Below are 121,896 nucleotides of genomic sequence, written 5' to 3' on the forward strand. Positions count from 1 at the left end.
ACAAAAACTGTAAAGACTAATATTTATGAAATCATATTTGTTAGAGAAGATACAATCATTTAAGGATTATTGTAAGCCTATTAACTCTGCATACATTCTTTATATTCTGGTCCTGTCATTTCTTTTATGCATCATTAATTATTTTGGTGAAATTCATTTAGACATATTCAGTGATTTATTCATTCGGAGTACTAAAATTCATTGCACTTAGTACACAAGGAAAGGATTCAAAGCTATTGTCTCATTTCTGTTTCTGATTAGAGATTTAGTTTTGAATTTTTAGATTTAGTTTTTAATTCTAGTTTTGAAAAATTTTTCATGTTATGTAAATATTAAGTTATTTGGTACTTTCTAATTCTAATTTCATACATATCTTTAAACACTGAAAATTAGGATGCTACTTCCTACTGTTATTTTTAACTATCCTGCAGATTTTGTCTTTTATGTCAGTTATATAATGAAGAATAATTAAGAAATAAGCTCATTATGAATTCTTCCCCATTTGTTCTGACCATTGAACGTTTGTAATTTGATTTAGGTTTGAGACCAGATGAACAACTGCTTTCATGGTTTTCTCTATAAATCACATAGGTATGAACCACTTCTCTGGAGAAGGTCCTAGACAATGGCATCCTTCCCTTTAGGCAGATGGCCATCATGTGCTTTGCAATATTCAGATAACCCAGTTATTGAGGAATACCGAGAGAAAATAAAAAGCACAAGGAGAAATATCTGATCAATGTTATGTGTTAATCTGGTGCTTTGACATAATTCAGAAACATTGATCAAAAGGTATAGGACAGTGGTCTTCAAATTTTGTCGTCTCCTGGAACCTTTAGAACTATTAGGTTTTTTGAAAACTCCCATCCCTTAGAAAAGTATATCTTAAAATAATATTTAAAAAAGATAAATATGTTAAAGAAATTTAGCCACCCGGTAGCGATACCGAAGGGCCTGGGTTCGAATTCTGAAGGCATGGTTGCAATTGTCCGTCCCTTCATAGGAAAGGTGGTGGTGGCCCACTTAATTAGGTGCCTCCATAATAAAGAGACCATTACATCTGGCCTCGTATAGATTAATGGACTAGGTTACATTTGTAATTGTTCACAATCTGCCATTGGGGAAAAAGAAATTAAAATTATTGTATTTTTTAAATAAAAACTGTAATGTAAAAATTAATGTATTTACATAATGTGGCACTATTCTGTTTTGAAGACCATAAAAAAAATTGCAGGGAAAATATATGCGCAAAAGCGCCAAATCTAGCAAATGTGCCCATTTAACAGTGTGCCAAATCTAGCGTATGCGCTGATTTCAAATTGCACAAAAGTTTAGATAGTTCTATATTTCTTAAGACGCTATTGAAATACTAGTTTAATTTTTAAATCCTTTTTTTGATTTTACATCCTTTTTCAATATCCTGTGGATTTAACAATTTGGGAATTGCCCATGACGCTTTTCGGTAGATAGGTGGCGCTCTTGATGCGCGCCAATGAAAAATATTCTACTTGACGCTTGAACATGAAGAATGACACATGTCATACCTTTTTTAATGCTTGATTATGTTTTCATGGCCGCTATAGGCAGAAGTAATATTATATCTTTAAGCTTATCGTTAATAAACGTTATTTCTGTGTTCTGTGAAATCTTGAAGTTTTTGATTGCACATTATAATGTTCTCCCAAATTGACTCCTGAAACGAAACGATCTTTGAAATTATGACTCATGAAGAGACACCATACATTTTTTGGTCAAAGTCTGCAATAGAATTTTTTCAAAGAAAAGGCATCATTCATTATAGAAAATTATGTTTGAACAACCAATGAGATGAAATTATGCTTTAGCGATAACTCGGTAGCAAAATAGCAATTCAAGAATCCATTCAGTTATGTTTAGCATTTTTTCATATAGATTATAATAATGATCTGAAATAGTTATTTACTCTTATGCTTCCAGTCAGTTATGTTTAGCCTTTTTTATATAAATTATTATAATAAAAGCGTATTATATGAAATTAACCTTGTATCTAAATTAAAACAATAAAATCTTAGATAATTATTTGTTGTTATACTTCCTTTCTTGCGTTAGGGTTGCCGCATTTATTTTAAGCAGCACTGGCATCAACAATAGTTTAGCAATTTTTTTTTACGGTCTTCAAAACGGAATAGTACCCATAATGTAATTTACTTAATAACATTAATTTGTGTTCCATGTGCCACCTACGTTTGGCTTATATTTAATGATAGGGGTGTGCTTTCATTTTTTTTACACAAACTGTCAGTCTAGCTGCATTTATGTTATCTGCAGCCACATTTCATGTTCTGCATTTAATTTGTTTCTATATTCTCTTTTGTTCCACACACTTTGGAAAAGACGCACAAGTTGAGAAATATTCTTTTCTCTTAAAATACATTGTAAAGTTTCTAGGTATTCTGCATGAAAATAGAATAAAAAATTTAGGAGCTGATCTTGCTTAAATTTAGATTTTATTGTCGAATTTGTTGATATGTTGTTCTATTTCTTTCACTGGCAAGCCTTCTGATTTATTGTAATACTTAAAAGAAATTTTATATACTGTCATACTTTTTTCCCTTCTCAAGAAGTATTCTCTTTTAGTTTCCTTTAATTGAAAAAGATGCTCTATTGTTAATTTTTAACAATGTCTGTTAAATTCAGTTAATTTTCCATTAGAAAACTAGTTTTGCAAAGCATTGCCAGCAATTTTTATTGACATATTATGACCACATGTTAAGTTACAAAACTAATCTAGAACTAAATATATCTTTTTATTTTTTACTTAGTAAACTCTAGTTAATTAAGGCGAGTGATTGAGTGATTTGTAATTTTCTTTTCGAATTTTTATTTTGATTCACAGAGCCCGAACTCTGAGATTTGACTTGTGGAAACCCAGGGTTCCATGAAGTACAGTTTGAAGACTACTTTTATAAGAAAAGAATGCCTCCTGTATAATATGCTGCAGTCAAAAATAATTCTTGGTATTAGCATCCAAAGATTTAAAATTTACAACTGAGCGTGAACAGGTCTCTTTTGTAGCAAGATCTATTGAACTTGTTGTAAGCTGGCTTATGCAAAGGGAATATGAAACAAAACAAGATGAAAGAAAAATTATAAACTGCAATTTTTTAAAAAAGTGGTGTTGTATTAATAAGTAATATAATGGGAATTGCCATTTAGAAGTTAGAATGGTGTCAAACACTTGAATAAATATAAAAAGTTTAAAAAAATCAGATATATAATGGTAATTATTGCTAGAATATGCTGTAACAAAAACTTTTGTTGCCTGTGCATGTTTGATTAAAACAATTACACCAAAGTCATTGTTTTGGTACAATTATGTCTCAGAACAAAAGGGACTGCAGACTGCCATAATGAACAGTAAAGACAGTTTGACACAGGGATGCCATAATGTAAAAATGTGAAAGAAGCAAAATCCTTCAAATCCATATGTAGACGTAAGATGCTCAAAATCTTTAATTTAAAAATATTTATTCTTAACATAGTTGAAACTGTATTTCTCTCACTGCAATTTGTATCTATTAGTTTAACATAAAAGTGAATATTTTGTATTATTTTAATGAGCACTTTTCAGTTTAACAAAACTCTTTCACTGTTATATTAAAACTTGCAGAAATGTAGGGCAAATTCACCTAAGTGTTTAAAAATATGATTAGTTTTTTTTAATTAATCGTATTGTTTTTACTTAAAGTCTCATTGTTAGGTTTCTATTTCTCAATTAGCTGATAAATAATTGAAAAGCTCTATTCATTAAATTCATTCATTCAATGAAATAATTTTCTTTACAGTTTTAGCATATCTGTTAGCATAAACTAATAATAATCTGTGGATTTCTTAATTTTTGAAGGAAATTTTAATTCTCAATTAAATAAGGGTTTGTGATGTTAGTTTCAATTAAAACAGTTAAATGTAAAAATTTAATGACTTCCCATTAAAAAAAAACACATTGCTTATTTGCTTTTGATTCAAAATAAACCTGATTGAATTACATAGAAGTTTAATATCATATCTGTAATGTAGGGTTTTAAAATGTATGAATTTCTTTTCACACAATTAATTATGTATCAAATATATTTTCAGATTTTTGGACCTGTCATGCAAATTATGAAATTCAAGTCAGTTGATGAATTATTAGAACGTGCAAATAAAACTATGTATGGCTTAGCTGCTAGTGTGTTTACTCAAGATATTGACAAAGCAATGTATTTTTCTAGTGGTCTAAGAGCAGGCACTGTATGGTAAGTTCTTTTGTAGAGGCAGTATATTTTATCCAACTGTTAAAGTTATATTAACTGTTATTATATAAAGTTATAGAGAATATCTGTAAAGTAATAAAGTTACTGAAAGAGTAAATTGAGAAAATTTTTTGTAACTAACACTGTCAGTTTAATTGCTATTCTTAAATCATTTTACAGTATTTTAAATTTCTAGAATTTTATTAAACTGAATATTTGAAATACAGTCAAAAGTCATTAATCCGGACTTGTTGGGACTTCGGCGATTCCGGATTACCGATTTTTCCGAATTATAGATCATCAGTTTAAGTCTGGTAAGATGGCATGCAGAAATTATAAAATTAAAAATATGAAACCGTAATTTGTGAAATAAAAGCCCAATTATGATCTAAAGGGTATCAAAATTTACAAAAAAAAAACTTAATATTTATTTGTTTACTTTATTAAACATTTCTTTCAATGTAAGTTGTTTAAATTGCTTTGTTTTATTTGATAATACTTTCTCTTTATTTCTATAAACAGACATAATTTCTTGTTCAGTTACAAAGTTCCGCTGTTCAAGTCCTATAATTGCTGTGTCGAGAATACCGACTAATTTGTCAAACGAAATTTTTTCGTTTTCAATAACCTCTGTGTCACTTTCTTCACTATCGGAAGTGAATTATAATGACGAGGAATATGATTTAAATCATATCAGAGTACATCGAGATGAAATACTACATTTAGTAAGGAATTATAAGCCAAATAAAATAAAAACATCTGCCCTGCTGAAGATAAGGATAGTGCTGACGGATCAACTTCCAATTCATTGCGCGCTGTGGCATTTCCTTTCTCCCCCCCAGCCGCAGAGCAGCAGGAAATTGATAAACAGATTTCGGAATGGTTAGAGAAACAAAGGATATGCCTTTATCCATTTTTTGCAGCAATTTCACTTTTTGTTTGATGGACATGGAAACATACTTTCGCTTTGTGAATCCTTTGGGAGCTCCAGCATCAAAAATTCTATTTGACATAATCGAAAGTTCAAGCTTACTTTTATAAAATTGCTCTAACAGTCTGCAAAAAATAATAAGCCGGATCCAATTCGAAGATTAAGGAACAATGCAATCTGCAACATTAATTGAAATAGATAATTAGATAATTTTAGCTTATACCGTCCATTATACATTAATCGCGCATGCGTAAATGTATTATGCACGTGCGCACATGCATATGCACAGCTGTAAAGATCTTACATGCATGTGTCAATGCGGCGCATGTGCAGAAAGTTTGTAGTTTTGAGGTCTGGATTATAGATCATTCCAGATTATGGGTGTCCGAATTAACGACTTTTGACTGTACATTTAAAAAAAATCGATTTTATCAATGGTTCATATCACATGTTAGTACATGCAGTGAAAAACATTTATAATTCTTTATTGATTTCTAATTTTGTAAAAAAAATAAGGTATTGTGCCCTTTTTTGAGGAAAGTTGAATATTTGTAATCTTTAATTTATAAAATGAGACTGATTGAAAATAATTAATTTTACAGTTAGATTAAATTTTATTATCTGTTGGTATTAATTTTCTCAAAGTGTGTTTTTCTTAATTTTGTAGGATTAACTGTTATGATGTGTTCTCTGCTCAAGCTCCATTTGGAGGATTTAAAATGTCTGGAATAGGACGAGAATTGGGGGAGTATGGTCTCCAGGCATATAGTGAGATAAAAACAGTAAGCTGCTTTCAGTTTTCTCTTTAAATAAACTGTTATTTGAATTACTTGACATCTATACCAGTATAGCAAGAAATTTGAATGGAAATATTAACTCTACAGTAAAATGAGTTAGTTCTTGAAATTAAAATTTCTTTGCTTTTTCTAAAAAAAAATATATTTTTATTATGTTATATAAGTATGCATTGGTTCTAATTGGAAGAGAAACACACCACTGTGAAAACTAAAATTAGGAAAAACAGCAAACTTCGATTAACATAAACTATATTGATATAAAGGGCAATCTGACATAGGTCCCTCTTACTCAGAAGTAAAAATTTTTTGCTGCTAATTGGCCAGCTGGAGAATAATCAGTGTTATACATTGCAGTATTGTACATGGTTCTTCCTTGCTGCATGATATCATGAACCTGGCTTTTTTTTTTTTTTTTGTAACATCTGGTAAAGTCAAGGCTACATTTGAAAATGATTGACAATCCATATCTTTCTGGGAGGGTTTTTTAGGATTATTGTCATTTCATTATATCACCAAATGAATGCCAATGTAATTCTAGATTACACACAATAACAAACAATGTAGGAAAATTTGTAAAAATTGTTTTCACCCATTTATTTAGTTAATACATGAAGTACCAAGTCAGTTACTGGTGTGAAAACTAAATATTATATTAAAAATAAAAATAAAATATTTATATTTTTCGTTTAGACTGCATCAGTCACCAGATACTGATTCTACACTTGATTTCCTGGACAATCACTGGTGACTGACAGTATAACTTTTCATTCAGGCCACATCAGTCACTGTTGTCTGATGCTATACATTAAACTCTTGCCAAATGCAGGGGTTACATTTTTAATGCATTGTTCATATGATGTAATTGCATTCTGCAAACTTTCTTTGGAAAAAATGTGTTAGGTGTTAAGAAAATTCAGATTAAGAAAGTGTATATAATGTAATAACCCTAAATATTACAGTAATTAAAAGAAAAAGTGAAACCGGTGTTTGTTATTTTTTTGAAAAGGCTGTTTATTTTTGCTTGGGACTATGACCTCATTTAGATCAAGCCCCACTGCAAATTCCGAAAGCTCTTGTGCCTTTTTTAACAATTTGTTTAACTTTTTGGAAGTTAAAAGCACTTTATTTTCTTCACTGTCAGATTGTGTTATAAGATCATCTAATTCTTCATTCATAATTTCTCAATTAATTAATTGACTTCTCTTTCCATATTTGAAAATCATTCATCACCAGTTGTTTTTGCAATGAATATGATTTCTTGGCTTCAGTTTCAGTAAATGGGAATCCTTTAAAATTTTTGTAATTTTTAGTCAGAGCTGATGCTGACAAGCATTCATTGTTGATGAATGAATGTTGAATGGCATATGAATAAAATTCCAGTGTTGGACAAACTAAATGTAGAAATTTATGGTTGAAACATATGTGCGAAATCACATTATGCAAATCTGCATTTGGCAAGGGCTTACTTTATAATTTAAAAAATTATAGCCTTCTATCAAATTTTACACAGATACATAGATCTCTGGTTTTCAGCAATCATTCAAAGATTCTTAATACTGAGCCTTAAAAGTGTATGATTTTAAGACTCTTACTTTTATAAAATGTTATTAAACTGGAAGGAGAAAAATGAAGGAATGAAGAAATAAATATATTGATAAATTGTAGATAATTTAGTTTTATACATATGAGGCAAATAATTCAACTTACGATTTGATAACAGTTTGTAAACTGACGATATTTTAAAATTGAATATCACTACATCAGAGTTAGATGAGGATTTAGCTTTTAAAATTAGAAGTGCAGGAGCCTTATGGAAGGCTGTTTGAAGTGGTAAATAAAACAATAAATAATATGTAATGAAAGTTAAGTGATATTAGATAAAAATTGAAATATTGTAAAAATTGTGTAAAATAATGAAACGTATGAAAACTGACTAAATTAAAAATGATTTTTAAAAAGTAACACCAGAATCAAACAAAATAATAAAGTAAATGTTAAGGTGTATAATTTAATAGTAATGAGACATGGTACTAAAGGCTAAAAGAGAAACACATATTTTAAATAGTATTCTTCGTCAAGTAAAATTGCTGCCTTACTTGAGCATCTAATCCATTCAAAGCCTGAAAAGATGAGTATAAAACATAAAAATTTCTTTTCCTGAAGAAATCACATTTAATTTGAGAGTGTGTTTTCTCAGTTGTTCAAGTTTTCTTGTATATTTTGCTCTTCCCATGGAAAGTGAGATGCTTTCTATACTGTGTATGAGTATCAGTTTTGTTAACTGCTAAAAATGTTGTAATAATAACAAGATTTTGTGTTGATATCATAATTCACTTTTATGAGAAATTTCTGGCACTTGTGTTATTTGATGTTCCCTTGCATTCTGGTTGAAATTATCATTTTGCTCAAAAACTGCGAAGTAACAGAGCCAAGCTTTGGCTGGGTTAGACCATACAAGATGTGTAAATTTTATTTATTTTCTGAAAAATATTATTTTAAATGAAAAATGCATAGACTAAAATATTTTTCTTATATCTTGTATAAACTAATAATTAAGTGGCATACATGTTCCTGTAATTGCTGTTCTTATATTTTGACAAGTGCATTTAAAATTTTTGAGTAAAAGAAATAATTTATATATCTGCCAACACTTTTTAAGTGAATATAAATATTCTGCCATATGATATATCTTATCAAATGATGATCATGAAATTAAATTTTTAATCTTGTTTCAAAATCATTTTAAGGTTTAGCTATGATTAGTGCTGCCTCTTAAGTGAATAGTATAATTACAGAACATTTGAATATTCTCAAGCCGTAACATAAAGGCAATTAGGTATAAATAGTTTCTGAGTACTTTGTGATAAGTAACCAACAAATAATTGTTCCTGCTGATCAGGACAGTCCTATAATAATATTACACACAAAATATGCAGTGTTTTTTTTGGGGGGGGGTATAAAGTAAGGTTTTTTGTGCGTGGCAGGGTGTAATATAGTAATAATTTTATTTTCTTATAACCATCTGGTTTTTAATTTCATTAAAGCTGTATATTATTTAAAAACTGTGCCTGTTTTACTGCAATTATGACATATTGTTTAGAAAATTAATATTATTGAAAAAAGGACTTTTGCAGTTAATACTTGCTTTCTCCATGTAAGAGTTTAATGTAATATGTTTATCTATGTGGGTATAATTAGGTGAATTGCTATTTTCCTTTGAGTGACATGATCTGACTTGAAAAATAAGCATAATCATTTTCATTATGTAAATGATAGGGTGAAGCACTTGTTTTTTTGTTTGTGTTGGGTGATTTTGTTGTAGATTCAAACCTTAACCAGGTTTTTAAAAAATTTAAAGCTGATTTTTTTAATTGAAAATTCTTTGTTCCTGCTTTCAATTAAAATAACAACTTACTTCTGAATTAAAAACTTAATAATTCCAGGTTTATGTCGCCCACCAGCAGCCGAGCAGTAAAGTCGCTGAACACTGGAAGTTCGGTCCGAGGTTCGAATCCCACGAACGGGCTGGCTGCATGGGCGTTTTCGTGGTTTTCCCACATGTGTAACGTGTATATGAGCCAGTTTCCCTTAGAAATCCTCCACGAAGGCATCGCTCCTTTTAGGCAGATAGCCCTCGTGTGCTTTGCCATAATTGAATAATCCAATCCCAGGGTTATGTCAGTAACTAGCAAATTTGTGCATTAAAGTTAAAGATTATTATTAAAATTTCTAAAGAGAAAGAACAAAAGTAATTATCATATTTTTCTTTGCAGGTGACTATGAAAGTTCCACAGAAGAACAGCTAAAAACGTCCGAATGATTGTTCCTTCCTTAGCTAAGCTAGCAGGAAAAAAATTCTTATGTCTTCCACAAAATTTTTTCTTCATATCAATAAATTGTTTATTTTTTATAAGATTTGATTTGTTTATATTCTCTACCAATAAGGCTAATAGAGTTTTATAACATAAATGTAAAATTCAGTTTTTCTTGAAGATCTCTAATTATTTTTATATAATTCCTTATTTGTTCTGTTACATACCTTGTTTGTTATAACACCTGCAAACTGATATTATCATCTTTGAAACCTTAAAAACAATATTAAAATTGATATTTCACATTGTATTCTAAGTTAAGTTATTAATTGAACAAATCTGTTCAAAATGCAGATTTTTTAGTGGGAATATTTTATATAACAAATGTTACTTTAAGCTGTGGCTTAGTTCAATATATAAGAAATTATTATGAATCAAAAGAAAGCAATTGTACATATAAATCTGAAAATATATATTTGAAATGCCACAGTAAAGATTGCTTTATACTTGCAGTTTCAAAATATTGTTTGTTCATTTTAATGATTGGAAAATTCCTTCATCTCTTCATAGGAATTGAAATGTGCCTTGACGAAGAAAAAAATCCTTTTGAAGTTGCTATAATGTTACTTTGAGCTGTGGCTTAGTTCAATATATAAGAAATTATTATGAATTAAAAGAAATCAATTGTACATATAAATCTAAAAATATATATTAGAAAGCCCCAATAAAACTTGTTTTATACTTGCAGTTTCAAAATGTTGTTTGTTCAATTTAGTGATTAGAAAATTCCTTCATTCCCGCATAGGAACTGAAATGTGTCTTGAATAAGAAAAGTTCTTTTGAAGTTGCTAAATTTTGTTAACACTAATAAATAGAGCACGAATAATGAGAATTCACATGTTGTTGTAAATTTTCATTTGGTTTAACAGAATAAAACATTCATTGAGAATTCTCCTTTCTCATATAAATAAATAATCCTTTTTCTTCATCATGAGTTTAATCCCCCTCCAGAATCTTTGTCTAGGAATGTTATAGGCAGGTACATCAGCACAAGGGTAAGAGATAAATTACTTTTCTGCAAATTTAATTAGAAAGATAAAATAATCTATATAAAAAGGAAAATGTGTTGCACAATGTTCATGTAAATAATGCTTTTCTCAAACTTAATGGAATTTTGTATCATGTGTGAAACTTGAAATATTTGAATTTGGCTTATTATATTCTCTATAAGATATACGTACAAAATGATGTTCTAGGCAGCATAGTCTGTGCTGTAGGGCAAACAGAATTAGAACATCTTTTGATTATTCACTGTGATGTTGCATTTTGTGAAAAAGGCATTAAGACACTTTGCTGTAACCATTCTAAAAGCCATCTGTACCAATTGATTGAACTTGCCAAGTCGCTGAACACTGGTTGTTTGGTTTGAAGCCTGAGAACAGGCTGACTGCAAAAGTCCTAGTGCCAGTGCCAAAAAGTCCTAGTGCCAGTGCTGCCACTGTATTTGTTATTTCTCAGCCTCTTTACTCCACTGCGCTGTTGTGTCAACATGGTTCTATGGAGTCAATATCTTCAGACAATTTAAGCTGTCCAAATCAGTGTTTGATGGCTATTGTATGCAAAGTACCATAAAACTAAACTAAATTCAGTAGTGCAACAGCCCTAGTGGGCACAGTCTGCAGTGCCCCGAAATCTGCTTTCTTGACCTTGGGTTCCCAGGGTGTGTCAGCATATATACACTGGGCAAGTGGTCAGCTTGTCGCAGGAACCCCGGTGTTTAGTCCCCAAGTGAACTAACTTGGGACTATTTTATCCATCCACTCAAGGGATGAAAGGCTGAGTCAACCCTGGACCTGTGTTGCAGCTGGGCGAAGCGCTAGTCGCTGCAAGTACCAAAAAGGCATTCTTTAAACCCTTCCAAGAATGTCGGATGTGCTGGAGCAAGTGTGTGTGTTCCAATGGATGCCACACTAAAAATGAATATATAATATTTTGTACATTTCAAACAGAACTGGTCTACAAGCATTTTCTGTGAATTTTTGGTAAACTTTTATATTAATTTAAATTGATTTAATAAACCATACATATGAGTTTTTTTTGTTTTTGTTTTTGTTGTTGCTTTTTAGAATACTTTTGTTTAAAATACTAAAACATGCTATGGAAGTTAGAGGATGTAATTATATTTAACATTTCACTTAATATTTTAAACCTATTTTTACATTTATACACTGGTGAAATAAATTAAGAGAATTTCCATATTTTATCGAATTGCGTGAAAAGAACTGAACTGAAGGAAACACCACTGCTTCTAGATAAAAATGCAAATCTTGTACGGCAAATACATAAGCGTACATGTGTGTGTAGGCGGAGCCAGCAGAAAGACAGATTTTATAAGTGCATAGAAGGCAAGACTAATTGTGTTTGCTAGCACACCTCAGCAAATTTCTTGGTGTTATCTTGCAGCAATCGTTTAAATTTACATCGGAACAGTAAAAATGAGTAACCACCAACGTTTAGGTGATAAAATGAGGTGGCGAATTGTAAGGCTAGAGGCAGGTTAATTGCGATTCCAGATATGCAGAGAATTTAATTTAATGCCCAGCGTCGTGTGTAATCTATGGAAACAGTTCCAGGATACTGGATCCATCGAGAGAGGGTAAGGTCGTCCAAGAGCCATGATATGACCAGAGAAGATCGCTATTTGTCCATTTTAGCAAGGCATAACAGAGGGGCTACAGCTTCTTCCAAAAGATTGAATAAGAGAGGGCTGTTTGCCAGAAGACCGGCTGTTTGCGTCGCGCTCACGTCTACGGACAGGGCGTCCGATTAGCATGGTGTAGGCAGCATAGTGATTGGAGTACGGAGCAATGGGCGACCGTTCTGTTCACCGACGAGTCCCGTTTTAGCCTAAACACTGATTCTCGCCATACATTCATATGGAGAGAGCCAAGGACCTGCTACCTACTTTCCAATGTCCACGAAATCAACAATTATGGCGGTGTAATGGTCTGGGCAGGCATCATGTTGGATGGCTGCACATCTTTCCACGTCTTTGACAGAGGCTATAGGGATGAGGTCTTGGAGCCCTATGTTTGCCTTTTCCGGGGTGCAGTGGGCCCCGAGTTCATCTTACAGGACAATAACGCGAGGCCACATAGAGCTCTTCTGGTCAACAAATTTCTCGAGAGTGAGGATATTCGCTGGATGGATTGGCCAGCCAGGTGTCCAGACCTCAAACATATAGAGCATGTCTGGGACACTCTGGAGAGGGCAATTGCAACTCGCAATTCTCCTCCGAAAACCATCTAGGAACTGAAAACAGCATTACTGAATGAGAGGGACCAGCTGCCACAGGCACTGATAAACTACCTTATTTTTAGTACGACATCACGCTGCGAGGCCTGCATGGCTGTAAGAGGGGACCATACCCCTATTAACCCATTTCTTTTGTGTCTTCTGCAACCGCTGTTTCAGATCTTTAGACTCCCATGAGTGTTACACATGAACATGTGTGTCTATTATAACTGTTGAATGTTTATTTTGTTTGTATTATATAACCTATGTTCATACCAAGTTTTATTAAAATCTGTCCAGTAGTTCTGGAGATTGTAGATCAAATATGAAAATTCTCTTAATTTATTTCACCAATGTATAAGTTCAATTTTATTATTTCTAAAAACGGAATTCAGTTTTTGGATGGCAGCAGTTGCATCTACTTATACTACTGAAGTGCATGAGAGAGACTTTTGTAAAAGAAAACCTTCATAATATGCAGAGTGTCCATTAGATTGGAGTTACTTTAAAGTAATATAAAATCAGAAATTGGTGTATTAGAGTGCAGTTTATATCTAAAGAGTTAACACAGAAGTAGATTTTATTCTGGTATAAGGTATATTTAGCTCAGTCTCTTTAGCTTTGAGAGGTGGGTAAAAAAAAAAAAAAAATCATCCGTAATTTGAGATTAATTTATTTTTGCTTTTATTATCATTATTATCATGATATTACTTTGTGATTTACTTGGTGAAAAATTCTTTTAACTTCTAATTCTCTTAGATTTACTCCAAAAGAATTTTCTATCAAGTAGTTTTTAAGTTTTATAATGTTAAAAAAAAAAGCTAATATTCACATGTAGTTTTATTACATTTGAATCGTAACCAAATAATCTTAAAAAATTTCATTAAATTAGAAATATTTTTCATTTTTAATTTATGCGAGTGATGTTAGAGTTGGTTTCAAGCCAGTGTCAAATTAATACTTTTCATGGCAATCTGCATAGTAATGCTCGGTACTTTATCTGTTATCTGGAAAATCAAAACCCTTTTTATAAATTGGAAAATAATTTTTAGTGACATATGAATGCAAGCATTTTGATCTTCAATTTGTGCACGACTCCTGAAAAATGATCTCAAACTTTAAATAACTCGGGCAAATATTTTTGGCACCGTAGTCACGGATGTTTTTTTTTTTTTTTTTTTTGCTTTAATTTTTATAATAAGTGTAAACGTTTACTAAATATAACTACAAAGGTCATATAAGAAGTTAGCTTCCTAATTTTTAAGAAATTGATATTTTAACTGAAGAAATAATATATGATGTATATTTTCTGTACATGTTTATGACCAGCAGTTGTCCCCCCCACCAAAAAAAAGGTTTTGAATTTTAAATGAAGTCCAAAGGTGCGTTTTTTTAACATTTTGTATGTTACCTTTATCATGTTTCCACTCAGTTCAATAGCAATGTCACAAAATAATTTTAAAATGTGCTTATCTCTAGAATTTCCCTTACACAGTTCTGTGCCCTGGAGATAAAAAGGTTCCCCCCCGTTGCCATTGCTCGCTTTGAAATTGTTGAGTTTGTTATTCAAAAATTCATTAAAGTTTTACAAAATAAGAAATCGATAATAAAACAAATTTCAAATTTGGTCTTCCACATGCCCATATTTGTAGGAGGATTACGTCATTCAAAATTCGATGGCTCTATGTACCGTTGTTTTATCACAATGCGAGAAATATACATACATTTATGCAAATTTTTCAGTATTTCATTTCTTCAACTATGATGCAGGACTCTAAGATTTGGTCGCAACAGTTTGAAAAGTGAAACGGACATTTATAGTGATTCAACGCAAAATAGCAAAACGAAAACAATAGTCCTCCAGGGACAAAGCCGGCGGGTTTCAATATAACATACTAACTCTCGTACTCATGAGAGAGTTAGTATGTTATATTGAAGATGGATTCCAGAGAAAACTTGAATGTTTGCGAGTGTATAATGTATCTTGAGAAGTTTTGTGGTACGAAAAAGCAGTGGATTTGTCCTTCAGAGTGTTCATAAAGGAAAAACGTGGCATTGCGTGTTCTCGTGAGTATAAAATCGGTCACCCTCTGTGGTCCACCACAGGTAACAAACAGTCTTGATGATAACACGGCTAAATGTCCGATGTGTCTTGGCCATTCTCGACGAACACAGTAAGTTGCAAGTGTTCGGCCATTTGAAACAACATATTGAAAAATAATTACATGCACGCACACACACACACACAAGAAAGTCTGATTACAGAATGTAGGATTGAAGACTTTATATATATATATATATATATATATATATAAGCAGGTATGCCATAAAAGCAATTTTTCACCCGATTATAAGATTACTGAGTCTCATTTTTAAACACCTTTTTGCTAGGGAATCGCACGGTGGCCGTTATATTACTAGATATAAAGTGATGATCTAAAATTCGGAATCAATGAAGTCCTGACAATTCCGAACTTTGTGTAGATGCATTTCACTCAACAAAAGGTAATAGAAAAGTACAGTGGCGTAGCTAGGGTGGGGCAAGAGGGGCACAGCATCCAGGGGGTGCCAAATTGATGCTACGAAATTTTTTAATGAAATGTTTTGCATTCTTGGCACACAGAAAGGGGTGCAAATCCTAGCTACGCCACTGATTATATGCTATTTTCTTGTTTAAGCGCAAAATTCAATTTGTCTGTGAGTTACTCCCAAATTTATAACAGAAAATGATGTAATACTGCAGATGAATAATAAGTTGGTCTTTTAAAATGTCATATCCGGTTACAGAATTATTTGTCTCATTACACACTTGACAATACAACGGATTTTAAGAATTGTGTCGTAACCTCTCAGTCACGTATAATCAGTAAGAAAAACATAAATTTTTTGTGAAAAGCCTGCATACATTCTGCAAAAGGATAAAAGTTAAAAATATATGTCAAGGTTATGCAAAGGAAGCCTCTTTCTCAATTTTCCCATCACATCATGAATTAATTCTGCAAAAACTCTTGGGAATAATCCCTTTACAGTCTCAACTGTACATCTGATTCCTAATAGGCATGAAATCACTCCTTCTTAAACTGAACTACAAAGAAAGGTTTTCTTCATGTCATATAGTTCATGTCAGGTATAGTTGCAGACAACTGTGAGTTCTGAAAGTACAATAGAGTCAAAAGTCGTTAATCCGTACTCGTCGGGACTTCGGCGATTCCGGATTATAGATCATCAGTTTAAATCTCGTAAGATGGCATGCAGAAATTTTAAAATTAAAAATATGAAACCGTAATTTATGAAATAAAAAACAATTATGATCTAAAGGGTATCAAAATTTACATGCACACACAAAAAAAAAAAAAAAAAAAAAAAAAAATATTTATTTGTTTACTTTATTAAATATTTCTTTCAATGTAAGTTGTTTAAGTTGCTTCGTTTTATGTGATAATCCTTTCTCTTTAATTCTATAAACAGACATAATTTCTTGTTCAGTTACGAAGTTCCGCTGTTCAAGTCCCGTAATTGCTGTGTCGAGAATACCGACTAACTTGTCAATCGAAATTTTTTCATTATCACTAACCTCTCTGTCACATTCTTTATGTCTTTATCCATTTTTTGCAGCAATTCCACTTTTTCTTTGATGGACATCGAAACATACTTTCGTTTTGTATGATCCTTTGGGAGCTCCAGAATTGGAAATTCTATTTGACATAATCGAAAAGTCAAGTTTACTTTTATAAAATTGCTCTTACAGTCTGCAAAAAATAATAAGCCGGACCCAATTCGAAGATTAAGGAACAACGCAATCATCAACATTAACTGAAATAGATAATTAGATAATTTTAGCTTATACTGTCCGTTATACATAAAACGCGCACGCGAAAACGTATTCTGCGCTTGCTCACATGCCTATGCGCATGTGCAGAAAGTACGGGCTCCAAACAGTTCCGACTCATGGAAATTTTATTCATGTGAAAAGTCGAGCCACCCAATACTACTAACAGATGAAAATCTCAAATGCAAAAACATGTCTAGTCATTTTCACTATGAAGAAAAATAAAATCTCAGACATTTAACGTACACATGGATCTTACAATTTAGAAAACTTACGCAGTCCTGTGGAGTAGAACCACATATTGCTCAATTGACTGTACTTACCCACTCATGTGAATATTCTCTCTCTTGCTGCTGGAGTCTACGCAGTAAACATTTGCACAATGTATTCAAACCCTGCTTGAAACATATTTGAAAAATTTTCAACGTGTAACATTTTCTTGTTGTGAAACACATTTTTTTTTTTTTTTTTACATTTGTAAGCAGAAGAATTGGATATGGTTTAATGTCTGTTATTTGAATACCATCAGCTCACTGCATCGTAAATTTCAAGTTTTCTTACAGCTGTATGTTTACGGAAACCGAACTTCGTAAAAACTTCTCATTATGCACAATACAATTAATAATCTGTAGCTTTAAATAAGTGATTCTGAGTAATTTGTTGAAGAGTTGCAAAATATTTATTATGCTGTGCATGATTGCAGATTTACTTGTAAAATTACAAAGTACTTTACATCTGCATGAAAATATGTTTTATCAAAATACAGGGGGAAAAGAAGACACAAATGAAAACACACATAATAAAAAAATTAAATAACTTACTTTATTTTGTTCTTCTGGAATTAAATATCACAGACTTAAAATATAAAAAAATTCAATCATTTAATGATGCAAGTTAAATTTACTGGCGAGACATGATATATTTACATATATACATGGAATTTGAATGCTCTAATCAAAGTCCAAGATGCTAATCAACTTCTTCGATGGTAGGGCCAGTGCTGGTTCTGGGCCTAGGTTCCTGACTAGAACTGAAATTGTTTGCTTGATGCAATTTAGTCATGAGAGGAGACAATTCAGATTGCACTTCTTTCATTTTATGTTCTATTTCTTCCTTCTCTGCAAGTGTATTGTTATCTAACCACTGAATTACAGAATCGCAAGTCTGCTTAACTTTGGCTTTATCTGAGACAGACAGCTTATCGTCCGATGCAGAGTCAGCTGCTTGCTTTACGCTATACACGTAGCTTTCGAGGGCATTGCGTGAAGCTACTCTCTCTCTTTGCTCTGCATCTTCTTTTTCGTACTGCTTCGCTTCTTCCAGCATCCTCTCGATCTCCTCTTTCGACAGACGGCCTTTGTCGTTGGTGATGCGGATGCTCTGCGACTTTCCAGAGCTCTTCTCCATCGCAGAGACTTGGAGGATACCGTTCGCATCTAGGTCGAAGGTCACTTCAATCTGGGGAATGCCTCTTGGAGCAGGAGGTATTCCCGACAGCTGGAACCTCCCTAGCAAGTGATTGTCTTTTGTCATTGCCCTTTCTCCTTCATAAACCTGAATGTCTACACCTGGCTGATTATCAGAATAAGTTGTGAAAACTTGCGATGTCTTGCAGGGGATGCGGGAATTTCTCTCGATGATTTTGGTCATCACACCACCCGCCGTTTCGATGCCCAGCGACAAAGGAGCTACATCTACCAATAGGACATCTCTGATCTTCTCATCTGTGTTTCCTGTCAGAACGGCGGCTTGGACGGCTGCCCCATAGGCCACTGCTTCGTCTGGATTGATCGACATGCAAAGTTCCTTCCCATGGAAAAAGTCTCTCAGCATTTTCTGTATCTTGGGAATGCGTGTCGAACCGCCGACCAAGACAACGTCGTGGATGCTGCTCTTGTCTAACTTTGCATCTTTCAGGGCTCGCTCCACTGGCTCGAGGGTCGATCGGAAGAGGTCCATGCACAGCTCCTCAAATCTCGCTCTGGTTATTTTCGAATAAAAGTCTATCCCTTCGAATAGGGCATCTATTTCAATGCTAGCCTCCGTGCTGCTGGACAGTGTCCTCTTGGCTCTCTCACAAGCAGTTTGCAGCCTCCGAAGAGCTCTTGGACTGGAACGCAGGTCTTTGCGATGCTTGCGCTTGAACTCCTCCACAAAATATGTCACCATCCTATTATCAAAGTCCTCTCCTCCCAGGTGAGTGTCACCGGCTGTAGATCTCACCTCGAACAAGGAACCTTCATCGATTGTCAGGATCGACACATCAAATGTGCCACCTCCCAAGTCAAAGATTAGGACATTCTTTTCACCTCTCAGATTCTTGTCCAGACCATATGCCAGGGCAGCTGCTGTTGGTTCGTTGATGATTCTCAACACATTCAGTCCAGCAATTTTCCCGGCATCCTTTGTTGCTTGTCTCTGCGAATCATTGAAGTATGCAGGAACTGTGATTACAGCATCAGTAATTTTTTGCCCTAAGTACATCTCAGCAGTCTCTTTCATCTTAGTCAAGACCATGGCACTTATTTCTTCAGGATTAAAACACTTGCGCTCACCTTTGAACTCCACACAGATCTTTGGTTTGCCGCCTTCGTTTACTACCTTGAAGGGCCAATTTTTTAAATCTTGCTGGATTTTGGGATCATCAAACTTTCTGCCAATCAACCTCTTTGCATCGAAGATGGTGTTTTCGGGATTCAGAGCAACCTGAGATTTCGCTGGATCGCCGATCAGCCTCTCGGTCTCCGTAAAGGCGACATAACTAGGTGTTGTGCGATTGCCCTGGTCGTTGGCTATGATTTCCACGTTTCCGTGCTGGAAGACGCCGACGCAAGAGTACGTCGTCCCCAAGTCAATACCAATAGCTGGCGCTTTTCCACTCGGCATCTCAAATATTACTTTAACAGCAATAATAAATCACTGCAGAAAGTCACTGGTCGAAGAGAAACGCTTTCAGAAAACTTCACAAAAGATTCGCAGGTAATGCAAAATCGCAGCACTTCGAAAAGTCACTTTGTTTGTTTACAACTCTAACGGCCGCCATCACGTGGCTCATATTTATACTTTCGTAGCGGCTTCCGGAAGTGTCGCGAACATTCCCCGGCAGTGACATCAGAGCGATTGTTCTGCCACCTTCCAGATCATCCGGAAATTTCTCGAAGAATCGCTCGTGGTGCCCTCTAGAGGATTCCAGCAGAAGTAAAAGTAAACATTATAACTTTCATTTAACAAATCTCTTTCAGGGAACATTTAAGGATAAACTAACTTTAAATCGCACAATTTTCGTTAATAGTCATCTTGTCGTAAGCTCGTTTCTTGAAACATTAGAATACGCTGCTGAAAGCAACGTTCGAAATTATCATCTGCATTAGAAATCTCAAATCTCAATGTAAAAAAAAAAAAAAAAAACGACGACGAATATTGAGATGTCAATGAAATTCACCAAAGAATTTTAAATTTAAATTATCTCCACAGCTGAAAATTTAAATCTCCGTTCTCGAAAACGTCCTTCGTACGCAGACAAGTCACATAAAGTCACTCATTTCACATCTAGACAGACAAGTCGTTCTTAAAAAAATCTTATCCTCAGTAAAAAATTCTGTGTTGAACTAAATACGAAAGGAAAAGTGTACCGATTGCCAAAACCTTTCACAGTATGGTCAAATACTGTCAAAAGAATCCGTTTTCTCTCTCTTCAGTTCAACACCAATAACTTTAAATTTCAGAAGTCATTAAACAGCAAAAAATGAATACCGTTTAAATGTAAAATGTTGTTAAAGAATGTCACGAAATCGGAAAGCATTAATGAAATGCGCACCTATAAAACAACACCTTAGAAGGAACATAAACTAACGGGAAACAAATATGAGCAAGAATTATTAATGATTCAAGTAAGAGTCTTAGCAAATATTGAAGACATAAAACTTAGATATATTTATGCAGTCTTTTTCCTACAGCCGAAAAATTAGAATGCCTACGTGAGTTCTAAGTAGTTTAAATTCACGTCAAATAATTATATAGCACTTTTTTTCTTTTTTTTCCCCCGAGAAGCATTCATTATATCATTATATGCTATTTTCTTGTTTAAGCAGAAAATTCAATTTGTCTGTGAGTTACTCCCAAATTTATAACAGAAATTGATGTAATACTGCAGATGAATAATAAGTTGGTCTTTTAAAATGTCATATCCGGTTACAGAATTATTATTTGTCTCATTACACACTTGACAATACAACGGATTTTAAGAATTGTGTCGTAACCTCTCAGTCACGTATAATCAGTAAGAAAAACATAAATTTTGTGTGAAAAGCCTGCATACATTCTGCAAAAGGATAAAAGTTAAAAATATATGTCAAGGTTATGCAAAGGAAGCCTCTTTCTCAATTTTCCCATCACATCATGAATTAATTCTGCAAAAACTCTTGGGAATAATCCCTTTACAGTCTCAACTGTACATCTGATTCCTAATAGGCATGAAATCACTCCTTCTTAAACTGAACTACAAAGAAAGGTTTTCTTCATGTCAGGTATAGTTGCAGACAATGCAACAACCGTGAGTTCTGAAAGTACAATAGTATATCTCATACAGTTTAGCTAACAACTGTATTTCTATGGGGAATTAGAAATAAATCCCAACTTTGTCATATTTCTAACAGACATAGATGAAATTAATCTGCAAGAATATTATAAATGTATTAAATTCTAGAATAAATCAGGAGAAGATATTGCATTTAATATTTTGGTTTAAGAGTAAGAAAAGTGAAATTCATTTCAATTTGCAAATCACAGAGAGCTTCATGTTGTAATTTTAGCTCATGCAAAAACATACAAGTAGATTCAAAATTGTTGCTCCAACAGTGGTTAAAATAATAAGTTAAATTTTTATTTAACAGAATGACATATCTGTTAATTTATAAATTATGGAACTGGATAAAGTATAAAGAGATAACAAAATACAAGCTTTAAGAAAGAAACCTGACTATAGGATTTTTTATATTTCTTCAAATTATTCTGGTAATAAATATATTCAAATTTATGTATACCCTTAATGTTTTTATTTAATTGGCCCAATTCGAAAAATATGAAAATCAAAAGTCACCAAAATGTAGCAAAATTAATGTCATAAAATGTGCTTGAAAAATTTAAAAGTTCGATCAGTAACAAAGAGATACATTTTAAAAGTTTACAAATATTGGAAAATTGAACAAAACATTTTTGCAACATATGAGAGGCTAATAAATGTAGCAAAAGCTACACGTAAAACAAAAAATTAAACAAACGAAAGTTATTAAATAGAAAATAAATATTTCTCTGCATACTAAAATTTTTACTTAGAAATAACAAAATTCTGTAGTGACTGGCTGCTGTGTTTAACACCAAATCACTAAACAAATGATATATACATATTTCATTATACAAAATCAATTTCCACGATATATTAGGAAACTTTTTTCTTTTTTTTTTTCAAGTTTATATCAAACGTATATATCTTCATGGGACAAGTGACCTTCTAAAGATAGAAAATTAGACTATGATGGCACACATACCAACAACTACTAAATTGCAAAAATGTATACCAAAGTAAAAGGTATTAAAATAGTGCACTGTACTGTTAAAGTAGAAAATCTAGTGATACAACTGGCATTAAGAAATTATACAAGATACTGAGCATAATTAAAGTCAAACTTTAAAATATTGAAAACAGAAATTTATTATGGCCAATGGTAACAAAATTTCTTCTCAGTGACAACATATTAAAACTTTACTCAACTGATTAAAAAGACCTTTTTTTTAGATACTTATTAGATATATTTAGATAGAAGCCACTAGAACTCACTTTAACTGTGAGAAAGAGTTAGTCTGAATGTATTCTAATAAACTCAAAGCGAAAATAAAATTATGATTCAAATTGAAGGAAAGAACGGTGAAAGCATTGAAAATTAAAAACTTCAATTAAAATATCACGTATTCCAAAATGCTCACTCTTGGAATCAAAACTGTCCATTTAAGAGGAGAAACACAAAGGCTTCCCTTGAGGTAAGGAAATGTAGTTTGAGTATTTTGTTTAAGGCATTTTATACTGGAAACAAAGATATGGAGGTACTTCATGGTATTCCACAAATTTTTTTTAAAGTAAAGTCTCGAATTATTAACTAAGACTTGTAAGCTTAGTTAATAATTACACACAAAAGCTATCTGTATGATAAAATTGTGGAACAACTCTATAACTCAACCACAACTCCAAGACATCAGTAAACAAAGCTAATATTATACTTGAATGATTTTGTATACTACACTCTTTATGTTCTTTGATGTCATTTAATAATTAAGCAAGCATTAGGAATACTTCTGGCTTGTATTTTGAGGGGGAAAATATCAAAAATTTATACTAAGTTTCTAGTTATTTCCTCCGGAAAGGGAAGGGCAAGCTAGGAAAGAACCTAAAATTCTTTTCACGGAGCATTCATTATGTTAATTTTAATTCATTTATACTGAACTCTGCTAGATTATTATGTAAAATTACATCATTTTTAAAACTAAAAATGTGCATAACAAATAGAACACACTATAAATCCATGGTGCGACATACATTATAGCCGAGTGGAAAATGTTACAGATTCTTATTCAAGATTTTAAAATTGCACCATTTGCAGCAGAATGATTCTTACTCTTAAAACATGTGCTGCCTTATTTGATGGTTAATGTGAATATAGCACAGACTAGAATGGCTATCTGCCTAAATAGACAAATCACTTCATGAAAGAATTTTCATAGGAAACTGGCTTGTATTTATTTAAGTTACATATACTACATTAATATAGCACTACTATTTGCTCTATTTTGCATTTAAAGGAGGGCGTAGGTTTGAATTTTAGAGAACGAATACACTGTCTTTGTGGCATAGAAGAACTTTAAAATACTGTACAGTAGAAACATTAGTGGTAGGAAAAGCCAGGTGGGATATCCTCAGATTCACCCCTCCTGGAGATGCACAGTGAGAACTAAGATAGAGAGGAATCAATTCATGTTGTCCCCTGGCAAAAGGACTGGTACCTGTGGTTGGGAAACAATGGATATAGAAATAAGTTTTTTTAAATAACTGTCATATACACATGAAAGTTCACATGCATGTATATTTTAAAATAAGGAAATACAATACGTTTCACTTCTTTTCTAAGGGAGTTGCAATAGGTGTTTTTTCAAACATAAATTTTTGGCTGTAATTTTGCTGTTCGTTTGACCTGGGTTCATTGCAAGGTGAACGAGCTGACTGCATGAGCGTTTGCATAGTTTCTCTTATGTAACGTGGACATTAGCCAGTTTTGCTTAAAAACACTTTCAAGAAGGTGTCCCTTCCCCTAAGTAAATAACTCTTGTATGCTTTACTCTAATGAAACAAACCAAACCAATCAAATAAGAATTTCCTTTAAAAAAAAAATTAAAATGCTCCTTGTGACATACCTTTTTAAAAAATTACCCTTCAGTATTATTGAAAAAGAGCATTATGGAGAAATCTTACTATAAGAGTTTTTATAAACTTAACAAACTCCAATTTTAAAACGCATACTAGATTTTAATTACACAGAGGATAATAACTATCTATCACAAATCTTGCATTTAAAAAACCTGTTAAAACACATGATGCATTCAAAGAAGTAAAAAATCAGGCAAAATACATTTTGGTGGTAAGGGGAGAAACATTTAAAATACAATCTTTTTCTAATCATTCCTTTCCTAAGAAAGGATTTTTTATTTAATCTCAGTTTCTGTAAAGGTATTATAATAGACATAGATGACATGAAATTAAGAACATTCATTCATAAGCGTAAATGTTTGCTGAAATTTGCCACTGTCGAGTCTGTGCACAAGGCCTAATCTTCTGACATTTTCAATGTCGGACATGATAAATTTTGTGGGGCCGACCTTGCTGCAGGTTGAAATCAAGATGGTTAGAAATAAAAGCAGCAGTAACACGAGAAACTGAAATATGTAATCTGCTAACCTAATACACCAGATTATTTTCTTTTTTAATTTCTTGGGGGATCAAAATCATCAATCCTTATCATATTTCCTCATACATGTCTGAGTTGATATCAGTTTTCCGTAAGATATTTAAAGAGTAAAAAGTAGTTAAAAAAGAAACAAATTGTTCTCATTATGCAAGAAATCAAATTTCGACTTTTCTCAGTTAAAAAATATAAGTATTGCTGATTTATAATTAGATCAGTTATTAATTTGAATACCTTGTCTACGTAGTCGATTTTCTCCTTCAAAATTCATTTCTACCTATTTTAAATTGTACCTTATAATTACAGCAGGTAAAACACAAGTTACATTACATCGGAAGATAAAAAAGAAAACTGAAGATGAATTTTAAGCCATTTTCTAATGCAACATTTAAAATTACATTAGCAGCAGTGAAAGTTTTCAAAGCGAATTTTGTTGAAGACGAATGCACTCAGAATAAAGCAGAATTATAACAGTATAAGATAAAACAGAGAAAAGCTGAAAAGGAGAAGAGATTAAAAAAACTGTCCTTTACATGCCAGAATGTTTACGATGTAATGATCATTTTTTTTTTGCACCAGGAGCATAATAAAATGAGGAAAACTGAAAAAGGGACAGGAAAATGAGATCATTTTTTTTTTTTCTGATAATTTTAAATTATTATCCCATTATCAGAAAAGGTGCATTGGTTTTCTATAATAGAAACCAGAAAGGAATAAATATTCACAAATCACCAAAAAATAATGGAAGAAAACTTGCACAGAATTTGAACTGATTTAATAGTTGGCAAAGGGAGGGATATTGTGTATGCTAAACTAAGTACAATTAGAAATTGTGTGGTTCTATTAATTTTCAAAATTATTTACATTAAATTAACTTAAACCTTTCCCTTTATCTAAAAAGAGAAAAACGTATAGTTATTAAATTTGCTTCTCCATTAAAAGCATCACTGAAAGCAGCCTGTCTTGAAATAAGGGTGTTTGATTTGCAAATAAAAGTATTCTGCAAGTATGACACAGCCTGTAGATCAAATTATGAGATGGCCAGAAATCTTAATTTCAGAAATTTTAGATATGAAACAACCATCAAATAGCCAAATTAAGAAATTTCCCAAAATAGTTTACTACTGACCAACATGAATATTTTATTTTGATAATCACAAGAATTTCTTCCGTGTTTAATGTTTCATCTACTTCACCAACTAACTGATATCAAGAGTTGCATACAAAAAGATTAGACTGCCCTTTTTATCATATCACAAAAGTCCTTTCCAAACACTAAGATAAATACAGACCCCTTTTTCTCATAGGCACAATGAGAAATTATGCATGCAACAGCTAAAATTATTCCATTTCAGATTTTGTATATTTATGTAGATCCATTATCAGTTTTAAACCTTAGTTAGAATGTAAGAGATTACTTTTTCATTTGACAAAATTAAGTTGTAAAATATTCAAACACACTTTGGATGAAATTATAATTAATATGTTATTCAATGACGTAAAGATACATATTAGGAAAACAGAAACTTCTGCACGAGATTTCATCACAGCATCAGTAAGTGTAGTGATTCAAAATAGCAAAACATAGTGTCTATTAATACGGAAGCTATGGATAAAATTTTATTAACGTGAGTTACATATCAATGACATTTTAAAATACATCTCTAGCAATTTGAAAACATAAAATAATAAAGACATAATGTAATCACATCCCATTTTTATAGGAATTCCCTATATTCAAAATGCAAATGATTATTTCTACTTTAAGCAAAAATGTTGGCATAAGTTTCACATAGATTCGGAGCAAAATTCTATTGATTTCAATGGCAGTCAGACCTATGTCAATCTGAAAGTATTAGCACCTCTCGTAGAAATAACCTTTCAAAAAGATCATAATTCTTAGCACAACAACAAATATTAATAGTCTGTAAAATAAGCATTCTCTTCCTGACCAAGAGGAGCAAACATTTTACATGCAAACAAACTTAAAAACTATAAAATATTTCACTTGGAATTTATAATTAAATTCATAATCTATCACTCTGAAATTATTTCAGTTGAAAATAATAATTTATAACTTCTTATTGGAGTCAAGCTAATTTATTTCTGTTTGGGATGCTTTTCCCACAGACCATCATAATTTCTTGTTTCGGTATCATGTATGCATTTGATTTCAAATCGGTATATACATACTATGTTTCATTAACATTTTAACATTTTTAGTCTTTGTAAATCAAAAGGCTTCTTTTATTAGGATTCTGATGGTAAAAGGATACAGAAAGCAAAGTCATTATGAATATGTCCAAAGTAAAGTGAGTTGGTGGGAAAGCACCAATGCAGTACAACTGACTAAAAGATTTTAAACAAAATACAGTCAAAAGTCGTTAATTCGGACACCCATAATTCGGAATGATCTATAATCCGGACCACAAAACTAAAAACTTTCTGGGCATGCGCCGCGTTGACACATGCGCATAAGACCTTTTACGACTGCGCATATGAGTGTGCGGAAGTGCAGAATATGTTTTCGCGTGCGCGTTTTATGTATAATAGACGTATAAGCTAAAATTATCTAATTATCTATTTCAGTTAATGTTGATGATTGCGTTGTTCCTTAATTTTCGAATTGGATCCGGCTTATTATTTTTTGCAGACTGTAAGAGCAATTTTATAAAAGTAAGCTTGAACTTTCGATTATATCAAATAGAATTTCCGATATATATTTGTCAATATGTAAAGGATCTAAAGCGAAAGTATGTTTTGAAATCCGAAATCTTTTTATCAATTTCACGCTGCTCGGCAGGGGGAACGCCGCGGCGGGCGCGTAATGAATTGGAAGTTGATTTGTCAGCACTATCCTTATCTTCAGCGCAGATGTTTTTATTTTATTTGGCTTATAATTCCTTACCAAATGTAGTATTTCATCTCGATATGCTCCGTCTTTGATATGATTTAAAACAAGTTCCTCGTCATTATAATTCGCTTCCGATAGCGAAGGAAAGTAACAGAGGTTATTGAAAACGAAAAAATTTCGATTGACGAATTAGTCGGTGTTCTTGACACAGCAATTATAGGACTTGAACTGCGGAACTTTGTAACTGAACAAGAAATTATGTCTGTTTAATAGAATTAAAGAGAAAGTATTATCACATGAAACGAAGCAAAACTTAAACAACTTACATTGAAAGAAATGTTTAACAAAGTAAACAAATAAATTAAGACACAATAACACGCCGAATAAATACTGATTCAGAAGTCAAACAACAAAAATCAGCGTTAATTCACAAAATTTTCACAGGACTAGTTTCGATGGTTTTACCGAACCATCATCTTCAGCTGCAAAACCGCAAATGAACAAGATAGGAAATAATGTTTAGATAAGATAAGAAAGCCTGGACAAGAATAAGCAAGTGGCGCCATCTGTTGGCGAAACCAGAACTAAAACATAATTTCTCTAAAAGCCAAAGGCAAATTTGGATTGGAATTAGGATCGTTAACTAGAACAGAAAGATTTTTATGAATGTGAAATGCCTCTAGAAAATCCAGTTCTTCAATGGAAGATGTTTTTTGAATAATTTTGGCAGCAGAAAAATTGAAAGTGTGATTTTCGGACCAACAATGTTGAGCAACAGAAGACTTCTGTGTTTCCTTTTTACTAACATATGCCTCATGTTCTTTGACGCGAAATTTTAAGGCTCTCTTAGTTTGGCCAATGTAAATTAAACCGCACTGGCAAGGAATCCTATAAATACCCCAGGAATTCATATCCGGAATGGGGTCCTTGAGTATAGAAGTTGGAATTTTATTGATGGGAGAGTAAACAACCCGAAAGTTAAATTTCTGCAAAATATGTGCAACTTTATAGCTAATTGATGGAAAGAAGGGAATGACAACAGAATTTTTTTATAATCTCCTAAAATAAGAGTGTGGCTTTTAGTGTGTTGAGATGAGAATTTTTTAACTGCTTGATTAATAATGTTGGGTGAAAAGCCCCTGTCAATAGCTATTGCTTTTAAATAATTTAGTTCTTCATCAAGGGCTAGTTTGGAGGAGCAAACTTGAAGAGCACGGAAAACATAGGAATAAAATGAAGCTAACTTTTGTTTAGTCGGATGACATGATTTAAAGTGTGGTGGAAGGCAAACCGATGAAGGTTTACGGTAAACTGTAGTACTGAAGTTGGATGTGTTACGTGTGACCAGAATGTCGAGAAACGGAAGAGAATTGCAAGTCTCAAGTTCAAAAGTGAACTGAATAGCAGGATCAATAGAATTCATTGTTGAAAGAACTCTATTTAAATCATCTTTATTACCTTCAAACAGGGTAAAAGTATCGTCTACGTAGCGGAACCATGCCGGGAAGTTTAAAGTTTCAAACAATTTTGATTCATAATAATGCATGTAGATATCAGCCAGGATGGGACTGAGGGGGCTTCCCATGGCTAATCCCTCAGTTTGCTTGTAATATTTATTTTGGAAAACAAAATGTGTTTGTTTCAAACAGAGTTGAGTGAGAGAAATTAGCTCATCAATTTCGATGCAAGAGAAATGAAATTCGCGAAGTCTGGTTTCTAGACATCTTAATGCACCCTCCACTGGGACATTGGTGAATAATGATTTTACATCAAAAGAAACCATGAGTAAATTACGAGGAGAAATGTTTTTAACCTTTTTTACAAACTCTATTGAATTTTTTATGGTGTAAATGTTATTGTCTAATAGAGTGGAAAATCTAGAAACTAAATATTTAGCTAATGGATACGAGGCAGTACCTAAATTTGATACAATAGGGCGGAAAGGAATACCACTTTTATGAATTTTGGGAAGAGCATATAATCTGGCACAATTCGCAACAGATGGGATAAGCGAATGTTTTAAGTTGCTTGAAATGATTTGCGAAGATTTGATCGCAGTTTTTATTTTGGATAAGTCCGAAGGTGAAGGATCTTTAGGGATCGGATTATATGGTCCTTCGTTTAAGAGTTTAGTGACACCATCGATGTAAGTGTTCTTATCCATGACGACTATCTGGGCACCTTTGTCGGCCTTTGAAATGACAATATCCGGGTTAGAATGAATCTCGCGCATTGTAGCTCTTTCTCTCGCAGTTAGATTTGGTTTCAAAGGTTTATTATTGAATTTCACATTATGAGCGATAAGATGCCTAATCATTTCTTTCTGTGAATCTGAAACTTTACTGAACTTGAAAGCTTTTTCGATAGGAGCCAAAATCTTTGGAATCGAGGGTTTACAGGTTTGTGAGAAGTTAAAATTATATTTTAGAATTCTTTCTTGTTCTTCTGAAAGACTAACATTAGAAATATTAACTATTGGCTTGATGTTTACAATGGGAAGATTTTTTGAACTACTTGAACTGGAAGACTGTAAAAGAAGTTTTTCGAATTTAACTGCAAGGGTGTTTTTATGACGGTTAACTGCATTCTCCGTTCTAGACCAAGACTTTTGTTCAAGGGCAGTGAATTTTGGATATGTTTTAGCGAGTTCCAGATGAAGCTTATAGAGTTCATGTTCAATTTTGGACAATTGTTGACGTGTATCCCTTATCACGGACCGAAGTAAGGCAAGTTTGCAATTTAACAGAATTCTTGAAACGCGACTCGAAGGTTTTTGATTAGATTTGATTTGAATAAAATTGGGGATCAATTTTTTACATTTACATTTAAGTAGAAAGTCAAGATGATTCAGGAATTTTTGCCGTTTCAGGCGTAATTTAGTGAAACGGTTAACGGATGAAGGCATGATAAACAATGCAGAAAATCAAACTAAATTAACTGAGCAATAATAAAGTACACACAAAATAGCAGAAAAATCCCTCACTGAAATGAATAGAAAACAAAATGTTTGTAAGCAAAATGCATGAAATCAGACAAGCAAAGCACAATATCCAAATGTACAAAACATAAACATAACTTGAAAATTGCAAAAATGTACTCACCGAAACTCCTACAATCACAAAATGGCGGCCACACCACGTGCAAAAAAGAAAGCAAAATGTAAGCCTGTTTGGGGCTTCTATAATTAAGACACAATAACACGCCGAATAAATACTGATTCAGAAGTCAAACAACAAAAATCAGCGTTAATTCACAAAATTTTCACAGGACTAGTTTCGATGGTTTTACCGAACCATCATCTTCAGCTGCAAAACCGCAAATGAACAAGATAGGAAATAATGTTTAGATAAGATAAGAAAGCCTGGACAAGAATAAGCAAGTGGCGCCATCTGTTGGCGAAACCAGAACTAAAACATAATTTCTCTAAAAGCCGAAGGCAAATTTGGATTGGAATTAGGATCGTTAACTAGAACAGAAAGATTTTTATGAATGTGAAATGCCTCTAGAAAATCCAGTTCTCCAATGGAAGATGTTTTTTGAATAATTTTGGCAGCAGAAAAATTGAAAGTGTGATTTTCGGACCAACAATGTTCAGCAACAGAAGACTTCTGTGTTTCCTTTTTTCTAACATATGCCTCATGTTCTTTGATGCGAAATTTTAAGGCTCTCTTAGTTTGGCCAATGTAAATTAAACCGCACTGGCAAGGAATCCTATAAATACCCTAGGAATTCATATCCGGAATGGGGTCCTTGAGTATAGAAGTTGGAATTTTATTGATGGGAGAGTAAACAACCCGAAAGTTAAATTTCTGCAAAATATGTGCAACTTTATAGCTAATTGATGGAAAGAAGGGAATGACAACAGAATTTTTATAATCTCCTAAAATAAGAGTGTGGCTTTTAGTGTGTTGAGATGAGAATTTTTTAACTGCTTGATTAATAATGTTGGGTGAAAAGCCCCTGTCAATAGCTATTGCTTTTAAATAATTTAGTTCTTCATCAAGGGCTAGTTTGGAGGAGCAAACTTGAAGAGCACGGAAAACATAGGAATAAAATGAAGCTAACTTTTGTTTAGTCGGATGACATGATTTAAGGTGTGGTGGAAGGCAAACCGATGAAGGTTTACGGTAAACTGTAGTACTGAAGTTGGATGTGTTACGTGTGACCAGAATGTCGAGAAACGGAAGAGAATTGCAAGTCTCAAGTTCAAAAGTGAACTGAATAGCAGGATCAATAGAATTCATTGTTGAAAGAACTCTATTTAAATCATCTTTATTACCTTCAAACAGGGTAAAAGTATCGTCTACGTAGCGGAACCATGCCGGGAAGTTTAAAGTTTCAAACAATTTTGATTCATAATAATGCATGTAGATATCAGCCAGGATGGGACTGAGGGGGCTTCCCATGGCTAATCCCTCAGTTTGCTTGTAATATTTATTTTGGAAAACAAAATGTGTTTGTTTCAAACAGAGTTGAGTGAGAGAAATTAGCTCATCAATTTCGATGCAAGAGAAATGAAATTCGCGAAGTCTGGTTTCTAGACATCTTAATGCACCCTCCACTGGGACATTGGCGAATAATGATTTTACATCAAAAGAAACCATGAGTAAATTACGAGGAGAAATGTTTTTAACCTTTTTTACAAACTCTATTGAATTTTTTATGGTGTAAATGTTATTGTCTAATAGAGTGGAAAATCTAGAAACTAAATATCTAGCTAATGGATACGAGGCAGTACCTAAATTTGATACAATAGGGCGGAAAGGAATACCACTTTTATGAATTTTGGGAAGAGCATATAATCTGGCACAATTCGCAACAGATGGGATAAGCGAATGTTTTAAGTTGCTTGAAATGATTTGCGAAGATTTGATCGCAGTTTTTATTTTGGATAAGTCCGAAGGTGAAGGATCTTTAGGGATCCGATTATATGGTCCTTCGTTTAAGAGTTTAGTGACACCATCGATGTAGGTGTTCTTATCCATGACGACTATCTGGCCACCTTTGTCGGCCTTTGAAATGACAATATCCGGGTTAGAATGAATCTCGCGCATTGTAGCTCTTTCTCTCGCAGTTAGATTTGGTTTCAAAGGTTTATTATTGAATTTCACATTATGAGCGATAAGATGCCTAATCATTTCTTTCTGTGAATCTGAAACTTTACTGAACTTGAAAGCTTTCGATAGGAGCCAAAATCTTTGGAATCGAGGGTTTACAGGTTTGTGAGAAGTTACCATATAATCCGATCCCTAAAGATCCTTCACCTTCGGACTTATCCAAAATAAAAACTGCGATCAAATCTTCGCAAATCATTTCAAGCAACTTAAAACATTCGCTTATCCCATCTGTTGCGAATTGTGCCAGATTATATGCTCTTCCCAAAATTCATAAAAGTGGTATTCCTTTCCGCCCTATTGTATCAAATTTAGGTACTGCCTCGTATCCATTAGCTAAATATTTAGTTTCTAGATTTTCCACTCTATTAGACAATAACATTTACACCATAAAAAATTCAATAGAGTTTGTAAAAAAGGTTAAAAACATTTCTCCTCGTAATTTACTCATGGTTTCTTTTGATGTAAAATCATTATTCACCAATGTCCCAGTGGAGGGTGCATTAAGATGTCTAGAAACCAGACTTCGCGAATTTCATTTCTCTTGCATCGAAATTGATGAGCTAATTTCTCTCACTCAACTCTGTTTGAAACAAACACATTTTGTTTTCCAAAATAAATATTACAAGCAAACTGAGGGATTAGCCATGGGAAGCCCCCTCAGTCCCATCCTGGCTGATATCTACATGCATTATTATGAATCAAAATTGTTTGAAACTTTAAACTTCCCGGCATGGTTCCGCTACGTAGACGATACTTTTACCCTGTTTGAAGGTAATAAAGATGATTTAAATAGAGTTCTTTCAACAATGAATTCTATTGATCCTGCTATTCAGTTCACTTTTGAACTTGAGACTTGCAATTCTCTTCCGTTTCTCGACATTCTGGTCACACGTAACACATCCAACTTCAGTACTACAGTTTACCGTAAACCTTCATCGGTTTGCCTTCCACCACACTTTAAATCATGTCATCCGACTAAACAAAAGTTAGCTTCATTTTATTCCTATGTTTTCCGTGCTCTTCAAGTTTGCTCCTCCAAACTAGCCCTTGATGAAGAACTAAATTATTTAAAAGCAATAGCTATTGACAGGGGCTTTTCACCCAACATTATTAATCAAGCAGTTAAAAAATTCTCATCTCAACACACTAAAAGCCACACTCTTATTTTAGGAGATTATAAAAATTCTGTTGTCATTCCCTTCTTTCCATCAATTAGCTATAAAGTTGCACATATTTTGCAGAAATTTAACTTTCGGGTTGTTTACTCTCCCATCAATAAAATTCCAACTTCTATACTCAAGGACCCCATTCCGGACATGAATTCCTGGGGTATTTATAGGATTCCTTGCCAGTGCGGTTTAATTTACATTGGCCAAACTAAGAGAGCCTTAAAATTTCGCGTCAAAGAACATGAGGCATATGTTAGAAAAAAGGAAACACAGAAGTCTTCTGTTGCTCAACATTGTTGGTCCGAAAATCACACTTTCAATTTTTCTGCTGCCAAAATTATTCAAAAAACATCTTCCATTGGAGAACTGGATTTTCTAGAGGCATTTCACATTCATAAAAATCTTTCTGTTCTAGTTAACGATCCTAATTCCAATCCAAATTTGCCTTCGGCTTTTAGAGAAATTATGTTTTAGTTCTGGTTTCGTCAACAGATGGCGCCACTTGCTAATTCTTGTCCAGGCTTTCTTATCTTATCTAAACATTATTTCCTATCTTGTTCATTTGCGGTTTTGCAGCTGAAGATGATGGTTCGGTAAAACCATCGAAACTAGTCCTGTGAAAATTTTGTGAATTAACGCTGATTTTTGTTGTTTGACTTCTGAATCAGTATTTATTCGGCGTGTTATTGTGTCTTAATTATAGAAGCCCCAAACAGGCTTACATTTTGCTTTCTTTTTTGCACGTGGTGTGGCCGCCATTTTGTGATTGTAGGAGTTTCGGTGAGTACATTTTTGCAATTTTCAAGTTATGTTTATGTTTCGTACATTTGGATATTGTGCTTTGCTTGTCTGATTTCATGCATTTTGCTTACAAACATTTTGTTTTCTATTCATTTCAGTGAGGGATTTTTCTGCTATTTTGTGTGTACTTTATTATTGCTCAGTTAATTTAGTTTGATTTTCTGCATTGTTTATCATGCCTTCATCCGTTAATCGTTTCACTAAATTACGCCTGAAACGGCAAAAATTCCTGAATCATCTTGACTTTTTACTTAAATGTAAATGTAAAAAATTGATCCCCAATTTTATTCAAATCAAATCTAATCAAAAACCTTCGAGTCGCGTTTCAAGAATTCTGTTAAAATGCAAACTTGCCTTACTTCGGTCCGTGATAAGGGATACACGTCAACAATTGTCCAAAATTGAACATGAACTCTATAAGCTTCATCTGGAACTCGCTAAAACATATCCAAAATTCACTGCCCTTGAACAAAAGTCTTGGTCTAGAACGGAGAATGCAGTTAACCGTCATAAAAACACCCTTGCAGTTAAATTCGAAAAACTTCTTTTACAGTCTTCCAGTTCAAGTAGTTCAAAAAATCTTCCCATTGTAAACATCAAGCCAATAGTTAATATTTCTAATGTTAGTCTTTCAGAAGAACAAGAGAGAATTCTAAAATATAATTTTAACTTCTCACAAACCTGTAAACCCTCGATTCCAAAGATTTTGGCTCCTATCGAAAAAGCTTTCAAGTTCAGTAAAGTTTCAGATTCACAGAAAGAAATGATTAGGCATCTTATCGCTCATAATGTGAAATTCAATAATAAACCTTTGAAACCAAATCTAACTGCGAGAGAAAGAGCTACAATGCGCGAGATTCATTCTAACCCGGATATTGTCATTTCAAAGGCCGATAAAGGTGGCCACATAGTCGTCATGGATAAGAACACTTACATCGATGGTGTCACTAAACTCTTAAACGAAGGACCATATAATCCGATCCCTAAAGATCCTTCACCTTCGGACTTATCCAAAATAAAAACTGCGATCAAATCTTCGCAAATCATTTCAAGCAACTTAAAACATTCGCTTATCCCATCTGTTGCGAATTGTGCCAGATTATATGCTCTTCCCAAAATTCATAAAAGTGGTATTCCTTTCCGCCCTATTGTATCAAATTTAGGTACTGCCTCGTATCCATTAGCTAAATATTTAGTTTCTAGATTTTCCACTCTATTAGACAATAACATTTACACCATAAAAAATTCAATAGAGTTTGTAAAAAAGGTTAAAAACATTTCTCCTCGTAATTTACTCATGGTTTCTTTTGATGTAAAATCATTATTCACCAATGTCCCAGTGGAGGGTGCATTAAGATGTCTAGAAACCAGACTTCGCGAATTTCATTTCTCTTGCATCGAAATTGATGAGCTAATTTCTCTCACTCAACTCTGTTTGAAACAAACACATTTTGTTTTCCAAAATAAATATTACAAGCAAACTGAGGGATTAGCCATGGGAAGCCCCCTCAGTCCCATCCTGGCTGATATCTACATGCATTATTATGAATCAAAATTGTTTGAAACTTTAAACTTCCCGGCATGGTTCCGCTACGTAGACGATACTTTTACCCTGTTTGAAGGTAATAAAGATGATTTAAATAGAGTTCTTTCAACAATGAATTCTATTGATCCTGCTATTCAGTTCACTTTTGAACTTGAGACTTGCAATTCTCTTCCGTTTCTCGACATTCTGGTCACACGTAACACATCCAACTTCAGTACTACAGTTTACCGTAAACCTTCATCGGTTTGCCATACCACCACACTTTAAATCATGTCATCCGACTAAACAAAAGTTAGCTTCATTTTATTCCTATGTTTTCCGTGCTCTTCAAGTTTGCTCCTCCAAACTAGCCCTTGATGAAGAACTAAATTATTTAAAAGCAATAGCTATTGACAGGGGCTTTTCACCCAACATTATTAATCAAGCAGTTAAAAAATTCTCATCTCAACACACTAAAAGCCACACTCTTATTTTAGGAGATTATAAAAATTCTGTTGTCATTCCCTTCTTTCCATCAATTAGCTATAAAGTTGCACATATTTTGCAGAAATTTAACTTTCGGGTTGTTTACTCTCCCATCAATAAAATTCCAACTTCTATACTCAAGGACCCCATTCCGGATATGAATTCCTGGGGTATTTATAGGATTCCTTGCCAGTGCGGTTTAATTTACATTGGCCAAACTAAGAGAGCCTTAAAATTTCGCGTCAAAGAACATGAGGCATATGTTAGAAAAAAGGAAACACAGAAGTCTTCTGTTGCTCAACATTGTTGGTCCGAAAATCACACTTTCAATTTTTCTGCTGCCAAAATTATTCAAAAAACATCTTCCATTGGAGAACTGGATTTTCTAGAGGCATTTCACATTCATAAAAATCTTTCTGTTCTAGTTAACGATCCTAATTCCAATCCAAATTTGCCTTCGGCTTTTAGAGAAATTATGTTTTAGTTCTGGTTTCGTCAACAGATGGCGCCACTTGCTAATTCTTGTCCAGGCTTTCTTATCTTATCTAAACATTATTTCCTATCTTGTTCATTTGCGGTTTTGCAGCTGAAGATGATGGTTCGGTAAAACCATCGAAACTAGTCCTGTGAAAATTTTGTGAATTAACGCTGATTTTTGTTGTTTGACTTCTGAATCAGTATTTATTCGGCGTGTTATTGTGTCTTAATTATAGAAGCCCCAAACAGGCTTACATTTTGCTTTCTTTTTTGCACGTGGTGTGGCCGCCATTTTGTGATTGTAGGAGTTTCGGTGAGTACATTTTTGCAATTTTCAAGTTATGTTTATGTTTCGTACATTTGGATATTGTGCTTTGCTTGTCTGATTTCATGCATTTTGCTTACAAACATTTTGTTTTCTATTCATTTCAGTGAGGGATTTTTCTGCTATTTTGTGTGTACTTTATTATTGCTCAGTTAATTTAGTTTGATTTTCTGCATTGTTTATCATGCCTTCATCCGTTAATCGTTTCACTAAATTACGCCTGAAACGGCAAAAATTCCTGAATCATCTTGACTTTTTACTTAAATGTAAATGTAAAAAATTGATCCCCAATTTTATTCAAATCAAATCTAATCAAAAACCTTCGAGTCGCGTTTCAAGAATTCTGTTAAAATGCAAACTTGCCTTACTTCGGTCCGTGATAAGGGATACACGTCAACAATTGTCCAAAATTGAACATGAACTCTATAAGCTTCATCTGGAACTCGCTAAAACATATCCAAAATTCACTGCCCTTGAACAAAAGTCTTGGTCTAGAACGGAGAATGCAGTTAACCGTCATAAAAACACCCTTGCAGTTAAATTCGAAAAACTTCTTTTACAGTCTTCCAGTTCAAGTAGTTCAAAAAATCTTCCCATTGTAAACATCAAGCCAATAGTTAATATTTCTAATGTTAGTCTTTCAGAAGAACAAGAGAGAATTCTAAAATATAATTTTAACTTCTCACAAACCTGTAAACCCTCGATTCCAAAGATTTTGGCTCCTATCGAAAAAGCTTTCAAGTTCAGTAAAGTTTCAGATTCACAGAAAGAAATGATTAGGCATCTTATCGCTCATAATGTGAAATTCAATAATAAACCTTTGAAACCAAATCTAACTGCGAGAGAAAGAGCTACAATGCGCGAGATTCATTCTAACCCGGATATTGTCATTTCAAAGGCCGATAAAGGTGGCCACATAGTCGTCATGGATAAGAACACTTACATCGATGGTGTCACTAAACTCTTAAACGAAGGACCATATAATCCGATCCCTAAAGATCCTTCACCTTCGGACTTATCCAAAATAAAAACTGCGATCAAATCTTCGCAAATCATTTCAAGCAACTTAAAACATTCGCTTATCCCATCTGTTGCGAATTGTGCCAGATTATATGCTCTTCCCAAAATTCATAAAAGTGGTATTCCTTTCCGCCCTATTGTATCAAATTTAGGTACTGCCTCGTATCCATTAGCTAAATATTTAGTTTCTAGATTTTCCACTCTATTAGACAATAACATTTACACCATAAAAAATTTCAATAGAGTTTGTAAAAAAGGTTAAAAACATTTCTCCTCGTAATTTACTCATGGTTTCTTTTGATGTAAAATCATTATTCACCAATGTCCCAGTGGAGGGTGCATTAAGATGTCTAGAAACCAGACTTCGCGAATTTCATTTCTCTTGCATCGAAATTGATGAGCTAATTTCTCTCACTCAACTCTGTTTGAAACAAACACATTTTGTTTTCCAAAATAAATATTACAAGCAAACTGAGGGATTAGCCATGGGAAGCCCCCTCAGTCCCATCCTGGCTGATATCTACATGCATTATTATGAATCAAAATTGTTTGAAACTTTAAACTTCCCGGCATGGTTCCGCTACGTAGACGATACTTTTACCCTGTTTGAAGGTAATAAAGATGATTTAAATAGAGTTCTTTCAACAATGAATTCTATTGATCCTGCTATTCAGTTCACTTTTGAACTTGAGACTTGCAATTCTCTTCCGTTTCTCGACATTCTGGTCACAACGTAACACATCCAACTTCAGTACTACAGTTTACCGTAAACCTTCATCGGTTTGCCATACCACCACACTTTAAATCATGTCATCCGACTAAACAAAAGTTAGCTTCATTTTATTCCTATGTTTTCCGTGCTCTTCAAGTTTGCTCCTCCAAACTAGCCCTTGATGAAGAACTAAATTATTTAAAAGCAATAGCTATTGACAGGGGCTTTTCACCCAACATTATTAATCAAGCAGTTAAAAAATTCTCATCTCAACACACTAAAAGCCACACTCTTATTTTAGGAGATTATAAAAATTCTGTTGTCATTCCCTTCTTTCCATCAATTAGCTATAAAGTTGCACATATTTTGCAGAAATTTAACTTTCGGGTTGTTTACTCTCCCATCAATAAAATTCCAACTTCTATACTCAAGGACCCCATTCCGGATATGAATTCCTGGGGTATTTATAGGATTCCTTGCCAGTGCGGTTTAATTTACATTGGCCAAACTAAGAGAGCCTTAAAATTTCGCGTCAAAGAACATGAGGCATATGTTAGAAAAAAGGAAACACAGAAGTCTTCTGTTGCTCAACATTGTTGGTCCGAAAATCACACTTTCAATTTTTCTGCTGCCAAAATTATTCAAAAAACATCTTCCATTGGAGAACTGGATTTTCTAGAAGGCATTTCACATTCATAAAAATCTTTCTGTTCTAGTTAACGATCCTAATTCCAATCCAAATTTGCCTTCGGCTTTTAGAGAAATTATGTTTTAGTTCTGGTTTCGTCAACAGATGGCGCCACTTGCTAATTCTTGTCCAGGCTTTCTTATCTTATCTAAACATTATTTCCTATCTTGTTCATTTGCGGTTTTGCAGCTGAAGATGATGGTTCGGTAAAACCATCGAAACTAGTCCTGTGAAAATTTTGTGAATTAACGCTGATTTTTGTTGTTTGACTTCTGAATCAGTATTTATTCGGCGTGTTATTGTGTCTTAATTATAGAAGCCCCAAACAGGCTTACATTTTGCTTTCTTTTTTGCACGTGTGTGGCCGCCATTTTGTGATTGTAGGAGTTTCGGTGAGTACATTTTTGCAATTTTCAAGTTATGTTTATGTTTCGTACATTTGGATATTGTGCTTTGCTTGTCTGATTTCATGCATTTTGCTTACAAAACATTTTGTTTTCTATTCATTTCAGTGAGGGATTTTTCTGCTATTTTGTGTGTACTTTATTATTGCTCAGTTAATTTAGTTTGATTTTCTGCATTGTTTATCATGCCTTCATCCGTTAATCGTTTCACTAAATTACGCCTGAAACGGCAAAAATTCCTGAATCATCTTGACTTTTTACTTAAATGTAAATGTAAAAAATTGATCCCCAATTTTATTCAAATCAAATCTAATCAAAAACCTTCGAGTCGCGTTTCAAGAATTCTGTTAAAATGCAAACTTGCCTTACTTCGGTCCGTGATAAGGGATACACGTCAACAATTGTCCAAAATTGAACATGAACTCTATAAGCTTCATCTGGAACTCGCTAAAACATATCCAAAATTCACTGCCCTTGAACAAAAGTCTTGGTCTAGAACGGAGAATGCAGTTAACCGTCATAAAAACACCCTTGCAGTTAAATTCGAAAAACTTCTTTTACAGTCTTCCAGTTCAAGTAGTTCAAAAAATCTTCCCATTGTAAACATCAAGCCAATAGTTAATATTTCTAATGTTAGTCTTTCAGAAGAACAAGAGAGAATTCTAAAATATAATTTTAACTTCTCACAAACCTGTAAACCCTCGATTCCAAAGATTTTGGCTCCTATCGAAAAAGCTTTCAAGTTCAGTAAAGTTTCAGATTCACAGAAAGAAATGATTAGGCATCTTATCGCTCATAATGTGAAATTCAATAATAAACCTTTGAAACCAAATCTAACTGCGAGAGAAAGAGCTACAATGCGCGAGATTCATTCTAACCCGGATATTGTCATTTCAAAGGCCGATAAAGGTGGCCACATAGTCGTCATGGATAAGAACACTTACATCGATGGTGTCACTAAACTCTTAAACGAAGGACCATATAATCCGATCCCTAAAGATCCTTCACCTTCGGACTTATCCAAAATAAAAACTGCGATCAAATCTTCGCAAATCATTTCAAGCAACTTAAAACATTCGCTTATCCCATCTGTTGCGAATTGTGCCAGATTATATGCTCTTCCCAAAATTCATAAAAGTGGTATTCCTTTCCGCCCTATTGTATCAAATTTAGGTACTGCCTCGTATCCATTAGCTAAATATTTAGTTTCTAGATTTTCCACTCTATTAGACAATAACATTTACACCATAAAAATTTCAATAGAGTTTGTAAAAAAGGTTAAAAACATTTCTCCTCGTAATTTACTCATGGTTTCTTTTGATGTAAAATCATTATTCACCAATGTCCCAGTGGAGGGTGCATTAAGATGTCTAGAAACCAGACTTCGCGAATTTCATTTCTCTTGCATCGAAATTGATGAGCTAATTTCTCTCACTCAACTCTGTTTGAAACAAACACATTTTGTTTTCCAAAATAAATATTACAAGCAAACTGAGGGATTAGCCATGGGAAGCCCCCTCAGTCCCATCCTGGCTGATATCTACATGCATTATTATGAATCAAAATTGTTTGAAACTTTAAACTTCCCGGCATGGTTCCGCTACGTAGACGATACTTTTACCCTGTTTGAAGGTAATAAAGATGATTTAAATAGAGTTCTTTCAACAATGAATTCTATTGATCCTGCTATTCAGTTCACTTTTGAACTTGAGACTTGCAATTCTCTTCCGTTTCTCGACATTCTGGTCACACGTAACACATCCAACTTCAGTACTACAGTTTACCGTAAACCTTCATCGGTTTGCCATACCACCACACTTTAAATCATGTCATCCGACTAAACAAAAGTTAGCTTCATTTTATTCCTATGTTTTCCGTGCTCTTCAAGTTTGCTCCTCCAAACTAGCCCTTGATGAAGAACTAAATTATTTAAAAGCAATAGCTATTGACAGGGGCTTTTCACCCAACATTATTAATCAAGCAGTTAAAAAATTCTCATCTCAACACACTAAAAGCCACACTCTTATTTTAGGAGATTATAAAAATTCTGTTGTCATTCCCTTCTTTCCATCAATTAGCTATAAAGTTGCACATATTTTGCAGAAATTTAACTTTCGGGTTGTTTACTCTCCCATCAATAAAATTCCAACTTCTATACTCAAGGACCCCATTCCGGATATGAATTCCTGGGGTATTTATAGGATTCCTTGCCAGTGCGGTTTAATTTACATTGGCCAAACTAAGAGAGCCTTAAAATTTCGCGTCAAAGAACATGAGGCATATGTTAGAAAAAAGGAAACACAGAAGTCTTCTGTTGCTCAACATTGTTGGTCCGAAAATCACACTTTCAATTTTTCTGCTGCCAAAATTATTCAAAAAACATCTTCCATTGGAGAACTGGATTTTCTAGAGGCATTTCACATTCATAAAAATCTTTCTGTTCTAGTTAACGATCCTAATTCCAATCCAAATTTGCCTTCGGCTTTTAGAGAAATTATGTTTTAGTTCTGGTTTCGTCAACAGATGGCGCCACTTGCTAATTCTTGTCCAGGCTTTCTTATCTTATCTAAACATTATTTCCTATCTTGTTCATTTGCGGTTTTGCAGCTGAAGATGATGGTTCGGTAAAACCATCGAAACTAGTCCTGTGAAAATTTTGTGAATTAACGCTGATTTTTGTTGTTTGACTTCTGAATCAGTATTTATTCGGCGTGTTATTGTGTCTTAATTATAGAAGCCCCAAACAGGCTTACATTTTGCTTTCTTTTTTGCACGTGGTGTGGCCGCCATTTTGTGATTGTAGGAGTTTCGGTGAGTACATTTTTGCAATTTTCAAGTTATGTTTATGTTTCGTACATTTGGATATTGTGCTTTGCTTGTCTGATTTCATGCATTTTGCTTACAAACATTTTGTTTTCTATTCATTTCAGTGAGGGATTTTTCTGCTATTTTGTGTGTACTTTATTATTGCTCAGTTAATTTAGTTTGATTTTCTGCATTGTTTATCATGCCTTCATCCGTTAATCGTTTCACTAAATTACGCCTGAAACGGCAAAAATTCCTGAATCATCTTGACTTTTTACTTAAATGTAAATGTAAAAAATTGATCCCCAATTTTATTCAAATCAAATCTAATCAAAAACCTTCGAGTCGCGTTTCAAGAATTCTGTTAAAATGCAAACTTGCCTTACTTCGGTCCGTGATAAGGGATACACGTCAACAATTGTCCAAAATTGAACATGAACTCTATAAGCTTCATCTGGAACTCGCTAAAACATATCCAAAATTCACTGCCCTTGAACAAAAGTCTTGGTCTAGAACGGAGAATGCAGTTAACCGTCATAAAAACACCCTTGCAGTTAAATTCGAAAAACTTCTTTTACAGTCTTCCAGTTCAAGTAGTTCAAAAAATCTTCCCATTGTAAACATCAAGCCAATAGTTAATATTTCTAATGTTAGTCTTTCAGAAGAACAAGAGAGAATTCTAAAATATAATTTTAACTTCTCACAAACCTGTAAACCCTCGATTCCAAAGATTTTGGCTCCTATCGAAAAAGCTTTCAAGTTCAGTAAAGTTTCAGATTCACAGAAAGAAATGATTAGGCATCTTATCGCTCATAATGTGAAATTCAATAATAAACCTTTGAAACCAAATCTAACTGCGAGAGAAAGAGCTACAATGCGCGAGATTCATTCTAACCCGGATATTGTCATTTCAAAGGCCGATAAAGGTGGCCACATAGTCGTCATGGATAAGAACACTTACATCGATGGTGTCACTAAACTCTTAAACGAAGGACCATATAATCCGATCCCTAAAGATCCTTCACCTTCGGACTTATCCAAAATAAAAACTGCGATCAAATCTTCGCAAATCATTTCAAGCAACTTAAAACATTCGCTTATCCCATCTGTTGCGAATTGTGCCAGATTATATGCTCTTCCCAAAATTCATAAAAGTGGTATTCCTTTCCGCCCTATTGTATCAAATTTAGGTACTGCCTCGTATCCATTAGCTAAATATTTAGTTTCTAGATTTTCCACTCTATTAGACAATAACATTTACACCATAAAAAATTCAATAGAGTTTGTAAAAAAGGTTAAAACATTTCTCCTCGTAATTTACTCATGGTTTCTTTTGATGTAAAATCATTATTCACCAATGTCCCAGTGGAGGGTGCATTAAGATGTCTAGAAACCAGACTTCGCGAATTTCATTTCTCTTGCATCGAAATTGATGAGCTAATTTCTCTCACTCAACTCTGTTTGAAACAAACACATTTTGTTTTCCAAAATAAATATTACAAGCAAACTGAGGGATTAGCTATGGGAAGCCCCCTCAGTCCCATCCTGGCTGATATCTACATGCATTATTATGAATCAAAATTGTTTGAAACTTTAAACTTCCCGGCATGGTTCCGCTACGTAGACGATACTTTTACCCTGTTTGAAGGTAATAAAGATGATTTAAATAGAGTTCTTTCAACAATGAATTCTATTGATCCTGCTATTCAGTTCACTTTTGAACTTGAGACTTGCAATTCTCTTCCGTTTCTCGACATTCTGGTCACACGTAACACATCCAACTTCAGTACTACAGTTTACCGTAAACCTTCATCGGTTTGCCATACCACCACACTTTAAATCATGTCATCCGACTAAACAAAAGTTAGCTTCATTTTATTCCTATGTTTTCCGTGCTCTTCAAGTTTGCTCCTCCAAACTAGCCCTTGATGAAGAACTAAATTATTTAAAAGCAATAGCTATTGACAGGGGCTTTTCACCCAACATTATTAATCAAGCAGTTAAAAAATTCTCATCTCAACACACTAAAAGCCACACTCTTATTTTAGGAGATTATAAAAATTCTGTTGTCATTCCCTTCTTTCCATCAATTAGCTATAAAGTTGCACATATTTTGCAGAAATTTAACTTTCGGGTTGTTTACTCTCCCATCAATAAAATTCCAACTTCTATACTCAAGGACCCCATTCCGGATATGAATTCCTGGGGTATTTATAGGATTCCTTGCCAGTGCGGTTTAATTTACATTGGCCAAACTAAGAGAGCCTTAAAATTTCGCGTCAAAGAACATGAGGCATATGTTAGAAAAAAGGAAACACAGAAGTCTTCTGTTGCTCAACATTGTTGGTCCGAAAATCACACTTTCAATTTTTCTGCTGCCAAAATTATTCAAAAAACATCTTCCATTGGAGAACTGGATTTTCTAGAGGCATTTCACATTCATAAAAATCTTTCTGTTCTAGTTAACGATCCTAATTCCAATCCAAATTTGCCTTCGGCTTTTAGAGAAATTATGTTTTAGTTCTGGTTTCGTCAACAGATGGCGCCACTTGCTAATTCTTGTCCAGGCTTTCTTATCTTATCTAAACATTATTTCCTATCTTGTTCATTTGCGGTTTTGCAGCTGAAGATGATGGTTCGGTAAAACCATCGAAACTAGTCCTGTGAAAATTTTGTGAATTAACGCTGATTTTTGTTGTTTGACTTCTGAATCAGTATTTATTCGGCGTGTTATTGTGTCTTAATTATAGAAGCCCCAAACAGGCTTACATTTTGCACGTGGTGTGGCCGCCATTTTGTGATTGTAGGAGTTTCGGTGAGTACATTTTTGCAATTTTCAAGTTATGTTTATGTTTCGTACATTTGGATATTGTGCTTTGCTTGTCTGATTTCATGCATTTTGCTTACAAACATTTTGTTTTCTATTCATTTCAGTGAGGGATTTTTCTGCTATTTTGTGTGTACTTTATTATTGCTCAGTTAATTTAGTTTGATTTTCTGCATTGTTTATCATGCCTTCATCCGTTAATCGTTTCACTAAATTACGCCTGAAACGGCAAAAATTCCTGAATCATCTTGACTTTTTACTTAAATGTAAATGTAAAAAATTGATCCCCAATTTTATTCAAATCAAATCTAATCAAAAACCTTCGAGTCGCGTTTCAAGAATTCTGTTAAAATGCAAACTTGCCTTACTTCGGTCCGTGATAAGGGATACACGTCAACAATTGTCCAAAATTGAACATGAACTCTATAAGCTTCATCTGGAACTCGCTAAAACATATCCAAAATTCACTGCCCTTGAACAAAAGTCTTGGTCTAGAACGGAGAATGCAGTTAACCGTCATAAAAACACCCTTGCAGTTAAATTCGAAAAACTTCTTTTACAGTCTTCCAGTTCAAGTAGTTCAAAAAATCTTCCCATTGTAAACATCAAGCCAATAGTTAATATTTCTAATGTTAGTCTTTCAGAAGAACAAGAGAGAATTCTAAAATATAATTTTAACTTCTCACAAACCTGTAAACCCTCGATTCCAAAGATTTTGGCTCCTATCGAAAAAGCTTTCAAGTTCAGTAAAGTTTCAGATTCACAGAAAGAAATGATTAGGCATCTTATCGCTCATAATGTGAAATTCAATAATAAACCTTTGAAACCAAATCTAACTGCGAGAGAAAGAGCTACAATGCGCGAGATTCATTCTAACCCGGATATTGTCATTTCAAAGGCCGATAAAGGTGGCCACATAGTCGTCATGGATAAGAACACTTACATCGATGGTGTCACTAAACTCTTAAACGAAGGACCATATAATCCGATCCCTAAAGATCCTTCACCTTCGGACTTATCCAAAATAAAAACTGCGATCAAATCTTCGCAAATCATTTCAAGCAACTTAAAACATTCGCTTATCCCATCTGTTGCGAATTGTGCCAGATTATATGCTCTTCCCAAAATTCATAAAAGTGGTATTCCTTTCCGCCCTATTGTATCAAATTTAGGTACTGCCTCGTATCCATTAGCTAAATATTTAGTTTCTAGATTTTCCACTCTATTAGACAATAACATTTACACCATAAAAAATTCAATAGAGTTTGTAAAAAAGGTTAAAAACATTTCTCCTCGTAATTTACTCATGGTTTCTTTTGATGTAAAATCATTATTCACCAATGTCCCAGTGGAGGGTGCATTAAGATGTCTAGAAACCAGACTTCGCGAATTTCATTTCTCTTGCATCGAAATTGATGAGCTAATTTCTCTCACTCAACTCTGTTTGAAACAAACACATTTTGTTTTCCAAAATAAATATTACAAGCAAACTGAGGGATTAGCTATGGGAAGCCCCCTCAGTCCCATCCTGGCTGATATCTACATGCATTATTATGAATCAAAATTGTTTGAAACTTTAAACTTCCCGGCATGGTTCCGCTACGTAGACGATACTTTTACCCTGTTTGAAGGTAATAAAGATGATTTAAATAGAGTTCTTTCAACAATGAATTCTATTGATCCTGCTATACAGTTCACTTTTGAACTTGAGACTTGCAATTCTCTTCCGTTTCTCGACATTCTGGTCACACGTAACACATCCAACTTCAGTACTACAGTTTACCGTAAACCTTCATCGGTTTGCCATACCACCACACTTTAAATCATGTCATCCGACTAAACAAAAGTTAGCTTCATTTTATTCCTATGTTTTCCGTGCTCTTCAAGTTTGCTCCTCCAAACTAGCCCTTGATGAAGAACTAAATTATTTAAAAGCAATAGCTATTGACAGGGGCTTTTCACCCAACATTATTAATCAAGCAGTTAAAAAATTCTCATCTCAACACACTAAAAGCCACACTCTTATTTTAGGAGATTATAAAAATTCTGTTGTCATTCCCTTCTTTCCATCAATTAGCTATAAAGTTGCACATATTTTGCAGAAATTTAACTTTCGGGTTGTTTACTCTCCCATCAATAAAATTCCAACTTCTATACTCAAGGACCCCATTCCGGATATGAATTCCTGGGGTATTTATAGGATTCCTTGCCAGTGCGGTTTAATTTACATTGGCCAAACTAAGAGAGCCTTAAAATTTCGCGTCAAAGAACATGAGGTATATGTTAGAAAAAAGGAAACACAGAAGTCTTCTGTTGCTCAACATTGTTGGTCCGAAAATCACACTTTCAATTTTTCTGCTGCCAAAATTATTCAAAAAACATCTTCCATTGGAGAACTGGATTTTCTAGAGGCATTTCACATTCATAAAAATCTTTCTGTTCTAGTTAACGATCCTAATTCCAATCCAAATTTGCCTTCGGCTTTTAGAGAAATTATGTTTTAGTTCTGGTTTCGTCAACAGATGGCGCCACTTGCTAATTCTTGTCCAGGCTTTCTTATCTTATCTAAACATTATTTCCTATCTTGTTCATTTGCGGTTTTGCAGCTGAAGATGATGGTTCGGTAAAACCATCGAAACTAGTCCTGTGAAAATTTTGTGAATTAACGCTGATTTTTGTTGTTTGACTTCTGAATCAGTATTTATTCGGCGTGTTATTGTGTCTTAATTATAGAAGCCCCAAACAGGCTTACATTTTGCTTTCTTTTTTGCACGTGGTGTGGCCGCCATTTTGTGATTGTAGGAGTTTCGGTGAGTACATTTTTGCAATTTTCAAGTTATGTTTATGTTTCGTACATTTGGATATTGTGCTTTGCTTGTCTGATTTCATGCATTTTGCTTACAAACATTTTGTTTTCTATTCATTTCAGTGAGGGATTTTTCTGCTATTTTGTGTGTACTTTATTATTGCTCAGTTAATTTAGTTTGATTTTCTGCATTGTTTATCATGCCTTCATCCGTTAATCGTTTCACTAAATTACGCCTGAAACGGCAAAAATTCCTGAATCATCTTGACTTTTTACTTAAATGTAAATGTAAAAAATTGATCCCCAATTTTATTCAAATCAAATCTAATCAAAAACCTTCGAGTCGCGTTTCAAGAATTCTGTTAAAATGCAAACTTGCCTTACTTCGGTCCGTGATAAGGGATACACGTCAACAATTGTCCAAAATTGAACATGAACTCTATAAGCTTCATCTGGAACTCGCTAAAACATATCCAAAATTCACTGCCCTTGAACAAAAGTCTTGGTCTAGAACGGAGAATGCAGTTAACCGTCATAAAAACACCCTTGCAGTTAAATTCGAAAAACTTCTTTTACAGTCTTCCAGTTCAAGTAGTTCAAAAAATCTTCCCATTGTAAACATCAAGCCAATAGTTAATATTTCTAATGTTAGTCTTTCAGAAGAACAAGAGAGAATTCTAAAATATAATTTTAACTTCTCACAAACCTGTAAACCCTCGATTCCAAAGATTTTGGCTCCTATCGAAAAAGCTTTCAAGTTCAGTAAAGTTTCAGATTCACAGAAAGAAATGATTAGGCATCTTATCGCTCATAATGTGAAATTCAATAATAAACCTTTGAAACCAAATCTAACTGCGAGAGAAAGAGCTACAATGCGCGAGATTCATTCTAACCCGGATATTGTCATTTCAAAGGCCGATAAAGGTGGCCACATAGTCGTCATGGATAAGAACACTTACATCGATGGTGTCACTAAACTCTTAAACGAAGGACCATATAATCCGATCCCTAAAGATCCTTCACCTTCGGACTTATCCAAAATAAAAACTGCGATCAAATCTTCGCAAATCATTTCAAGCAACTTAAAACATTCGCTTATCCCATCTTATGCGAATTGTGCCAGATTATATGCTCTTCCCAAAATTCATAAAAGTGGTATTCCTTTCCGCCCTATTGTATCAAATTTAGGTACTGCCTCGTATCCATTAGCTAAATATTTAGTTTCTAGATTTTCCACTCTATTAGACAATAACATTTACACCATAAAAAATTCAATAGAGTTTGTAAAAAAGGTTAAAAACATTTCTCCTCGTAATTTACTCATGGTTTCTTTTGATGTAAAATCATTATTCACCAATGTCCCAGTGGAGGGTGCATTAAGATGTCTAGAAACCAGACTTCGCGAATTTCATTTCTCTTGCATCGAAATTGATGAGCTAATTTCTCTCACTCAACTCTGTTTGAAACAAACACATTTTGTTTTCCAAAATAAATATTACAAGCAAACTGAGGGATTAGCCATGGGAAGCCCCCTCAGTCCCATCCTGGCTGATATCTACATGCATTATTATGAATCAAAATTGTTTGAAACTTTAAACTTCCCGGCATGGTTCCGCTACGTAGACGATACTTTTACCCTGTTTGAAGGTAATAAAGATGATTTAAATAGAGTTCTTTCAACAATGAATTCTATTGATCCTGCTATTCAGTTCACTTTTGAACTTGAGACTTGCAATTCTCTTCCGTTTCTCGACATTCTGGTCACACGTAACACATCCAACTTCAGTACTACAGTTTACCGTAAACCTTCATCGGTTTGCCATACCACCACACTTTAAATCATGTCATCCGACTAAACAAAAGTTAGCTTCATTTTATTCCTATGTTTTCCGTGCTCTTCAAGTTTGCTCCTCCAAACTAGCCCTTGATGAAGAACTAAATTATTTAAAAGCAATAGCTATTGACAGGGGCTTTTCACCCAACATTATTAATCAAGCAGTTAAAAAATTCTCATCTCAACACACTAAAAGCCACACTCTTATTTTAGGAGATTATAAAAATTCTGTTGTCATTCCCTTCTTTCCATCAATTAGCTATAAAGTTGCACATATTTTGCAGAAATTTAACTTTCGGGTTGTTTACTCTCCCATCAATAAAATTCCAACTTCTATACTCAAGGACCCCATTCCGGATATGAATTCCTGGGGTATTTATAGGATTCCTTGCCAGTGCGGTTTAATTTACATTGGCCAAACTAAGAGAGCCTTAAAATTTCGCGTCAAAGAACATGAGGCATATGTTAGAAAAAAGGAAACACAGAAGTCTTCTGTTGCTCAACATTGTTGGTCCGAAAATCACACTTTCAATTTTTCTGCTGCCAAAATTATTCAAAAAACATCTTCCATTGGAGAACTGGATTTTCTAGAGGCATTTCACATTCATAAAAATCTTTCTGTTCTAGTTAACGATCCTAATTCCAATCCAAATTTGCCTTCGGCTTTTAGAGAAATTATGTTTTAGTTCTGGTTTCGTCAACAGATGGCGCCACTTGCTAATTCTTGTCCAGGCTTTCTTATCTTATCTAAACATTATTTCCTATCTTGTTCATTTGCGGTTTTGCAGCTGAAGATGATGGTTCGGTAAAACCATCGAAACTAGTCCTGTGAAAATTTTGTGAATTAACGCTGATTTTTGTTGTTTGACTTCTGAATCAGTATTTATTCGGCGTGTTATTGTGTCTTAATTATAGAAGCCCCAAACAGGCTTACATTTTGCTTTCTTTTTTGCACGTGGTGTGGCCGCCATTTTGTGATTGTAGGAGTTTCGGTGAGTACATTTTTGCAATTTTCAAGTTATGTTTATGTTTCGTACATTTGGATATTGTGCTTTGCTTGTCTGATTTCATGCATTTTGCTTACAAACATTTTGTTTTCTATTCATTTCAGTGAGGGATTTTTCTGCTATTTTGTGTGTACTTTATTATTGCTCAGTTAATTTAGTTTGATTTTCTGCATTGTTTATCATGCCTTCATCCGTTAATCGTTTCACTAAATTACGCCTGAAACGGCAAAAATTCCTGAATCATCTTGACTTTTTACTTAAATGTAAATGTAAAAAATTGATCCCCAATTTTATTCAAATCAAATCTAATCAAAAACCTTCGAGTCGCGTTTCAAGAATTCTGTTAAAATGCAAACTTGCCTTACTTCGGTCCGTGATAAGGGATACACGTCAACAATTGTCCAAAATTGAACATGAACTCTATAAGCTTCATCTGGAACTCGCTAAAACATATCCAAAATTCACTGCCCTTGAACAAAAGTCTTGGTCTAGAACGGAGAATGCAGTTAACCGTCATAAAAACACCCTTGCAGTTAAATTCGAAAAACTTCTTTTACAGTCTTCCAGTTCAAGTAGTTCAAAAAATCTTCCCATTGTAAACATCAAGCCAATAGTTAATATTTCTAATGTTAGTCTTTCAGAAGAACAAGAGAGAATTCTAAAATATAATTTTAACTTCTCACAAACCTGTAAACCCTCGATTCCAAAGATTTTGGCTCCTATCGAAAAAGCTTTCAAGTTCAGTAAAGTTTCAGATTCACAGAAAGAAATGATTAGGCATCTTATCGCTCATAATGTGAAATTCAATAATAAACCTTTGAAACCAAATCTAACTGCGAGAGAAAGAGCTACAATGCGCGAGATTCATTCTAACCCGGATATTGTCATTTCAAAGGCCGATAAAGGTGGCCACATAGTCGTCATGGATAAGAACACTTACATCGATGGTGTCACTAAACTCTTAAACGAAGGACCATATAATCCGATCCCTAAAGATCCTTCACCTTCGGACTTATCCAAAATAAAAACTGCGATCAAATCTTCGCAAATCATTTCAAGCAACTTAAAACATTCGCTTATCCCATCTGTTGCGAATTGTGCCAGATTATATGCTCTTCCCAAAATTCATAAAAGTGGTATTCCTTTCCGCCCTATTGTATCAAATTTAGGTACTGCCTCGTATCCATTAGCTAAATATTTAGTTTCTAGATTTTCCACTCTATTAGACAATAACATTTACACCATAAAAAATTCAATAGAGTTTGTAAAAAAGGTTAAAAACATTTCTCCTCGTAATTTACTCATGTTTTCTTTTGATGTAAAATCATTATTCACCAATGTCCCAGTGGAGGGTGCATTAAGATGTCTAGAAACCAGACTTCGCGAATTTCATTTCTCTTGCATCGAAATTGATGAGCTAATTTCTCTCACTCAACTCTGTTTGAAACAAACACATTTTGTTTTCCAAAATAAATATTACAAGCAAACTGAGGGATTAGCTATGGGAAGCCCCCTCAGTCCCATCCTGGCTGATATCTACATGCATTATTATGAATCAAAATTGTTTGAAACTTTAAACTTCCCGGCATGGTTCCGCTACGTAGACGATACTTTTACCCTGTTTGAAGGTAATAAAGATGATTTAAATAGAGTTCTTTCAACAATGAATTCTATTGATCCTGCTATACAGTTCACTTTTGAACTTGAGACTTGCAATTCTCTTCCGTTTCTCGACATTCTGGTCACACGTAACACATCCAACTTCAGTACTACAGTTTACCGTAAACCTTCATCGGTTTGCCATACCACCACACTTTAAATCATGTCATCCGACTAAACAAAAGTTAGCTTCATTTTATTCCTATGTTTTCCGTGCTCTTCAAGTTTGCTCCTCCAAACTAGCCCTTGATGAAGAACTAAATTATTTAAAAGCAATAGCTATTGACAGGGGCTTTTCACCCAACATTATTAATCAAGCAGTTAAAAAATTCTCATCTCAACACACTAAAAGCCACACTCTTATTTTAGGAGATTATAAAAATTCTGTTGTCATTCCCTTCTTTCCATCAATTAGCTATAAAGTTGCACATATTTTGCAGAAATTTAACTTTCGGGTTGTTTACTCTCCCATCAATAAAATTCCAACTTCTATACTCAAGGACCCCATTCCGGATATGAATTCCTGGGGTATTTATAGGATTCCTTGCCAGTGCGGTTTAATTTACATCGGCCAAACTAAGAGAGCCTTAAAATTTCGCGTCAAAGAACATGAGGCATATGTTAGAAAAAAGGAAACACAGAAGTCTTCTGTTGCTCAACATTGTTGGTCCGAAAATCACACTTTCAATTTTTCTGCTGCCAAAATTATTCAAAAAACATCTTCCATTGGAGAACTGGATTTTCTAGAGGCATTTCACATTCATAAAAATCTTTCTGTTTTAGTTAACGATCCTAATTCCAATCCAAATTTGCCTTCGGCTTTTAGAGAAATTATGTTTTAGTTCTGGTTTCGTCAACAGATGGCGCCACTTGCTAATTCTTGTCCAGGCTTTCTTATCTTATCTAAACATTATTTCCTATCTTGTTCATTTGCGGTTTTGCAGCTGAAGATGATGGTTCGGTAAAACCATCGAAACTAGTCCTGTGAAAATTTTGTGAATTAACGCTGATTTTTGTTGTTTGACTTCTGAATCAGTATTTATTCGGCGTGTTATTGTGTCTTAATTATAGAAGCCCCAAACAGGCTTACATTTTGCTTTCTTTTTTGCACGTGGTGTGGCCGCCATTTTGTGATTGTAGGAGTTTCGGTGAGTACATTTTTGCAATTTTCAAGTTATGTTTATGTTTCGTACATTTGGATATTGTGCTTTGCTTGTCTGATTTCATGCATTTTGCTTACAAACATTTTGTTTTCTATTCATTTCAGTGAGGGATTTTTCTGCTATTTTGTGTGTACTTTATTATTGCTCAGTTAATTTAGTTTGATTTTCTGCATTGTTTATCATGCCTTCATCCGTTAATCGTTTCACTAAATTACGCCTGAAACGGCAAAAATTCCTGAATCATCTTGACTTTTTACTTAAATGTAAATGTAAAAAATTGATCCCCAATTTTATTCAAATCAAATCTAATCAAAAACCTTCGAGTCGCGTTTCAAGAATTCTGTTAAAATGCAAACTTGCCTTACTTCGGTCCGTGATAAGGGATACACGTCAACAATTGTCCAAAATTGAACATGAACTCTATAAGCTTCATCTGGAACTCGCTAAAACATATCCAAAATTCACTGCCCTTGAACAAAAGTCTTGGTCTAGAACGGAGAATGCAGTTAACCGTCATAAAAACACCCTTGCAGTTAAATTCGAAAAACTTCTTTTACAGTCTTCCAGTTCAAGTAGTTCAAAAAATCTTCCCATTGTAAACATCAAGCCAATAGTTAATATTTCTAATGTTAGTCTTTCAGAAGAACAAGAGAGAATTCTAAAATATAATTTTAACTTCTCACAAACCTGTAAACCCTCGATTCCAAAGATTTTGGCTCCTATCGAAAAAGCTTTCAAGTTCAGTAAAGTTTCAGATTCACAGAAAGAAATGATTAGGCATCTTATCGCTCATAATGTGAAATTCAATAATAAACCTTTGAAACCAAATCTAACTGCGAGAGAAAGAGCTACAATGCGCGAGATTCATTCTAACCCGGATATTGTCATTTCAAAGGCCGATAAAGGTGGCCACATAGTCGTCATGGATAAGAACACTTACATCGATGGTGTCACTAAACTCTTAAACGAAGGACCATATAATCCGATCCCTAAAGATCCTTCACCTTCGGACTTATCCAAAATAAAAACTGCGATCAAATCTTCGCAAATCATTTCAAGCAACTTAAAACATTCGCTTATCCCATCTGTTGCGAATTGTGCCAGATTATATGCTCTTCCCAAAATTCATAAAAGTGGTATTCCTTTCCGCCCTATTGTATCAAATTTAGGTACTGCCTCGTATCCATTAGCTAAATATTTAGTTTCTAGATTTTCCACTCTATTAGACAATAACATTTACACCATAAAAATTTCAATAGAGTTTGTAAAAAAGGTTAAAAACATTTCTCCTCGTAATTTACTCATGGTTTCTTTTGATGTAAAATCATTATTCACCAATGTCCCAGTGGAGGGTGCATTAAGATGTCTAGAAACCAGACTTCGCGAATTTCATTTCTCTTGCATCGAAATTGATGAGCTAATTTCTCTCACTCAACTCTGTTTGAAACAAACACATTTTGTTTTCCAAAATAAATATTACAAGCAAACTGAGGGATTAGCCATGGGAAGCCCCCTCAGTCCCATCCTGGCTGATATCTACATGCATTATTATGAATCAAAATTGTTTGAAACTTTAAACTTCCCGGCATGGTTCCGCTACGTAGACGATACTTTTACCCTGTTTGAAGGTAATAAAGATGATTTAAATAGAGTTCTTTCAACAATGAATTCTATTGATCCTGCTATTCAGTTCATTTTTGAACTTGAGACTTGCAATTCTCTTCCGTTTCTCGACATTCTGGTCACACGTAACACATCCAACTTCAGTACTACAGTTTACCGTAAACCTTCATCGGTTTGCCATACCACCACACTTTAAATCATGTCATCCGACTAAACAAAAGTTAGCTTCATTTTATTCCTATGTTTTCCGTGCTCTTCAAGTTTGCTCCTCCAAACTAGCCCTTGATGAAGAACTAAATTATTTAAAAGCAATAGCTATTGACAGGGGCTTTTCACCCAACATTATTAATCAAGCAGTTAAAAAATTCTCATCTCAACACACTAAAAGCCACACTCTTATTTTAGGAGATTATAAAAATTCTGTTGTCATTCCCTTCTTTCCATCAATTAGCTATAAAGTTGCACATATTTTGCAGAAATTTAACTTTCGGGTTGTTTACTCTCCCATCAATAAAATTCCAACTTCTATACTCAAGGACCCCATTCCGGATATGAATTCCTGGGGTATTTATAGGATTCCTTGCCAGTGCGGTTTAATTTACATTGGCCAAACTAAGAGAGCCTTAAAATTTCGCGTCAAAGAACATGAGGCATATGTTAGAAAAAAGGAAACACAGAAGTCTTCTGTTGCTCAACATTGTTGGTCCGAAAATCACACTTTCAATTTTTCTGCTGCCAAAATTATTCAAAAAACATCTTCCATTGGAGAACTGGATTTTCTAGAGGCATTTCACATTCATAAAAATCTTTCTGTTCTAGTTAACGATCCTAATTCCAATCCAAATTTGCCTTCGGCTTTTAGAGAAATTATGTTTTAGTTCTGGTTTCGTCAACAGATGGCGCCATTTGCTAATTCTTGTCCAGGCTTTCTTATCTTATCTAAACATTATTTCCTATCTTGTTCATTTGCGGTTTTGCAGCTGAAGATGATGGTTCGGTAAAACCATCGAAACTAGTCCTGTGAAAATTTTGTGAATTAACGCTGATTTTTGTTGTTTGACTTCTGAATCAAACAAATAAGTATTAAGCTTTTTCTTTTTGCAAATTTTGATACCCTTTAGATCATAATTGTTCTTTATTTCAATAAATTACGGTTTCATATTTTTAATTTTAGAATTTCTGCATGCCATCTTATGAGATTTCAACTGATGATCTATAATCCGGAAAAATCGATAATCCGGAAACGCCAAAGTCCCGACGAGTCCGGATTAACGACTTTTGACTGTAATAATGTACGAAAAGCAGTAAATAAACAACAAGAAAGGATATTTTTTTGACATGTATTACTCTAAATTTGGCTCCAGTCGAGAGAGTTTCGAATAGACTGATAATTTCAAATATGGGTTCGGTACAGAATGAGAGTGAGCACTTTATGGATTTCTTTGGCATATTTCATTAAATACCTCGAAGCAGAATGAAACAAAATAAATGAGAAACCAAAGAATATTGAAATGAAGTTTTTATTAAATGTTCATTTTTCATTTTCCAGCCAAGAACGTATACATTACAAACAGAAATATGAAGTCACGGAACTACATTGCTCCAAGGTGAAGATGACAGTGAGAGAACCATTCTCGAAAGGTATGTGAATGCTTCTACAATTTAGACTGCCAGCAGTAAAACGAATCATTCAAATTTTTGAATCCTGTTAACTGGGTAAGGTATGTGGAGTTTTTGGGATGAGCAATGCGAAGATGAATTTTCAAAAGCTCCCTTGCCCAGCATTCTAATGAAGTTAGGTCATTTTGTTTTACCATATTCAACAAACCAGTTCTAAATTCTAAAGAACAAAAAGCAATTCAATAAGAAGAAGAAGGTAAAGAAATCTGAAATGAAGCAATGGTTCTCGACCGTTTTCGCCCCCATGCACTTCTTTCACCAGTGCTAGACATTCATATCCCTTTTTCCAAAACACCTAACTACAAATGCATTTCATTAAATTTAGAGTATATTTTATTCTGTTTTAAAACAAAAAAGGTACAGAAAAATGTTGATAAATACTGAACTTGAACAAACTTAGTTTTTTATAATCACAAACTAAAATCAAATGCTTAATAGTTATATAAAAGGCTGATTGCATTCCTTCCTGAAACTAACAAATTCTCTCCCCCCTTCCTGAGAGACTAGCTGAATATGTTAAAAAAAAATTAAGCTTCAATCTGTGGAACAGAAACATAGCTAATTAAATATTTAAAATGTTCTCCCTATATTTGTGATAGCTGAGTTTTAAAACATTACTTTGAATTTAAAATAGTACTTTCAAGATGCTTTGGAAAAAATGAATCTACTCCTTTATATTATACAAATATGAATACATACAGTTCCAGTATCCTACTTTATAGGATGCCAAAAAGCTTTCAGTGCTACGAAATCATTACACACAAAACGACACTTGACTAGTGCAACAGTCTCACATTTAGATGAATGCTATAGGAAAACAAAATTATCTGCAACTGCGGATAGTTGTCTTGAGTGAGTCCATTATTTAATCGTGTATGATTACAAGCTTATATAGTGAACAGAGAGAAACACTGTTTCGAGGGCATGTTAGGAAAAGGAACGGAAATGTAACTGTTAAGTATGAAGTATATTTACCGGAGACCACACGACTAGTAACAAATGTTGCTAGGCTATTTAAAGGATGAAGACAAAATTCACTTGAAAGAAGTATGTGGCATATGAATGGAAATGCAACAGTAAATAAGAATTAAATATATTTCACATAGTAATTCACGTGTAACAGAGTTCACCAGTGAAAAAAAAAAGAAAATAAAGGTGCAATGGAAGTACCACATAAAACACTTGTTGAAGTATAGGAAACTTTAAATTGTGGAAAATTGCATGCTACTGAAAAAAAGAAAAATTCCAGTATAATGGGGAAATCAGATTTGCTTCATATAATCGCAGCACTTCAACCTCAGAATCATACAAAGTAATAATATAAATTCATGTTCGAACTCGACATATCTTTTGATCACGAAGTTGAAAGTTAATTCATTTTTACATTTTACACTACAAGCAAAATTTAATAAACAGGCTATCCTTTTTTAAAACGGAAAGTTTAATTAACACATGCGAATATTATTCACACATAGAAAATCTTAAGATTTATGAATAAAAGTAGATATATTTTACAGATTTTGAAAGAGTAGTTTCCATGAAACCAAGTGAATTTGGAAATAAGCATCTCACTCAGTCCAAAAGCTAACTACAGATAATTGTTTTTCTTTATCATCGGTGAATAGAAACATTACTCATATCTGCATTTTATGCTCCTGTTTATTTCTTCATTTATATTTCTATTGCTTTTGTTTCTATTAATGTTTGAATAATAAGTTACACATTGTATAAGAGCAAATAATCATATAATTTTATTTAAACACTAAACAAAGTAAATTCCATTCCAAAACATTCTACATCATTTATTAAACTTAATACTTCGAACTCAAAGACACAATTTAAGATAAGATTTGTACTTCGTTTAGTAAAAATATTGTGCAATACGTGCCCCACCTTTCAACACCAAATAATAACAGGATTATGTTTAAAAGAAACATGCATCAAAAACAATCAGACACATTCAAACTTCAAAACATCTACCGTATAATAGCTGGAAAAGTTTGGGAAATTTTACATTTAATAAGACTTGCAAAAGTAAGATTCCTTTCACTTCATTAATTTTTCCTTCATTTCAAGATCAACGAATTGCATTTTAGAAAATATTTCACCTTAATTTTACAGAATTAAAACACATCTGTATATCCAAACATGCAATTTTGAAATGTGTAATTAAACTGCTTTTAGAAGTGGCATGCTGGTCTTGTTTCCGTTTCTGACAATCCACATAATAATAATAAAAAGAAATAGACATTTTCGTCCTCTAGATCGAAGAAATTACTCCAAACAGAAAATCATTTTTTTCTTGGAACAGAAAAATGGGAATAGTATACATAACAAAATTCCTTTCTGAAAGATTTCCATGGCCAGTTATTCAAAATCAAATTTATTACAATTTTACTCCTGAACACCATTCAAATTAAATGCACCTGAGGAAGACAACTTTAGAAGCATAACCAATGGTACAATGTACCAGTGTGCTAATAAAACACATTCAAATCTAGAAAGTTCCCATGCATCAAACTACCAGTAAGACTAAATTTTAAAAGTACCGAACATTTACTGAAATTACCACTTTACACAATTAATTACTGTAATTTGCCGCATTGAACTTCTAAAATGCACACGGGCTGCAAACAGTTCCGACTCATGGAAATTTTATTCATGTGAAAAGTCCAGCCACCCAATACTACTAACAGATGAAAATCTCAAATGCAAAAACATGTCTAGTCATTTTCACTATGAAGAAAAATAAAATCTCAGACATTTAACGTACACATGGATCTTACAATTTAGAAAACTTACGCAGTCCTGTGGAGTAGAACCACATATTGCTCAATTGACTGTACTTACCCACTCATATGAATATTCTCTCTCTTGCTGCTGGAGTCTACGCAGTAAACATTTGCACAACGTATTCAAACCCTGCTTGAAACATATTTGAAAAATTTTCAACGTGTAACATTTTCTTGTTGTGAAACACATTTTTTTTTTTTTTTTTTTTTTTACATTTGTAAGCAGAAGAATTGGATATGGTTTAATGTCTGTTATTTGAATACCATCAGCTCACTGCATCGTAAATTTCAAGTTTTCTTACAGCTGTATGTTTACGGAAACCGAACTTCGTAAAAACTTCTCATTATGCACAATACAATTAATAATCTGTAGCTTTAAATAAGTGATTCTGAGTAATTTGTTGAAGAGTTGCAAAATATTTATTATGCTGTGCATGATTGCAGATTTACTTGTAAAATTACAAAGTACTTTACATCTGCATGAAAATATGTTTTATCAAAATACAGGGGAAAAAGAAGACACAAATGAAAACACACATAATAAAAAAATTAAATAACTTACTTTATTTTGTTCTTCTGGAATTAAATATCACAGATTTAAAATATAAAAAAATTCAATCATTTAATGATGCAAGTTAAATTTACTGGCGAGACATGATATATTTACATATATACATGGAATTTGAATGCTCTAATCAAAGTCCAAGATGCTAATCAACTTCTTCGATGGTAGGGCCAGTGCTGGTTCTGGGCCTAGGTTCCTGACTAGAACTGAAATTGTTTGCTTGATGCAATTTAGTCATGAGAGGAGACAATTCAGATTGCACTTCTTTCATTTTATGTTCTATTTCTTCCTTCTCTGCAAGTGTATTGTTATCTAACCACTGAATTACAGAATCGCAAGTCTGCTTAACTTTGGCTTTATCTGAGACAGACAGCTTATCGTCCGATGCAGAGTCAGCTGCTTGCTTTACGCTATACACGTAGCTTTCGAGGGCATTGCGTGAAGCTACTCTCTCTCTTTGCTCTGCATCTTCTTTTTCGTACTGCTTCGCTTCTTCCAGCATCCTCTCGATCTCCTCTTTCGACAGACGGCCTTTGTCGTTGGTGATGCGGATGCTCTGCGACTTTCCAGAGCTCTTCTCCATCGCAGAGACTTGGAGGATACCGTTCGCATCTAGGTCGAAGATCACTTCAATCTGGGGAATGCCTCTTGGAGCAGGAGGTATTCCCGACAGCTGGAACCTCCCTAGCAAGTGATTGTCTTTTGTCATTGCCCTTTCTCCTTCATAAACCTGAATGTCTACACCTGGCTGATTATCAGAATAAGTTGTGAAAACTTGCGATGTCTTGCAGGGGATGCGGGAATTTCTCTCGATGATTTTGGTCATCACACCACCCGCCGTTTCGATGCCCAGCGACAAAGGAGCTACATCTACCAATAGGACATCTCTGATCTTCTCATCTGTGTTTCCTGTCAGAACGGCGGCTTGGACGGCTGCCCCATAGGCCACTGCTTCGTCTGGATTGATCGACATGCAAAGTTCCTTCCCATGGAAAAAGTCTCTCAGCATTTTCTGTATCTTGGGAATGCGTGTCGAACCGCCGACCAAGACAACGTCGTGGATGCTGCTCTTGTCTAACTTTGCATCTTTCAGGGCTCGCTCCACTGGCTCGAGGGTCGATCGGAAGAGGTCCATGCACAGCTCCTCAAATCTCGCTCTGGTTATTTTCGAATAAAAGTCTATCCCTTCGAATAGGGCATCTATTTCAATGCTAGCCTCCGTGCTGCTGGACAGTGTCCTCTTGGCTCTCTCACAAGCAGTTCGCAGCCTCCGAAGAGCTCTTGGACTGGAACGCAGGTCTTTGCGATGCTTGCGCTTGAACTCCTCCACAAAATATGTCACCATCCTATTATCAAAGTCCTCTCCTCCCAGGTGAGTGTCACCGGCTGTAGATCTCACCTCGAACAAGGAACCTTCATCGATTGTCAGGATCGACACATCAAATGTGCCACCTCCCAAGTCAAAGATTAGGACATTCTTTTCACCTCTCAGATTCTTGTCCAGACCATATGCCAGGGCAGCTGCTGTTGGTTCGTTGATGATTCTCAACACATTCAGTCCAGCAATTTTCCCGGCATCCTTTGTTGCTTGTCTCTGCGAATCATTGAAGTATGCAGGAACTGTGATTACAGCATCAGTAATTTTTTGCCCTAAGTACATCTCAGCAGTCTCTTTCATCTTAGTCAAGACCATGGCACTTATTTCTTCAGGATTAAAACACTTGCGCTCACCTTTGAACTCCACACAGATCTTTGGTTTGCCGCCTTCGTTTACTACCTTGAAGGGCCAATTTTTTAAATCTTGCTGGATTTTGGGATCATCAAACTTTCTGCCAATCAACCTCTTTGCATCGAAGATGGTGTTTTCGGGATTCAGAGCAACCTGAGATTTCGCTGGATCGCCGATCAGCCTCTCGGTCTCCGTAAAGGCGACATAACTAGGTGTTGTGCGATTGCCCTGGTCGTTGGCTATGATTTCCACGTTTCCGTGCTGGAAGACGCCGACGCAAGAGTACGTCGTCCCCAAGTCAATACCAATAGCTGGCGCTTTTCCACTCGGCATCTCAAATATTACTTTAACAGCAATAATAAATCACTGCAGAAAGTCACTGGTCGAAGAGAAACGCTTTCAGAAAACTTCACAAAAGATTCGCAGGTAATGCAAAATCGCAGCACTTCGAAAAGTCACTTTGTTTGTTTACAACTCTAACGGCCGCCATCACGTGGCTCATATTTATACTTTCGTAGCGGCTTCCGGAAGTGTCGCGAACATTCCCCGGCAGTGACATCAGAGCGATTGTTCTGCCACCTTCCAGATCATCCGGAAATTTCTCGAAGAATCGCTCGTGGTGCCCTCTAGAGGATTCCAGCAGAAGTAAAAGTAAACATTATAACTTTCATTTAACAAATCTCTTTCAGGGAACATTTAAGGATAAACTAACTTTAAATCGCACAATTTTCGTTAATAGTCATCTTGTCGTAAGCTCGTTTCTTGAAACATTAGAATACGCTGCTGAAAGCAACGTTCGAAATTATCATCTGCATTAGAAATCTCAAATCTCAATGTAAAAAAAAAAAAAAAAACGACGACGAATATTGAGATGTCAATGAAATTCACCAAAGAATTTTAAATTTAAATTATCTCCACAGCTGAAAATTTAAATCTCCGTTCTCGAAAACGTCCTTCGTACGCAGACAAGTCACATAAAGTCACTCATTTCACATCTAGACAGACAAGTCGTTCTTAAAAAAATCTTATCCTCAGTAAAAAATTCTGTGTTGAACTAAATACGAAAGGAAAAGTGTACCGATTGCCAAAACCTTTCACAGTATGGTCAAATACTGTCAAAAGAATCCGTTTTCTCTCTCTTCAGTTCAACACCAATAACTTTAAATTTCAGAAGTCATTAAACAGCAAAAAATGAATACCGTTTAAATGTAAAATGTTGTTAAAGAATGTCACGAAATCGGAAAGCATTAATGAAATGCGCACCTATAAAACAACACCTTAGAAGGAACATAAACTAACGGGAAACAAATATGCGCAAGAATTATTAATGATTCAAGTAAGAGTCTTAGCAAATATTGAAGACATAAAACTTAGATATATTTATGCAGTCTTTTTCCTACAGCCGAAAAATTAGAATGCCTACGTGAGTTCTAAGTAGTTTAAATTCACGTCAAATAATTATATAGCACTTTTTTTCTTTTTTTTCCCCCGAGAAGCATTCATTATATCATTATATGCTATTTTCTTGTTTAAGCAGAAAATTCAATTTGTCTGTGAGTTACTCCCAAATTTATAACAGAAATTGATGTAATACTGCAGATGAATAATAAGTTGGTCTTTTAAAATGTCATATCCGGTTACAGAATTATTATTTGTCTCATTACACACTTGACAATACAACGGATTTTAAGAATTGTGTCGTAACCTCTCAGTCACGTATAATCAGTAAGAAAAACATAAATTTTGTGTGAAAAGCCTGCATACATTCTGCAAAAGGATAAAAGTTAAAAATATATGTCAAGGTTATGCAAAGGAAGCCTCTTTCTCAATTTTCCCATCACATCATGAATTAATTCTGCAAAAACTCTTGGGAATAATCCCTTTACAGTCTCAACTGTACATCTGATTCCTAATAGGCATGAAATCACTCCTTCTTAAATTGAACTACAAAGAAAGGTTTTCTTCATGTCAGGTATAGTTGCAGACAATGCAACAACTGTGAGTTCTGAAAGTACAATAGTATATCTCATACAGTTTAGCTAACAACTGTATTTCTATGGGGAATTAGAAATAAATCCCAACTTTGTCATATTTCTAACAGACATAGATGAAATTAATCTGCAAGAATATTATAAATGTATTAAATTCTAGAATAAATCAGGAGAAGATATTGCATTTAATAATTTGGTTTAAGAGTAAGAAAAGTGAAATTCATTTCAATTTGCAAATCACAGAGAGCTTCATGTTGTAATTTTAGCTCATGCAAAAACATACAAGTAGATTCAAAATTGTTGCTCCAACAGTGGTTAAAATAATAAGTTAAATTTTTATTTAACAGAATGACATATCTGTTAATTTATAAATTATGGAACTGGATAAAGTATAAAGAGATAACAAAATACAAGCTTTAAGAAAGAAACCTGACTATAGGATTTTTTATATTTCTTCAAATTATTCTGGTAATAAATATATTCAAATTTATATACTCTTAATGTTTTTATTTAATTGGCCCAATTCGAAAAATATGAAAATCAAAAGTCACCAAAAAGTAGCAAAATTAATGTCATAAAATGTGCTTGAAAAATTTAAAAGTTCGATCAGTAACAAAGAGATACATTTTAAAAGTTTACAAATATTGGAAAATTGAACAAAACATTTTTGCAACATATGAGAGGCTAATAAATGTAGCAAAAGCTACACGTAAAACAAAAAATTAAACAAACGAAAGTTATTAAATAGAAAATAAATATTTCTCTGCATACTAAAATTTTTACTTAGAAATAACAAAATTCTGTAGTGACTGGCTGCTGTGTTTAACACCAAATCACTAAACAAATGATATATACATATTTCATTATACAAAATCAATTTCCACGATATATTAGGAAACTTTTTTCTTTTTTTTTTTCAAGTTTATATCAAACGTATATATCTTCATGGGACAAGTGACCTTCTAAGGATAGAAAATTAGACTATGATGGCACAAATACCAACAACTACTAAATTGCAAAAATGTATACCAAAGTAAAAGGTATTAAAATAGTGCACTGTACTGTTAAAGTAGAAAATCTAGTGATACAACTGGCATTAAGAAATTATACAAGATACTGAGCATAATTAAAGTCAAACTTTAAAGTATTGAAAACAGAAATTTATTATGGCTAATGGTAACAAAATTTCTTCTCAGTGACAACATATTAAAACTTTACTCAACTGATTAAAAAGATCTTTTTTTTAGATACTTATTAGATATATTTAGATAGAAGCCACTAGAACTCACTTTAACTGTGAGAAAGAATTAGTCTGAATGTATTCTAATAAACTCAAAGCGAAAATAAAATTATGATTCAAATTGAAGAAAAGAACGGTGAAAGCATTTAAAATTGAAAACTTCAATTAAAATATCACGTATTCCAAAATGCTCACTCTTGGAATCAAAACTGTCCATTTAAGAGGAGAAACACAAAGGCTTCCCTTGAGGTAAGGAAATGTAGTTTGAGTATTTTGTTTAAGGCATTTTATACTGGAAACAAAGATATGGAGGTACTTCATGGTATTCCACAATTTTTTTTTAAAGTCTCGAATTATTAACTAAGACTTGTAAGCTTAGTTAATAATTACACACAAAAGCTATCTGTATGATAAAATTGTGGAACAACTCTATAACTCAACCACAACTCCAAGACATCAGTAAACAAAGCTAATATTATACTTGAATACTATACTTGAATGATTTTGTATACTAACCTCTTTATGTTCTTTGATGTCATTTAATAATTAAGCAAGCATTAGGAATACTTCTGGCTTGTATTTTGAGGGGAAAAATATCTAAAATTTATACTAAGTTTCTAGTTATTTCCTCCGGAAAGGGAAGGGCAAGCTAGGAAAGAACCTAAAATTCTTTTCACGGAGCATTCATTATGTTAATTTTAATTCATTTATACTTAACTCTGCTAGATTATTATGTAAAATTACATCATTTTTAAAACTAAAAATGTGCATAACAAATAGAACACACTATAAATCCATGGTGCGACATACATTATAGCCGAGTGGAAAATGTTACAGATTCTTATTCAAGATTTTAAAATTGCACCATTTGCAGCAGAATGATTCTTACTCTTAAAACATGTGCTGCCTTATTTGATGGTTAATGTGAATATAGCACAGACTAGAATGGCTATCTGCCTAAATAGACAAATCACTTCATGAAAGAATTTTCATAGGAAACTGGCTTGTATTTATTTAAATTACATATACTACATTAATATAGCACTACTATTTGCTCTATTTTGCATTTAAAGGAGGGCGTAGGTTTGAATTTTAGAGAACGAATACACTGTCTTTGTGGCATAGAAGAACTTTAAAATACTGTACAGTAGAAACATTAGTGGTAGGAAAAGCCAGGTGGGATATCCTCAGATTCACCCCTCCTGGAGATGCACAGTGAGAACTAAGATAGAGAGGAATCAATTCATGTTGTCCCCTGGCAAAAGGACTGGTACCTGTGGTTGGGAAACAATGGACATAGAAATAAGTTTTTTTAAATAACTGTCATATACACATGAAAGTTCACATGCATGTATATTTTAAAATAAGGAAATACAATACGTTTCACTTCTTTTCTAAGGGAGTTGCAATAGGTGTTTTTTCAAACATAAATTTTTGGCTGTAATTTTGCTGTTCGTTTGACCTGGGTTCATTGCAAGGTGAACGAGCTGACTGCATGAGCGTTTGCATAGTTTCTCTTATGTAACGTGGACATCAGCCAGTTTCACTTAAAAACACTTTCAAGAAGGTGTCCCTTCCCCTAAGTAAATAACCCTTGTATGCTTTACTCTAATGAAACAAACCAAACCAATCAAATAAGAATTTCCTTTAAAAAAAATTAAAATGCTCCTTGTGACATACCTTTTTAAAAAATTACCCTTCAGTATTATTGAAAAAGAGCATTATGGAGAAATCTTACTATAAGAGTTTTTATAAACTTAACAAACTCCAATTTTAAAACGCATACTAGATTTTAATTACACAGAGGATAATAACTATCTATCACAAATCTTGCATTTAAAAAACCTGTTAAAACACATGATGCATTCAAAGAAGTAAAAAATCAGGCAAAATACATTTTGGTGGTAAGGGGAGAAACATTTAAAATACAATCTTATTCTAATCATTCCTTTCCTAAGAAAGGATTTTTTATTTAATCTCAGTTTCTGTAAAGGTATTATAATAGACATAGATGACATGAAATTAAGAACATTCATTCATAAGCGTAAATGTTTGCTGAAATTTGCCACTGTCGAGTCTGTGCACAAGGCCTAATCTTCTGACATTTTCAATGTCGGACATGATAAATTTTGTGGGGCCGACCTTGCTGCAGGTTGAAATCAAGATGGTTAGAAATAAAAGCAGCAGTAACACGAGAAACTGAAATATGTAATCTGCTAACCTAATACACCAGATTATTTTCTTTTTTAATTTCTTGGGGGATCAAAATCATCAATCCTTATCATATTTCCTCATACATGTCTGAGTTGATATCAGTTTTCCGTAAGATATTTAAAGAGTAAAAAGTAGTTAAAAAAGAAACAAATTGTTCTCATTATGCAAGAAATCAAATTTCGACTTTTCTCAGTTAAAAAATATAAGTATTGCTGATTTATAATTAGATCAGTTATTAATTTGAATACATTGTCTACGTAGTCGATTTTCTCCTTCAAAATTCATTTCTACCTATTTTAAATTGTACCTTATAATTACAGCAGGTAAAACACAAGTTACATTACATCGGAAGATAAAAAAGAAAACTGAAGATGAATTTTAAGCCATTTTCTAATGCAACATTTAAAATTACATTAGCAGCAGTGAAAGTTTTCAAAGCGAATTTTGTTGAAGACGAATGCACTCAGAATAAAGCAGAATTATAACAGTATAAGATAAAACAGAGAAAAGCTGAAAAGGAGAAGAGATTAAAAAAACTGTCCTTTACATGCCAGAATGTTTACGATGTAATGATCATTTTTTTTTGCACCAGGAGCATAATAAAATGAGGAAAACTGAAAAAGGGACAGGAGAATGAGATCATTTTTTTTTTTTCTGATAATTTTAAATTATTATCCCATTATCAGAAAAGGTGCATTGGTTTTCTATAATAGAAACCAGAAAGGAATAAATATTCACAAATCACCAAAAAATAATGGAAGAAAACTTGCACAGAATTTGAACTGATTTAATAGTTGGCAAAGGCAGGGATATTGTGTATGCTAAACTAAGTACAATTAGAAACTGTGTGGTTCTATTAATTTTCAAAATTATTTACATTAAATTAACTTAAACCTTTCCTTTTATCTAAAAAGAGAAAAACGTATAGTTATTAAATTTGCTTCTCCATTAAAAGCATCACTGAAAGCAGCCTGTCTTGAAATAAGGGTGTTTGATTTGCAAATAAAAGTATTCTGCAAGTATGACACAGCCTGTAGATCAAATTATGAGATGGCCAGAAATCTTAATTTCAGAAATTTTAGATATGAAACAACCATCAAATAGCCAAATTAAGAAATTTCCCAAAATAGTTTACTACTGACCAACATGAATATTTTATTTTGATAATCACAAGAATTTCTTCCGTGTTTAATGTTTCATCTACTTCACCAACTAACTGATATCAAGAGTTGCATACAAAAAGATTAGACTGCCCTTTTTATCATATCACAAAAGTCCTTTCCAAACACTAAGATAAATACAGACCCCTTTTTCTCATAGGCACAATGAGAAATTATGCATGCAACAGCTAAAATTATTCCATTTCAGATTTTGTATATTTATGTAGATCCATTATCAGTTTTAAACCTTAGTTAGAATGTAAGAGATTACTTTTTCATTTGACAAAATTAAGTTGTGAAATATTCAAACACACTTTGGATGAAATTATAATATGTTATTCAATGACGTGAAGATACATATTAGGAAAACAGAAACTTCTGCACGAGTTTTCATCACAGCATCAGTAAGTGTAGTGATTCCAAATAGCAAAACATAGTGTCTATTAATAGGGAAGCTATGGATAAAATTTTATTAACGTGAGTTACATATCAATGACATTTTAAAATACATCTCTAGCAATTTGAAAACATAAAATAATAAAGACATAATGTAATCACATCCCATTTTTATAGGAATTCCCTATATTCAAAATGCAAATGATTATTTCTACTTTAAGCAAAAATGTTGGCATAAGTTTCACATAGATTCGGAGCAAAATTCTATTGATTTCAATGGCAGTCAGACCTATGTCAATCTTAAAGTATTAGCACCTCTCGTAGAAATAACCTTTCAAAAAGATCATAATTCTTAGCACAACAACAAATATTAATAGTCTGTAAAATAAGCATTCTCTTCCTGACCAAGAGGAGCAAACATTTTACATGCAAACAAACTTAAAAACTATAAAATATTTCACTTGGAATTTATAATTAAATTCATAATCTATCACTCTGAAATTATTTCAGTTGAAAATAATAATTTATAACTTCTTATTGGAGCCAAGCTAATTTATTTCTGTTTGGGATGCTTTTCCCACAGACCATCATAATTTCTTGCTTCGGTATCATGTATGCATTTGATTTCAAATCGGTATATACATACTATGTTTCATTAACATTTTAACATTTTTAGTCTTTGTAAATCAAAAGGCTTCTTTTATTAGGATTCTGATGGTAAAAGGATACAGAAAGCAAAGTCATTATGAATATGTCCAAAGTAAAGTGAGTTGGTGGGAAAGCACCAATGCAGTACAACTGACTAAAAGATTTTAAACAAAATACAGTCAAAAGTCGTTAATTCGGACACCCATAATTCGGAATGATCTATAATCCGGACCACAAAACTAAAAACTTTCTGGGCATGCGCCGCGTTGACACATGCGCATAAGACCTTTTACGACTGCGCATATGAGTGTGCGGAAGTGCAGAATATGTTTTCGTGTGCGCGTTTTATGTATAATAGACGTATAAGCTAAAATTATCTAATTATCTATTTCAGTTAATGTTGATGATTGCGTTGTTCCTTAATTTTCGAATTGGATCCGGCTTATTATTTTTTGCAGACTGTAAGAGCAATTTTATAAAAGTAAGCTTGAACTTTCGATTATATCAAATAGAATTTCCGATATATATTTGTCAATATGTAAAGGATCTAAAGCGAAAGTATGTTTTGAAATCCGAAATCTTTTTATCAATTTCACGCTGCTCGGCAGGGGGAACGCCGCGGCGGGCGCGTAATGAATTGGAAGTTGATTTGTCCGCACTATCCTTATCTTCAGCGCAGATGTTTTTATTTTATTTGGCTTATAATTCCTTACCAAATGTAGTATTTCATCTCGATATGCTCCGTCTTTGATATGATTTAAAACAAGTTCCTCGTCATTATAATTCGCTTCCGATAGCGAAGAAAAGTAACAGAGATTATTGAAAACGAAAAAATTTCGATTGACGAATTAGTCGGTGTTCTTGACACAGCAATTATAGGACTTGAACTGCGGAACTTTGTAACTGAACAAGAAATTATGTCTGTTTAATAGAATTAAAGAGAAAGTATTATCACATGAAACGAAGCAAAACTTAAACAACTTACATTGAAAGAAATGTTTAACAAAGTAAACAAATAAATATTAAGCTTTTTCTTTTTGCAAATTTTGATACCCTTTAGATCATAATTGTTCTTTATTTCAATAAATTACGGTTTCATATTTTTAATTTTAGAATTTCTGCATGCCATCTTATGAGATTTCAACTGATGATCTATAATCCGGAAAAATCGATAATCCGGAAACGCCAAAGTCCCGACGAGTCCGGAGTAACGACTTTTGACTGTAATAATGTACGAAAAGCAGTAAATAAACAACAAGAAAGGATATTTTTTTGACATGTATTACTCTAAATTTGGCTCCAGTCGAGAGAGTTTCGAATAGACTGATAATTTCAAATATGGGTTCGGTACAGAATGAGAGTGAGCACTTTATGGATTTCTTTGGCATATTTCGTTAAATACCTCGAAGCAGAATGAAACAAAATAAATGAGAAACCAAAGAATATTGAAATGAAGTTTTTATTAAATGTTCATTTTTCATTTTCCAGCCAAGAACATATACATTACAAACAGAAATATGAAGTCACGGAACTACATTGCTCCAAGGTGAAGATGACAGTGAGAGAACCATTCTCGAAAGGTATGTGAATGCTTCTACAATTTAGACTGCCAGCAGTAAAACGAATCATTCAAATTTTTGAATCCTGTTAACTGGGTAAGGTATGTGGAGTTTTTGGGATGAGCTCCCTTGCCCAGCATTCTAATGAAGTTAGGTCATTTTGTTTTACCATATTCAACAAACCAGTTCTAAATTCTAAAGAACAAAAAGCAATTCAATAATAAGAAGAAGGTAAAGAAATCTGAAATGAAGCAATGGTTCTCGACCGTTTTCGCCCCCATGCACTTCTTTCACCAGTGCTAGACATTCATATCCCTTTTTCCAAAACACCTAACTACAAATGCATTTCATTAAATTTAGAGTATATTTTATTCTGTTTTAAAACAAAAAAGGTACAGAAAAATGTTGATAAATACTGAACTTGAACAAACGTAGTTTTTTATAATCACAAACTAAAATCAAATGCTTAATAGTTATATAAAAGGCTGATTGCATTCCTTCCTGAAACTAACAAATTCTCTCCCCCCTTCCTGAGAGACTAGCTGAATATGTTAAAAAAAAATTAAGCTTCAATCTGTGGAACAGAAACATAGCTAATTAAATATTTAAAATGTTCTCCCTATATTTGTGATAGCTGAGTTTTAAAACATTACTTTGAATTTAAAATAGTACTTTCAAGATGCTTTGGAAAAAATGAATCTACTCCTTTATATTATACAAATATGAATACATACAGTTCCAGTATCCTACTTTATAGGATGCCAAAAAGCTTTCAGTGCTACGAAATCATTACACACAAAACGACACTTGACTAGTGCAACAGTCTCACATTTAGATGAATGCTATAGGAAAACAAAATTATCTGCAACTGCGGATAGTTGTCTTGAGTGAGTCCATTATTTAATCGTGTATGATTACAAGCTTATATAGTGAACAGAGAGAAACACTGTTTCGAGGGCATGTTAGGAAAAGGAACGGAAATGTAACTGTTAAGTATGAAGTATATTTACCGGAGACCACACGACTAGTAACAAATGTTGCTAGGCTATTTAAAGGATGAAGACAAAATTCACTTGAAAGAAGTATGTGGCATATGAATGGAAATGCAACAGTAAATAAGAATTAAATATATTTCAAATAGTAATTCACGTGTAACAGAGTTCACCAGTGAAAAAAAAAAGAAAATAAAGGTGCAATGGAAGTACCACATAAAACACTTGTTGAAGTATAGGAAACTTTAAATTGTGGAAAATTGCATGCTACTGAAAAAAAGAAAAATTCCAGTATAATGGGGAAATCAGATTTGCTTCATATAATCGCAGCACTTCAACCTCAGAATCATACAAAGTAATAATATAAATTCATGTTCGAACTCGACATATCTTTTGATCACGAAGTTGAAAGTTAATTCATTTTTACATTTTACACTACAAGCAAAATTTAATAAACAGGCTATCCTTTTTTAAAACGGAAAGTTTAATTAACACATGCGAATATTATTCACACATAGAAAATCTTAAGATTTATGAATAAAAGTAGATATATTTTACAGATTTTGAAAGAGTAGTTTCCATGAAACCAAGTGAATTTGGAAATAAGCATCTCACTCAGTCCAAAAGCTAACTACAGATAATTGTTTTTCTTTATCATCGGTGAATAGAAACATTACTCATATCTGCATTTTATGCTCCTGTTTATTTCTTCATTTATATTTCTATTGCTTTTGTTTCTATTAATGTTTGAATAATAAGTTACACATTGTATAAGAGCAAATAATCATATAATTTTATTTAAACACTAAACAAAGTAAATTCCATTCCAAAACATTCTACATCATTTATTAAACTTAATACTTCGAACTCAAAGACACAATTTAAGATAAGATTTGTACTTCGTTTAGTAAAAATATTGTGCAATACGTGCCCCACCTTTCAACACCAAATAATAACAGGATTATTTTTAAAAGAAACATGCATCAAAAACAATCAGACACATTCAAACTTCAAAACATCTACCGTATAATAGCTGGAAAAGTTTGGGAAATTTTACATTTAATAAGACTTGCAAAAGTAAGATTCCTTTCACTTCATTAATTTTTCCTTCACTTCAAGATCAACGAATTGCATTTTAGAAAATATTTCACCTTAATTTTACAGAATTAAAACACATCTGTATATCCAAACATGCAATTTTGAAATGTGTAATTAAACTGCTTTTAGAAGTGGCATGCTGGTCTTGTTTCCGTTTCTGACAATCCACATAATAATAATAAAAAGAAATAGACATTTTCGTCCTCTAGATCGAAGAAATTACTCCAAACAGAAAATCATTTTTTTCTTGGAACAGAAAAATGGGAATAGTATACATAACAAAATTCCTTTCTGAAAGATTTCCATGGCCAGTTATTCAAAATCAAATTTATTACAATTTTACTCCTGAACACCATTCAAATTAAATGCACCTGAGGAAGACAACTTTAGAAGCATAACCAATGGTACAATGTACCAGTGTGCTAATAAAACACATTCAAATCTAGAAAGTTCCCATGCATCAAACTACCAGTAAGACTAAATTTTAAAAGTACCGAACATTTACTGAAATTACCACTTTACACAATTAATTACTGTAATTTGTCGCATTGAACTTCTAAAATGCACACGGGCTGCAAACAGTTCCGACTCATGGAAATTTTATTCATGTGAAAAGTCCAGCCACCCAATACTACTAACAGATGAAAATCTCAAATGCAAAAACATGTCTAGTCATTTTCACTATGAAGAAAAATAAAATCTCAGACATTTAACGTACACATGGATCTTACAATTTAGAAAACTTACGCAGTCCTGTGGAGTAGAACCACATATTGCTCAATTGACTGTACTTACCCACTCATATGAATATTCTCTCTCTTGCTGCTGGAGTCTACGCAGTAAACATTTGCACAATGTATTCAAACCCTGCTTGAAACATATTTGAAAAATTTTCAACGTGTAACATTTTCTTGTTGTGAAACACATTTTTTTTTTTTTTTTTTTTTTTTACATTTGTAAGCAGAAGAATTGGATATGGTTTAATGTCTGTTATTTGAATACCATCAGCTCACTGCATCGTAAATTTCAAGTTTTCTTACAGCTGTATGTTTACGGAAACCGAACTTCGTAAAAACTTCTCATTATGCACAATACAATTAATAATCTGTAGCTTTAAATAAGTGATTCTGAGTAATTTGTTGAAGAGTTGCAAAATATTTATTATGCTGTGCATGATTGCAGATTTACTTGTAAAATTACAAAGTACTTTACATCTGCATGAAAATATGTTTTATCAAAATACAGGGGAAAAAGAAGACACAAATGAAAACACACATAATAAAAAAATTAAATAACTTACTTTATTTTGTTCTTCTGGAATTAAATATCACAGATTTAAAATATAAAAAAATTCAATCATTTAATGATGCAAGTTAAATTTACTGGCGAGACATGATATATTTACATATATACATGGAATTTGAATGCTCTAATCAAAGTCCAAGATGCTAATCAACTTCTTCAATGGTAGGGCCAGTGCTGGTTCTGGGCCTAGGTTCCTGACTAGAACTGAAATTGTTTGCTTGATGCAATTTAGTCATGAGAGGAGACAATTCAGATTGCACTTCTTTCATTTTATGTTCTATTTCTTCCTTCTCTGCAAGTGTATTGTTATCTAACCACTGAATTACAGAATCGCAAGTCTGCTTAACTTTGGCTTTATCTGAGACAGACAGCTTATCGTCCGATGCAGAGTCAGCTGCTTGCTTTACGCTATACACGTAGCTTTCGAGGGCATTGCGTGAAGCTACTCTCTCTCTTTGCTCTGCATCTTCTTTTTCGTACTGCTTCGCTTCTTCCAGCATCCTCTCGATCTCCTCTTTCGACAGACGGCCTTTGTCGTTGGTGATGCGGATGCTCTGCGACTTTCCAGAGCTCTTCTCCATCGCAGAGACTTGGAGGATACCGTTCGCATCTAGGTCGAAGGTCACTTCAATCTGGGGAATGCCTCTTGGAGCAGGAGGTATTCCCGACAGCTGGAACCTCCCTAGCAAGTGATTGTCTTTTGTCATTGCCCTTTCTCCTTCATAAACCTGAATGTCTACACCTGGCTGATTATCAGAATAAGTTGTGAAAACTTGCGATGTCTTGCAGGGGATGCGGGAATTTCTCTCGATGATTTTGGTCATCACACCACCCGCCGTTTCGATGCCCAGCGACAAAGGAGCTACATCTACCAATAGGACATCTCTGATCTTCTCATCTGTGTTTCCTGTCAGAACGGCGGCTTGGACGGCTGCCCCATAGGCCACTGCTTCGTCTGGATTGATCGACATGCAAAGTTCCTTCCCATGGAAAAAGTCTCTCAGCATTTTCTGTATCTTGGGAATGCGTGTCGAACCGCCGACCAAGACAACGTCGTGGATGCTGCTCTTGTCTAACTTTGCATCTTTCAGGGCTCGCTCCACTGGCTCGAGGGTCGATCGGAAGAGGTCCATGCACAGCTCCTCAAATCTCGCTCTGGTTATTTTCGAATAAAAGTCTATCCCTTCGAATAGGGCATCTATTTCAATGCTAGCCTCCGTGCTGCTGGACAGTGTCCTCTTGGCTCTCTCACAAGCAGTTCGCAGCCTCCGAAGAGCTCTTGGACTGGAACGCAGGTCTTTGCGATGCTTGCGCTTGAACTCCTCCACAAAATATGTCACCATCCTATTATCAAAGTCCTCTCCTCCCAGGTGAGTGTCACCGGCTGTAGATCTCACCTCGAACAAGGAACCTTCATCGATTGTCAGGATCGACACATCAAATGTGCCACCTCCCAAGTCAAAGATTAGGACATTCTTTTCACCTCTCAGATTCTTGTCCAGACCATATGCCAGGGCAGCTGCTGTTGGTTCGTTGATGATTCTCAACACATTCAGTCCAGCAATTTTCCCGGCATCCTTTGTTGCTTGTCTCTGCGAATCATTGAAGTATGCAGGAACTGTGATTACAGCATCAGTAATTTTTTGCCCTAAGTACATCTCAGCAGTCTCTTTCATCTTAGTCAAGACCATGGCACTTATTTCTTCAGGATTAAAACACTTGCGCTCACCTTTGAACTCCACACAGATCTTTGGTTTGCCGCCTTCGTTTACTACCTTGAAGGGCCAATTTTTTAAATCTTGCTGGATTTTGGGATCATCAAACTTTCTGCCAATCAACCTCTTTGCATCGAAGATGGTGTTTTCGGGATTCAGAGCAACCTGAGATTTCGCTGGATCGCCGATCAGCCTCTCGGTCTCCGTAAAGGCGACATAACTAGGTGTTGTGCGATTGCCCTGGTCGTTGGCTATGATTTCCACGTTTCCGTGCTGGAAGACGCCGACGCAAGAGTACGTCGTCCCCAAGTCAATACCAATAGCTGGCGCTTTTCCACTCGGCATCTCAAATATTACTTTAACAGCAATAATAAATCACTGCAGAAAGTCACTGGTCGAAGAGAAACGCTTTCAGAAAACTTCACAAAAGATTCGCAGGTAATGCAAAATCGCAGCACTTCGAAAAGTCACTTTGTTTGTTTACAACTCTAACGGCCGCCATCACGTGGCTCATATTTATACTTTCGTAGCGGCTTCCGGAAGTGTCGCGAACATTCCCCGGCAGTGACATCAGAGCGATTGTTCTGCCACCTTCCAGATCATCCGGAAATTTCTCGAAGAATCGCTCGTGGTGCCCTCTAGAGGATTCCAGCAGAAGTAAAAGTAAACATTATAACTTTCATTTAACAAATCTCTTTCAGGGAACATTTAAGGATAAACTAACTTTAAATCGCACAATTTTCGTTAATAGTCATCTTGTCGTAAGCTCGTTTCTTGAAACATTAGAATACGCTGCTGAAAGCAACGTTCGAAATTATCATCTGCATTAGAAATCTCAAATCTCAATGTAAAAAAAAAAAAAAAAACGACGACGAATATTGAGATGTCAATGAAATTCACCAAAGAATTTTAAATTTAAATTATCTCCACAGCTGAAAATTTAAATCTCCGTTCTCGAAAACGTCCTTCGTACGCAGACAAGTCACATAAAGTCACTCATTTCACATCTAGACAGACAAGTCGTTCTTAAAAAAATCTTATCCTCAGTAAAAAATTCTGTGTTGAACTAAATACGAAAGGAAAAGTGTACCGATTGCCAAAACCTTTCACAGTATGGTCAAATACTGTCAAAAGAATCCGTTTTCTCTCTCTTCAGTTCAACACCAATAACTTTAAATTTCAGAAGTCATTAAACAGCAAAAAATGAATACCGTTTAAATGTAAAATGTTGTTAAAGAATGTCACGAAATCGGAAAGCATTAATGAAATGCGCACCTATAAAACAACACCTTAGAAGGAACATAAACTAACGGGAAACAAATATGAGCAAGAATTATTAATGATTCAAGTAAGAGTCTTAGCAAATATTGAAGACATAAAACTTAGATATATTTATGCAGTCTTTTTCCTACAGCCGAAAAATTAGAACGCCTACGTGAGTTCTAAGTAGTTTAAATTCACGTCAAATAATTATATAGCACTTTTTTTCTTTTTTTTCCCCCGAGAAGCATTCATTATATCATTATATGCTATTTTCTTGTTTAAGCAGAAAATTCAATTTGTCTGTGAGTTACTCCCAAATTTATAACAGAAATTGATGTAATACTGCAGATGAATAATAAGTTGGTCTTTTAAAATGTCATATCCGGTTACAGAATTATTATTTGTCTCATTACACACTTGACAATACAACGGATTTTAAGAATTGTGTCGTAACCTCTCAGTCACGTATAATCAGTAAGAAAAACATAAATTTTGTGTGAAAAGCCTGCATACATTCTGCAAAAGGATAAAAGTTAAAAATATATGTCAAGGTTATGCAAAGGAAGCCTCTTTCTCAATTTTCCCATCACATCATGAATTAATTCTGCAAAAACTCTTGGGAATAATCCCTTTACAGTCTCAACTGTACATCTGATTCCTAATAGGCATGAAATCACTCCTTCTTAAATTGAACTACAAAGAAAGGTTTTCTTCATGTCAGGTATAGTTGCAGACAATGCAACAACTGTGAGTTCTGAAAGTACAATAGTATATCTCATACAGTTTAGCTAACAACTGTATTTCTATGGGGAATTAGAAATAAATCCCAACTTTGTCATATTTCTAACAGACATAGATGAAATTAATCTGCAAGAATATTATAAATGTATTAAATTCTAGAATAAATCAGGAGAAGATATTGCATTTAATAATTTGGTTTAAGAGTAAGAAAAGTGAAATTCATTTCAATTTGCAAATCACAGAGAGCTTCATGTTGTAATTTTAGCTCATGCAAAAACATACAAGTAGATTCAAAATTGTTGCTCCAACAGTGGTTAAAATAATAAGTTAAATTTTTATTTAACAGAATGACATATCTGTTAATTTATAAATTATGGAACTGGATAAAGTATAAAGAGATAACAAAATACAAGCTTTAAGAAAGAAACCTGACTATAGGATTTTTTATATTTCTTCAAATTATTCTGGTAATAAATATATTCAAATTTATATACTCTTAATGTTTTTATTTAATTGGCCCAATTCGAAAAATATGAAAATCAAAAGTCACCAAAAAGTAGCAAAATTAATGTCATAAAATGTGCTTGAAAAATTTAAAAGTTCGATCAGTAACAAAGAGATACATTTTAAAAGTTTACAAATATTGGAAAATTGAACAAAACATTTTTGCAACATATGAGAGGCTAATAAATGTAGCAAAAGCTACACGTAAAACAAAAAATTAAACAAACGAAAGTTATTAAATAGAAAATAAATATTTCTCTGCATACTAAAATTTTTACTTAGAAATAACAAAATTCTGTAGTGACTGGCTGCTGTGTTTAACACCAAATCACTAAACAAATGATATATACATATTTCATTATACAAAATCAATTTCCACGATATATTAGGAAACTTTTTTCTTTTTTTTTTTCAAGTTTATATCAAACGTATATATCTTCATGGGACAAGTGACCTTCTAAGGATAGAAAATTAGACTATGATGGCACAAATACCAACAACTACTAAATTGCAAAAATGTATACCAAAGTAAAAGGTATTAAAATAGTGCACTGTACTGTTAAAGTAGAAAATCTAGTGATACAACTGGCATTAAGAAATTATACAAGATACTGAGCATAATTAAAGTCAAACTTTAAAATATTGAAAACAGAAATTTATTATGGCTAATGGTAACAAAATTTCTTCTCAGTGACAACATATTAAAACTTTACTCAACTGATTAAAAAGATCTTTTTTTTAGATACTTATTAGATATATTTAGATAGAAGCCACTAGAACTCACTTTAACTGTGAGAAAGAATTAGTCTGAATGTATTCTAATAAACTCAAAGCGAAAATAAAATTATGATTCAAATTGAAGAAAAGAACGGTGAAAGCATTTAAAATTGAAAACTTCAATTAAAATATCACGTATTCCAAAATGCTCACTCTTGGAATCAAAACTGTCCATTTAAGAGGAGAAACACAAAGGCTTCCCTTGAGGTAAGGAAATGTAGTTTGAGTATTTTGTTTAAGGCATTTTATACTGGAAACAAAGATATGGAGGTACTTCATGGTATTCCACAATTTTTTTTTAAAGTCTCGAATTATTAACTAAGACTTGTAAGCTTAGTTAATAATTACACACAAAAGCTATCTGTATGATAAAATTGTGGAACAACTCTATAACTCAACCACAACTCCAAGACATCAGTAAACAAAGCTAATATTATACTTGAATACTATACTTGAATGATTTTGTATACTAACCTCTTTATGTTCTTTGATGTCATTTAATAATTAAGCAAGCATTAGGAATACTTCTGGCTTGTATTTTGAGGGGAAAAATATCTAAAATTTATACTAAGTTTCTAGTTATTTCCTCCGGAAAGGGAAGGGCAAGCTAGGAAAGAACCTAAAATTCTTTTCACGGAGCATTCATTATGTTAATTTTAATTCATTTATACTTAACTCTGCTAGATTATTATGTAAAATTACATCATTTTTAAAACTAAAAATGTGCATAACAAATAGAACACACTATAAATCCATGGTGCGACATACATTATAGCCGAGTGGAAAATGTTACAGATTCTTATTCAAGATTTTAAAATTGCACCATTTGCAGCAGAATGATTCTTACTCTTAAAACATGTGCTGCCTTATTTGATGGTTAATGTGAATATAGCACAGACTAGAATGGCTATCTGCCTAAATAGACAAATCACTTCATGAAAGAATTTTCATAGGAAACTGGCTTGTATTTATTTAAATTACATATACTACATTAATATAGCACTACTATTTGCTCTATTTTGCATTTAAAGGAGGGCGTAGGTTTGAATTTTAGAGAACGAATACACTGTCTTTGTGGCATAGAAGAACTTTAAAATACTGTACAGTAGAAACATTAGTGGTAGGAAAAGCCAGGTGGGATATCCTCAGATTCACCCCTCCTGGAGATGCACAGTGAGAACTAAGATAGAGAGGAATCAATTCATGTTGTCCCCTGGCAAAAGGACTGGTACCTGTGGTTGGGAAACAATGGACATAGAAATAAGTTTTTTTAAATAACTGTCATATACACATGAAAGTTCACATGCATGTATATTTTAAAATAAGGAAATACAATACGTTTCACTTCTTTTCTAAGGGAGTTGCAATAGGTGTTTTTTCAAACATAAATTTTTGGCTGTAATTTTGCTGTTCGTTTGACCTGGGTTCATTGCAAGGTGAACGAGCTGACTGCATGAGCGTTTGCATAGTTTCTCTTATGTAACGTGGACATCAGCCAGTTTCACTTAAAAACACTTTCAAGAAGGTGTCCCTTCCCCTAAGTAAATAACCCTTGTATGCTTTACTCTAATGAAACAAACCAAACCAATCAAATAAGAATTTCCTTTAAAAAAAATTAAAATGCTCCTTGTGACATACCTTTTTAAAAAATTACCCTTCAGTATTATTGAAAAAGAGCATTATGGAGAAATCTTACTATAAGAGTTTTTATAAACTTAACAAACTCCAATTTTAAAACGCATACTAGATTTTAATTACACAGAGGATAATAACTATCTATCACAAATCTTGCATTTAAAAAACCTGTTAAAACACATGATGCATTCAAAGAAGTAAAAAATCAGGCAAAATACATTTTGGTGGTAAGGGGAGAAACATTTAAAATACAATCTTATTCTAATCATTCCTTTCCTAAGAAAGGATTTTTTATTTAATCTCAGTTTCTGTAAAGGTATTATAATAGACATAGATGACATGAAATTAAGAACATTCATTCATAAGCGTAAATGTTTGCTGAAATTTGCCACTGTCGAGTCTGTGCACAAGGCCTAATCTTCTGACATTTTCAATGTCGGACATGATAAATTTTGTGGGGCCGACCTTGCTGCAGGTTGAAATCAAGATGGTTAGAAATAAAAGCAGCAGTAACACGAGAAACTGAAATATGTAATCTGCTAACCTAATACACCAGATTATTTTCTTTTTTAATTTCTTGGGGGATCAAAATCATCAATCCTTATCATATTTCCTCATACATGTCTGAGTTGATATCAGTTTTCCGTAAGATATTTAAAGAGTAAAAAGTAGTTAAAAAAGAAACAAATTGTTCTCATTATGCAAGAAATCAAATTTCGACTTTTCTCAGTTAAAAAATATAAGTATTGCTGATTTATAATTAGATCAGTTATTAATTTGAATACATTGTCTACGTAGTCGATTTTCTCCTTCAAAATTCATTTCTACCTATTTTAAATTGTACCTTATAATTACAGCAGGTAAAACACAAGTTACATTACATCGGAAGATAAAAAAGAAAACTGAAGATGAATTTTAAGCCATTTTCTAATGCAACATTTAAAATTACATTAGCAGCAGTGAAAGTTTTCAAAGCGAATTTTGTTGAAGACGAATGCACTCAGAATAAAGCAGAATTATAACAGTATAAGATAAAACAGAGAAAAGCTGAAAAGGAGAAGAGATTAAAAAAACTGTCCTTTACATGCCAGAATGTTTACGATGTAATGATCATTTTTTTTTGCACCAGGAGCATAATAAAATGAGGAAAACTGAAAAAGGGACAGGAGAATGAGATCATTTTTTTTTTTTCTGATAATTTTAAATTATTATCCCATTATCAGAAAAGGTGCATTGGTTTTCTATAATAGAAACCAGAAAGGAATAAATATTCACAAATCACCAAAAAATAATGGAAGAAAACTTGCACAGAATTTGAACTGATTTAATAGTTGGCAAAGGCAGGGATATTGTGTATGCTAAACTAAGTACAATTAGAAACTGTGTGGTTCTATTAATTTTCAAAATTATTTACATTAAATTAACTTAAACCTTTCCTTTTATCTAAAAAGAGAAAAACGTATAGTTATTAAATTTGCTTCTCCATTAAAAGCATCACTGAAAGCAGCCTGTCTTGAAATAAGGGTGTTTGATTTGCAAATAAAAGTATTCTGCAAGTATGACACAGCCTGTAGATCAAATTATGAGATGGCCAGAAATCTTAATTTCAGAAATTTTAGATATGAAACAACCATCAAATAGCCAAATTAAGAAATTTCCCAAAATAGTTTACTACTGACCAACATGAATATTTTATTTTGATAATCACAAGAATTTCTTCCGTGTTTAATGTTTCATCTACTTCACCAACTAACTGATATCAAGAGTTGCATACAAAAAGATTAGACTGCCCTTTTTATCATATCACAAAAGTCCTTTCCAAACACTAAGATAAATACAGACCCCTTTTTCTCATAGGCACAATGAGAAATTATGCATGCAACAGCTAAAATTATTCCATTTCAGATTTTGTATATTTATGTAGATCCATTATCAGTTTTAAACCTTAGTTAGAATGTAAGAGATTACTTTTTCATTTGACAAAATTAAGTTGTGAAATATTCAAACACACTTTGGATGAAATTATAATATGTTATTCAATGACGTGAAGATACATATTAGGAAAACAGAAACTTCTGCACGAGTTTTCATCACAGCATCAGTAAGTGTAGTGATTCCAAATAGCAAAACATAGTGTCTATTAATAGGGAAGCTATGGATAAAATTTTATTAACGTGAGTTACATATCAATGACATTTTAAAATACATCTCTAGCAATTTGAAAACATAAAATAATAAAGACATAATGTAATCACATCCCATTTTTATAGGAATTCCCTATATTCAAAATGCAAATGATTATTTCTACTTTAAGCAAAAATGTTGGCATAAGTTTCACATAGATTCGGAGCAAAATTCTATTGATTTCAATGGCAGTCAGACCTATGTCAATCTTAAAGTATTAGCACCTCTCGTAGAAATAACCTTTCAAAAAGATCATAATTCTTAGCACAACAACAAATATTAATAGTCTGTAAAATAAGCATTCTCTTCCTGACCAAGAGGAGCAAACATTTTACATGCAAACAAACTTAAAAACTATAAAATATTTCACTTGGAATTTATAATTAAATTCATAATCTATCACTCTGAAATTATTTCAGTTGAAAATAATAATTTATAACTTCTTATTGGAGCCAAGCTAATTTATTTCTGTTTGGGATGCTTTTCCCACAGACCATCATAATTTCTTGCTTCGGTATCATGTATGCATTTGATTTCAAATCGGTATATACATACTATGTTTCATTAACATTTTAACATTTTTAGTCTTTGTAAATCAAAAGGCTTCTTTTATTAGGATTCTGATGGTAAAAGGATACAGAAAGCAAAGTCATTATGAATATGTCCAAAGTAAAGTGAGTTGGTGGGAAAGCACCAATGCAGTACAACTGACTAAAAGATTTTAAACAAAATACAGTCAAAAGTCGTTAATTCGGACACCCATAATTCGGAATGATCTATAATCCGGACCACAAAACTAAAAACTTTCTGGGCATGCGCCGCGTTGACACATGCGCATAAGACCTTTTACGACTGCGCATATGAGTGTGCGGAAGTGCAGAATATGTTTTCGTGTGCGCGTTTTATGTATAATAGACGTATAAGCTAAAATTATCTAATTATCTATTTCAGTTAATGTTGATGATTGCGTTGTTCCTTAATTTTCGAATTGGATCCGGCTTATTATTTTTTGCAGACTGTAAGAGCAATTTTATAAAAGTAAGCTTGAACTTTCGATTATATCAAATAGAATTTCCGATATATATTTGTCAATATGTAAAGGATCTAAAGCGAAAGTATGTTTTGAAATCCGAAATCTTTTTATCAATTTCACGCTGCTCGGCAGGGGGAACGCCGCGGCGGGCGCGTAATGAATTGGAAGTTGATTTGTCAGCACTATCCTTATCTTCAGCGCAGATGTTTTTATTTTATTTGGCTTATAATTCCTTACCAAATGTAGTATTTCATCTCGATATGCTCCGTCTTTGATATGATTTAAAACAAGTTCCTCGTCATTATAATTCGCTTCCGATAGCGAAGAAAAGTAACAGAGATTATTGAAAACGAAAAAATTTCGATTGACGAATTAGTCGGTGTTCTTGACACAGCAATTATAGGACTTGAACTGCGGAACTTTGTAACTGAACAAGAAATTATGTCTGTTTAATAGAATTAAAGAGAAAGTATTATCACATGAAACGAAGCAAAACTTAAACAACTTACATTGAAAGAAATGTTTAACAAAGTAAACAAATAAATATTAAGCTTTTTCTTTTTGCAAATTTTGATACCCTTTAGATCATAATTGTTCTTTATTTCAATAAATTACGGTTTCATATTTTTAATTTTAGAATTTCTGCATGCCATCTTATGAGATTTCAACTGATGATCTATAATCCGGAAAAATCGATAATCCGGAAACGCCAAAGTCCCGACGAGTCCGGAGTAACGACTTTTGACTGTAATAATGTACGAAAAGCAGTAAATAAACAACAAGAAAGGATATTTTTTTGACATGTATTACTCTAAATTTGGCTCCAGTCGAGAGAGTTTCGAATAGACTGATAATTTCAAATATGGGTTCGGTACAGAATGAGAGTGAGCACTTTATGGATTTCTTTGGCATATTTCGTTAAATACCTCGAAGCAGAATGAAACAAAATAAATGAGAAACCAAAGAATATTGAAATGAAGTTTTTATTAAATGTTCATTTTTCATTTTCCAGCCAAGAACATATACATTACAAACAGAAATATGAAGTCACGGAACTACATTGCTCCAAGGTGAAGATGACAGTGAGAGAACCATTCTCGAAAGGTATGTGAATGCTTCTACAATTTAGACTGCCAGCAGTAAAACGAATCATTCAAATTTTTGAATCCTGTTAACTGGGTAAGGTATGTGGAGTTTTTGGGATGAGCTCCCTTGCCCAGCATTCTAATGAAGTTAGGTCATTTTGTTTTACCATATTCAACAAACCAGTTCTAAATTCTAAAGAACAAAAAGCAATTCAATAAGAAGAAGAAGGTAAAGAAATCTGAAATGAAGCAATGGTTCTCGACCGTTTTCGCCCCCATGCACTTCTTTCACCAGTGCTAGACATTCATATCCCTTTTTCCAAAACACCTAACTACAAATGCATTTCATTAAATTTAGAGTATATTTTATTCTGTTTTAAAACAAAAAAGGTACAGAAAAATGTTTATAAATACTGAACTTGAACAAACGTAGTTTTTTATAATCACAAACTAAAATCAAATGCTTAATAGTTATATAAAAGGCTGATTGCATTCCTTCCTGAAACTAACAAATTCTCTCCCCCCTTCCTGAGAGACTAGCTGAATATGTTAAAAAAAAATTAAGCTTCAATCTGTGGAACAGAAACATAGCTAATTAAATATTTAAAATGTTCTCCCTATATTTGTGATAGCTGAGTTTTAAAACATTACTTTGAATTTAAAATAGTACTTTCAAGATGCTTTGGAAAAAATGAATCTACTCCTTTATATTATACAAATATGAATACATACAGTTCCAGTATCCTACTTTATAGGATGCCAAAAAGCTTTCAGTGCTACGAAATCATTACACACAAAACGACACTTGACTAGTGCAACAGTCTCACATTTAGATGAATGCTATAGGAAAACAAAATTATCTGCAACTGCGGATAGTTGTCTTGAGTGAGTCCATTATTTAATCGTGTATGATTACAAGCTTATATAGTGAACAGAGAGAAACACTGTTTCGAGGGCATGTTAGGAAAAGGAACGGAAATGTAACTGTTAAGTATGAAGTATATTTACCGGAGACCACACGACTAGTAACAAATGTTGCTAGGCTATTTAAAGGATGAAGACAAAATTCACTTGAAAGAAGTATGTGGCATATGAATGGAAATGCAACAGTAAATAAGAATTAAATATATTTCAAATAGTAATTCACGTGTAACAGAGTTCACCAGAGAAAAAAAAAAGAAAATAAAGGTGCAATGGAAGTACCACATAAAACACTTGTTGAAGTATAGGAAACTTTAAATTGTGGAAAATTGCATGCTACTGAAAAAAAGAAAAATTCCAGTATAATGGGGAAATCAGATTTGCTTCATATAATCGCAGCACTTCAACCTCAGAATCATACAAAGTAATAATATAAATTCATGTTCGAACTCGACATATCTTTTGATCACGAAGTTGAAAGTTAATTCATTTTTACATTTTACACTACAAGCAAAATTTAATAAACAGGCTATCCTTTTTTAAAACGGAAAGTTTAATTAACACATGCGAATATTATTCACACATAGAAAATCTTAAGATTTATGAATAAAAGTAGATATATTTTACAGATTTTGAAAGAGTAGTTTCCATGAAACCAAGTGAATTTGGAAATAAGCATCTCACTCAGTCCAAAAGCTAACTACAGATAATTGTTTTTCTTTATCATCGGTGAATAGAAACATTACTCATATCTGCATTTTATGCTCCTGTTTATTTCTTCATTTATATTTCTATTGCTTTTGTTTCTATTAATGTTTGAATAATAAGTTACACATTGTATAAGAGCAAATAATCATATAATTTTATTTAAACACTAAACAAAGTAAATTCCATTCCAAAACATTCTACATCATTTATTAAACTTAATACTTCGAACTCAAAGACACAATTTAAGATAAGATTTGTACTTCGTTTAGTAAAAATATTGTGCAATACGTGCCCCACCTTTCAACACCAAATAATAACAGGATTATTTTTAAAAGAAACATGCATCAAAAACAATCAGACACATTCAAACTTCAAAACATCTACCGTATAATAGCTGGAAAAGTTTGGGAAATTTTACATTTAATAAGACTTGCAAAAGTAAGATTCCTTTCACTTCATTAATTTTTCCTTCACTTCAAGATCAACGAATTGCATTTTAGAAAATATTTCACCTTAATTTTACAGAATTAAAACACATCTGTATATCCAAACATGCAATTTTGAAATGTGTAATTAAACTGCTTTTAGAAGTGGCATGCTGGTCTTGTTTCCGTTTCTGACAATCCACATAATAATAATAAAAAGAAATAGACATTTTCGTCCTCTAGATCGAAGAAATTACTCCAAACAGAAAATCATTTTTTTCTTGGAACAGAAAAATGGGAATAGTATACATAACAAAATTCCTTTCTGAAAGATTTCCATGGCCAGTTATTCAAAATCAAATTTATTACAATTTTACTCCTGAACACCATTCAAATTAAATGCACCTGAGGAAGACAACTTTAGAAGCATAACCAATGGTACAATGTACCAGTGTGCTAATAAAACACATTCAAATCTAGAAAGTTCCCATGCATCAAACTACCAGTAAGACTAAATTTTAAAAGTACCGAACATTTACTGAAATTACCACTTTACACAATTAATTACTGTAATTTGTCGCATTGAACTTCTAAAATGCACACGGGCTGCAAACAGTTCCGACTCATGGAAATTTTATTCATGTGAAAAGTCCAGCCACCCAATACTACTAACAGATGAAAATCTCAAATGCAAAAACATGTCTAGTCATTTTCACTATGAAGAAAAATAAAATCTCAGACATTTAACGTACACATGGATCTTACAATTTAGAAAACTTACGCAGTCCTGTGGAGTAGAACCACATATTGCTCAATTGACTGTACTTACCCACTCATATGAATATTCTCTCTCTTGCTGCTGGAGTCTACGCAGTAAACATTTGCACAATGTATTCAAACCCTGCTTGAAACATATTTGAAAAATTTTCAACGTGTAACATTTTCTTGTTGTGAAACACATTTTTTTTTTTTTTTTTTTTTTTACATTTGTAAGCAGAAGAATTGGATATGGTTTAATGTCTGTTATTTGAATACCATCAGCTCACTGCATCGTAAATTTCAAGTTTTCTTACAGCTGTATGTTTACGGAAACCGAACTTCGTAAAAACTTCTCATTATGCACAATACAATTAATAATCTGTAGCTTTAAATAAGTGATTCTGAGTAATTTGTTGAAGAGTTGCAAAATATTTATTATGCTGTGCATGATTGCAGATTTACTTGTAAAATTACAAAGTACTTTACATCTGCATGAAAATATGTTTTATCAAAATACAGGGGAAAAAGAAGACACAAATGAAAACACACATAATAAAAAAATTAAATAACTTACTTTATTTTGTTCTTCTGGAATTAAATATCACAGATTTAAAATATAAAAAAATTCAATCATTTAATGATGCAAGTTAAATTTACTGGCGAGACATGATATATTTACATATATACATGGAATTTGAATGCTCTAATCAAAGTCCAAGATGCTAATCAACTTCTTCAATGGTAGGGCCAGTGCTGGTTCTGGGCCTAGGTTCCTGACTAGAACTGAAATTGTTTGCTTGATGCAATTTAGTCATGAGAGGAGACAATTCAGATTGCACTTCTTTCATTTTATGTTCTATTTCTTCCTTCTCTGCAAGTGTATTGTTATCTAACCACTGAATTACAGAATCGCAAGTCTGCTTAACTTTGGCTTTATCTGAGACAGACAGCTTATCGTCCGATGCAGAGTCAGCTGCTTGCTTTACGCTATACACGTAGCTTTCGAGGGCATTGCGTGAAGCTACTCTCTCTCTTTGCTCTGCATCTTCTTTTTCGTACTGCTTCGCTTCTTCCAGCATCCTCTCGATCTCCTCTTTCGACAGACGGCCTTTGTCGTTGGTGATGCGGATGCTCTGCGACTTTCCAGAGCTCTTCTCCATCGCAGAGACTTGGAGGATACCGTTCGCATCTAGGTCGAAGGTCACTTCAATCTGGGGAATGCCTCTTGGAGCAGGAGGTATTCCCGACAGCTGGAACCTCCCTAGCAAGTGATTGTCTTTTGTCATTGCCCTTTCTCCTTCATAAACCTGAATGTCTACACCTGGCTGATTATCAGAATAAGTTGTGAAAACTTGCGATGTCTTGCAGGGGATGCGGGAATTTCTCTCGATGATTTTGGTCATCACACCACCCGCCGTTTCGATGCCCAGCGACAAAGGAGCTACATCTACCAATAGGACATCTCTGATCTTCTCATCTGTGTTTCCTGTCAGAACGGCGGCTTGGACGGCTGCCCCATAGGCCACTGCTTCGTCTGGATTGATCGACATGCAAAGTTCCTTCCCATGGAAAAAGTCTCTCAGCATTTTCTGTATCTTGGGAATGCGTGTCGAACCGCCGACCAAGACAACGTCGTGGATGCTGCTCTTGTCTAACTTTGCATCTTTCAGGGCTCGCTCCACTGGCTCGAGGGTCGATCGGAAGAGGTCCATGCACAGCTCCTCAAATCTCGCTCTGGTTATTTTCGAATAAAAGTCTATCCCTTCGAATAGGGCATCTATTTCAATGCTAGCCTCCGTGCTGCTGGACAGTGTCCTCTTGGCTCTCTCACAAGCAGTTCGCAGCCTCCGAAGAGCTCTTGGACTGGAACGCAGGTCTTTGCGATGCTTGCGCTTGAACTCCTCCACAAAATATGTCACCATCCTATTATCAAAGTCCTCTCCTCCCAGGTGAGTGTCACCGGCTGTAGATCTCACCTCGAACAAGGAACCTTCATCGATTGTCAGGATCGACACATCAAATGTGCCACCTCCCAAGTCAAAGATTAGGACATTCTTTTCACCTCTCAGATTCTTGTCCAGACCATATGCCAGGGCAGCTGCTGTTGGTTCGTTGATGATTCTCAACACATTCAGTCCAGCAATTTTCCCGGCATCCTTTGTTGCTTGTCTCTGCGAATCATTGAAGTATGCAGGAACTGTGATTACAGCATCAGTAATTTTTTGCCCTAAGTACATCTCAGCAGTCTCTTTCATCTTAGTCAAGACCATGGCACTTATTTCTTCAGGATTAAAACACTTGCGCTCACCTTTGAACTCCACACAGATCTTTGGTTTGCCGCCTTCGTTTACTACCTTGAAGGGCCAATTTTTTAAATCTTGCTGGATTTTGGGATCATCAAACTTTCTGCCAATCAACCTCTTTGCATCGAAGATGGTGTTTTCGGGATTCAGAGCAACCTGAGATTTCGCTGGATCGCCGATCAGCCTCTCGGTCTCCGTAAAGGCGACATAACTAGGTGTTGTGCGATTGCCCTGGTCGTTGGCTATGATTTCCACGTTTCCGTGCTGGAAGACGCCGACGCAAGAGTACGTCGTCCCCAAGTCAATACCAATAGCTGGCGCTTTTCCACTCGGCATCTCAAATATTACTTTAACAGCAATAATAAATCACTGCAGAAAGTCACTGGTGGAAGAGAAACGCTTTCAGAAAACTTCACAAAAGATTCGCAGGTAATGCAAAATCGCAGCACTTCGAAAAGTCACTTTGTTTGTTTACAACTCTAACGGCCGCCATCACGTGGCTCATATTTATACTTTCGTAGCGGCTTCCGGAAGTGTCGCGAACATTCCCCGGCAGTGACATCAGAGCGATTGTTCTGCCACCTTCCAGATCATCCGGAAATTTCTCGAAGAATCGCTCGTGGTGCCCTCTAGAGGATTCCAGCAGAAGTAAAAGTAAACATTATAACTTTCATTTAACAAATCTCTTTCAGGGAACATTTAAGGATAAACTAACTTTAAATCGCACAATTTTCGTTAATAGTCATCTTGTCGTAAGCTCGTTTCTTGAAACATTAGAATACGCTGCTGAAAGCAACGTTCGAAATTATCATCTGCATTAGAAATCTCAAATCTCAATGTAAAAAAAAAAAAAAAAACGACGACGAATATTGAGATGTCAATGAAATTCACCAAAGAATTTTAAATTTAAATTATCTCCACAGCTGAAAATTTAAATCTCCGTTCTCGAAAACGTCCTTCGTACGCAGACAAGTCACATAAAGTCACTCATTTCACATCTAGACAGACAAGTCGTTCTTAAAAAAATCTTATCCTCAGTAAAAAATTCTGTGTTGAACTAAATACGAAAGGAAAAGTGTACCGATTGCCAAAACCTTTCACAGTATGGTCAAATACTGTCAAAAGAATCCGTTTTCTCTCTCTTCAGTTCAACACCAATAACTTTAAATTTCAGAAGTCATTAAACAGCAAAAAATGAATACCGTTTAAATGTAAAATGTTGTTAAAGAATGTCACGAAATCGGAAAGCATTAATGAAATGCGCACCTATAAAACAACACCTTAGAAGGAACATAAACTAACGGGAAACAAATATGAGCAAGAATTATTAATGATTCAAGTAAGAGTCTTAGCAAATATTGAAGACATAAAACTTAGATATATTTATGCAGTCTTTTTCCTACAGCCGAAAAATTAGAACGCCTACGTGAGTTCTAAGTAGTTTAAATTCACGTCAAATAATTATATAGCACTTTTTTTCTTTTTTTTCCCCCGAGAAGCATTCATTATATCATTATATGCTATTTTCTTGTTTAAGCAGAAAATTCAATTTGTCTGTGAGTTACTCCCAAATTTATAACAGAAATTGATGTAATACTGCAGATGAATAATAAGTTGGTCTTTTAAAATGTCATATCCGGTTACAGAATTATTATTTGTCTCATTACACACTTGACAATACAACGGATTTTAAGAATTGTGTCGTAACCTCTCAGTCACGTATAATCAGTAAGAAAAACATAAATTTTGTGTGAAAAGCCTGCATACATTCTGCAAAAGGATAAAAGTTAAAAATATATGTCAAGGTTATGCAAAGGAAGCCTCTTTCTCAATTTTCCCATCACATCATGAATTAATTCTGCAAAAACTCTTGGGAATAATCCCTTTACAGTCTCAACTGTACATCTGATTCCTAATAGGCATGAAATCACTCCTTCTTAAATTGAACTACAAAGAAAGGTTTTCTTCATGTCAGGTATAGTTGCAGACAATGCAACAACTGTGAGTTCTGAAAGTACAATAGTATATCTCATACAGTTTAGCTAACAACTGTATTTCTATGGGGAATTAGAAATAAATCCCAACTTTGTCATATTTCTAACAGACATAGATGAAATTAATCTGCAAGAATATTATAAATGTATTAAATTCTAGAATAAATCAGGAGAAGATATTGCATTTAATAATTTGGTTTAAGAGTAAGAAAAGTGAAATTCATTTCAATTTGCAAATCACAGAGAGCTTCATGTTGTAATTTTAGCTCATGCAAAAACATACAAGTAGATTCAAAATTGTTGCTCCAACAGTGGTTAAAATAATAAGTTAAATTTTTATTTAACAGAATGACATATCTGTTAATTTATAAATTATGGAACTGGATAAAGTATAAAGAGATAACAAAATACAAGCTTTAAGAAAGAAACCTGACTATAGGATTTTTTATATTTCTTCAAATTATTCTGGTAATAAATATATTCAAATTTATATACTCTTAATGTTTTTATTTAATTGGCCCAATTCGAAAAATATGAAAATCAAAAGTCACCAAAAAGTAGCAAAATTAATGTCATAAAATGTGCTTGAAAAATTTAAAAGTTCGATCAGTAACAAAGAGATACATTTTAAAAGTTTACAAATATTGGAAAATTGAACAAAACATTTTTGCAACATATGAGAGGCTAATAAATGTAGCAAAAGCTACACGTAAAACAAAAAATTAAACAAACGAAAGTTATTAAATAGAAAATAAATATTTCTCTGCATACTAAAATTTTTACTTAGAAATAACAAAATTCTGTAGTGACTGGCTGCTGTGTTTAACACCAAATCACTAAACAAATGATATATACATATTTCATTATACAAAATCAATTTCCACGATATATTAGGAAACTTTTTTCTTTTTTTTTTTCAAGTTTATATCAAACGTATATATCTTCATGGGACAAGTGACCTTCTAAGGATAGAAAATTAGACTATGATGGCACAAATACCAACAACTACTAAATTGCAAAAATGTATACCAAAGTAAAAGGTATTAAAATAGTGCACTGTACTGTTAAAGTAGAAAATCTAGTGATACAACTGGCATTAAGAAATTATACAAGATACTGAGCATAATTAAAGTCAAACTTTAAAATATTGAAAACAGAAATTTATTATGGCTAATGGTAACAAAATTTCTTCTCAGTGACAACATATTAAAACTTTACTCAACTGATTAAAAAGATCTTTTTTTTAGATACTTATTAGATATATTTAGATAGAAGCCACTAGAACTCACTTTAACTGTGAGAAAGAATTAGTCTGAATGTATTCTAATAAACTCAAAGCGAAAATAAAATTATGATTCAAATTGAAGAAAAGAACGGTGAAAGCATTTAAAATTGAAAACTTCAATTAAAATATCACGTATTCCAAAATGCTCACTCTTGGAATCAAAACTGTCCATTTAAGAGGAGAAACACAAAGGCTTCCCTTGAGGTAAGGAAATGTAGTTTGAGTATTTTGTTTAAGGCATTTTATACTGGAAACAAAGATATGGAGGTACTTCATGGTATTCCACAATTTTTTTTTAAAGTCTCGAATTATTAACTAAGACTTGTAAGCTTAGTTAATAATTACACACAAAAGCTATCTGTATGATAAAATTGTGGAACAACTCTATAACTCAACCACAACTCCAAGACATCAGTAAACAAAGCTAATATTATACTTGAATACTATACTTGAATGATTTTGTATACTAACCTCTTTATGTTCTTTGATGTCATTTAATAATTAAGCAAGCATTAGGAATACTTCTGGCTTGTATTTTGAGGGGAAAAATATCTAAAATTTATACTAAGTTTCTAGTTATTTCCTCCGGAAAGGGAAGGGCAAGCTAGGAAAGAACCTAAAATTCTTTTCACGGAGCATTCATTATGTTAATTTTAATTCATTTATACTTAACTCTGCTAGATTATTATGTAAAATTACATCATTTTTAAAACTAAAAATGTGCATAACAAATAGAACACACTATAAATCCATGGTGCGACATACATTATAGCCGAGTGGAAAATGTTACAGATTCTTATTCAAGATTTTAAAATTGCACCATTTGCAGCAGAATGATTCTTACTCTTAAAACATGTGCTGCCTTATTTGATGGTTAATGTGAATATAGCACAGACTAGAATGGCTATCTGCCTAAATAGACAAATCACTTCATGAAAGAATTTTCATAGGAAACTGGCTTGTATTTATTTAAATTACATATACTACATTAATATAGCACTACTATTTGCTCTATTTTGCATTTAAAGGAGGGCGTAGGTTTGAATTTTAGAGAACGAATACACTGTCTTTGTGGCATAGAAGAACTTTAAAATACTGTACAGTAGAAACATTAGTGGTAGGAAAAGCCAGGTGGGATATCCTCAGATTCACCCCTCCTGGAGATGCACAGTGAGAACTAAGATAGAGAGGAATCAATTCATGTTGTCCCCTGGCAAAAGGACTGGTACCTGTGGTTGGGAAACAATGGACATAGAAATAAGTTTTTTTAAATAACTGTCATATACACATGAAAGTTCACATGCATGTATATTTTAAAATAAGGAAATACAATACGTTTCACTTCTTTTCTAAGGGAGTTGCAATAGGTGTTTTTTCAAACATAAATTTTTGGCTGTAATTTTGCTGTTCATTTGACCTGGGTTCATTGCAAGGTGAACGAGCTGACTGCATGAGCGTTTGCATAGTTTCTCTTATGTAACGTGGACATCAGCCAGTTTCACTTAAAAACACTTTCAAGAAGGTGTCCCTTCCCCTAAGTAAATAACCCTTGTATGCTTTACTCTAATGAAACAAACCAAACCAATCAAATAAGAATTTCCTTAAAAAAAATTAAAATGCTCCTTGTGACATACCTTTTTAAAAAATTACCCTTCAGTATTATTGAAAAAGAGCATTATGGAGAAATCTTACTATAAGAGTTTTTATAAACTTAACAAACTCCAATTTTAAAACGCATACTAGATTTTAATTACACAGAGGATAATAACTATCTATCACAAATCTTGCATTTAAAAAACCTGTTAAAACACATGATGCATTCAAAGAAGTAAAAAATCAGGCAAAATACATTTTGGTGGTAAGGGGAGAAACATTTAAAATACAATCTTATTCTAATCATTCCTTTCCTAAGAAAGGATTTTTTATTTAATCTCAGTTTCTGTAAAGGTATTATAATAGACATAGATGACATGAAATTAAGAACATTCATTCATAAGCGTAAATGTTTGCTGAAATTTGCCACTGTCGAGTCTGTGCACAAGGCCTAATCTTCTGACATTTTCAATGTCGGACATGATAAATTTTGTGGGGCCGACCTTGCTGCAGGTTGAAATCAAGATGGTTAGAAATAAAAGCAGCAGTAACACGAGAAACTGAAATATGTAATCTGCTAACCTAATACACCAGATTATTTTCTTTTTTAATTTCTTGGGGGATCAAAATCATCAATCCTTATCATATTTCCTCATACATGTCTGAGTTGATATCAGTTTTCCGTAAGATATTTAAAGAGTAAAAAGTAGTTAAAAAAGAAACAAATTGTTCTCATTATGCAAGAAATCAAATTTCGACTTTTCTCAGTTAAAAAATATAAGTATTGCTGATTTATAATTAGATCAGTTATTAATTTGAATACATTGTCTACGTAGTCGATTTTCTCCTTCAAAATTCATTTCTACCTATTTTAAATTGTACCTTATAATTACAGCAGGTAAAACACAAGTTACATTACATCGGAAGATAAAAAAGAAAACTGAAGATGAATTTTAAGCCATTTTCTAATGCAACATTTAAAATTACATTAGCAGCAGTGAAAGTTTTCAAAGCGAATTTTGTTGAAGACGAATGCACTCAGAATAAAGCAGAATTATAACAGTATAAGATAAAACAGAGAAAAGCTGAAAAGGAGAAGAGATTAAAAAAACTGTCCTTTACATGCCAGAATGTTTACGATGTAATGATCATTTTTTTTTGCACCAGGAGCATAATAAAATGAGGAAAACTGAAAAAGGGACAGGAGAATGAGATCATTTTTTTTTTTTCTGATAATTTTAAATTATTATCCCATTATCAGAAAAGGTGCATTGGTTTTCTATAATAGAAACCAGAAAGGAATAAATATTCACAAATCACCAAAAAATAATGGAAGAAAACTTGCACAGAATTTGAACTGATTTAATAGTTGGCAAAGGCAGGGATATTGTGTATGCTAAACTAAGTACAATTAGAAACTGTGTGGTTCTATTAATTTTCAAAATTATTTACATTAAATTAACTTAAACCTTTCCTTTTATCTAAAAAGAGAAAAACGTATAGTTATTAAATTTGCTTCTCCATTAAAAGCATCACTGAAAGCAGCCTGTCTTGAAATAAGGGTGTTTGATTTGCAAATAAAAGTATTCTGCAAGTATGACACAGCCTGTAGATCAAATTATGAGATGGCCAGAAATCTTAATTTCAGAAATTTTAGATATGAAACAACCATCAAATAGCCAAATTAAGAAATTTCCCAAAATAGTTTACTACTGACCAACATGAATATTTTATTTTGATAATCACAAGAATTTCTTCCGTGTTTAATGTTTCATCTACTTCACCAACTAACTGATATCAAGAGTTGCATACAAAAAGATTAGACTGCCCTTTTTATCATATCACAAAAGTCCTTTCCAAACACTAAGATAAATACAGACCCCTTTTTCTCATAGGCACAATGAGAAATTATGCATGCAACAGCTAAAATTATTCCATTTCAGATTTTGTATATTTATGTAGATCCATTATCAGTTTTAAACCTTAGTTAGAATGTAAGAGATTACTTTTTCATTTGACAAAATTAAGTTGTGAAATATTCAAACACACTTTGGATGAAATTATAATATGTTATTCAATGACGTGAAGATACATATTAGGAAAACAGAAACTTCTGCACGAGTTTTCATCACAGCATCAGTAAGTGTAGTGATTCCAAATAGCAAAACATAGTGTCTATTAATAGGGAAGCTATGGATAAAATTTTATTAACGTGAGTTACATATCAATGACATTTTAAAATACATCTCTAGCAATTTGAAAACATAAAATAATAAAGACATAATGTAATCACATCCCATTTTTATAGGAATTCCCTATATTCAAAATGCAAATGATTATTTCTACTTTAAGCAAAAATGTTGGCATAAGTTTCACATAGATTCGGAGCAAAATTCTATTGATTTCAATGGCAGTCAGACCTATGTCAATCTTAAAGTATTAGCACCTCTCGTAGAAATAACCTTTCAAAAAGATCATAATTCTTAGCACAACAACAAATATTAATAGTCTGTAAAATAAGCATTCTCTTCCTGACCAAGAGGAGCAAACATTTTACATGCAAACAAACTTAAAAACTATAAAATATTTCACTTGGAATTTATAATTAAATTCATAATCTATCACTCTGAAATTATTTCAGTTGAAAATAATAATTTATAACTTCTTATTGGAGCCAAGCTAATTTATTTCTGTTTGGGATGCTTTTCCCACAGACCATCATAATTTCTTGCTTCGGTATCATGTATGCATTTGATTTCAAATCGGTATATACATACTATGTTTCATTAACATTTTAACATTTTTAGTCTTTGTAAATCAAAAGGCTTCTTTTATTAGGATTCTGATGGTAAAAGGATACAGAAAGCAAAGTCATTATGAATATGTCCAAAGTAAAGTGAGTTGGTGGGAAAGCACCAATGCAGTACAACTGACTAAAAGATTTTAAACAAAATACAGTCAAAAGTCGTTAATTCGGACACCCATAATTCGGAATGATCTATAATCCGGACCACAAAACTAAAAACTTTCTGGGCATGCGCCGCGTTGACACATGCGCATAAGACCTTTTACGACTGCGCATATGAGTGTGCGGAAGTGCAGAATATGTTTTCGTGTGCGCGTTTTATGTATAATAGACGTATAAGCTAAAATTATCTAATTATCTATTTCAGTTAATGTTGATGATTGCGTTGTTCCTTAATTTTCGAATTGGATCCGGCTTATTATTTTTTGCAGACTGTAAGAGCAATTTTATAAAAGTAAGCTTGAACTTTCGATTATATCAAATAGAATTTCCGATATATATTTGTCAATATGTAAAGGATCTAAAGCGAAAGTATGTTTTGAAATCCGAAATCTTTTTATCAATTTCACGCTGCTCGGCAGGGGGAACGCCGCGGCGGGCGCGTAATGAATTGGAAGTTGATTTGTCAGCACTATCCTTATCTTCAGCGCAGATGTTTTTATTTTATTTGGCTTATAATTCCTTACCAAATGTAGTATTTCATCTCGATATGCTCCGTCTTTGATATGATTTAAAACAAGTTCCTCGTCATTATAATTCGCTTCCGATAGCGAAGAAAAGTAACAGAGATTATTGAAAACGAAAAAATTTCGATTGACGAATTAGTCGGTGTTCTTGACACAGCAATTATAGGACTTGAACTGCGGAACTTTGTAACTGAACAAGAAATTATGTCTGTTTAATAGAATTAAAGAGAAAGTATTATCACATGAAACGAAGCAAAACTTAAACAACTTACATTGAAAGAAATGTTTAACAAAGTAAACAAATAAATATTAAGCTTTTTCTTTTTGCAAATTTTGATACCCTTTAGATCATAATTGTTCTTTATTTCAATAAATTACGGTTTCATATTTTTAATTTTAGAATTTCTGCATGCCATCTTATGAGATTTCAACTGATGATCTATAATCCGGAAAAATCGATAATCCGGAAACGCCAAAGTCCCGACGAGTCCGGAGTAACGACTTTTGACTGTAATAATGTACGAAAAGCAGTAAATAAACAACAAGAAAGGATATTTTTTTGACATGTATTACTCTAAATTTGGCTCCAGTCGAGAGAGTTTCGAATAGACTGATAATTTCAAATATGGGTTCGGTACAGAATGAGAGTGAGCACTTTATGGATTTCTTTGGCATATTTCGTTAAATACCTCGAAGCAGAATGAAACAAAATAAATGAGAAACCAAAGAATATTGAAATGAAGTTTTTATTAAATGTTCATTTTTCATTTTCCAGCCAAGAACATATACATTACAAACAGAAATATGAAGTCACGGAACTACATTGCTCCAAGGTGAAGATGACAGTGAGAGAACCATTCTCGAAAGGTATGTGAATGCTTCTACAATTTAGACTGCCAGCAGTAAAACGAATCATTCAAATTTTTGAATCCTGTTAACTGGGTAAGGTATGTGGAGTTTTTGGGATGAGCTCCCTTGCCCAGCATTCTAATGAAGTTAGGTCATTTTGTTTTACCATATTCAACAAACCAGTTCTAAATTCTAAAGAACAAAAAGCAATTCAATAAGAAGAAGAAGGTAAAGAAATCTGAAATGAAGCAATGGTTCTCGACCGTTTTCGCCCCCATGCACTTCTTTCACCAGTGCTAGACATTCATATCCCTTTTTCCAAAACACCTAACTACAAATGCATTTCATTAAATTTAGAGTATATTTTATTCTGTTTTAAAACAAAAAAGGTACAGAAAAATGTTTATAAATACTGAACTTGAACAAACGTAGTTTTTTATAATCACAAACTAAAATCAAATGCTTAATAGTTATATAAAAGGCTGATTGCATTCCTTCCTGAAACTAACAAATTCTCTCCCCCCTTCCTGAGAGACTAGCTGAATATGTTAAAAAAAAATTAAGCTTCAATCTGTGGAACAGAAACATAGCTAATTAAATATTTAAAATGTTCTCCCTATATTTGTGATAGCTGAGTTTTAAAACATTACTTTGAATTTAAAATAGTACTTTCAAGATGCTTTGGAAAAAATGAATCTACTCCTTTATATTATACAAATATGAATACATACAGTTCCAGTATCCTACTTTATAGGATGCCAAAAAGCTTTCAGTGCTACGAAATCATTACACACAAAACGACACTTGACTAGTGCAACAGTCTCACATTTAGATGAATGCTATAGGAAAACAAAATTATCTGCAACTGCGGATAGTTGTCTTGAGTGAGTCCATTATTTAATCGTGTATGATTACAAGCTTATATAGTGAACAGAGAGAAACACTGTTTCGAGGGCATGTTAGGAAAAGGAACGGAAATGTAACTGTTAAGTATGAAGTATATTTACCGGAGACCACACGACTAGTAACAAATGTTGCTAGGCTATTTAAAGGATGAAGACAAAATTCACTTGAAAGAAGTATGTGGCATATGAATGGAAATGCAACAGTAAATAAGAATTAAATATATTTCACATAGTAATTCACGTGTAACAGAGTTCACCAGTGAAAAAAAAAAGAAAATAAAGGTGCAATGGAAGTACCACATAAAACACTTGTTGAAGTATAGGAAACTTTAAATTGTGGAAAATTGCATGCTACTGAAAAAAAGAAAAATTCCAGTATAATGGGGAAATCAGATTTGCTTCATATAATCGCAGCACTTCAACTTCAGAATCATACAAAGTAATAATATAAATTCATGTTCGAACTCGACATATCTTTTGATCACGAAGTTGAAAGTTAATTCATTTTTACATTTTACACTACAAGCAAAATTTAATAAACAGGCTATCCTTTTTTAAAACGGAAAGTTTAATTAACACATGCGAATATTATTCACACATAGAAAATCTTAAGATTTATGAATAAAAGTAGATATATTTTACAGATTTTGAAAGAGTAGTTTCCATGAAACCAAGTGAATTTGGAAATAAGCATCTCACTCAGTCCAAAAGCTAACTACAGATAATTGTTTTTCTTTATCATCGGTGAATAGAAACATTACTCATATCTGCATTTTATGCTCCTGTTTATTTCTTCATTTATATTTCTATTGCTTTTGTTTCTATTAATGTTTGAATAATAAGTTACACATTGTATAAGAGCAAATAATCATATAATTTTATTTAAACACTAAACAAAGTAAATTCCATTCCAAAACATTCTACATCATTTATTAAACTTAATACTTCGAACTCAAAGACACAATTTAAGATAAGATTTGTACTTCGTTTAGTAAAAATATTGTGCAATACGTGCCCCACCTTTCAACACCAAATAATAACAGGATTATTTTTAAAAGAAACATGCATCAAAAACAATCAGACACATTCAAACTTCAAAACATCTACCGTATAATAGCTGGAAAAGTTTGGGAAATTTTACATTTAATAAGACTTGCAAAAGTAAGATTCCTTTCACTTCATTAATTTTTCCTTCACTTCAAGATCAACGAATTGCATTTTAGAAAATATTTCACCTTAATTTTACAGAATTAAAACACATCTGTATATCCAAACATGCAATTTTGAAATGTGTAATTAAACTGCTTTTAGAAGTGGCATGCTGGTCTTGTTTCCGTTTCTGACAATCCACATAATAATAATAAAAAGAAATAGACATTTTCGTCCTCTAGATCGAAGAAATTACTCCAAACAGAAAATCATTTTTTTCTTGGAACAGAAAAATGGGAATAGTATACATAACAAAATTCCTTTCTGAAAGATTTCCATGGCCAGTTATTCAAAATCAAATTTATTACAATTTTACTCCTGAACACCATTCAAATTAAATGCACCTGAGGAAGACAACTTTAGAAGCATAACCAATGGTACAATGTACCAGTGTGCTAATAAAACACATTCAAATCTAGAAAGTTCCCATGCATCAAACTACCAGTAAGACTAAATTTTAAAAGTACCGAACATTTACTGAAATTACCACTTTACACAATTAATTACTGTAATTTGTCGCATTGAACTTCTAAAATGCACACGGGCTGCAAACAGTTCCGACTCATGGAAATTTTATTCATGTGAAAAGTCCAGCCACCCAATACTACTAACAGATGAAAATCTCAAATGCAAAAACATGTCTAGTCATTTTCACTATGAAGAAAAATAAAATCTCAGACATTTAACGTACACATGGATCTTACAATTTAGAAAACTTACGCAGTCCTGTGGAGTAGAACCACATATTGCTCAATTGACTGTACTTACCCACTCATATGAATATTCTCTCTCTTGCTGCTGGAGTCTACGCAGTAAACATTTGCACAATGTATTCAAACCCTGCTTGAAACATATTTGAAAAATTTTCAACGTGTAACATTTTCTTGTTGTGAAACACATTTTTTTTTTTTTTTTTTTTTACATTTGTAAGCAGAAGAATTGGATATGGTTTAATGTCTGTTATTTGAATACCATCAGCTCACTGCATCGTAAATTTCAAGTTTTCTTACAGCTGTATGTTTACGGAAACCGAACTTCGTAAAAACTTCTCATTATGCACAATACAATTAATAATCTGTAGCTTTAAATAAGTGATTCTGAGTAATTTGTTGAAGAGTTGCAAAATATTTATTATGCTGTGCATGATTGCAGATTTACTTGTAAAATTACAAAGTACTTTACATCTGCATGAAAATATGTTTTATCAAAATACAGGGGAAAAAGAAGACACAAATGAAAACACACACATAATAAAAAAATTAAATAACTTACTTTATTTTGTTCTTCTGGAATTAAATATCACAGATTTAAAATATAAAAAAATTCAATCATTTAATGATGCAAGTTAAATTTACTGGCGAGACATGATATATTTACATATATACATGGAATTTGAATGCTCTAATCAAAGTCCAAGATGCTAATCAACTTCTTCAATGGTAGGGCCAGTGCTGGTTCTGGGCCTAGGTTCCTGACTAGAACTGAAATTGTTTGCTTGATGCAATTTAGTCATGAGAGGAGACAATTCAGATTGCACTTCTTTCATTTTATGTTCTATTTCTTCCTTCTCTGCAAGTGTATTGTTATCTAACCACTGAATTACAGAATCGCAAGTCTGCTTAACTTTGGCTTTATCTGAGACAGACAGCTTATCGTCCGATGCAGAGTCAGCTGCTTGCTTTACGCTATACACGTAGCTTTCGAGGGCATTGCGTGAAGCTACTCTCTCTCTTTGCTCTGCATCTTCTTTTTCGTACTGCTTCGCTTCTTCCAGCATCCTCTCGATCTCCTCTTTCGACAGACGGCCTTTGTCGTTGGTGATGCGGATGCTCTGCGACTTTCCAGAGCTCTTCTCCATCGCAGAGACTTGGAGGATACCGTTCGCATCTAGGTCGAAGGTCACTTCAATCTGGGGAATGCCTCTTGGAGCAGGAGGTATTCCCGACAGCTGGAACCTCCCTAGCAAGTGATTGTCTTTTGTCATTGCCCTTTCTCCTTCATAAACCTGAATGTCTACACCTGGCTGATTATCAGAATAAGTTGTGAAAACTTGCGATGTCTTGCAGGGGATGCGGGAATTTCTCTCGATGATTTTGGTCATCACACCACCCGCCGTTTCGATGCCCAGCGACAAAGGAGCTACATCTACCAATAGGACATCTCTGATCTTCTCATCTGTGTTTCCTGTCAGAACGGCGGCTTGGACGGCTGCCCCATAGGCCACTGCTTCGTCTGGATTGATCGACATGCAAAGTTCCTTCCCATGGAAAAAGTCTCTCAGCATTTTCTGTATCTTGGGAATGCGTGTCGAACCGCCGACCAAGACAACGTCGTGGATGCTGCTCTTGTCTAACTTTGCATCTTTCAGGGCTCGCTCCACTGGCTCGAGGGTCGATCGGAAGAGGTCCATGCACAGCTCCTCAAATCTCGCTCTGGTTATTTTCGAATAAAAGTCTATCCCTTCGAATAGGGCATCTATTTCAATGCTAGCCTCCGTGCTGCTGGACAGTGTCCTCTTGGCTCTCTCACAAGCAGTTCGCAGCCTCCGAAGAGCTCTTGGACTGGAACGCAGGTCTTTGCGATGCTTGCGCTTGAACTCCTCCACAAAATATGTCACCATCCTATTATCAAAGTCCTCTCCTCCCAGGTGAGTGTCACCGGCTGTAGATCTCACCTCGAACAAGGAACCTTCATCGATTGTCAGGATCGACACATCAAATGTGCCACCTCCCAAGTCAAAGATTAGGACATTCTTTTCACCTCTCAGATTCTTGTCCAGACCATATGCCAGGGCAGCTGCTGTTGGTTCGTTGATGATTCTCAACACATTCAGTCCAGCAATTTTCCCGGCATCCTTTGTTGCTTGTCTCTGCGAATCATTGAAGTATGCAGGAACTGTGATTACAGCATCAGTAATTTTTTGCCCTAAGTACATCTCAGCAGTCTCTTTCATCTTAGTCAAGACCATGGCACTTATTTCTTCAGGATTAAAACACTTGCGCTCACCTTTGAACTCCACACAGATCTTTGGTTTGCCGCCTTCGTTTACTACCTTGAAGGGCCAATTTTTTAAATCTTGCTGGATTTTGGGATCATCAAACTTTCTGCCAATCAACCTCTTTGCATCGAAGATGGTGTTTTCGGGATTCAGAGCAACCTGAGATTTCGCTGGATCGCCGATCAGCCTCTCGGTCTCCGTAAAGGCGACATAACTAGGTGTTGTGCGATTGCCCTGGTCGTTGGCTATGATTTCCACGTTTCCGTGCTGGAAGACGCCGACGCAAGAGTACGTCGTCCCCAAGTCAATACCAATAGCTGGCGCTTTTCCACTCGGCATCTCAAATATTACTTTAACAGCAATAATAAATCACTGCAGAAAGTCACTGGTGGAAGAGAAACGCTTTCAGAAAACTTCACAAAAGATTCGCAGGTAATGCAAAATCGCAGCACTTCGAAAAGTCACTTTGTTTGTTTACAACTCTAACGGCCGCCATCACGTGGCTCATATTTATACTTTCGTAGCGGCTTCCGGAAGTGTCGCGAACATTCCCCGGCAGTGACATCAAAGCGATTGTTCTGCCACCTTCCAGATCATCCGGAAATTTCTCGAAGAATCGCTCGTGGTGCCCTCTAGAGGATTCCAGCAGAAGTAAAAGTAAACATTATAACTTTCATTTAACAAATCTCTTTCAGGGAACATTTAAGGATAAACTAACTTTAAATCGCACAATTTTCGTTAATAGTCATCTTGTCGTAAGCTCGTTTCTTGAAACATTAGAATACGCTGCTGAAAGCAACGTTCGAAATTATCATCTGCATTAGAAATCTCAAATCTCAATGTAAAAAAAAAAAAAAAAAACGACGACGAATATTGAGATGTCAATGAAATTCACCAAAGAATTTTAAATTTAAATTATCTCCACAGCTGAAAATTTAAATCTCCGTTCTCGAAAACGTCCTTCGTACGCAGACAAGTCACATAAAGTCACTCATTTCACATCTAGACAGACAAGTCGTTCTTAAAAAAATCTTATCCTCAGTAAAAAATTCTGTGTTGAACTAAATACGAAAGGAAAAGTGTACCGATTGCCAAAACCTTTCACAGTATGGTCAAATACTGTCAAAAGAATCCGTTTTCTCTCTCTTCAGTTCAACACCAATAACTTTAAATTTCAGAAGTCATTAAACAGCAAAAAATGAATACCGTTTAAATGTAAAATGTTGTTAAAGAATGTCACGAAATCGGAAAGCATTAATGAAATGCGCACCTATAAAACAACACCTTAGAAGGAACATAAACTAACGGGAAACAAATATGAGCAAGTATTATTAATGATTCAAGTAAGAGTCTTAGCAAATATTGAAGACATAAAACTTAGATATATTTATGCAGTCTTTTTCCTACAGCCGAAAAATTAGAATGCCTACGTGAGTTCTAAGTAGTTTAAATTCACGTCAAATAATTATATAGCACTTTTTTTCTTTTTTTTCCCCCGAGAAGCATTCATTATATCATTATATGCTATTTTCTTGTTTAAGCAGAAAATTCAATTTGTCTGTGAGTTACTCCCAAATTTATAACAGAAATTGATGTAATACTGCAGATGAATAATAAGTTGGTCTTTTAAAATGTCATATCCGGTTACAGAATTATTATTTGTCTCATTACACACTTGACAATACAACGGATTTTAAGAATTGTGTCGTAACCTCTCAGTCACGTATAATCAGTAAGAAAAACATAAATTTTGTGTGAAAAGCCTGCATACATTCTGCAAAAGGATAAAAGTTAAAAATATATGTCAAGGTTATGCAAAGGAAGCCTCTTTCTCAATTTTCCCATCACATCATGAATTAATTCTGCAAAAACTCTTGGGAATAATCCCTTTACAGTCTCAACTGTACATCTGATTCCTAATAGGCATGAAATCACTCCTTCTTAAATTGAACTACAAAGAAAGGTTTTCTTCATGTCAGGTATAGTTGCAGACAATGCAACAACTGTGAGTTCTGAAAGTACAATAGTATATCTCATACAGTTTAGCTAACAACTGTATTTCTATGGGGAATTAGAAATAAATCCCAACTTTGTCATATTTCTAACAGACATAGATGAAATTAATCTGCAAGAATATTATAAATGTATTAAATTCTAGAATAAATCAGGAGAAGATATTGCATTTAATAATTTGGTTTAAGAGTAAGAAAAGTGAAATTCATTTCAATTTGCAAATCACAGAGAGCTTCATGTTGTAATTTTAGCTCATGCAAAAACATACAAGTAGATTCAAAATTGTTGCTCCAACAGTGGTTAAAATAATAAGTTAAATTTTTATTTAACAGAATGACATATCTGTTAATTTATAAATTATGGAACTGGATAAAGTATAAAGAGATAACAAAATACAAGCTTTAAGAAAGAAACCTGACTATAGGATTTTTTATATTTCTTCAAATTATTCTGGTAATAAATATATTCAAATTTATATACTCTTAATGTTTTTATTTAATTGGCCCAATTCGAAAAATATGAAAATCAAAAGTCACCAAAAAGTAGCAAAATTAATGTCATAAAATGTGCTTGAAAAATTTAAAAGTTCGATCAGTAACAAAGAGATACATTTTAAAAGTTTACAAATATTGGAAAATTGAACAAAACATTTTTGCAACATATGAGAGGCTAATAAATGTAGCAAAAGCTACACGTAAAACAAAAAATTAAACAAACGAAAGTTATTAAATAGAAAATAAATATTTCTCTGCATACTAAAATTTTTACTTAGAAATAACAAAATTCTGTAGTGACTGGCTGCTGTGTTTAACACCAAATCACTAAACAAATGATATATACATATTTCATTATACAAAATCAATTTCCACGATATATTAGGAAACTTTTTTCTTTTTTTTTTTCAAGTTTATATCAAACGTATATATCTTCATGGGACAAGTGACCTTCTAAGGATAGAAAATTAGACTATGATGGCACAAATACCAACAACTACTAAATTGCAAAAATGTATACCAAAGTAAAAGGTATTAAAATAGTGCACTGTACTGTTAAAGTAGAAAATCTAGTGATACAACTGGCATTAAGAAATTATACAAGATACTGAGCATAATTAAAGTCAAACTTTAAAATATTGAAAACAGAAATTTATTATGGCTAATGGTAACAAAATTTCTTCTCAGTGACAACATATTAAAACTTTACTCAACTGATTAAAAAGATCTTTTTTTTAGATACTTATTAGATATATTTAGATAGAAGCCACTAGAACTCACTTTAACTGTGAGAAAGAATTAGTCTGAATGTATTCTAATAAACTCAAAGCGAAAATAAAATTATGATTCAAATTGAAGAAAAGAACGGTGAAAGCATTTAAAATTGAAAACTTCAATTAAAATATCACGTATTCCAAAATGCTCACTCTTGGAATCAAAACTGTCCATTTAAGAGGAGAAACACAAAGGCTTCCCTTGAGGTAAGGAAATGTAGTTTGAGTATTTTGTTTAAGGCATTTTATACTGGAAACAAAGATATGGAGGTACTTCATGGTATTCCACAATTTTTTTTTAAAGTCTCGAATTATTAACTAAGACTTGTAAGCTTAGTTAATAATTACACACAAAAGCTATCTGTATGATAAAATTGTGGAACAACTCTATAACTCAACCACAACTCCAAGACATCAGTAAACAAAGCTAATATTATACTTGAATACTATACTTGAATGATTTTGTATACTAACCTCTTTATGTTCTTTGATGTCATTTAATAATTAAGCAAGCATTAGGAATACTTCTGGCTTGTATTTTGAGGGGAAAAATATCTAAAATTTATACTAAGTTTCTAGTTATTTCCTCCGGAAAGGGAAGGGCAAGCTAGGAAAGAACCTAAAATTCTTTTCACGGAGCATTCATTATGTTAATTTTAATTCATTTATACTTAACTCTGCTAGATTATTATGTAAAATTACATCATTTTTAAAACTAAAAATGTGCATAACAAATAGAACACACTATAAATCCATGGTGCGACATACATTATAGCCGAGTGGAAAATGTTACAGATTCTTATTCAAGATTTTAAAATTGCACCATTTGCAGCAGAATGATTCTTACTCTTAAAACATGTGCTGCCTTATTTGATGGTTAATGTGAATATAGCACAGACTAGAATGGCTATCTGCCTAAATAGACAAATCACTTCATGAAAGAATTTTCATAGGAAACTGGCTTGTATTTATTTAAATTACATATACTACATTAATATAGCACTACTATTTGCTCTATTTTGCATTTAAAGGAGGGCGTAGGTTTGAATTTTAGAGAACGAATACACTGTCTTTGTGGCATAGAAGAACTTTAAAATACTGTACAGTAGAAACATTAGTGGTAGGAAAAGCCAGGTGGGATATCCTCAGATTCACCCCTCCTGGAGATGCACAGTGAGAACTAAGATAGAGAGGAATCAATTCATGTTGTCCCCTGGCAAAAGGACTGGTACCTGTGGTTGGGAAACAATGGACATAGAAATAAGTTTTTTTAAATAACTGTCATATACACATGAAAGTTCACATGCATGTATATTTTAAAATAAGGAAATACAATACGTTTCACTTCTTTTCTAAGGGAGTTGCAATAGGTGTTTTTTCAAACATAAATTTTTGGCTGTAATTTTGCTGTTCATTTGACCTGGGTTCATTGCAAGGTGAACGAGCTGACTGCATGAGCGTTTGCATAGTTTCTCTTATGTAACGTGGACATCAGCCAGTTTCACTTAAAAACACTTTCAAGAAGGTGTCCCTTCCCCTAAGTAAATAACCCTTGTATGCTTTACTCTAATGAAACAAACCAAACCAATCAAATAAGAATTTCCTTAAAAAAAATTAAAATGCTCCTTGTGACATACCTTTTTAAAAAATTACCCTTCAGTATTATTGAAAAAGAGCATTATGGAGAAATCTTACTATAAGAGTTTTTATAAACTTAACAAACTCCAATTTTAAAACGCATACTAGATTTTAATTACACAGAGGATAATAACTATCTATCACAAATCTTGCATTTAAAAAACCTGTTAAAACACATGATGCATTCAAAGAAGTAAAAAATCAGGCAAAATACATTTTGGTGGTAAGGGGAGAAACATTTAAAATACAATCTTATTCTAATCATTCCTTTCCTAAGAAAGGATTTTTTATTTAATCTCAGTTTCTGTAAAGGTATTATAATAGACATAGATGACATGAAATTAAGAACATTCATTCATAAGCGTAAATGTTTGCTGAAATTTGCCACTGTCGAGTCTGTGCACAAGGCCTAATCTTCTGACATTTTCAATGTCGGACATGATAAATTTTGTGGGGCCGACCTTGCTGCAGGTTGAAATCAAGATGGTTAGAAATAAAAGCAGCAGTAACACGAGAAACTGAAATATGTAATCTGCTAACCTAATACACCAGATTATTTTCTTTTTTAATTTCTTGGGGGATCAAAATCATCAATCCTTATCATATTTCCTCATACATGTCTGAGTTGATATCAGTTTTCCGTAAGATATTTAAAGAGTAAAAAGTAGTTAAAAAAGAAACAAATTGTTCTCATTATGCAAGAAATCAAATTTCGACTTTTCTCAGTTAAAAAATATAAGTATTGCTGATTTATAATTAGATCAGTTATTAATTTGAATACATTGTCTACGTAGTCGATTTTCTCCTTCAAAATTCATTTCTACCTATTTTAAATTGTACCTTATAATTACAGCAGGTAAAACACAAGTTACATTACATCGGAAGATAAAAAAGAAAACTGAAGATGAATTTTAAGCCATTTTCTAATGCAACATTTAAAATTACATTAGCAGCAGTGAAAGTTTTCAAAGCGAATTTTGTTGAAGACGAATGCACTCAGAATAAAGCAGAATTATAACAGTATAAGATAAAACAGAGAAAAGCTGAAAAGGAGAAGAGATTAAAAAAACTGTCCTTTACATGCCAGAATGTTTACGATGTAATGATCATTTTTTTTTGCACCAGGAGCATAATAAAATGAGGAAAACTGAAAAAGGGACAGGAGAATGAGATCATTTTTTTTTTTTCTGATAATTTTAAATTATTATCCCATTATCAGAAAAGGTGCATTGGTTTTCTATAATAGAAACCAGAAAGGAATAAATATTCACAAATCACCAAAAAATAATGGAAGAAAACTTGCACAGAATTTGAACTGATTTAATAGTTGGCAAAGGCAGGGATATTGTGTATGCTAAACTAAGTACAATTAGAAACTGTGTGGTTCTATTAATTTTCAAAATTATTTACATTAAATTAACTTAAACCTTTCCTTTTATCTAAAAAGAGAAAAACGTATAGTTATTAAATTTGCTTCTCCATTAAAAGCATCACTGAAAGCAGCCTGTCTTGAAATAAGGGTGTTTGATTTGCAAATAAAAGTATTCTGCAAGTATGACACAGCCTGTAGATCAAATTATGAGATGGCCAGAAATCTTAATTTCAGAAATTTTAGATATGAAACAACCATCAAATAGCCAAATTAAGAAATTTCCCAAAATAGTTTACTACTGACCAACATGAATATTTTATTTTGATAATCACAAGAATTTCTTCCGTGTTTAATGTTTCATCTACTTCACCAACTAACTGATATCAAGAGTTGCATACAAAAAGATTAGACTGCCCTTTTTATCATATCACAAAAGTCCTTTCCAAACACTAAGATAAATACAGACCCCTTTTTCTCATAGGCACAATGAGAAATTATGCATGCAACAGCTAAAATTATTCCATTTCAGATTTTGTATATTTATGTAGATCCATTATCAGTTTTAAACCTTAGTTAGAATGTAAGAGATTACTTTTTCATTTGACAAAATTAAGTTGTGAAATATTCAAACACACTTTGGATGAAATTATAATATGTTATTCAATGACGTGAAGATACATATTAGGAAAACAGAAACTTCTGCACGAGTTTTCATCACAGCATCAGTAAGTGTAGTGATTCCAAATAGCAAAACATAGTGTCTATTAATAGGGAAGCTATGGATAAAATTTTATTAACGTGAGTTACATATCAATGACATTTTAAAATACATCTCTAGCAATTTGAAAACATAAAATAATAAAGACATAATGTAATCACATCCCATTTTTATAGGAATTCCCTATATTCAAAATGCAAATGATTATTTCTACTTTAAGCAAAAATGTTGGCATAAGTTTCACATAGATTCGGAGCAAAATTCTATTGATTTCAATGGCAGTCAGACCTATGTCAATCTTAAAGTATTAGCACCTCTCGTAGAAATAACCTTTCAAAAAGATCATAATTCTTAGCACAACAACAAATATTAATAGTCTGTAAAATAAGCATTCTCTTCCTGACCAAGAGGAGCAAACATTTTACATGCAAACAAACTTAAAAACTATAAAATATTTCACTTGGAATTTATAATTAAATTCATAATCTATCACTCTGAAATTATTTCAGTTGAAAATAATAATTTATAACTTCTTATTGGAGCCAAGCTAATTTATTTCTGTTTGGGATGCTTTTCCCACAGACCATCATAATTTCTTGCTTCGGTATCATGTATGCATTTGATTTCAAATCGGTATATACATACTATGTTTCATTAACATTTTAACATTTTTAGTCTTTGTAAATCAAAAGGCTTCTTTTATTAGGATTCTGATGGTAAAAGGATACAGAAAGCAAAGTCATTATGAATATGTCCAAAGTAAAGTGAGTTGGTGGGAAAGCACCAATGCAGTACAACTGACTAAAAGATTTTAAACAAAATACAGTCAAAAGTCGTTAATTCGGACACCCATAATTCGGAATGATCTATAATCCGGACCACAAAACTAAAAACTTTCTGGGCATGCGCCGCGTTGACACATGCGCATAAGACCTTTTACGACTGCGCATATGAGTGTGCGGAAGTGCAGAATATGTTTTCGTGTGCGCGTTTTATGTATAATAGACGTATAAGCTAAAATTATCTAATTATCTATTTCAGTTAATGTTGATGATTGCGTTGTTCCTTAATTTTCGAATTGGATCCGGCTTATTATTTTTTGCAGACTGTAAGAGCAATTTTATAAAAGTAAGCTTGAACTTTCGATTATATCAAATAGAATTTCCGATATATATTTGTCAATATGTAAAGGATCTAAAGCGAAAGTATGTTTTGAAATCCGAAATCTTTTTATCAATTTCACGCTGCTCGGCAGGGGGAACGCCGCGGCGGGCGCGTAATGAATTGGAAGTTGATTTGTCAGCACTATCCTTATCTTCAGCGCAGATGTTTTTATTTTATTTGGCTTATAATTCCTTACCAAATGTAGTATTTCATCTCGATATGCTCCGTCTTTGATATGATTTAAAACAAGTTCCTCGTCATTATAATTCGCTTCCGATAGCGAAGAAAAGTAACAGAGATTATTGAAAACGAAAAAATTTCGATTGACGAATTAGTCGGTGTTCTTGACACAGCAATTATAGGACTTGAACTGCGGAACTTTGTAACTGAACAAGAAATTATGTCTGTTTAATAGAATTAAAGAGAAAGTATTATCACATGAAACGAAGCAAAACTTAAACAACTTACATTGAAAGAAATGTTTAACAAAGTAAACAAATAAATATTAAGCTTTTTCTTTTTGCAAATTTTGATACCCTTTAGATCATAATTGTTCTTTATTTCAATAAATTACGGTTTCATATTTTTAATTTTAGAATTTCTGCATGCCATCTTATGAGATTTCAACTGATGATCTATAATCCGGAAAAATCGATAATCCGGAAACGCCAAAGTCCCGACGAGTCCGGAGTAACGACTTTTGACTGTAATAATGTACGAAAAGCAGTAAATAAACAACAAGAAAGGATATTTTTTTGACATGTATTACTCTAAATTTGGCTCCAGTCGAGAGAGTTTCGAATAGACTGATAATTTCAAATATGGGTTCGGTACAGAATGAGAGTGAGCACTTTATGGATTTCTTTGGCATATTTCGTTAAATACCTCGAAGCAGAATGAAACAAAATAAATGAGAAACCAAAGAATATTGAAATGAAGTTTTTATTAAATGTTCATTTTTCATTTTCCAGCCAAGAACATATACATTACAAACAGAAATATGAAGTCACGGAACTACATTGCTCCAAGGTGAAGATGACAGTGAGAGAACCATTCTCGAAAGGTATGTGAATGCTTCTACAATTTAGACTGCCAGCAGTAAAACGAATCATTCAAATTTTTGAATCCTGTTAACTGGGTAAGGTATGTGGAGTTTTTGGGATGAGCTCCCTTGCCCAGCATTCTAATGAAGTTAGGTCATTTTGTTTTACCATATTCAACAAACCAGTTCTAAATTCTAAAGAACAAAAAGCAATTCAATAAGAAGAAGAAGGTAAAGAAATCTGAAATGAAGCAATGGTTCTCGACCGTTTTCGCCCCCATGCACTTCTTTCACCAGTGCTAGACATTCATATCCCTTTTTCCAAAACACCTAACTACAAATGCATTTCATTAAATTTAGAGTATATTTTATTCTGTTTTAAAACAAAAAAGGTACAGAAAAATGTTTATAAATACTGAACTTGAACAAACGTAGTTTTTTATAATCACAAACTAAAATCAAATGCTTAATAGTTATATAAAAGGCTGATTGCATTCCTTCCTGAAACTAACAAATTCTCTCCCCCCTTCCTGAGAGACTAGCTGAATATGTTAAAAAAAAATTAAGCTTCAATCTGTGGAACAGAAACATAGCTAATTAAATATTTAAAATGTTCTCCCTATATTTGTGATAGCTGAGTTTTAAAACATTACTTTGAATTTAAAATAGTACTTTCAAGATGCTTTGGAAAAAATGAATCTACTCCTTTATATTATACAAATATGAATACATACAGTTCCAGTATCCTACTTTATAGGATGCCAAAAAGCTTTCAGTGCTACGAAATCATTACACACAAAACGACACTTGACTAGTGCAACAGTCTCACATTTAGATGAATGCTATAGGAAAACAAAATTATCTGCAACTGCGGATAGTTGTCTTGAGTGAGTCCATTATTTAATCGTGTATGATTACAAGCTTATATAGTGAACAGAGAGAAACACTGTTTCGAGGGCATGTTAGGAAAAGGAACGGAAATGTAACTGTTAAGTATGAAGTATATTTACCGGAGACCACACGACTAGTAACAAATGTTGCTAGGCTATTTAAAGGATGAAGACAAAATTCACTTGAAAGAAGTATGTGGCATATGAATGGAAATGCAACAGTAAATAAGAATTAAATATATTTCACATAGTAATTCACGTGTAACAGAGTTCACCAGTGAAAAAAAAAAGAAAATAAAGGTGCAATGGAAGTACCACATAAAACACTTGTTGAAGTATAGGAAACTTTAAATTGTGGAAAATTGCATGCTACTGAAAAAAAGAAAAATTCCAGTATAATGGGGAAATCAGATTTGCTTCATATAATCGCAGCACTTCAACTTCAGAATCATACAAAGTAATAATATAAATTCATGTTCGAACTCGACATATCTTTTGATCACGAAGTTGAAAGTTAATTCATTTTTACATTTTACACTACAAGCAAAATTTAATAAACAGGCTATCCTTTTTTAAAACGGAAAGTTTAATTAACACATGCGAATATTATTCACACATAGAAAATCTTAAGATTTATGAATAAAAGTAGATATATTTTACAGATTTTGAAAGAGTAGTTTCCATGAAACCAAGTGAATTTGGAAATAAGCATCTCACTCAGTCCAAAAGCTAACTACAGATAATTGTTTTTCTTTATCATCGGTGAATAGAAACATTACTCATATCTGCATTTTATGCTCCTGTTTATTTCTTCATTTATATTTCTATTGCTTTTGTTTCTATTAATGTTTGAATAATAAGTTACACATTGTATAAGAGCAAATAATCATATAATTTTATTTAAACACTAAACAAAGTAAATTCCATTCCAAAACATTCTACATCATTTATTAAACTTAATACTTCGAACTCAAAGACACAATTTAAGATAAGATTTGTACTTCGTTTAGTAAAAATATTGTGCAATACGTGCCCCACCTTTCAACACCAAATAATAACAGGATTATTTTTAAAAGAAACATGCATCAAAAACAATCAGACACATTCAAACTTCAAAACATCTACCGTATAATAGCTGGAAAAGTTTGGGAAATTTTACATTTAATAAGACTTGCAAAAGTAAGATTCCTTTCACTTCATTAATTTTTCCTTCACTTCAAGATCAACGAATTGCATTTTAGAAAATATTTCACCTTAATTTTACAGAATTAAAACACATCTGTATATCCAAACATGCAATTTTGAAATGTGTAATTAAACTGCTTTTAGAAGTGGCATGCTGGTCTTGTTTCCGTTTCTGACAATCCACATAATAATAATAAAAAGAAATAGACATTTTCGTCCTCTAGATCGAAGAAATTACTCCAAACAGAAAATCATTTTTTTCTTGGAACAGAAAAATGGGAATAGTATACATAACAAAATTCCTTTCTGAAAGATTTCCATGGCCAGTTATTCAAAATCAAATTTATTACAATTTTACTCCTGAACACCATTCAAATTAAATGCACCTGAGGAAGACAACTTTAGAAGCATAACCAATGGTACAATGTACCAGTGTGCTAATAAAACACATTCAAATCTAGAAAGTTCCCATGCATCAAACTACCAGTAAGACTAAATTTTAAAAGTACCGAACATTTACTGAAATTACCACTTTACACAATTAATTACTGTAATTTGTCGCATTGAACTTCTAAAATGCACACGGGCTGCAAACAGTTCCGACTCATGGAAATTTTATTCATGTGAAAAGTCCAGCCACCCAATACTACTAACAGATGAAAATCTCAAATGCAAAAACATGTCTAGTCATTTTCACTATGAAGAAAAATAAAATCTCAGACATTTAACGTACACATGGATCTTACAATTTAGAAAACTTACGCAGTCCTGTGGAGTAGAACCACATATTGCTCAATTGACTGTACTTACCCACTCATATGAATATTCTCTCTCTTGCTGCTGGAGTCTACGCAGTAAACATTTGCACAATGTATTCAAACCCTGCTTGAAACATATTTGAAAAATTTTCAACGTGTAACATTTTCTTGTTGTGAAACACATTTTTTTTTTTTTTTTTTTTTACATTTGTAAGCAGAAGAATTGGATATGGTTTAATGTCTGTTATTTGAATACCATCAGCTCACTGCATCGTAAATTTCAAGTTTTCTTACAGCTGTATGTTTACGGAAACCGAACTTCGTAAAAACTTCTCATTATGCACAATACAATTAATAATCTGTAGCTTTAAATAAGTGATTCTGAGTAATTTGTTGAAGAGTTGCAAAATATTTATTATGCTGTGCATGATTGCAGATTTACTTGTAAAATTACAAAGTACTTTACATCTGCATGAAAATATGTTTTATCAAAATACAGGGGAAAAAGAAGACACAAATGAAAACACACACATAATAAAAAAATTAAATAACTTACTTTATTTTGTTCTTCTGGAATTAAATATCACAGATTTAAAATATAAAAAAATTCAATCATTTAATGATGCAAGTTAAATTTACTGGCGAGACATGATATATTTACATATATACATGGAATTTGAATGCTCTAATCAAAGTCCAAGATGCTAATCAACTTCTTCAATGGTAGGGCCAGTGCTGGTTCTGGGCCTAGGTTCCTGACTAGAACTGAAATTGTTTGCTTGATGCAATTTAGTCATGAGAGGAGACAATTCAGATTGCACTTCTTTCATTTTATGTTCTATTTCTTCCTTCTCTGCAAGTGTATTGTTATCTAACCACTGAATTACAGAATCGCAAGTCTGCTTAACTTTGGCTTTATCTGAGACAGACAGCTTATCGTCCGATGCAGAGTCAGCTGCTTGCTTTACGCTATACACGTAGCTTTCGAGGGCATTGCGTGAAGCTACTCTCTCTCTTTGCTCTGCATCTTCTTTTTCGTACTGCTTCGCTTCTTCCAGCATCCTCTCGATCTCCTCTTTCGACAGACGGCCTTTGTCGTTGGTGATGCGGATGCTCTGCGACTTTCCAGAGCTCTTCTCCATCGCAGAGACTTGGAGGATACCGTTCGCATCTAGGTCGAAGGTCACTTCAATCTGGGGAATGCCTCTTGGAGCAGGAGGTATTCCCGACAGCTGGAACCTCCCTAGCAAGTGATTGTCTTTTGTCATTGCCCTTTCTCCTTCATAAACCTGAATGTCTACACCTGGCTGATTATCAGAATAAGTTGTGAAAACTTGCGATGTCTTGCAGGGGATGCGGGAATTTCTCTCGATGATTTTGGTCATCACACCACCCGCCGTTTCGATGCCCAGCGACAAAGGAGCTACATCTACCAATAGGACATCTCTGATCTTCTCATCTGTGTTTCCTGTCAGAACGGCGGCTTGGACGGCTGCCCCATAGGCCACTGCTTCGTCTGGATTGATCGACATGCAAAGTTCCTTCCCATGGAAAAAGTCTCTCAGCATTTTCTGTATCTTGGGAATGCGTGTCGAACCGCCGACCAAGACAACGTCGTGGATGCTGCTCTTGTCTAACTTTGCATCTTTCAGGGCTCGCTCCACTGGCTCGAGGGTCGATCGGAAGAGGTCCATGCACAGCTCCTCAAATCTCGCTCTGGTTATTTTCGAATAAAAGTCTATCCCTTCGAATAGGGCATCTATTTCAATGCTAGCCTCCGTGCTGCTGGACAGTGTCCTCTTGGCTCTCTCACAAGCAGTTCGCAGCCTCCGAAGAGCTCTTGGACTGGAACGCAGGTCTTTGCGATGCTTGCGCTTGAACTCCTCCACAAAATATGTCACCATCCTATTATCAAAGTCCTCTCCTCCCAGGTGAGTGTCACCGGCTGTAGATCTCACCTCGAACAAGGAACCTTCATCGATTGTCAGGATCGACACATCAAATGTGCCACCTCCCAAGTCAAAGATTAGGACATTCTTTTCACCTCTCAGATTCTTGTCCAGACCATATGCCAGGGCAGCTGCTGTTGGTTCGTTGATGATTCTCAACACATTCAGTCCAGCAATTTTCCCGGCATCCTTTGTTGCTTGTCTCTGCGAATCATTGAAGTATGCAGGAACTGTGATTACAGCATCAGTAATTTTTTGCCCTAAGTACATCTCAGCAGTCTCTTTCATCTTAGTCAAGACCATGGCACTTATTTCTTCAGGATTAAAACACTTGCGCTCACCTTTGAACTCCACACAGATCTTTGGTTTGCCGCCTTCGTTTACTACCTTGAAGGGCCAATTTTTTAAATCTTGCTGGATTTTGGGATCATCAAACTTTCTGCCAATCAACCTCTTTGCATCGAAGATGGTGTTTTCGGGATTCAGAGCAACCTGAGATTTCGCTGGATCGCCGATCAGCCTCTCGGTCTCCGTAAAGGCGACATAACTAGGTGTTGTGCGATTGCCCTGGTCGTTGGCTATGATTTCCACGTTTCCGTGCTGGAAGACGCCGACGCAAGAGTACGTCGTCCCCAAGTCAATACCAATAGCTGGCGCTTTTCCACTCGGCATCTCAAATATTACTTTAACAGCAATAATAAATCACTGCAGAAAGTCACTGGTGGAAGAGAAACGCTTTCAGAAAACTTCACAAAAGATTCGCAGGTAATGCAAAATCGCAGCACTTCGAAAAGTCACTTTGTTTGTTTACAACTCTAACGGCCGCCATCACGTGGCTCATATTTATACTTTCGTAGCGGCTTCCGGAAGTGTCGCGAACATTCCCCGGCAGTGACATCAAAGCGATTGTTCTGCCACCTTCCAGATCATCCGGAAATTTCTCGAAGAATCGCTCGTGGTGCCCTCTAGAGGATTCCAGCAGAAGTAAAAGTAAACATTATAACTTTCATTTAACAAATCTCTTTCAGGGAACATTTAAGGATAAACTAACTTTAAATCGCACAATTTTCGTTAATAGTCATCTTGTCGTAAGCTCGTTTCTTGAAACATTAGAATACGCTGCTGAAAGCAACGTTCGAAATTATCATCTGCATTAGAAATCTCAAATCTCAATGTAAAAAAAAAAAAAAAAAACGACGACGAATATTGAGATGTCAATGAAATTCACCAAAGAATTTTAAATTTAAATTATCTCCACAGCTGAAAATTTAAATCTCCGTTCTCGAAAACGTCCTTCGTACGCAGACAAGTCACATAAAGTCACTCATTTCACATCTAGACAGACAAGTCGTTCTTAAAAAAATCTTATCCTCAGTAAAAAATTCTGTGTTGAACTAAATACGAAAGGAAAAGTGTACCGATTGCCAAAACCTTTCACAGTATGGTCAAATACTGTCAAAAGAATCCGTTTTCTCTCTCTTCAGTTCAACACCAATAACTTTAAATTTCAGAAGTCATTAAACAGCAAAAAATGAATACCGTTTAAATGTAAAATGTTGTTAAAGAATGTCACGAAATCGGAAAGCATTAATGAAATGCGCACCTATAAAACAACACCTTAGAAGGAACATAAACTAACGGGAAACAAATATGAGCAAGTATTATTAATGATTCAAGTAAGAGTCTTAGCAAATATTGAAGACATAAAACTTAGATATATTTATGCAGTCTTTTTCCTACAGCCGAAAAATTAGAATGCCTACGTGAGTTCTAAGTAGTTTAAATTCACGTCAAATAATTATATAGCACTTTTTTTCTTTTTTTTCCCCCGAGAAGCATTCATTATATCATTATATGCTATTTTCTTGTTTAAGCAGAAAATTCAATTTGTCTGTGAGTTACTCCCAA

The 121,896-nt window shown here is 33.5% G+C and overlaps 7 protein-coding genes across 7 annotated transcripts in view; 1 reads left to right on the top strand and 6 right to left on the bottom strand.

Moving 5' to 3' along the window:
* Positions 1 to 9,914, top strand: part of Aldh (Aldehyde dehydrogenase) — a 22,146-nt gene extending 12,232 nt beyond the window's left edge. Inside the window, exons 10-12 of the mRNA XM_035349442.2 lie at positions 4,117 to 4,274; positions 5,870 to 5,984; positions 9,773 to 9,914. Coding sequence (XP_035205333.1) covers positions 4,117 to 4,274; positions 5,870 to 5,984; positions 9,773 to 9,805 — 306 coding nt within the window. The 3' untranslated portion in view covers positions 9,806 to 9,914. The remainder of the gene's footprint in view (positions 1 to 4,116; positions 4,275 to 5,869; positions 5,985 to 9,772) is intronic.
* Positions 9,915 to 17,735: 7,821 nt separating this feature from the next.
* LOC118180340 (heat shock protein 70 B2-like) lies at positions 17,736 to 20,033 on the bottom strand. Its single transcript, XM_085822744.1, has one exon. It carries the CDS (start codon positions 19,818 to 19,820, stop codon positions 17,904 to 17,906), a length of 1,917 nt encoding a protein of 638 aa, XP_085678870.1. The 5' UTR covers positions 19,821 to 20,033; the 3' UTR covers positions 17,736 to 17,903.
* A 41,225-nt stretch (positions 20,034 to 61,258) lies between these two features.
* On the bottom strand, positions 61,259 to 63,559 carry LOC118205222 (heat shock protein 70 B2-like). The gene has a single exon (XM_085822745.1). The coding sequence runs from the start codon at positions 63,342 to 63,344 to the stop codon at positions 61,428 to 61,430; it is 1,917 nt and encodes a 638-aa protein (XP_085678871.1). The 5' UTR covers positions 63,345 to 63,559; the 3' UTR covers positions 61,259 to 61,427.
* A 12,029-nt stretch (positions 63,560 to 75,588) lies between these two features.
* Positions 75,589 to 77,886, bottom strand: LOC146996039 (heat shock protein 70 B2-like). Its single transcript, XM_085822746.1, has one exon. The coding sequence runs from the start codon at positions 77,672 to 77,674 to the stop codon at positions 75,758 to 75,760; it is 1,917 nt and encodes a 638-aa protein (XP_085678872.1). The 5' UTR covers positions 77,675 to 77,886; the 3' UTR covers positions 75,589 to 75,757.
* Positions 77,887 to 89,917: 12,031 nt separating this feature from the next.
* LOC146996040 (heat shock protein 70 B2-like) lies at positions 89,918 to 92,178 on the bottom strand. Its single transcript, XM_085822747.1, has one exon. The coding sequence runs from the start codon at positions 92,001 to 92,003 to the stop codon at positions 90,087 to 90,089; it is 1,917 nt and encodes a 638-aa protein (XP_085678873.1). The 5' UTR covers positions 92,004 to 92,178; the 3' UTR covers positions 89,918 to 90,086.
* Positions 92,179 to 104,245: 12,067 nt separating this feature from the next.
* LOC146996041 (heat shock protein 70 B2-like) lies at positions 104,246 to 106,501 on the bottom strand. The gene has a single exon (XM_085822748.1). It carries the CDS (start codon positions 106,329 to 106,331, stop codon positions 104,415 to 104,417), a length of 1,917 nt encoding a protein of 638 aa, XP_085678874.1. The 5' UTR covers positions 106,332 to 106,501; the 3' UTR covers positions 104,246 to 104,414.
* Positions 106,502 to 118,574: 12,073 nt separating this feature from the next.
* On the bottom strand, positions 118,575 to 120,831 carry LOC146996042 (heat shock protein 70 B2-like). The gene has a single exon (XM_085822750.1). The coding sequence runs from the start codon at positions 120,658 to 120,660 to the stop codon at positions 118,744 to 118,746; it is 1,917 nt and encodes a 638-aa protein (XP_085678876.1). The 5' UTR covers positions 120,661 to 120,831; the 3' UTR covers positions 118,575 to 118,743.
* Positions 120,832 to 121,896: the final 1,065 nt, after the last annotated feature.

The sequence above is a fragment of the Stegodyphus dumicola genome, chromosome 8 (assembly GCF_044657685.1).
Source record: "Stegodyphus dumicola isolate Sdum_Otavi_A_Nest chromosome 8, ASM4465768v1".
NCBI lineage: Eukaryota > Metazoa > Arthropoda > Arachnida > Araneae > Eresidae > Stegodyphus > Stegodyphus dumicola.

Coding starts and splice junctions, on each gene's coding strand:
- LOC146996039 (XM_085822746.1), bottom strand. CDS start 77,674: ATGCCGAGTGGAAAAGCGCCAGCTATTGGTATTGACTTGGGGACGACG.
- LOC146996040 (XM_085822747.1), bottom strand. CDS start 92,003: ATGCCGAGTGGAAAAGCGCCAGCTATTGGTATTGACTTGGGGACGACG.
- LOC118205222 (XM_085822745.1), bottom strand. CDS start 63,344: ATGCCGAGTGGAAAAGCGCCAGCTATTGGTATTGACTTGGGGACGACG.
- LOC146996041 (XM_085822748.1), bottom strand. CDS start 106,331: ATGCCGAGTGGAAAAGCGCCAGCTATTGGTATTGACTTGGGGACGACG.
- LOC118180340 (XM_085822744.1), bottom strand. CDS start 19,820: ATGCCGAGTGGAAAAGCGCCAGCTATTGGTATTGACTTGGGGACGACG.
- LOC146996042 (XM_085822750.1), bottom strand. CDS start 120,660: ATGCCGAGTGGAAAAGCGCCAGCTATTGGTATTGACTTGGGGACGACG.